This window comes from Equus caballus, chromosome 8 (assembly GCF_041296265.1).
Source record: "Equus caballus isolate H_3958 breed thoroughbred chromosome 8, TB-T2T, whole genome shotgun sequence".
Taxonomy (NCBI): domain Eukaryota; kingdom Metazoa; phylum Chordata; class Mammalia; order Perissodactyla; family Equidae; genus Equus; species Equus caballus.
In genome coordinates, this window is record NC_091691.1 from 38,658,680 (window position 1) to 38,802,858 (window position 144,179).

The following is a 144,179-nucleotide window of genomic DNA, read 5'->3' on the forward strand; positions in this document are numbered from 1 at the left end:
TCACTGAAGTTTCACTGCATCCACTGCATGTTCACAGAATGCACATTCAGGGACACTGCTGGGGGCACTGCAACCACTGCAGTGACACTGCATCCAGCTTCGTGGGCACTGGATCCTCCATCACAACATACTGCATCTGGCTTGTGGGACACTGAATCCACTGCATGGGCACTCCATCCACATTCAGGGACCCTGCAGGCGGCTCTGTAGCCACTGCAGCAACACTGCATCCAGCTGAAGTGTCACTGAATTCACACTGCAATCACTGAAGTTTCACTGCATCCACTCCATGTTCACAGCATCCACATTCAGGGACACTGCATGGTGCACTGCAACCACTGGCGGATCACTGCAGCCACCTTCATTTGCACTGCATCCTCCATCACAACATACAGAATCCACCTTGTGGGACACTGAATCCACTGCATGTGCACTGCATCCACATTCAGGGACAATGCAGGAGGCACTGCAACGACCACAGGGACAATACATCCAGCTGAAGTGGCACTTCAGGCGCAGTGCAATGTATTCAGGATCACTGCATCCACCTTCATGGGCACTGCATCCTCTGTCACAACATACTGCATAAATCTTTAGGCACTCTGCATCCACTGCATGGGCACTGCATCCTCCATCATAACATACTGCATCTACCTTGTGGGACACTGCATCCACTGCATGGGCACTGCATCCACAATCAGGAACAATGCAGGTGGCACTGCAACCACTGCAGGGACAATGCATCCACCTTCATGGGCACAGCATCATCCATCATAACATACTGCATCCACCTTGTGGGACACTGCATCCACTGCCTGTGCACTGCATCAACATTCAGGGACAATGCAGGGGGCACTGCAAGCACTGCAGGGATAGTTCATACAGCTGACAGGGCACTGCAGACGCACTGCTGTCACTACAGGCACACTGCATCCACGTTCGTGGGCACAGCTTCCTCCATCACAACATACTTAATTTTCCTTCTGTGACACTGCAGCCACTGCATCAAAATTGCATCCACTTTGAGGGACAGTGCTGGGGGCACTGAAAACACTGCACGGACAATGCATACAGCTGCAAGGGCACTGCAGGCGCATTGCAAACACTTCCGGCTCACTGAATCCAACTTCGTGAGCACTGCATCCTCCGTCACAACACACTGCATCCACTGCATGGGGTCTGCATCGACATTCAGGGCCACAGAAGGGGGTACTGCAACCAGTGCATTTACACTGCATCCAGCTGAGGTGGAAATGCAGGCGCACGGCAATCACCGCAGGATCACTGCATCGTTCTTCATGGGCACTGCATCCTATATCACAACATACTGCATCCACCTTGGGCTACACTGCATCTGCTGCATGTGCATTGCATGCACATTCAGGGACGCTGCAGGGGGCACTGCAACCACTACAGGAACAATACACCTAGCTGAAGTGGCACTTCAGGCACAGTGCAATCTCTGCAGGATCACTGCATCCACCTTCAAGGGAGCTGCATCCTCTGTCACAACATACTGCATGCACCTTGTGGGACACTGCAACTACTGCATGGGCACTGCATCCACATTCATGGAACTGTAGGTGGCACTGCAACCACTGCAGCATCACTGCAGCCACCTTCGTGGGCACTGCTTCCTCCATCCAAACATACTGCATCCACCTTGTGGGACACTGCACCCACTGAATGACTACTTCATCCACATTCCTGGACAATGCAGGGGTGCCCTTCAAGCACTGCAGGGACACTGCATTCACCTTCATGAGAACTACATCATCCGTCATAACATACTGCATCCACCTTGTGGAACACTGCATCCACTGCATGCACACTGCATCAACATTCAGGGACAATGCAGAAAGCACTGCAACCACTGCAGGGAAACTGCAACAAGCTGAAGTGTCAGTGCAGGTGCCCTGCAATCACTGCAGGATCACTGCATCCACCTTCATGAGCACTGCATCATCGCTCATAACATAATGCTTCCACCTTGTGGGCCAATGCATCCACTGCATGGGCACTGAATCCACATTCATGGACAATGCAGGGGGCATAGGAAACCCTGCAGGGACGCTACATCCAGCTGAAGTGGCACTTCAGGTGCAGTGCAATCTCTGCAGGATCACAGCATCCACCTTCATGGGCACTGCATCCTCTGTCACAACATACTTCATCCATCTTGTGGGACACTGTAACTACTGCATGAGCACTGCATCCACATTCAGGGAACTGTATGGGGTGCTGGAATCACTGCAGCATCACTGCATACACCTTCTTGGGCACTGCATGATCAGTCATAACATGCTGCATCCTCCTTGCGTCACACTGCAGACACTGCATGGGCACTGCATCCACATTTGGTGACACTGCATAGGGCTCTGAAACCACTGCGGCAACACTGCATACAGCTGAAGTGGCACTGCAGGCACACTGCATTCTCAGAACTTTCAGTGCATCCACGGCATGTTCACAGCTAGAACATTCAGGGAAACTGCAGGGGACACTGTAACCACTGCAGTGACACTGCATCCTCCATCACAACATACTGCATCTGCCTTGTGGGAACCTGCATCCACTGCATGGGCACTGCATCCACGTTCAGGGACACTGCAGAGTGCACTGCAACCAATGGATGATCACCACATCCACCTTCATGGGCACTGCATCCTCCGTCACAACCTTCTGCATACACCATGTGGGATTCTGGGATTCTGCATACAATGCATGGGCACTGAATCAACATTCAGGGCCAATGCAGGGGGCACTGCAACCACTGCAGTGACACTGCATCCAACTTCATGGGCACTGCATCATCTGTCATAACATACTGCATCCACCTTGGGTCACACTGCAGCTGCAGCATGGGTACTGCATCCCGATTCGGGGACACTGCAACCACTGCAGCAACACTGCATACAGTTGAAGTGGCACTGCAGGTGCAGTGCATTCACAGCAGTTTCACTGCATCCACTGTAAGTTCACAACATGCACATTCAGGGACACTGCAGGGGGCACTGCAACCACTGCAATGACACTGCATCCACCATCTTGTGCACTGCACACTCGGTCACCACATACTGCATCCACCTTGTGGGACAATGCATCCACTGCATGTGTACTGCATCCACATTCAGGGCCAATGCAAGGGGCACTGAAACCACTGCAGGGACACTGCATCCCAATGCTGTGGCACTGCAGCTGCACTGCACTCACTGCAGGATCACCTCATCCTCCTTCATGGGCACTGCATTCTGCTTCACAACATAATGCATCCACCTTGGGTCACACAGCAGATGCTGCATGGGCACTGCATCCACGATCATGGACACTGCAGTGGGCTCTGCAATCACTGCAGGCTCACTGCATCCACCTTCATGGGCACTGCGTCCTCTGTCACAACGTACTGCATCCACCTTGTGGGACACTGCAACTACTGCATGGTCTCTGCATCCACATTCAGGGAACTGTAGGGGGCACTGCAACCTCTGCAGTGAGACTGCATCCACCTTCATGGGCACTGCATCCTCCGTCACAACATACTGCATCCACCTTGTGGGACACTGCATCCACTGCATGACTACTACATCCACATTCCTGGACAATGCGGGCATCATTGCAAGCACCCCAGGGACACTGCATCCATCTTCGTGAGAACTGCCTCATCCGTAATAACATACTGCATCCACCTTGTGGGACACTGCATCCACTGCACGACTACTGCACCCACATTCCTGGACAATGCGGGTGGCATTGAAAGTACTGCAGGGACACTGCCTCCACTTTCATGGGAACTGCATCATCGGTCATAACATGCTGCATCCACCTTGGGTCTCATGGCAGACGCTGCGTTGGCACTGCCTCCACATTCAGGGACACTGCAGAGGGCTCTGCAACCACTGCAGCAACACTGCATCCAGCTTAATTGGCACAGCAGGTGCAGTGCAATCACTATATGTTCACTGCATCCACTGCTTGTTCACAGCATCCACATTCAGGGACACTGCAACCACTGCAGGATCACAGCTTCCTCCTACATGTGCACTGCATTCTACTTCACAACATACTGTGTACACCTTAGGTCACACGGCAGAAGCTGCATGGGCACTGCATCCACGTTCAGGGACACTGCAGTGGGTTCTGCAACCACTGCAGCAACACTGCATCCAGCTGCAGTGGCACTGCAGGGGAACTGAAATGACTGCAGGATCACTGCAACCACCTTCATGGGCAGTGCATCCTCTGTCACAACATACTGCATCCACCTTGTGCGACACTGCAACTACTGCAGGGTCTTGGCATCCACATTCAGCGAACTGTAGGGGACACTGCAATCACTGCAGCCACCTTCATGGGCACTGCATCCTACATCACAACATACTGCATCCACGTTTTGGGAGACTGCATCCACTGCATGACTACTGCATCCACATTCCTGGACAATGCAGGGGGCACTGCAAGCACTCCAGGGACACTGCATCCACCTTCATGAGAACTGCCTCATCCGTCATGACATACTGCATCCACCTTGTGTGACACTGCATCCACTGCACGACTACGGCATCCACATTCCCTGACAAGGCAGGGGGCATGGCAAGCACTGCAGGGACACTGCCTCCACTATAATGGGCACTGCATCATCGGTCATAACATGCTGCATCCACCTTGGGTCACACTGCAGACGCTGCATTGGCACTGCATCCACATTCAGGGACACTGCAGGGGGCTCTGCAACCACTGCGGCAACACTGCATACAGCTGAAGTGGCACAGGAGGCACACTGCATTCACTGAAATTTCACTGCACCCACTGCATGTTCACAGCATGCACTTTCAGGGACACTGCATGGGGCACTGCAACCAAAGCAGTGACACTGCATCCACCTTCATGGTCACTGCATCATCGGTCATAACATGCTGCATCCATGTGGCTTCACACTGCCAACGCTGTTGGGGCACTTCATCCACTTTCGGTGTCACTGCAGGGGGCTTTGCAACCACTGCAGCAACACTGCATACAGCTGACAGAGCACTACAGGCACTCTGCAATGACTACAGGCTCACTGCATCCACGTTCATGGGCACAGCATCCTCCGTCACAACATACTTAATTTTCCTTCTGTGACACTACAGCCACTGCATTGACACTGCATCCACATTCAGGGACCGTGCAGGGGGCACTGCAAACACTGCACAGACAATGCATGCAGCTGAAAGGTCACTGCAGGTGCACTGCAAACACTGAAGGCTCACTGTATCCACATTCGTGAGCACTGCATCCTCCCTCACAACATATGCAACCACCTTCGGTGACACTGCATCCACTGCATGGGCACTGCATCCACATTCAGGGACACAGAAGGGGGCCCTGCAACCAGTGCATTTACACTGCATCCAGCTGAGGTGGAAATGCAGGTGCACTGCAATCACCGCAGGATCACTGCATCCTCCTTCATGGGCACTGCATCCTTTGTCACAACATACTTAATTTTCCTTCTGTGACACTGCAGCCACTGCATCGACACTGCATCCACATTCAGGGACAGTGCAGGGGACACTGCAAACACTGCACGGACAATGCATATGGCTGAAAGGGCACTGCAGGTGCACTGCAAACACTGCAGGCTCACTGTATCCACCTTCGTGAGAACTGCATCCTCCATCACAACATATTGCAACCACCTTCTGTGACGTGGCATCCACTGCATGGGCACTGCATCCCCATTCAGGAACAATGCAGGTTGCACTGCAACCACTGCAGGGACAATGCATCCACCTTCAATGGCACAGCATCCTGAGTCATAACATACTACATCCACCTTGTGGGACACCTCATCCAGTGCATGCGCACTGCATCAACATTCAGGGACAATGCAGGTGGCATTGCAACCACTGTAGGGACACTGCATACAGCTGAAGTGGCACTGCAGTCTCACTGAAATCACTGCAGGATCACTGCATCCACATTCATGGGCATTGCACTGACAATGCATACAGCTAAAAGGCACTGCAGGTGTACTGCAAACAATGCAGGCTCACTGTATCCACCTTTGTGAGCACTGCATCCTCCGTCACAACATACTGCAACCACCTTCTGTGATGCGGCATCCACTGCATGGGCACTGCATCGACATTCAGGGCCACAGAAGGGGGCACTGCAACCAGTGCATTTACACTGCATCCAGCTGATGTGGAAATGCAGGCGCACTGCAATCACGGGAGGATCACTACATCCTCATCATGGGCACTGCATCCTCCATCACAACATACTGCATCCATCTTGGGCGACACTGGCTCTGCTGCATAGGCAGTGCATTCAAATTCAGGGATGCTGCAGGGGGCTCTGCAACCACAGCAGTAACACTGCATCAAGGTGAAGTGGCAATGCAGGTGCGCAGCAATCACTGTAGTTTCACTGCATCCACTGCATGTTCACTGCATCCACATTCAGGGACAATGCAGGTGGCACTGCCACCACTGCAGTGACAGTACACCCATGTTCTTTGGCACAGCCTCCTCCGTCACAACATACTTAATTTTCCTTCTGTGACACTGCAGCCACTACATCGACACGGCATCCACATTCAGGGACAGTGCAGGGGGCACTGCAAACACTGCACAGACAATGCATATGGCTGAAAGGGCACTGCAGGTGCACTGCAAACACTGCAGCCTCACTGTATCCATCTTCGTGAACACTGCATCCTCTGTCACAACATACTGCAACCACCTTCTGTGCCACTGCATCCACTGCATGGGCACTGCATCCACATTCAGGGACACAGAAAGGGGCCCTGCAACCAGTGAATTTACACTGCATCCAGTTGAGGTGGAAATGCAGGCGCACTGCAATCACTGCAGGATCACTGCATCCTCCTTCATGGGCACTGCAGCCTCCATTGCAACATACTGCATCAACCTTGGGCGACACTGCATTGGCTGCATGGGCAGTGCATTCACATTCAGGGACGCTGCAGGGGGCTCTGCAAGCACAGCAGCAACACTGCATCAAGATGAAGTGACAATGCAGGTGCACTGAAATCACTGAAGTTTCACTGCATCCACTGCATGTCCACTGCATCCACATTCAGGTAAACTGCAGGGTTCACTGCAACGACTGCAAGATGACTGCATCCACCTTCATGGGCACTGCATCTTCCATCCCCACATTCTGCATACACCTTGTGGGATTCTGCATCAACTGCCTGGGCACTGCATCCACATTCAGGGACACTGCAGTGAGCTCTGCAACCACTGGAGCAGCACTGCATCCAGCTGAATTGGCACAGCAGGTGCAGTGCAATCACTGTATGTTCACTGCATCCACTGCTTGTTCACAGCATCCACATTCAGGGACACTGCAGGGTGCACTGCAACCACTGCAGGATCACTGCTTCCTCCTACATGGGCACTGCATTCTACTTCACAACATACTGCGTCCAACTTCGGTCACCCGGCAGAAGCTGCATGGGCACTGCATACACGTTCAGGGACACTGCAGTGGGCTCTGCAACCACTGCAGCAACACTGCATCCAGCTGAAGTGGCACTGCAGGGGCACTGAAATGACTGCAGGCTCACTGCAACCACCTTCATGGGCACTGTGTCCTCTGTCACAACATACAGCATCCACCTTGTGGGACACTGCAACTACTGCAGGGTCTCTGCATCCACATTCAGGGAACTGTAGGGGCACTGCAACCACTGCAGCATCACTGCACCCACCTTCATGGGCACTGCATCCTCCGTCACAACATACTGCATCCACGTTTTGGGACACTGCATCCACTGCATGGCCACTGCATCCACATTCAGGGACACTGCAGGGGGCACTGCAAACACTTCACAGACAATGCATAGAGCTGTAAGTGCACTGCAGGCACACTGCAATCACTGCAGGCTCACTGCCTCCACGTTCGTGGGCACTGCATCCTCAGTTCAACATACTGCACCAACCTTGTGGGACACTGCATCCACTGCATGACTACTGCATCCACATTCCTGGACAATATGGGGGGCACTGCAAGCACACCAGGGACACTGCATCCACCTATAGGAGAACTGCCTCATCCGTCATAACATACTGCATCCACCTTGTGGGACAGTGCATCCACTGCACGACTACTGCTTCCACATTCCTGGACAATGAGGGTGGGATTGCAAGCACTGCAGGGACACTGCCTCCACTTTCATAGCACTGCATCATCGGTCATAACATGCTGCATCCACCTTGGGTCACACTGCAAAGACGCTGCTTTGGCACTGCATCCACATTCTGGGACAGTGCAGGAGGCTCTGAAACGACTGTGGCAACACTGCATACAGCTGAAGTGGCACTGGAGGCTCACTGCATTCACTGATGTTTCACTGCACCCACTGCATGTTCACAGCATGCACATTCAGGGACACTGCATGGGGCACTGCAACCACTGCAGTGACACTGCATCCACCTCCGTGGGCACTGAATCATCCGTTACAAAATACAGCATCCACCTTGTGTGACACTGCATCCACTGCAAGTGCACTGCATCCACATTCAGGGACAATGCAGGGCACACTGCAACCACTTCAGGGACACTTCATCCAGATTAACTGGCACTGCAGGTGCCCTGCAGTCACTGCAGGATCACTGCATCCTCCATCATGGGCACTGCATAATACTTCACAACATAATGCAACCACCTTGGTTCACACTGCAAACGCTGCATGGGCACTGCATCCACATTCAGGGATAGAGCAGGGGGCACTGCAAACACTGCACGGACAATGCATACAGATGAAAGGGCACTTTAGGTGCACTGCAAACACAGCAGGCTCACTGTATCCACCTTCGTGAGAACTGCATCCTCCATCACAACATACGGCAACCACCTTCTGTGATACTGCATCCACTGCATGGGCACTGCATCCACATTCAGGGACACAGAAGGGGGCCCTGCAACCAGTGCATTTACACTGCATCCAGCTGAGGTGGAAATGCAGGCACACTGCTATCACTGCAGGATCATTGCATCCTCCTTCATGGGCACTGCATCCTCCATCACAACATACTGCATCCACCTTGGGCGACACTGCATCTGCTGCACAGGCAGTGCATTCAAATTCTGGGACTCTGCAGTGGGCTCTGCAACCAATGCAACAAAACTGCATCCAGCTGAATTGGCACTGCAGGCGCACTGTAATCACTGTATGTTCAGTGCATCCACTGCATGTTCAGAGCATCCACATTCAGGAACACTGCGGGGTGCACTGCAACCACTGCAGGATCACTGCTTCCTCCTTCATGGGCACTGCATCCTACTTCACAACATAATGCATCCACCTTGGGTCACACAGCAGAAGCTGCATGGGCACTGCATCCAAATTCAGGGACACTGTAGTGGGCTCTGCAACCACTGCAGCAACACTGCATCCAGCTGGAGTGGCACTGCAGGCGCACTGCAATCACTGCAAGATCACTGCATCCACCTTCATAGGAATTGCATCCTCTGTCACAACATACTTCATCCACCTTGTGGGACACTGCAACTACTGCATGGTCTCGCCATCCACATTCAGGGATCTTTATGGGGCTCTGCAACCACTGCAGCATCACTGCAGCCACCTTCATGGACGCTTCATCCTCCATCACAACATAGTGCATCCAGCTTGTGGGACACTGCATCTACTGCAGGACTACTGCATCCACATTCTCGGACAATGCGGGGGGCACTGCAAGCACTACAGGGACACTGCATCCACTTTCATGGGCACTGCATCATCGGTCATAACATGCTGATCCACCTTGGGTCACACTCCAGACGCTGCATCCCCACTGCATCCACATTCTGGGACACTGCAGGGAGCACTGCAATCAATGGATGATCACTGCATCCACCTTCATGGTCAATACATCTTCTGTCTCAACCTTCAGCATACACCTTGTGGGATTCTGCATAAAATGCATGGGCACTGCATCAACATTCAGGGCCAATGCCCAGGGCACGGCAACCACTGCAGCAACACTGCTTACAGCTGAATTAGCACCGCAAGTGCACTGCATTCACTGAATTTTCACTGCATCCACTGCATGTTCACAGCATGCACATTCAGGGACACTGCAGGGGGCACTGCAAACTGCAGTGACACTGCATCCACCTTCGTGGGCACTGCATACTCGGTCACAACATACTGCATACACCTTGTGGGACACTGCATCCACTGCATTTGCACTGCATCCGCATTCAGGGACCATGCAGGGGGCACTACAACCACTACAGGGACAATACATCCAGCTAAAGTGGCGCTTCAGGCGCAGTGCTATCTCTGCAGGATCACTGCATCCTGTGTCACAACATATGGCATCCAGCTTGTGGGACACTGCAACTACTGCCTGGGCACTGCATCCACACTCAGGGAACGGTAGAGGGCACTGCAACCACTGCAGCATCACTGCAGCCACCTTCATGGTCACTGCCTCCTCCGTCACAACATACTGCATCCACCTTGTGGGACACTGCATCCACTGCATGACTACTGCATCCACATTCCCGGACAATGCGGGGGGCACTGCAAGCACTGCAGGGACACTGCATCCACCTTCATGAGAACTGCATCATACCTAATAACATACTCCATCCACCTTGTGGGATTCTGCATCCACTGCACCACTACTGCATCCACATTCCCCTACAATGCGGGTGGCATTGCAAGCACTGCAGGGACACTGCCTCCACTTTCATGGGCACTGCATCATCGGTCATAACATGCTGCATCCACCTTGGGTCACACTGCAGACACTGCATTGGCACTGCCTCCACATTCACGGACAGTGCAGGGGGCTCTGCAACCACTGCAGGATCACTGCTTCCTCCTTCATGGGCACTGCATTCTACTTCACAACATACTGCATCCACCCTGGGTCACACGGCAGAAGCTACATGGGCACTGCATCCACCTTCATGGACACTGCATCCTCTGTCACAACGTACTTCATCCACCTTGTGGGCCACTGCAACTACTGCATGGTCTCTGCCTCCAAATTCAGGCGTCTCTACCGGGCTCTGCAACCACTGCAGAATCACTGCAGTCAACTTCATGGGCACTGCATGCTCCATCACAACATGCTGCCTCCACATTGTGGGACGCTGCATCCACTGCAGGACTACTGCATCCACTTTCTCGGACAATGCAGGGGGCACTGCAAGCACTGCAGGATCACTGCATACACCTTCATGAGCACTGCATCATCTGTCGTAACATACTGCATCCACCTTGTGAGATGGAGAATCCACTGCATGGGCACTGCATCCACATTCAGGGACACTTCAGGGAGCACTGCAACCAATGGACGATCACTGCATCCACCTTCATGGGCACTGCATCCTCCGTCACAACCTTCAGCATACACCTTGTAGGATTCTGCATACAATGCATGGGCACTGCATCAACATTCAGGGCTGATGCAGGGGGCACTGCAACCACTGCAGCAACACTGCCTACAGCTGAATTGGCACTGCAGGCACACTGCATTCACTGAAGTTTCACTGCATCCACTGGATGTTCAGAGCATGCACATTCAGGGACACTGCAGGGGGCACTGCAACCACTGCAGTGGAACAGCATCCACCATCATGAGAACTGCCTCATCCATCATAACGTACTGCATCCACCTTGTGTGACACTGCATCCATGGCATGACTACTGCATCCACATTCCCAGACAATGCGGGGCGCATCACAAGCTTTGAAGGGACACTGCATCCACCTTCATGGGCACTGCATCATCAGTCATAACATGCTGCATCCACCTTGGGTCACACTGCAGACGCTGCATTGGCACTGCATGCACATTCATGGACACTGCAGGGGGCTCTGCAACCACTGTGGCAACACTGCATACAGCTGAAGTGGCACTGGAGGCACACTGCATTCGCTGAAGTTGCTCTGCATCCACTGCGTGTTCACAGCATGCAGATTAAGGGACACTGCATGGGGCACTGCCACCACTGCAGTGAGACTGCATCCACCTTCATGGGCACTGCATCCTCTGGTACAACATACAGCATCCACCTTGTGGGACACTGCATCCACTGCATGTGCACTGCATCCACATTCAGGGACAAGGCAGGGGGCACAGCAACCACTACAGGGACACTACATCCAGCTGAAGTGGCACTTCAGGTGCAGTGCAATCTCTGCAGGATCACTGCATCCACCTTCATGGGCACCGCATCCTCTGTTACAACATACTTCATCCACTTGTGGGACACTGCAACTACTGCATGGGCACTTCATCCACATTCAGGGAATTGTAGGGGGCACTGTAACCACTGAAGGATCACCGCATCCACATTCATTCGCCTTGCAACCTCCATCACCGCATACTGCATCCACCTTTGGGACACTGCATCCACTACAGGACTACTCCATCCACATTCCCGGACAACACGGGTAGCACTGAAAGCACTGCAGGGATACTGCATCCACCTTCAGGAGAACTGCATCATCCGTCATAACATACTGCACCCACATTGTGGGACACTCAATCCACTGCATGGGCACTGAGTCCACAATCCCGGACAATGCCGGGGGCACTGCAACCACTGCAGGGACACGGCATCCACCGTTATGGGCACTGCATCATCCATCGCAACATACTGCATCCACCTTGTGGGACAATGCATCCACTGCATGACTACTGCATCCACATTCCCGGACAATGCGGGGTGCACTGAAAGCACAGCAGGGACACTGCATCCACCTCATGAGAACTGCATCATCCATCACAACATACTGCATCCACCTTCTGTGACACGACATCCACTGCATGGGCACTGCATTCACATTCAGGGACACTGCAGGGAGCACTGCAACCAATGGGTGATCACTGCATCCACCTTCACAGGCACTGCATCTTCCGTCACAACCTTCTGCATACACCTTGTGAGATTCTGCATACAATGCATGGGCACTGCATCAACATTCAGGGCCAATGCAGGGGGCACTGCAACCACTGCAGCAACACTGCATTCAGCTGAAGTGGCACTGCAGGCACACTGCATTCACTGACGTTTCACTGCATCCACTGCATGTTCACAGCATGCACATTCAGGGACACTGCAGGGGGCACTGCAACCACTGCAGTGACACTGCATCCACATTCATGGTCACAGCATCCTCTGTGACAACATACTTAATTTTCCTTCTGTGACACTGCATCCACTGCATTTGCACTGCATCCACTTTCAGGGACACTCCAGGGGGCTCTGCAACCAGTGTATTTACACTGCATCCAGCTGATGTGGAAATGCAGGCGCACTGCAATCACTGCATCATCACTGCATCCTCCTTCATGGGCACTGTATCCTCCATCACAACATACTGCATCCACCTTGGGCGACACAGCATCTGCTGCAAGGGCAGTGCATTCACATTCAGCGACACTGCAGGGGGCTCGGCAACCAATGCAGCAACATAGCATCTAAATGAAGTGGCAATGCAATGCAGGCGCACTGCAATCACTGAAGTTTCATGCATCCACTCCATGTTCACTGCATCCACCTTCATGAGCACTGTATCTTACGTCCCAACATTCTGCATACACCTTGTTGGATTCTGCATACACTGCATAGGTACTGCATCAACATTCAGGGCCAATGCAGGGGGCACTGCAACCACTGCAGGGACACTGCATCCTCCTTCATGGGCACTGCATCCTCCATCGCAAAATAATGCATCCACCTTGGGTGACACTGCAGACGCTGCATGAGCACTGCATCCACATTCAGGGACACTGCAGTGGGCTTTGCAACCACTGCAGCAACGCTCCATCCAGCTGAATTGGGACTGCAGGTGCACTGCAATCACTGTATGTTCACTGCATCCACTGCATGTACACAGCATGCACATTCAGGGACACTGCAGGGTGCACGGCCACCACTGCAGGATCACTGCTTCCTCAGTCATGGGCACTGCATTCTACTTCACAACATACTGCGTCCACCATGGGTCCCACGACAGAAGCTACATGGGCACTGCATCCACATTCAGGGACACTGCAGCAACACTGCATCCAGCTGAAGTGGCACTGCAGGTGCACTGCAATCACTGCAGGATCACTCCATCCACCTTCATGAGCACTGCATCATCGGTCATAACATACTGCATGCACCTTGTGGGACAATGCATCCAGTGCACGTGCACTGAATCCACATTCAGGGACAATGCAGGGTGCACTGCAAACCCTGCAGGGACACTACATACAGCTGAAGTGGCACTACAGTCTCACTGCAATCACTGCAGGCTCACTGCATCCACCTTATTGAGCACTGCCTCATCTGTCATAACATACTGCATCCTTCTTGTGGGACACTGCATCCACTGCAAGACTACTGCATCCACATTCCCGGACAATGCGTTGGGCATTGCAGGCACTGCAGGGACACTGCATCCACCTTCATGGGCACTGCATCATCGGTCATAACATGCTGCATCCACCTTGGGTCACACTGCAGACGCTGCATTGGCACTGCATCCACATTCAGGGACACTGCAGGGGGCTCTGCAACCACTGTGGCGACACTGCATACAGCTGAAGTGGCACTGGAGGCACACTGCATTCGCTGAAGTTTCACTGCATCCACTGTGTGTTCACAGCATGCAGATTAAGGGACACTGCATGGGACACTGCCACCACTGCAGTGAGACTGCATCCACCTTCATGGGCACTGCATCCTCTGGTACAACATACAGCATCCACCTTGTGGGACACTGCATCCACTGCATGTGCACTGCATCCACATTCAGGGACAATGCAGGGGTCACAGCAACCACTACAGAGACACTACATCCAGCTGAAGTGGCACTTCAGGTGCAGTGCAATCTCTGCAGGATCACTGCATCCACCTTCATGGGCATTGCATCCTCTGTCAAAACATACTTCATCCATTTGTGGGGCACTGCAACTACTGCATGGGCACTTCATCCACATTCAGGGAACTGTAGGGGGCACTGCAACCACTGCATCATCACTGCATCTACCTTCATGGGCACTGATCATCAGTCATGACATGCCTCATCCACCTGGTGTCACACTGCATACGCTGCATGGGCACTGCATCCACATTCGGGGACACTGCAGGGGGCTCTGCAACCACAGCAGCAACACTGCATCAAGAAGAGCCAATTCAGGTGCACTGCAATCACTGAAGTTTCACTGCATCCACTGCATGTTCACTGCATCCACGTTCAGGTAAACTGTAGGGGGCACTGAACCAGTGCAGGATCACTGCATCTACCTTCATGGGCACTGCATCGTCCGTCCCAACATTCTGCATACACCTTGTGGGATTCTGCATACACTGCATGGGCACTGCATCAAAATTCTGGACCAGTGCAAGGGTCACTGCAACCACTGCAGGGACACTGCATCCTCCTTCATGGGCACTGCATCCTACTACACAACATAATGCATCCACCTTGGGTCACACTGCAGACGCTGCATGGGCACTGCATCCACATTCAGGGACACTGCAGTGGGCCCTGCAACCACTGCAGCATCACTGTATCCAGCTGAATTGGCATTGCAGGTGCACTGCAATCACTGGATGTTTACTGCATCCACTGCATGTTCACAGCATCCACATTCAGGGACACTGCAGGGTGCACTGCAACCACTGCAGGATCACTGCATCCTCCTTCATGGGCACTGCATCCAACTTCAAAACATAATGCATCCACCTTTGAGACACTGCATCCACGGCATGACCACTGCATCCACATTCCAGGACAATGCTGGGGTCACTGCATCCACTGCAGGACTACTGCATAGACATTCTTGGACAATGCGGGCGGCACTGCAAGTACTGCAGGATCACTGCATCCACCTTCATGAGCACTGCATCATTGGTCGTAACATACTGCATCCACCTTGTGGGACAAAGAATCCACTGCATGGGCACTGAATCCACATTCAGGGACAATGCAGGGGGCATGCAACCCATGCAGGGACACTGCATACAGCTGAAGTGGCACTGCAGTCTCACAGAAATCACTGCAGGATTACTTCAAATACCTTCATGGGCACTGCATTTTCGGTTGCAACATACTGCATCCACTTTTTGGGACACTGCATCTACTGCATGGGAAGTGCATCCACATTCAGGGAACTGTAGGGGGCTCAGCAACCACTGAAGGATCACCACATCCACATTCTTTGCCTTGCAACCTCCGTCACCACATACTGCATCCACCTTTGGGACACTGCATCTACTGCAGGACTACTCCATCCACATTCCCGGACAACACGGGGGGCACTGCAAGCACTGCAGGGACACTGCATCCACCTTCAGGAGAACTGCATCATCCGTCATAACATACTGCACCCACATTGTGGGACACTCAATCCACTGCATGGGCACTGAGTCCACAATCCCGGACAATGCCGGGGGCACTGCAACCACTGCAGGGACACGGCATCCACCGTTATGGGCACTGCATCATCCATCACAACATACTGCATCCACCTTATGGGACAATGCATCCACTGCATGACTACTGCATCCATATTCCCAGACAATGCGGGGTGCACTGAAAGTACAGCAGGGACACGGCATCCACCTCATGAGAACTGCATCATCCGTCACAATATACTGCACCCACCTTCTGTGACACAACATCCACTGCATGGGCACTGCATCCACATTCAGGGACACTTCAGGGAGCACTGCAACCAATGGATGATCACTGCATCCACCTTCACGGGCACTGCATCCTCCATCACAACCTTCTGCATACACCTTGTGAGATTCTGCATACAATGCATGGGCACTGCATCAACATTCAGGGCCAATGCAGGGGGCACTGCAACCACTGCAGTGACACTGCATCCACGTTCGTGGGCACAGCATCCTCCATGACAACATACTTAATTTTCCTTCTGTGACACTGCATTTGCACTGCATCCACATTCAGGGACACTCCAGGGGGCTCTGCAACCAGTGTATTTACACTGCATCCAGCTGATGTGGAAATGCAGGTGCACTGCAATCACTGCATCATCACTGCATCCTCCTTCATGGGCACTGTATCCTCCATCACAACATACTGCATCCACCTTGGGCGACACAGCATCTGCTGCAAGGGCAGTGCATTCACATTCAGCAACACTGCAGGGGGCTCGGCAACCAATGCAGCAACATAGCATCTAAATGAAGTGGCAATGCAGGTGCACTGCAATCACTGAAGTTTCATGCATCCACTCCATGTTCACTGCATCCACATTCAGGTAAACGGCAGGGGGCTCTGCAACCACTGGAGGATCACTGCATCCACCTTCATGGGCACTGACCTTCTGACCCAACATTCTGCATACGCCTTGTTGGATTCTGCATCAACTGCATGGGCACTTCATCAACATTCAGGACAAATGCAGGGGGCACTGCAACCACTGCAGGGACACTGCATCCAGATGAAGTGGCACTGCAGCTGCACTGCAATTACTGCAGGATCACTGCATCCACCTTCATGGGCACTGCATCCTACTACACAATATAATGCATCCACGTTGGGTCACACTGCAGATGCTGCATGGGCACTGCATCCACATTCAGGAACTCTGCAGTGGGCTCTGCAACCACTGCAGAAACACTGCATCCAGCTGAATTGGCTCTGCAGGTGCACTGCGATCACTGTAAGTTCACTGCATCCACAGCATGTTCACAGCATCCACATTCAGGGAATGTGCAGGGTGCACTGCAACCACTGCAGGATCACGCATCCTCCTTCTTGGGCACTGCATTCCACTTCACAAAATACTGCATCCACCTTGGGTCACACGCCAGACTCTGCATTGGCACTGCATCCACGTTCAGGGACACTGCAGTGGGCTCTGCAACCACTGCAGCAACACTGCATCCAGCAGAAGTGGCACTGCGGGCACATTGCAACCACTGCAGGCTCACTGCAGCCACCTTCGTGGACACTGCATCCTCCGTCACATCATACTGCATCTACCTTGTGGGACACTGCATCCCCTGCATTTTCACAGCATGCAAGTTCAGGGACACGGCATGGTGCACTGCAACCACTGCCGGATCACTGCATCCAGCTTCATGGTCACTGCATCCTCTGTCACAACACACAGCATCCACCTTGTGGGACACTGCATCCGCTGCATGTGCACTGCATCTACATTCAGGGACAATGCAGGGGGAACTGCAATCACTACAGGGACAATACATCCAGCTGAAGAGGCACTTCAGGTGCAGTGCAATCTATGCAGGATCACTGCATCCACCTTCATGGGCACTGCATCCTCCATCACAACATACTGCATCCATCTTGTGGGACACTGCAACTACTGCATGGGCACTTCATCCACATTCAGGGAACTGTAGGGGCTACTGCAACCACTGCAGCATCACTGCATCCACCTTCATGGGCACTGCATCTTCTGTCACAACATACTGCATCCAGCTTGTGGGACACTGCATCCACTCCATGACTACTGCATCCACATTCCGGTACAATGCGGGGGGCACTGCAAGCACTGCAGTGACACTGCATACACCTTCGTGTGCACTGCATCCTCAGTCGCTTCATACTGCATCCACCTTGTGGGACACTGCCTCCACTGCATTTGCACTGCATCCACATCCAGGGACAATGCAGGGGGCACTGCAACCACTACAGGGACAATGCACCCAGCTAAAGTGGCACTTCATGCACAGTGCAATCTCTGCAGCATCACTGCATCCACCTTCATCGGCACTGCATCCTCTGTCACAACATACAGCATCCACCTTGTGGGACACTGCAACTACTGCATGGGCACTGCACCCACATTCAGGGAACTGTAGGGGGCACTGCAACCACTGTAGCATCACTGCATCCACCTTCATGGCCACTGCATCATCAGTCAGAACATGCTGCATCCACCTTGGGTCACACTGCAGATGCTGCATCCCCACTGCATCCACATTCAGGGACACTTCAGGGGGCTCTGCAACCACTGCGGCAACACTGCATACTGCTGAATTGGCACTGCATCCTCTGTCACAACATACTGCATCCGCCTTGTGGGACCTGCATCCACTGCATGGGCACTGCATCCACATTCAGGGACACTGCAGGGGGCACTGCAACCAGTGCATTTACACTGCATCCAGCTGAGGTGGAAATGCAGAGGCACTGCAATCACTGCAGGATCACTGCATCCTCTTTCATGGGCACTGCATCCTCCATCACAACATACTGCATCCACCTTGGGCGACACTGCATCAGTTGCATGGGCAGTGCATTCACATTCAGGGACACTGCAAGGGGCTCTGCCACCACAGCAGCAACACTGCATCAAGATGAAGTGGCAATGCAGGTGCACTGCAATCACTGAAGTTTCACTGCATCCACTGCATGTTCACTGCATCCAACTTCAGATAAACTGCAGGGGACACTGCAACCACTGCAGGATCACCGCATCCAGCTTCATGGGCACTGCATTCTCCGACACAACATACTGCATAAATCTTTCAGTACTATGCATCCACTGCATGGGCACCGCATCCTCCGTCAAAGCATACTGCATCCACCTTGTGGGAAGCTGCATCCACTGCATGACTATTGCATCCACATTCCCTGACAATGTGGGGCTCACTGCTTTCACTGCAGGATCGCTGCATCCACCTTCATGAGCACTCCATCATCGGTCATAACATACTGCATCCACCTTGTGGGACAAGGAATCCACTGCATGGGCACTGCATCCACATTCAGGGACACTGCAGGGGGCACTGCAACAACTCCCGGGACACTGCGTCCAGCTGAAGTGGCACTGCAATCACTGCAGGATCACTGCATCCACCTTCATGGACACTGCATCAACCGCAGGGGCACTGCATCCACCTTCAGGGCCACTGCATGGCCCTTGCAACAATTGCAGGGGCACTGCATCCCCCTTCAAGGACACTTAATCCACATCAGTGATGCTTCAGCCACCTCCAGATACACTGTTGGGGTGCTGCATCAACTGCAGGGGCACTGCATACAACTTCAATAGCCACAGCATTCATCTTTGGGCCCACTGCATCCACCTTCAGTGGAGACTGCTTTCACATCTGGGGACATTCCATCCACCGTCAGCAGCACTGCACTCACCTTCTGGGACACTGCATCCACCTCAGGGACAGTGCATCCAACATCAGAGACACTGTATCCACCTGCGGTGACACTTCCTCCCCCTTCGGAAGGTACTGCATTCATTTTGGGGCCCACTGCATCCACCTTCAGGGACACTGCATCCACTGCATGGGCGCTGCCTCCACCTTCAGAAGGCACTGCATTCATCTTTGGCCCTCTGCCTCCACCTTCAGGGAGAACTGCATGCAACTTTTGGGACAGTGCAGCCACCTTGTGGGACACTGCATTCACTGCATGGGCACTGCATACACCTTCAGAAGGTACTGCATTCATATTTGTGCCCACCGCATTCAACTTCAGGGACACTGCATCGACCTCAGGGACGCTGCATCCACATTCACATGCACTGCATCCTCCTTCAGCAGGTATTGCATTCATCTTTGGGGGTACTGCATCCACCCTTTGGGGCAGTAGATCCACCTTCTGGGACACTGCATCCACTGCATGGGCACTGCATCCACCTTCAGGAGAAGACCGCATCCACATGCATGGGGGCAATCCATCCACCGCCGGGGCACTGCATCCACCTTCAGTGGGCACTTCATCCCGCTTCTGATACAGTGCGTCCACCATCTGAAGGCACTGCATCCACCGTCTTTGACACGGCATCCACCTTGGGGGTACTGCTCCCACATTCATGGACACTGCCTCCACTGCAGGGCACTGCATACAACTTCACGAACATTCCATCCACTTTCAGGGACACTGAAACCACTTCAAGGTCAGTGCCTCCACCTTCAGAAGGTACGGCTTTCATTTTCGAGTGCACTTCATCCAACGTCAAGGGGCACTGCATCCACCTTCAGGAACACTGAATGCAATGTTCCAACACTGCATCCACCTTCAGAAGGTACTGCATTCAAATTTGCGAACACCGCATCCAACTTCAGGGACACTGCATCAACCTCAGGGACGCTGCATTCACATTCACAGGCACTGCATCCTCCTTCAGCAGGTATTGCATTCATCTTTGGGAGCACTGCGTCCACCCTTGTGGGCACTAGATCCAACTTCTGGGACACTGCATCCACTGCATGGGCACTGCATTCACATTCAGGGACACTGTAGGGGGCACTGCAACCACTCCCGGGACACTGCATCCAGCTGAATTAGCACTGCAGGGGAACTGCAATCACTGCAGGATCACTGCATCCACATTCATGAACACTGTATCCTCCGTCACAACAGACTGCATCCACTTTCTGGGACATTGCATCCACCTCAGTCACACTGCATCCACCTTCAAGGACACTGAATCCACGAGTGATGCAGCGTACACCTCCAGGTCCACTGCAGGGGTGCCGCATCCACTGCAGAGGCACTGCATCCACTTTCACCAACAGTGCCTTGACCATCAGATGGGACTCCATCCACCTTCTGGAAGACTGCATCCACCTCAAGGACACTCTATCCACCTTCATGGACACTGCATCCACCGTTGGGGCACTGCATCCGCCCTCAGGGCCACTGCATGGCCCCTGCAACAATTGCAGGGGCACTGCATCCCCCTTCAAGGACACTGAATCCACATCAGTGATGCTGCAGCCACCTCCAGGTACACTGCAGGGGAGCTGCATCCACTGCAAGGGCACTGCATACAACTTCAGAAGGCACTGCATTCATCTTTGAGACCACTGCATCCACCTTCAGTGGAGACTGCTTTCACATCTGGGAACATTCCATCCACCGTCAGCAGCACTGCATTCAACTTCTGGGACACTGTATCCACCTTGTGGGACACTGCATCCATTGCATGGGCATGGCATCCACAAATGAGGGACACTGCATGTGGCACTGCAACCACTGCAGGATCACTGCATCCACCTTCATGGGCACTGCATCCTCTGTCAAAACATATTGCATCCACCTTGTGGGACACAGCATCCACCTCATGAGAACTGCATCATCCATCACAACATACTGCATCCACCTTCTGTGACACGACATCCACTGCATGGGCACTGCATTCACATTCAGGGACACTGCAGGGAGCACTGCAACCAATGGGTGATCACTGCATCCACCTTCACAGGCACTGCATCTTCCGTCACAACCTTCTGCATACACCTTGTGAGATTCTGCATACAATGCATGGGCACTGCATCCACATTCAGGGACAATGCAGGGGGCACTGCAACCACTGCAGGGACACTGTATCCAGTTGAAGTGGCACTGCAGGTGCACTGCAACCACTGCAGGATCGCTGCATCCACCTCCATGGGCACTCCATCCTCCCTCACGACATACTGAATGCACCTTCTGTAACACTGCAACCCCTGCATGGACACTGCATCCACATTCAGTGATACCCCAGGGGACACTGCAACCACAGCAGGGACACTGCATCCCGCTGAAGTGGCACTGCAGGTGCACAGCAATCACCGCAGGATCACTGCATCCACCTTCATGGGCACTGCATCCTCTGTCACAACATACTGCATCCACCTTGTAGGACTCTGCATCCACTGCATGGGTACTGCATCCACATTCAGCGACAGAGAAGGGGCACTGCAAGCACTGCAGAGCCACTGCATCCAGATGAAGTGGCCATGCAGGAGCTCTGCAATCACTCCAGGTTCACTACATCAAACTTCATGGGCACTGCATCATCTGTCACAACATACTGCATCCACGTTGTGGGACACTGCACCCACTGCATGGGCACTGCATGCACATTCCAGGACAATGCAGGGGCACAGCAACCACTGCAGGGTCACTGCATCCACCTTCATGAGCACTGCATCATCCTTCATAACATACTGCATCCACCATGTTGGACACTGCATCCACAGCATGGGCACTGCATCCACATTCAGGGACAATGCAGGATGCACTGAAACCACAGCAGGGACCCTCCATACATCCCAAGCAGCACTGCAGGCACACTGCAATCACTGCAGGCTCATTGCATCCACCTTCGTGGACACTGCATCCTCTGTCACAACACACTGCATCCACATTCTGGGACACTGCAGCCACTGCAGGGACACTGCATCCAGCTGAACTGGCACTGCAGGTGCACTGCAATCACGGCAGAATCACTGCATCCACATTCATGGGCACTGCATCCTCTGTCACAACATACTGCATCCACCTTCTGTGACTCTGCAGCCCCTGCATGGACACTGCATCCACATTCAGTGACACTGCAGGGGACACTGCAACCACAGCAGGGACACTGCATCAAGCTGAAGTGGCACTGCAGGCACACAGCAATCACCACAGGATCACTGCATCCACCTTTATGGGCACTGTATCTTCCATCACAACATACTGCATCCACCTTGTGGGAATCTGCATCCACTCCATCAGCACTGCATCCATATTCAGGGAAAGAGAAGGGGGCACCGCAAGCACTGCAGGGACACTGCATCCTGATGAAGTGGCAATGCAGGCGCACTGCATTCACTTCAGGTTCACTGCATCCACCTTCATGGGCACTGCATCCTCCATCACAACATACTGCATCCACCTTGTGGGACAATCCATCCACTGCATGGGCACAGCATCCACATTCAGGGACACTGCAGGTGGCACTGCAACCACTTCAGGGACACTGTATCCAGCTGAAGTGGCGCTGCTGGCACCCTTCCATCACTGCAAGTTCATTGCATCCACCTCCATGGGCACTACATCCTCCGTCACGACATACTGCATCCACCTTGTGGGACACGTTATCCACTGCATGGACACTGCATTCACATTCAGGGACACCGCAGGTGGCACTGCAACCACTGCAGGATCACTGCATCCACCTGCATGGGCACTGCATCCTCCGTCACAACATACTGCATCCACCATGTTTGAAAATGCTTCAACAGCATGGGCACTGCATCCACATTCAGGGACAATGCAGGGGACACTTCAACCACTGCAGGGACACTGCATACAGCTGAAGTGGCACTGCAGGCACACTGCAATCACTGCAGTCTCACTGCATCCACCTTCGTGTGCACTGCATCCTTGGGCACAACATACTGCATCCACATTGTGGGACTCTGCATCCACTGCATGGGCACTGCGTCCACTTTCAGGGACAGAGATGGGGGCACAGAAACCACTGCAGGGACATTGCCTCCAGCTGAAGTGGCACTGCAGGCGCACTGCAATCACTGCAGGTTCACTGCATCCACCTTCATGGGCACTGCATCCTCCGTCACAACATACTACATCCAACTTGTCGGACACTGCACCCACTGGATGGGCACTCCATCATCCATCATGACATACTGCATCCAACATGTGGGACACACCATCAACAGCATCTGCACTGCATCCACATTCAGGGACAATGCAAGGGCCACTGCAACCACTGCATACAGCTGAAGTGGCACTGCAGGCGTACTGCAATCACTGCAGGTTCACTGCATCCACCTTTGTGGGCACTGCATGCTCCATCACAACATATTGCATCGCCCTGCCGTGACACTTGTGCCCCTGCATGGGCACTGCATCCACATTCAGGGACACTGCAGGGGGCACTGCAACCACTGCAGGATCACTGCATCCACATTCAAAGACACTGAAGGGGACACTGCAACCACTGAAGGAACACTGTATCCAGCTGAATTGGCACTGCATGTGCTCTGCCATCACCGCAGTTTCATTGCATCCACCCTCATGGGCACTGCATCCTCCATCACAACATACCCCATCCACCTTGTGGGACACTGCATCCACTGCATGGGCACTGCATCCACCTGCAGGAGAAGACCGAATCCACATGCAGGGGCAATCCATCCACCGCCAGGGTCACTGCATCCACCTTCTTGTACACTGTATCCTCCTCAGTCACACTGCATCCACCTTCAATGACACTGAATCCACATCAGTGATGCTGCCGTCACCTCCAGGTCCACTGCAGGGGCGCTGCATCCACTGCAGGGGCACTGTATCCACCTTCACCTACACTGCCTTGACTGTCACAAGGGAATGCATCCACCTTCTGGAACACTGCATCCACCTCAAGGACACTCTATCTGCCTTCAGGGACACTGCCTCCACATTCAGGGCCACTGCATGGCCCCTGCAACAATTGCAGGGGCACTGCATCCCCCTTCAAGGACACTTAATCCACATCAGTGATGTTGCAGCCACCTCCAGGTACACTGCAGGGGCGCTGCATCCACTGCAGGGGCACTGCATACAACTTCAGAAGGGACTGCATTCATCTTTGGGCCCACTGCATCCACCTTCAGGGGAGACTGCTTCCACATCTGGGGACACTCCATCCACCATCAGCAGCACTGCATTAACCTTCTGGGACACTGCATCCCCCTCAGGGACAGCGCATCCATCATCATAGACACTGTATCCTCCTGCAGGGACACTTCCTCCCCCTTCGGAAGGTACTGCATTCATATTTGTGCCCACTGCATCCAACTTACGGGACACTGCATCGACCTCAGGGACGCTGCATCCACATTCACACGCACAGCATCCTCCTTCAGCAGGTATTGCATTCATCTTTGGGGGCACTGAGTCCACCCTCTGAGGCACTAGATCCAACTTCTGGGACACTGCATCCACTGCATGGACACTGCATCCACATTCAGGGACACTGCAGGGGGCACTGAAACCACTGCAGGGACACTGCATCCAGCTGAAGTGGCACTGCAATCACTGCAGGATCACTGCATTCACATTCATGGACACTGTATCCTCCGTCACAACGGACTGCATCCACCTTCTGGGACACTGCATCCACCTCAGTCACACTGCATCCACCTTCAAGGACACTGAATCCACATCAGTGATGCTGCATCCACCTCCAGGTCCACTGCAGGGGCGCTGCATCCACTGCAGGGACACTGCATCCACCTTCACCTACACTGCCATGACAGTCACAAGGGACTGCATCCACCTTCTGGAACACTGCATCCACCTCCGGGACACTATATCCACCTTCAGAGACCCTGCATCCACTGCAGGGGCACTGCATCCACATTCAGGGTCACTGCATGGCCCCTGCAACAATTGCAGGGGCACTGCATCCCCCTTCAAGTACACTGAATCCACATCAGTGATGCTGCAGCCACCTCCAGGTACACTGCAGGTGAGCTGCATCCACTGCAGGGACACTGCATCCACTTCAAGGTCAGTGCATCCACCTTCAGAAGGTACTGCATTCATAGGTGTGCCCACTGCATCCAACTTCAGGGACACAACATCGACCTCAGGGACGCTGCATCCACATTCACACGCACTGCATCCTCCTTCAGCAGGTATTTCTTTCATCTTTGGGGGCACTGCATCCACCCTTGGGGGCACTAGATCCAACTTCTGGGACACTGTATCCACTGCATGGGCATTGCATCCACGTTCAGGGATACTGCAGGGGGCACTGAAACCACTGCAGGGACACTGAATCCACACCAGTGATGCTGCAGCCACCTCCAGGTCCACTGCAGGGGCGCTACATCCACTGCAGGGGCACTGCCTCCACCTTCATGGACACTGCATCCACCGTCAGAAGGGACTGCATCCCCCTTCTGGGACACTGCATCCACCTTCTGGAGGTACTGTCTCCACCTTCTTGGACCATGCATCCAGCTTCTGGGACACTGCTTTCACCTTCAGGGACACTGCATCCACCCTCAGGAGGTACTTCATTCACGTTTGGGGTTACTGCATCCACCTTCAGGGACACTGCAACCACCTTAGGGACGCTGCATCCCCCTTCAGAAGGTACCGCATTCATCTTTGGGGGCACTGCATCCAACTTCATGGGAGACTGCATCCACATCCAGGGGGCAATCCATGCACCTTTGTGGGCACTGCAGCGACCTTCAGGGCCACTGCATCCACCTTCCTTATGAACGGCATCCACTTTCAGGAATACTGCATCAACATCAGGGACGCATCATCCACCTTCCACGACACTGCATCCACCGTCAAAAGGTAAGGAATTCATCTTTGAGCCCACTGCATCCACCTTCAGGTAGACAGCTTCCACATTCTTTCAGAATGAACTCAATCTTGGGTGCACTGATCCCACTTGCAGGTACAGGGCATCCACTCAAGAGCACTACCTCCACCTTCACGGACACTACATCCACATTCAGGGACCCGGTATATGCTTCAAGGACCGTGCGTCCACCTTCTGAAGGTACTGCTTTCATTTTGGCGTGCAATTCATCCACCCTCACGGGCACTGCATCCACCTTCAAGAACACTGCATGCACTGCAGGGGCACTGCATACAACTTCAGAAGGAACTGCATTCATCTTTGGGCCCACTGCATCAATCTTCAGGGGAGACTGCTTCCACATCTGGGGACACTCCATCCACTGCATTCACCTTCTGGGACACTGCATCCACCTCAGGGACAGTGCATCCATCATCACAGACACTGTATCCACCTGCGGGGACACTTCATCCCCCTTCAGAAGGTACTGCATTCATTTTGGGGCCCACTACATCCACCTTCATGGACACTGCATCCTCCATCACAACATACTGCATCCACCTTCTGGGATACTGCGTCCACCTCAGTCACACTGCATCCACCTTCAAGGACACTCAATCCACATCAGTGATGCTGCATCCACCTGTAGGTCCACTGCAGGGGCACTGCATCTACCTTCACGTACACTGCATTGACTGTCAGAAGGTACTGCATCCACCTTCTGGGACACTGCATCCTACTCAAGGACATTATATCCACCTTCAGGGACACTGCATCCACTGCAGGGGCACTGCATCCACATTCAGGACCACTGCATGCCGTTTCGGGCACCTGGTTCTGGCCTGTGCTGGACCTGTTCCTGGTGTAGCCGTCACATGGTTCCAGGGTGTCCAGCACATGATTCTGGCATGTCTGGCAGGTGGTTCAGTCATGTCTGGCACCTGGTCTTGGCGTGTGCTACACCTGTTTCAGGGGTATCCAGGACGTGGTTCTCACAAGACTCTCAGATGGTCCAGGCATGTCCAGCAGGTGGTCCCTGCATGTCGGGCACCTGGTTCTGGCATGTGCTGGACCTGTTTCTGATGTATCCATCACATGGTTGTGGCTTGTCCAGCATATAGTTCTGGCGTATTCGGCAGGTGGCTTCAGCGTACCGGGTACCTGGTTCCGGTGTATCTGACAGATGGTTCCATGGTGTCTGGCAGGTGGTTCCTGTGTGTTTGACATGTGGTTCTGGTGTGTCCTGAAGGTGGTTCCGGAGTGTTCGGCTGGTGATTACTGTGTGTCCGGAACCTGATTCCATTGTGTGCCGTTGCTGCTTTCAGAGTGTCCAGGTGTTGGTTCTGGCGTGTCTGGCAGTTGGTTCCTGCATGTCCAGTGGGTGATTCCGGCATGTCCGGCATGTTGATCCAGGCTTTTCTGGAATTTGTTTCTGGCGTATCCAGGACCTGGTTCCGGTGTATCCGGCAGGTGATTTTGGCATGTCTGACAGGTTGTTCTGATGTGTTAGGCTGGTGGTTCCGGCTTGTCTGGCAGGTGTTTGTGGCATGTCCAGCACCTGGTTCTGGGGTACTCGGCAGGTGATTTCACTGTTTCTGGTACCTGGTTCCGGCATATCCAACAGGTGGTTCTGAAGTGTCTGGCAGGTGGTTCCAAAGTGTCTGGCATGTGGTTCCGGTACATTCGGAAGATGGTTCCGGCCTGTCCATTGAGTGCTTTCGGCATGGCCATGAGTCGGTTCTGGCGTGTCAGAGTGATGGTTGCAGTGTGTCTGGTAGGTGGGTCCAGGTTGTTCTGGCATGTCCAGTGGGTGCTTCCAGTGTGTCTGGTGGGTCATTCTGCTTGTCTGTGTGGTGGTTCCAGAGTGTCCGGTGGGTGGCTCTGGAATGTATGTCGGGTTTTTCCTGCATCCAAGTGCCCTGGTTCCAGCATATCCAGCAGGTGATTTTGGCGTTTCCGGCAGGTGGTTCCAGCGAGTCAAGCAGGTGGTCCCGGCGTGTTTGGCAAGTGGTTCAGGTATTTCCGGGACGTGGTTCCAGCGTCTCTGGCACGTGGTTCTGGCATATCTTAGAGGTGGTTCTGGCATGCAGGGCCTGTGATTCCAGAGTGTCCGTCAAGTGGTTCTGGCGTATCTGGCAGGTGATTTTGGCATGTGAGTCAGGTGGTTATGGCATGTCTTGCAGGTGCTTCCGGTGCATTCTGGACCTGATTCTCGCATCAGTGGTGTGTGGTTCCAGAGTGTCCAGATGGTGGTTCCAACATGTCCTACAGTTGGTTCCAGCGTGTCAGGCATGTGGGTCACACATGTGCAGTGGGTGGTTCCAGCGTTTGCCACAGATGGTTCTGGTGCATCCGGAAGGTGGTTTCGGCATGTGCGGCAGATGGTTCAATCTTGTCCGGCAGGTGGATCAGTCATGTGGGGCACCTGGTTCTGGGGTGTGCTGCACCTGTTTCTGGCGTATCCGGCAGGTGGTTCCATTCTGTGTGGCACATGGTTACGGGGTATCATGCAGGTGATTTCGCCATGTCCTGTGGGTTGTCCAGGCATGCCCAATACCTGGTCCTGGCGTGTCCGGCAGGTAGTTTCATCGAATCAGACACCAGCTTCCGGCGTATCCAACAGGTGGTCCCAGCACGTCTGGTAGGTGATTCCGGCGTGTGCAGCACATGGTTCCGGCGTATCCGGCAGGTGATTTTGACGTGTCCGGCAGGTGGTTCTGGCATGTCTGGCAGGTGGTTCAGTCGTGTCTGGCGCCTGGTCTTGGCGTGTGCCACACCTGTTTCCAGTGTATCCAGGAGGCGGTTCTCTCAAGACTGGCTGGTGGCCCAGGCGTGTCCAGCAGGTGGTCCTGGCATGTCGAGCACCTGGTTCCAGTGTGCCCGGCATGTCGTTCTGGACTGTCCATCAGGTGTTTCAGGCTGGTCTAGCAGGTGGTTCAGGTGTGTCCAGCAGCTGTTTCAGGTGTGTCCGTCACCTGGTGCTGGCCTGTGCTGGACCTGTTCCTGGTGTAGCCATCACATGGTTCCACCGTGTCCAGCACATGGTTCTGGTGTATTCGGCAGGTGGCTTCAGAGTACCGGGTGCCTGGTTCCAGTGTATCTGATGGTTGGTTCCATGGTGTCTGGCAGGTGGTTCCTGTGTGTCTGGCATGTGGTTCTGATACGTTCTGAAGGTGGTTCCGGCGTGTCCGGCAGGTGGCTACCGTGTGTCTGGAACCTGATTCCATCGTGTGCAGTTGGTGATTTCAGAGTGTCCTGGTTTTGGTTCCAGCATCTCTGGCAGTTGGTTCTGCCATGTGCGGTGGGTGGTTCTGGCATGTCCGGCAGGTTGTTCCGGCCTTTCTCAAAATCGGTTCTGGTGTATCCAGGACCTGGTTTTGGTGTATGCGGCAGGTGATTTTGGCATGTCAGGCTGGTGGTTCCAGCTTGTCTGGCAGGTGTTTGTGGCATGTCCGGTACCTGGTTCTGACGTATTAGGCAGGTGGTTTCAGTGTATCTGGCACCTGGTTCCAGCATTTCCAACATGTGGTTCCGAAGTGTCTGGCATTTGGTTCTGGTACGTTTGGAAGATGGTACAGACACATCTGTTGTGCACTGCTGGCATGTCTGGAAGTAGGTTCTGTCGTGTCACAATCATTGTTCCAGTGTGTCTGGCGGGTGGTTCCAGTTGGTTCTGGCATGTACGGTGTGTGCTTCCGGTGTGACTGGCGGGTCATTCTGGCATGACTGTGTGGTGGTTCAAGAGTGTGCAGGAGGTGGTTCTGGCATGTCTGTCGGATTTTTCCAGCGTCTAAGGGGCCTGGTTCCAGCGTATCCGTCAGGTGATTTTGGCGTGTCCAGCAGGTGGTTCCAGCGAGTCAAGTAGGTGGTTCCAGAGTGTTTGGCAGGTGGTTCAGGCGTGTCCAGTAGGTTGTTCAGGTCTGTGCGGGAGGTGGTTCCAGCGTTTCCATCACGTGGTTCTGGCATACCTGAGAGGTTCCGGCATGCCCGGCATGTGATTCCAGAGTGTCCGTCAAGTGGTTCTGGTGTATCCGTCAGGTGATTTCAGAGTGTGAGTCAGGTGGTTCTGGCATGTCCTGCAGGTGCTTCTGGCTCGTTCTGGACCTGATTCTCTCGTGTGTGGTGGGTGATTCCAGAGTGACCAGATGATGATTCTGACATGTCCGACAGTTGGTTTCTGCGTTTCAGGCAGGTAGGTCACACATGTTGGGCAGGTGTTTATGACGTGTGCCACAGATGGTTACTGCACTTCCGGAAGGTGGTTTTGGCATGTCCAGCAGGTGGATCAGTTGTGTAGGGCCCTTGGTTCTGGCGTGTGTTGCACCTGTTTCTGGCGTATCCGGCAGGTGACTCCAGCGTGTCCGGCAGGTGGTTCCATTCTGTCTGGCACATGGTTACATGGTATTATGCAGGTGATTTTGACGTGTCCTGTGGGCTGTCCAGGCATGTCTGACACCTGGTTCTGGCATGTGTGGCATGTAGTTTCAGTGAATCAGGCACCTCGTTCTGGCATATCCAATAGGTGGTCCCGGGATGTCTTGTAGGTGATTCCGGAGTTTACGGCACATTGTTCTGGCGTATCTGGCAGGTGATTTCAACGTGTCCCTCAGGTGGTTCCAGCGTGTCCGACACCTGGTTCTGGCATGTCTTGCAGGTGGTTCAGTTGTGTCCGGCACCTGGTCTTGGCGTGTGTGACACCTGTTTCTGGTGTATCCAGCAGGTGGTTCTCAAAAGACTGGCAGGTGGTTCAGGCGTGTCCAGCAGGTGGTCCTGGCATGTTGGGCACCTGGTTCTGGTGTGCCCGGCATGTGGTTCCAAACTGTTTGTCAAGTGGTTCACACTGGCCTAGCAGGTGTTTCAGGTGTGTCCGGCAGCTGTTTCACACGTGTCTGGTACCTGGTTCTGGCCTGTGCTGTATCTGTTTCTGGTGTATCCATCAGATGGTTCCAGTGTGTCCGACACTTGGTTCTGGCGTATTCAGCAGGTGGCTTCAGTGTACCAGGCGCCTGGTTCTGGCGTATCTGACAGTTGGTTCCATGGTGTCTGGCTGGTGGTTCCTGTGTTTCCGGCATGTGGTTCCGGTACATGCTTAAGGTGATTCTGGCGTGTCCGGTAGGTGGCTACAGTGTGTCCATTACCTGATTCCGTCATGTGCGGTTGGTGCTTTCAGAGTGTCTAGGTGTTGGTTCCGGCGTGCCTGGCCGTTGGTTCCCACATGTCCGGTGCAGGATTCCAGCAGGTTGTTCCGGCCTTTTGTGGAAATTGGTTCTGGCATATCAGGACCTGGTTCTAGTGTATCTGGCAGGTGATTTTGGCATTTCCAGCAGGTTGTTCTGACGTGTTAGGATGGTGGTTCCTGCTTGTCTTGCAGGTGTTTCTGGCATGTCCGGCACCCAGTTGTGGCGTATTCGGCAGGTGCTTTCAGTGTATTTGACACCTGGATGTGGCATATCCAAAAGATGGTTCTGAAGTGTCCGCCAGTTGGTTCCAGCATGTCAGGGAGGTGGGTCACACATGTCCGGCGTGTGGTTCCATCGTGTGCCACTGATGGTTCCAGCGTATCTGGAAGGTGCTTTCAACATGTCCAACAGCTTATTCAGTCGGGCCTGGCAGGTGGATCAGTCATGTGGGGCAGCTGGTTCCAGCGTGTGCTGAGCCTGTTTCTGGCATATCCGGTAGATGGCTCCAGCGTGTCCAGCAGGTGGTTCTGTTGTGTCTGGCACATGGCTACAGGGTATACTGCAGGTGGTTTTGAGGTGTGCTGAGGGCTGTCCAGGAGTGTCCCACACCTTGTTCTGGCGTGTCTGGCAGGTAGTTTCAGTGAATCAGGCACCCGGTTACAGCGTATCCAACAGGTGGTCCCGGCATGCCTGATAGGTGATTCTGCCGTGTGTGGCTGGTGGTTCCGGTGTATCCAGCAGGGGATTTCGATGTGTCTGAGAGGTGGTTCTCACAAGACTTGCAGGTGGTTCAGGCGTGTCCAACAGGTGGTTCTGGCGTGTCGGACACCTGGTTCCGGTGTGCCCGGCATGTGGTTCCGGATTCTCCGTCAAGTGTTTCAGGCTGGTCTAGCAGGTGTTTCAGGTGTGTCTGGCAGCTGTTTCAGGCATGTTCAGCACCTGGTTCTGGCCTGTGCTGGATCTGTTTCTGGTGTATCCATCACATGGTTCTGGAGGGTCCAGCACATGATTCTGGCATATTCGGCAGGTGGCTTCAGTGTACCAGGCGCCTGGTTCTGGTGTATCTGACAGTTGGTTCCATGGTGTCTGGCAGGTGGTTCCTGTGTTTCTGGCATGTGGTTCTGGTACATGCTTAAGGTGGTTCTGGCGTGTCCGACAGGTTCCTACCCTGTGTCCGGGACCTGATTCCATCATGTGCGGTTGGTGCTTTCAGAGTGTCCAGGTGTAGGTTCCAGCGTGCCTGACAGTTGGTTCCCACATGTCCAGTGTGGGATTCTGTCATGTCTGGCAGCTTGTTTCAGCCTTTTCCGGAAATTGATTCTGGCATATCTGGACCTGTTTCCGGTGTATCCGGCAGGTGATTTTGGTGTGTCTGGCAGGTTGACCTGGCATGTTAGGATGGTGGTTTCGGTTTGTCTGGCAGGTGTTTGTGGCATGTCTGGCACCTGGTTCTGGTTTATTCAGCAGGTGGTTTCACTGTATCTGGTACCTGGTTCCAGCAGGTGATTTTGACATGCCGGGCAGCTGGTTCCAGCGTGTCTGGCACCTGGTTCTGGCATGTCTGGAAGGTGCTTCAGTCGTGTCCGGCACCTGGTCTTGGAGTGTGCTACACCTGTTTCCGGTGTATCCGGGAGGTGGTTCTCACAAGACTGGCAGGTGGTCCAGGCATGTCCAGCAGGCAGTCCTGGCATGTCGGGCACCAGGTTCTGGCCTGTGCTGGACCTGTTTCTCATGTATCCGTCAAATAGTTCCAGTGTGTCCAGCACATGGTTCTGGCATATTCAGCAGGTGGCTTCAGCGTTCCGGGTGCCTGGTTCCGGCATATCTGACAGTTGGTTCCATGGTGTCTAGCAGGTGGTTCCTGTGTGTTTGGCATGTGGTTCTGGTACGTCCTGAAGGTGGTTCTGGCGTGTCAGGCAGATGGCTACCATGTGTCTGGAACCTGATTCCGTCATGTGCTGTTGGTGCTTTCAGTGTGTCCAGGTGTTGGTTCCAGTGTGTCTGGCAGTTGGTTCCCACATGTCCGGTGGGTGATTCTGGCATGTCCGGCATGTTCATCCAGCCTTTTCCGGAAATTGGTTCTGGGGTATCCAGGACCTGGTTGCGGTGTATCCGACAGGTGATTTTGACATGTCCAACAGGTTGTTCCAGTGTGTTAGGCTTGTGGTTTTGGTTTGTCTGGCAGGTGTTTGTGGTGTGTCCGGCACCTGGTTCTGGCACATTCAGCAGGTTGTTTCACTGTATCTGGCACGTGGTTCTGGCATATCCAACAGGTGGTTGCGAAGTGTCTGGCAGGTGGTCCCTGTGTGTCTGGCACGTGGTTATGGTACATTCGGAAGATGGTTCTGGCCTGTCCATTGAGTGCTTCTGGCATGTCCAGGAGTATGTTCTGGCATGTCAGAGTGATGGTTCCAGAGTGTCCGGCGGGTGGTTCCAGGTGGTTCTGGTGTGTCCGGTGGGTGCTTCCAGTGTGTCTGGTGGGTCATTCTACATGTCTGTGTGGTGGTTCCAGAGTGTCCAGCAGGTGGTTCCGGCATGTATGTCAGGTTTTTCCGGCGTCTAAGGAGCCTGGTTCCAGTGTATCCAGCAGGTGATTTTGGCGTGTCCAGCAGGTGGTTCCAGCGAGTGAAGCAAGTGGTTCCGGCATGTTTGGCAGGTGGTTCAGGCATGTCCAGCAGGTGGTTCAGGTCTGTCCGGGAGGTGGTTCTGGCATGTCCGGCACATGGTTCTGGCATATCTGAGAGGTGATTCCAGCATGCCCGGCATGTGATTCTGGAGTGTCCAAGTGGTTCTGGCATATCTGGCAGGTGATTTTGGCATGTGAGTTAGGTGGTTATGGCATGTCCTGCAGGTGCTTCCGGCGCATTCTGGACCTGATTCTCTCGTGTGTGGTGGGTGGTTCCAGAGTGTCCAGATGATGGTTCCAACATGTCCAACAGTTGGCATAAGCGTGTCAGGCAGGTGGGTCACACATGTGTGGTGGGTGGTTCCGGCATGTGCAAGAGATGATTCTGGAGCATCTGGAAAGTGGTTTCAGGATGTCTGGCAGATGGTTCATTCTTGTCCAGCAGGTGGGTCAGTCGTGTGGGTCACCTGGTTAGGGCATGTGCTATGCCTGTTTCTGGTGTATCCAGCAGGTGGCTCCGGTGTTTCTGGCAGGTGGTTTCATTCTGTCTGGCACATGCTTACAGGGTATCATGCAGCTGATTTTGCCGTGTCCTGTGGGTTGTCCAGACGTTTCTGACACCTGGTTCTGGTGTGTCTGGCAGGTAGTTTCAGTGAATCAGGCAGCTGGTTCCAGCATATGCAACAGGTGGTCCCGGCATGTCTGGTAGGTGATTCTAGCGTGTGATTTCAACATGTCTGGCAGGTGGTTCCAGTGTGTCCGGCACCTGGTTCTGGCATGTCTGGCAGGTGCTTCAGTCGTGTCCGGCACCTGGTCTTGGTGTGTGCTACACCTGTTTCCGGTGTATCCGGGAGGTGGTTCTCACAAGACTGGCAGGTGGTCCAGGCGTGTCCAGCAGGTGGTCCTGGTGTGTCGGGCACCTGGTTCTGGCCTGTGCTGGACCTGTTTCTCATGTATCCATCACATGGTTCCAGCATGTCCAGCACATGGTTCTGGCATATTCGGCAGGTGGCTTCAGCGTACCGGGCACCTGGTTCCGGCGTGTCTGACAGTTGGTTCCTTGGTGTCTGGCAGGTGGTTCCTGTGTTTTTGGCATGTGCTTCTGGTACGTCCTAAAGGTGGTCTGGCATGTCTGGCAGTTCGGTACCGTGTGTCCGGAACCTGATTCCATTGTGTGCCGTTGGTGCTTTCAGCATGGGCAGGTGTTGGTACTGGTGTGTCTGGCAGTTGGTTCCCACATGTCTGGTGGGTGATTCCAGCGTGTCCGGTATGTTGATCCAGCCTTTTCCGGAAATTGGTTCTGGCATATCCAGGACCTGGTTCCAGTGAATCTAGCATGTGATTTTGGTGTGTCCCACAGGTTGTTCCGGTGTGTTAGGCTGGTGGTTCCTGCTTGTCTGGCAGGTGTTTGTGCCATGTCCAGCACCTGGTTCTGGCGTATTCGGCACGTGGTTTCACTGTATCTGGTACCTGCTTCTGGCATATCCAACACGTGGCAGGTGGTCCATCATGTTCACCTGGTGGTTCAGGCGTGTCCAGCTGGTGGTTCAGGTCTCTCCAGGAGGTGGTTCCAGCATGCCAGGCAAGTGGTTCTGGCATATCTGAGAGCTGCTTCCAGCATGCCCGGCATGTGGTTCCAAAGTGTCTGTCAAGTGGTTCTGGCATATCCGGAAGGTGAATTCGGCGTGTGAATCAGGTGGTTCTGGTGTGTCCTGCAGGTGCTTCCAGTGCATTCTGGACCTGATTATCATGTCTGTGTTTGGTGGTTCCAGAGCGTACAGATGATGGTTCCGATGTGTCCGACAGTTGGTTCCAGCGTGTCAGGCAGGTGAGTCACGTGTCTCTGGCCTGAATCATTTGGCTGAGGCATGAATGATTGTCCTTCCACATGCTTAGGATGAGAGAGACAATAGGATGTTAACCAACAGCTCTTTAGAAGTTATGAGAGAACTTGCTTTCCACAGTACACTGACAGCATACTGGCAACCTCTCATACTGCCCTCGTGCACTGGTGGAGAGAGTGTCAGAAAGCACCTATGTCAGAAAGGCCAAGTTTGCTCTCAGCTGTGTCCTACATTGCTGTAGACATGGAAGGCACAAAACACTGCCTCCATCCCTCAATGGGAGACACACCACAATCCATCTTGCTTCCAGCACTTTAGGAAGCTGAGAAAGAACTCGCTTTCCACAGTGCTCTTACAGCATACCAGGAACCTCTCAGAAAAAGGCAGCTGAAACGCTCTTTCTTTAGACCCCTTAACTCGTGGCTTTAGAACTTCTGCTTCTGGGAAATTTCCATCTTGCCAACCTGGCTCAGACAAAATGCCTACATCTTCCCCTTAAGCAACTGGGCAGAGGCCCGAATGATTGTGCTTCCACATGCTTAGGAGAAGAGAGACCACAGGCTTTTTACCAACCACTTTTGTACACTGGTGGAGAGAGTGTCTAAAAGCACCTATGTCAGAAAGGCCACTTTGCTCTCAGACATGCCCTACATTGCTCTAGAGGTGGAAGGCAGAAGGCACTGGCTCCATCCCTCAAGGGGAGACAAGCCAAAAACCATCTTGCTTCCAGCTCTTTAGGAAGGTGAGAAAGAACTCACTTTCCACAGTGCTCTTACAGCATCCTGGGACTCTCTCATACAAAGGCAGCTCAAACGCCATTTCTTTTCAGCCCTTAACTCACCACTTTAGAACGTCTGCTTCTGCCACATTTCCACCTTGCCAACCCAGCTCAGAAGAAATGCATACATCTTCCCCTCAAGCAATGGGGCCCAGTCCCAGATGATTGTGCTTCCACATGCTTAGGAGGAGGGAGACAATAGGCTTTTAACCAACCACTTTTGTGCACTGCTGGAGAGAGTGTCAGAAAGCACTTATGTCAGAAAGGCCCCTTTGCTCTCATGTGTGCACTACATTGCTCTAGAGGTGGTGGCACAAAGCACTGCCTCCATCCCTCAAGGGGAGACCAGCCACTATCCATCTTGCTTCCAGCTCTTTAGGAAGCTGAGATAGAAGTCGCTTTCCACAGTGCTCTTACAGTGAACCAGGAACTATCATACAAAGGCAGCTGAAATGCCGTTTCTTCCCAGCCCTTCCCTTGCCACTTTAGAACTTCTGCTTCTGCCACATTTCCATCTTCGCAACGCTGCTCAGACGAAGGCCTACATATTCCCCTTAAGCAAGGGGGCTGAGGCATGTATGATTGTGCTTGCACATGCTTAGTAGAGAAGAGACAATAGGCTTTTAACCAACTGCCTTTGTGCACTGGTGGAGAGAGTGTTAGAAGGTCCTTTGTCACAAATGCCCCTTTGCTCTCAGCCGTGTCATACTTTGCTCTAGAGGTGGAAGGCACAAAGCACTGTCTCCATCCCTCAAGGGGAGACAAGCCACAATCCGTCTTGAGTCCAGGTTTTTAGGAAACTCAGGAAGAACTCGTTTTCCCCAGTGTTCTTACAGCGTACTGGGAACCTTTCATACAAAGGCAGCTCAAACACCATTTCTTATCAGCCCTTAACTCGCTGCTTTAGAACTTCTGCTTCTGCCACATTTCTACCTTGCCAACCTGGCTCAGACGAAATGCCTACATCTTCCCCTTAAGCAACAGGGCCGAGGCCCGAATGATTGTGCTTCCACATGCTTAGGAGGAGAGAGACAATAGGCTTTTAAACATCTGCTGTGTTCACTGGTGGAGAGAGTGTCAGAAAGCACCTATGTCAGAAAGGCCCTTTTCCTCTCAGCCGTGTCCTACATTGCTCTAGCAGTGGAAGGCACAAAGCACTGCCTCCACTTCTCAAGGGGAGAGAAGCCACAAACCATCTTGCTTCCAGCTCTTTAGGAAGCTGAGAAAGAACTCACCTGCTGTATACAAAGGAACCATGCTCCTTAGACGCTGGAAAAACCTGAGAGACATGCCAAAACCACCTGCTGCACACTCTGTAACCACCACACGGTCATGCCAGGACAACCCACCAGAAACACCCACCATACATGCCAGAACCACCTGGAACCACCTGCCGGACAGAGTGGAACAATGATTCTGACACAACAGAACCTTCTCTCAGACATGCTGGCAGTACACAACAGACACGCCGGAACCATCTTCCGAACATAGCAGAACCACATGCCAGACACTTTGGAACCACCTGTTGGATATGCTGTAACCAGATGCCAGAGACACTGAAACGACCTGCTGAATACACCAGAACCAGGTGCCGGACACACCACAGACACCTGTCATACAAACCAGAACAACAAGCCTAACATGCCTTAACAGCCTGCTGGAAATGGAAACACCAAAATCACCTGCCAGATACACTGGAACCAGGTCCTGATATGCCAGAGCCAATTCCTGGAAAAGTCCAGAACAACCTCCCGGAAACGCTGGACACATCCACTGGACATGCAGGAACCAACGGCCAGACATGCTGGAACAAACACCTGGACACTCTGAAAGCACCAACGGCACACGATGGAATCGCATCCCAGACACATGGTAGCCACCTGCTGGACACGCCAGAACCACCTTCAGAACGTACAGGAACCACATGCCAGACACACAGGAAACACCTGCCAGACACCATGGAACCAACTGTCAGATACACTGGAACCAGGTGCCCAGTACACTGAAGCCACCCGCCGAATACTCCAGAACCATGCACCAGACATGCTGGAACCATGTGACGGATACACCAGCAACAGGTCCAGCACAGGCCAGAACCATATGCCCCACACGACTGATCCACCTGCCGGACAGGACTGAACCATCTGCCAGACATGCCGAAACCACCTTCTGCGTCCGCCGGAACCATCAGTGGCAAACACCTGAAACACCCACCGGACATGTGTTACCCACCTGCCTGACATCCTGGAACCAACTGGCAGACACGTCGGAACCATCATCTGGACACTCCAGAAACACCCACGGCAGACATGAGAATTGGGTCCAGAACACGCTGGAAGCACCTGTAGGACACACCAGAACCACCTTACTCACATGCCAAAGTCACCTGCCATATACGCTGGAACCAGGCCCCTTAGATGCCAGAAATACCTGAAAGACATGCCGAAATCACCCACCAGACACTCTGGAACGACCACACAGACATAACAGAACGACCCACAAGACACACCAGAAGCACCCACAAATCACATCAGAACTACATGGAACCACCAGCCGGACACACTCGAACCATGACTCTGACATGCCAGAACCAACTCCAGGACATGCCAGAAGCACCCAATGGACACGCCAGAACCATCTTCTGAACGTACCAGAACCACATGCCAGACACACAGAAACACCTGCCAGACACTTCGGAACCACCCGTTGAATATGCCAGAACCAGGTGTCAGATACACTGAAACCATCTGCCGAATATGCCAGAACCAAGTGCCGGACACGCCACAAACACCTGCCACACAAGCTAAAACCAACAGCCTAACACAGCGGAACAACCTGCCGGACATGCCAAAATCACCTGCAGGATACACCAGAACCAGGTCCTGGATATGCCAGAACCAATTTCCAGAAAATGCTGGAACAACCTGCCGTACATGCCGGAATCACCCACCGGACATGCGGAAACCAACTGCCAGACACGCCAGAACCAACACCTGGACATTCTGAAAGCACCAACCAGACACGAGGGAATCAGGTCCTGGACACACAGTAGCCACCTGCCGGACACGCTGGAACCATCTTCTGAACATACCAGAACCACATGCCAGACACACAGGGACCACCTGCCAGACACTTCGCAACCACCTGTTGGATATGCCAGAACCAGGTGCCAGATACACTGAAACCACCTGCCGAATACACCAGAATCAGGGGTTGGACACACCACAAACATCTGCCAGACAAGCCAGAACCACCAGCGTAACACGCCAGAACAACCTGCCAGAAATGCCAAGATCACCTGCCAGATACACTGGAACCAGACCCCTTAGATGCCAGAAAAACCCGACATACATGCTGGAACCACCCACTACACACTTTGGAACCACCACACCGTCATGACAGAATGACCCACTAGACACACCAGAAGCACCCACCAGACACGCCAGAACCACCTGGATCCACTGGCTGGACACAATGCAACCATGACTCTGATCCACCTGAACCAACTCCCAGACACGCCAGACACACACATGGACACGCTGGAACCATCTTCTGAATGTAACAGAACCACCTGCCAGACACTTTGGAACCACCTGTTGGATATGCCACAACCAGGTGCCAGATACACTGAAACCACCTGCCGAATACACCAGAACCTGGTGCCGGACACGTCACAAACACCTGCCAGACAAGCAGGAACCACCAGCCTAACATACTGCAGCAAACTGCTGGACGCACTAAAATCACCTGCTGGATACACCAGAACCATGTCCTGGATATGCCAGAACCGATTTCCAGAAAAAGCAGGAAAAACCTGCCAGACACGCTGGAATCACTCACCGGACATGCGGGAACCAACTGCCAGACACACCAGAACCAACACCTGGACACTCTAAAAGCACCAAATGCACATGATGGAATCAGGTCCCAGACACACGGTAGATACCTTCTGGATATGCCGGAACCACCCTAGAATGTACTGGAACCACATGCCAGACACACAAGAACCACCTGCCAGACACCATGGAACCAACTGTCAGATACGCCGGAACCAGGTGCCCGGTACGCTAAAGCCACCTGCCAAATATGCCAGAACCATGTGCCGGAGACACTGGAACCATGTGATGGATACACCAGAAACAGGTCGGGCACAGGCCAGAACCAGGTGCCAGAAACGCCTGAAACAGCTGCCAGACACACCTGAACCACCTGCTACACCCACCTGAGCCACTTGATGGACAATCCGGAACCACATGCCAGGCACACTAGAACCAGGTGCCCGACATGCCAGAACCACCTTCTGGACATGCCTGAACCACCTGCCAGTCTTGTGAGAACCACCTGGTGGATACACCAGAAACAGGTGTCACACATGCCAAGACCAGGTGCCGGACATGACAGAATCACCTGCAAGACATGCCAGAACAAGGTGCTGGACACGCTGGAACCACCTGCTGGACACGTCAAAATCACCTGCCTGATACTCTGGAACCACCTGCCGCATATGCCAGAATCACCTACCAGACATGCCAGGACCAACTGTTGGATACGCCAGAACCAGGTGCCTCATTCGCTGAAACTACCTACCGGACATGCAAGAACCAGGTGTGGGACACTCCTGGACAGCCCACAGGACACGTCAAAATCACCTGCATGATACCCCGTAACCATGTGCCATACAGAATGGAACCACCTGCCAGACACGCCGGAGCCACCTGCTGGATACACCAGAAACAGGCGCTGCACATGCCAGAACCAGGTGCCCCACACGACCGATCCACCTGCTGGACAAGACTGAACCAGCTGCCAGACATGCTGTAAACACCTTCCAGATGTGCCGGAACAACTTTTGGCACACGCCGGAACCACCAGCCACACATGTGTGACCCACCTGCCGACACGCTGGAACCAACTGTCAGACACGTTGGAACCATCATCTGGACACTCTGGAACCAACCACCGCACACGCGAGAATCAGGTCCAGAAGGCGGCAGAAGCACCTGCAGGACACAGCAGAACCACCTGACTCAAAGGCCGAAATCACCTGCCGGATACACCAGAACTACTTGACGGACACTCTGGAATCACATGCTGGTCATGCCAGAACCACCTCTCAGATATGCCACAACCACGTGCCGGACACGCAGGAACCACCTCCCGGACAGACCTGAACCACCTGGTGGACATGCCTGAACCACCTGCCTAACACACCGGAACCACCTGCTGAATCACTGGAACCACCTGTCGGACATGCCAAAATCACCTGCCAGATACTCTGGAACCAGACCCCTTAGATGCAGGAAAAACCTGACATACATGCCGGAACCACCTGCCGCACACTCTGGAACCACCACACACACATGCCAGAACAACCCGCCAGATACACCAGAAGCACCCAATGGACATGCCAGAACCACCTGGAACCACCCGCCGGACACACCAGAACCATCACTCTGACATGCCAGAACCAACTCCTGCACATGCTGGAAGCAGCCACTGGACACGCCAGAACTATCTTCCGAATGTACAAGAACCTCATGCCAGACACACAGGAACCATCTGCCAGACACTTGGGAGCCATCTGTTGGATATGATGCAACCAGGTGCCAGAGACACTGAAACCACCTGCTGAGTACGCCAGAACCAGGTGCCGGACACGCCACAAACACCTGCCAGACAAGCCGGAACCACTAGCCTAACACTCCGGAACAACCTGCCGGACACGCCAAAATCACCTGCTGGATACACCGGAACCAGGTCCTGGATATGCCAGAACCAATTTCTGGAAAAGGCTGGAACAACATGCCGGACACCCTGGACTCACCCACTGGACATGTGGGAACCAACTGCCAGACATGCCAGAACCAACACCTGGACACACTGAAAGCACCAACAGCACACGATGGAATCAGGTCCCAGACACATGGTAGCCACCTGCCACACACACCAGAACCACCTTCAGAACATACCGGAACCAAAAGCCAGACACACAGGAACCACCTGCCAGACACCATGGAACCAACTGTCAGATACGCTGGAACCAGGCACCCAGCACGCTGAAGCCACCTGCCAAATACACCAGAACCATGTGCCGGACATGCCCGAACCATGTGATGGATAACCCAGAAACAGGTCCAACCCAGGCCAGAACCAGGGGCCCAACACCCAAGAACCACCTTCTGGACACGTCTGAACCACCTGCCAGTCTTGTGAGAACCACCTGCCAGATACACCAGAAACAGGTGTTGCACACACCAAGACCAGGTGCCGGACACGACTGAACCACCTGCAAGACATGCCAAAATCAGGTATCTGAAACACTGGAACCACCTGCCAGACACGTCAAAATTCCCTGCCAGATACACCAGAACCACCTGCCGCACACACTGGAATCACCTACCAGATATGCCAGGCCCACATGTTGGATATGCCGGAACCAGGTGTCAGACACGCCACAAACACCTGCCAGACAAGCCGAAACCACCTGCCTAACATACCGGAGCATCCTGCCAGATATGCCAAATCACCTGCCGGATACATTGCAACCAGGTCCTGGATCCGCCAGAACCAATTTCCAGAAAATGCCAGAACAACCTTCCAGACATGCTGGAATCACCCACCGGACATGCAGGAACCAACTGCCAGACATGCCGGAACCAACACCTGGACACTCTGAAAGCACCAACCGCACAAGACAGAATCAGGTACTGGACACCTGGTAGCCACCTGCAGGACACACCACAAGCACCCTAGAATGTACCAGAACCACATGCCAGACACACAGGAACCACCTGCCAGAAAGCAGGGAACCAACTGTCAGATACGCCAGAACCAGGCGCCTGGTACGCTAAAGCCAGCTGCCAAATACTCCAGAACCATGTGCCAGACACGCCAGAACCATGTGACAGATACACCAGAAACAGTTCCGGCACAGGCCAGAAACAGGTGCCCAACATGCCAGAACCACCTGCTGGACACGCCTGAACCACCTGCCAGTCTTGTGAGAACCACCTGACAGATACGCCACAAACAAGTGTTGCACACTCCAAGACCTGGAACCAGACAATGACTGAACCACCTTCAAGACATACCAGAACCAGGTGCCGGACACACTGGAACCACCTACCGGACATGTCAAAATCCCCTGCCGGATATGCCAGAGCCACATGCCGCACACGCTGGAATAACCTACCAGATATGCTGGGATCACCTGTTGGATAACACCGGAACCAGGTGCCAGATTCGTTGAAACTACCTGCTGGACATGCCAGAACCAGGTGTCGGACACATCTGGACAACCCACAGGGCACGTTGAAATCACCTGCATGATACCCCATAACCATGTGCCACACAGAATGGAACCACCTGCTGGACACGCTGGAGCCACCTGCCGGATATGCCAGAAACAGGCACAGCACATGCCGGAACCAGGTACCCCACACAACTGATCCACCTGCCAGACAAGACTGAACCATCTGCTGGATATGCCAAAACCACCCTCCGGATGCACCGGAACCATCTGTGGCACACGCCGGAACCACCCGCTGCACATGTGTGACCCATATGCCTGACACACTGGAACCAACTGTCTGACATGTCAGAACCAACATCCGGACACTCTGGAACCACCCACCCCACATGTGAGAATCAGGTCCAGAACGCGCTGGAAGCACCTCCAGGACACGCCAGAACCACCTGACTCACACGCCAAAATCACCTGCAGGATATGCCAGAACCACTTGATGGACACTCCGGAATCACATGCCGGGCATGAAGGAACCACCTCTCTGAAATGCCAGAACCACGTGCCAGACATGCTGGAACCACCTCCCGGACAGACCTGAACCACCTGCTGGACACATCTGAACCACCTGCCGATCACGCCAGAAACACCTGCATGACTCGCTGGAACCACCTGGCGAACACGCCAAAATCATCTACGGGATATGCTGGAACCAGTCCCCTTAGATGCCGGAAAAACCCGGCAGACGTGCTGGAACCATCCCCGGACACTCTGGATCAACCACACAGTCATGCCAGAATGACCCACCAGACACACCGGAAGCACCCAACGGACATGCCAGGACAACCTGGAACCACCCACCGGACACTCTGGAACCATCACTCTGACATGCCAGAACCAACTCCCGCACATGCTGGAAGCACCCAACGGACACGCTGGAACCATCTTCCGAATGTACCAGAACCACATGCCAGACACACAGGAACCACCTGCCACACACTTCGGAACCACCTGTTGGATATGCCGCAACCAGGTGCCAGATACAACAAAACCACCTGCTGAAAACTCCAGAACCAGGTGCCGGACACGCCACAAGCACCTGCCAGACAAGCCGGAACCACCAGCCTAACACACCAGAACCACCTGCTTGACTTGCAGAACTACCTGCTGGACACGCCAAAATCTCCCGAACAGGACAGCAGCCCGCCAGCTGCTGCCGCCGGTCCCACAGACTGCAGCTGTCACCCAGACGGGGCACAGGGCTGCCAGAGATCTCCTGAGAGAGGACTGGGGATGGGTGGAGTTCCAGCAGCTGGCTCCATGGCCCAGGGGGAAACTCCAGGGTCCCGTTCGGGCAGCAGGCAAAGCCTCTACTCGCCATAAGCCGAGAGGCTCCACCCAGCATTCAGAACGCCGGGAGGGTCCCGAAGAGGAGAATCCCAAACAGGGCAGCAGCCCGCCAGCTGCCACCGCCTGTCTCACAGACTGCGGCTGTCACCCGGACAGGGCATGGGGCTCCCCGAGATCCTGGGGGAGAGGACTGGGGCTGGGTGGAGTTCCAGCGGCCCGGCTCCACAGCCCAGGGGGAGACTCTACAGTCTCACAGCAGCCTCAGCAAAAGCCTCTACACAGCACTGGTAGAGAGACCCCACCCAGCAACCACAAGGCTGGAAGACCCTGGGACAAAAGTAGCATAGCTAGGTGAGCTAACCACAGACTGCAGAAGATGCCCATAGCTCTGCTGTGACCTATAGTGGACAAGTGAGATTTTGTGGGCTCCGACAGTGACAGAGCTGCAAATATAGGTGATCCTGCCCCTGGCCGCTGGGAAAGCCCATAACACCACTGCAGACCCTAAGGATGGAGCACGTCTAGGTGGTCTGCAACAGTAGGCACCAGCAGCATGAAGCCCCCTTGTGACTGCCCCCACAGCTGAAGAGGGACCCCACAGGACCACTGTGACTACAAGGAGGGGCCCAGGCCCAGTTAGCAACAGCTAATAAGGTTCCTGGTTGGTGCAGTATAAACAGCTGTTCCCCCACCACACCAGTAGAAACAAGTGGAAAAAGTAACTAAACTCTATCTCTATGCAGAGGCAGAAATCTACACCATCAAACAAGACGAAAAAAATATATTAAATCTCCAGAACAGAAGGAAAATGACAAATACCCAGAAAACAATCAAAGAGACAATGAAATCTATAACCTAAATGATGATGACTTCAAAACAGCCATCATTAAAAAACTCAATGAGTTAAAAGAGAATTCAGATAGACAACTCAACGAGTTGAGGAGCTATGTCACAAAAGAGTTTGATACTATAAAGAAGAACCAAACAGAAATACTGGAAATGAAGAACACAATAGAGGAGATTAAGAAAAGTCTAGATGCTCTGAACAGTAGGACCGATAATATGGAGGACAGAATTAGCAATTTGGAAGATAGGAATATAGAGATGCTGCAGGCCAAGGAGGAGAGAGAACTAAGACTAAAAAGAAAACAAGGAACTCTCTGAGAATTATCCGACTCAATTAGGAGATGCAACGTAAGGATTATAGGTATACCAGATGGAGAAGAGAAGGAGAAGAGGGAAGAAAGCCTGTTCAAAGAAATAATGGCTGAGAACTTCCCAAACTTGGGGAGAGAGATGGAACTTCATGTTACAGAAGCCAATAGATCTCCAAACTTTATCAATGTAAGAAGACCAACCCCAAGGCATATAGTAGTGAAGCTAGCAAAAGTCAACGACCAGGAGAAAATAGTAAGGGCAGCCAGGCAGAAGAAAATAACCTACAAAGGAACCCCCATAAGGCTATCAGCAGATTTCTCAGCAGAAACTTTATAGGCTAGAAGAGAGTGGAATGATATATTCAAAACTCTGAAGGACAAAAACCTGCAGCCAAGAATACTCTACCCAGGGAAAATATCCTTCAAATATGATGGAGAAATAAAAACATTCCCAGATAAATAAAAATTAAGGGAGGTCATTACCATAAGACCTCCTCTTCAAGAAATGCTGAGGAAAACCTTCATACCTGAAAAATAAAAAAGGAAAGGGGCTACAAAACCAAGAGCAAAGGAGATAAGTAGAAGGACAATAACAGAAAGTAGCAGCTCTCCATCAGAACAGGTTAGTAAAAGTTAAATAAAACATTAAAGATAAAAGGAAGGGAAACACCAAGAATAAATATAATCCTGTCATTTTAACCACAAACTCACAACACAAGAAAGAAGGGGGAAAGAAAATCTGACAATAACAACTTAGAAGGGGAAGAGAAAAGTGATGGAAGGTTTTAATTTAAGGAAATAAGAGGCTATCAGAAAATGGACTATCTCATCTATGAGATGTTTTATACTAACCATCTGGTAACCACTAAACAAATAACAAGAATAAAGACACAAATTACAAATAAGAAGAAAGCCAATACAGAAATTTACATACCTGAATTAGTAATCCAAAAATCATGGGACGAGAAACAAAGGAAATGCAAGAGAACTGGAAAACAAGAGATAAAATGGCAGCTGTAGGCCCCCACATTTCAATAATCACTCTAAATATAAATGGATTGAACTCTCCAATCAAAAGACCCAGAGTGGCAGGATGGATCAAAGAACAAGACCCAACAATATGCTGCCTCCAGGAAACACACCTCAGCCCCAAAGACAAACACAGACTCAGAGTGAAGGGATGGAAGACAATACTCCAAGCTAATAATGAACAAAAGAAAGCAGGTGTTGCTATACTTATATCAGACAAAGTAGACTTCAAAGCAAAACAGATGTAGAGAGACAAAGAGGGACAGTATATAATGATAAAAGGGACACTCCACCAAGATGACATAACACTTATAAATATATACGCACCCAACACAGGAGCACCAAAATTTGTAAAGCAACTCTTAACAGAACTAAAAGGAGACATCAACAACAATACAATAATAGTAGGGGACCTCAACACCCCATTAACACCAATGGATAGATCATCCAGACAGAAAATCAACAAGGAAATTATAGAATTAAATGAAAAATTAGACCAGATGGACTTAATAGATATATACAGAACACTTCATCCAAAAACAGCAGGTTACACATTCTTCTCAAGTGCGCATTGAACATTCTCAAGAGTAGACCATATCTTGGGAAACAAAACAAGCATCAATAAATACAAGAGAGTTGAAATAATATCGAGCATCTTTTCTGATCATAATGCTATAAAACTAGAAATCAACTACAAGAATAAAGCAGGGAAAGGGGCAAAAATCTGGAGACTAAACAACACGCTACTGAACAAACAGTGGATTATTGAAGAAATTAAAGAAGAAATCAAACATTATCTGGAGAAAAATGGAAATGAAAACACGCCATACCAACTCATTTGGGATGCAGCAAAAGCAGTCCTAAGAGGGAAATTCATTACAATACAGGTTCACCTCACTAAACAAGAAAAATCTCACATAAGCAACCTCAAAGGACACCTAACAGAATTGGAAAAAGAAGAATAAACAAAGCCCAAAGTCAGTAGAAGGAGGGAAATAATAAAAATTAGAGCAGAAATAAACGATATTCAAACAAAAAAGACAGCAGACAGGATCAATGAAAGAAAGAGTTGGTTCTTTGAAAAAATTAACAAAATCGACAAACCCTTAGCCAGACTCACTAAGAAAAGAAGACAGAAATCTCAAATAAATAAAATTAGGAATGAGAGAGGAGAAATCACAATGGATACCAAAGAAATACAAGGGATCATAACAGAATACTATGAAAAACTATCTGCCAACAAAATGAACAACCTAGAAGAAATGGACAAATTCCTAGACTCTTACAACCTCCCCAAACTGAATCAGGAAGAAATAGAGAATCTGAATAGACCAATCACAAGCAAAGAAATAGAAACAGTAATCAAAAACCTCCCCAAAAATAAGAGTTCAGGACCTGACGGCTTCTCTGGAGAATTCTACCAAACATTGAAAGAAGATTTAATACCTATCCTTCTCAAACTATTCCAGAAAATTGAGGAAGATGGAGCACTTCCTAACACATTCTATGAAACCAACATCACTCTGATCCCCAAACCTGACAAGGACAACACAAAGACGAAAAACTACAGGCCAATATCACTGATGAACATAGATGCAAAAATCCTCAAAAAAATTCTGGCAAACAGAATACAGCAATACATCAAAAAGATTATACACCATCATCAAGTGGGATTTATACCAGGGACACAGGGATAGTTCAATATCCACAAGTCAATCAACGTGATACACCACATTAACAAAATGAGAAACAAAAATCACATAATCATCTCAATAGATGCAGAGAAAGCATTCGACAAGATCCAACATCCATTTATGATAAAAACCCTCAATAAAATGGTATAGAAGGAAAGTACCTCAACATAATAGAGGCCATATATGACAAACCTACAGCCAACATCATATTCAATGGACAAAAACTGAAAACCATCCCTCTGAGAACAGGAACAAGACAAGGGTGCCCACTTTCACCACTCCTATTCAACATAGTACTGGAGGTGTTGGCCAGAGCAATTTGGCAGGAAAAAGAAATAAAAGGAATCCAAATAGGCAATGAAGAAGTAAAACTCTTGCTGTTTGCAGATGACATGATCTCACATATAGAAAACCCCAAAGAATCTATAGGAAAACTATTAGAAACAATCAACAGCTACAGTAAAGTTGCAGGGTATAAAATCAACATACATAAATCAGTGGCATTTCTATACACTAACAATAAACTAACAGAAAAAGAACTCAAGAACTCAATCCCATTCACAATCGCAACGAAAAGAATAAAATACCTTGGGATAAATTTAACCAAGGAAGTGAAAGATTTATACAATGAAAACTACAAGACTTTATTGAAAGAAATTGACGACGACATAAAGAGATGGAAAGACATTCCATGCACATGGATTGGAAGAATAAACATAGTTAAAATGTCCATACTACCTAAAGCAACCTGCAGAGTCAACGCTATCCCAATCAGAATCCCAATGACATTCTTTACAGAAATTGAACAAAGAAACCTAAAATTCATATGGGGCAACAAAAGACCCTGAATTGCTAAAGAAATCCTGAGTAGGAAAAACAAAGCCGGAGGCATCACAATCCCTGATTTCAAAACATACTACAAAGCTACAGTAATCAAAACAGCATGGTACTCGTACAAAAACAGGTGCACAAATCAATGGAACAGAATTGAAAACCCAGAAATAAAACCATACATCTATGGACAGCTAATCTTCGACAAGGGAGCTGAGGGCATACAATGGAGAAAAGAAAGTCTCTTTAACAAATGGTGCTGGGAAACCTGGACAGCCACATGTAAAAGATTGAAAATTGACCATTCTTTTTCACCATTCACAAAAATAAACTCAAAATGGATCAAAGACCTAAAGATTAGGCCTGAAACAATAAGTCTTCTAGAAGAGAATATAGACAGTACACTCTTTGACATCAGTTTCAAAAGAATCTTTTCGGATACCATAACTCCTCAGATGAGGGAAACAATAGAAAGAATAAACAAATGGGATTTCATCAGACTAAAGAGCTTCTTCAAGGCAAGGGAAAACAGGATTGAAACAAAAACCAGCCCACTAATTGGGAAAAAATATTTACAAGCTCCTTATCTGACAAAGGGTTGATCTCCAGAATATATAAAGAACTCACACAGCTCAACAACAAAAAATCAAACAACCCGCTCAAAATATAGGCAGAGGGCATGAACAGACATTTCTGCAAAGAAGATATACGGATGACCAATAGACACATGAAAAGATGCTCATCATCACTAATCATCAGGGAAATGCGAATCAAAACTACACTAGGATATCACCTTACACCCTTTAGATTGGCAACAAATATGCAAAACAAAGAGTGACAAATGGTGGAGAGGTTGTGGATAAAAAGGAACCCTCATACACTGTTGGTGGGAATGCAAAGTGGTGCAGCCACTATGGAAAACAGTATGGAGATTTCTCAAAAAGTTAAAAATAGAAATACCTTACGACCCAGCCATCCCACTACTGGGTATCTATCCTAAGAACCTGGAATCAGCAATCCAGGAGTCCCATGCACCCCTTTGTTCATCGCAGCATTATTTACAACAGCCAAGACATGGAAACAACCTAAGTGCCCAGCAACTGATGATTGGATAAAGAAGATACGGTATATATACACAATGGAATACTACTCAGCCATAAAAAAGGACAAAATCATCCTATTCGCATCAACATGGATGGACCTTGAGGGTATTATGTTAAGCGAAATAAGCCAGACAGAGAAAGACGAACTTTATATGACTCCACTCATAGGTGGAAGTTAACGTATAGACAAGGAGAACTGACCGGTGGTTACAGGGGAAAGGGGGGGGTGGAGGGAGGGCACAAAGAGTGAAGTGGTGTACCCACAGCATGACTAACAATAATGTACAACTGAAATCTCACAAGGTTGTAAACTATCATAATCTTAATAAGAAAAAAAATCTCCTGCCAGATACGCTGGAACCAGGCCCATTAGATGCCAGAAAAACCCGACAGACATGCTGGAACCACCCGCCACACACTCTGGAACCACCACACAGACATGCCAGAATGACCCACCAGACACACCGGAAGCACCCACTGGACACTCCAGAACCACCAGGAACCACCCGCTGGACACACTGGAACCATCACTCTGACACGCCAGAACCGACTCCCTGCCACACCACAAGCACTCAACGGACACGCCGGAACCATCTTCCGAATGTACCAGAGCCACATGCCAGACACACAGGAACCACCTGCCACACACTTCAGAACCAGCTGTTGGATATGCCGGAACCAGGTGCCAGATACACTGAAACCACCTGCCGAATACGCCAGAACCATTTGCCTGACATGCTGGGACCGTGTGATGGATACACCAGAAACAGGTCCAGCACAGGCCAGAACCAGGTGCCCGACACACCAGAACCAGCTGCTGGACATGACTGAACCACCTGCCAGTCTTGTGAGAACCACCTGCCAGATACACCAGAAACAGGTGTCTCACATGCCAAAACCGGATGCTGGACACAACTGAACCACCTGCAAGACATGCCAGAACCAAGTGCCAGACACGCTGGAACCTCCTGCTGGACATGTCGAAATCCTCTGCCAGATACTCCGGAACCACCTGCCACACACGCTGAAATCACCTACCAGACATGCCGGGACCACCTGTTGGATACGCTGGAACCAGGTGCCTGATTCCCTGAGACTACCTGCCGGACACATCAGAACCAGGTGTCGGACATGCCTGAACAACCAACAGGACACATCGAAATCACCTGCATGACACCCCCTAACCATGTGCCAGACAGAACGGAACCACCTGCCGGACACACCAGAACCAGCGTGTGCGGTGGGTGGTTCCTGTATGTGTGTCGGGTTTTTCCGGCGCCTAAGGGGGCCGGTTCCAATGTATCCAGTAGGTGACTTTTGCGTGTCCGGCAGGTGGTTCCAGCGTGTTCGGCAGGTGGTTCAGGCGTGTCCAGCAGGTGGTTCAGGTGTGTCCAGGAGGTGGTTCTGGGTTGTCCAGCACATGGTTCTAGAATATCTGAGAGATGGTTCTGGCATGCCCGGAATGTGATTCTGGAGTGTCTGTCAAGTGGTTCTGGCGTAGCCGGCAGGTGATTTCGGGGTGTGAGAAAGGTGGTTCTGGCGTGTCCTACAGGTGCTTCTGGAGCCTTCTGGACCTGATTCTCGCATCTGCAGTAGGTGGTTCCAGAGTGTCCAGATGATGGTTCTGACGTGTCTGACAGTTGGTTCCAGTGTGTCAGGCAGGTGGGTCACACATGTGCAGCGGGTGGTTCCAGAACGTGCCATAGATGGTTCCAGCGCTTCCAGAAGGTGGTTTCAGCATGTCCGGCAGATGGTTCAGTCTTGTCCAGCAAGTGGATCAGTCATGTGGGTCACCCGGTTCCGGCATGTGCTGCGCCTGTTTCTGGCGTATCTGGCAGTTGGTCTGGCATGTCTGGCAGGTGGTTCCGTTGTGTCTGGCACATGGTTACGGGGTACCATGCAGGTGATTTTGACATGTCCTGTGTGTTGTCCAGGCGTGTCCGACACCTGGTTCTGGTGTGTCCGGCAGGTAGTTTCAGTGAATCAGGCACGTGGTTCTGGCATATCCAACAGGTGGTCCCGGCATGTCTGGTAGGTGATTCCAGGGTGTGGGGCAGTTGGTTCCGGAGTATCCAGCAGGGGATTTCGACATGTCCAGCAGGTGGTTCCAGCGTGTCTGGCACCTAGTTCTGGCGTGTCTTGCAGGTGGTTCAGCTGTGTCTGGCACATGGTCTTGGCATGTGGGACACCTGTTTCTGGTGTATCCAGCAGGTGGTTCTCACAAGACTGGCAATTGGTTCTGGCGTGTCCAGCAGGTTGTTCTGGCGTGTCGGACACCTGGTTCCGGACTGTCCATCAAGTGGTTCAGGCTGGTCTAGCAGGTGGTTCAGGTGTGTCCAGCAGTTGTTTCAGGCATGTCCTGCACATGGTTCTGGCATATTCGGCAGGTGGCTTCAGTGAACCAGGCACCTGGTTATGGGTTATCTGACAGTTGTTTCCATGGTGTCTGGCAGGTGGTTCCTGTGTGTCTGGCATGTGGTTCCGGTACATTCTGAAGGTGGTTCCAGCATGTCCGGCAGGTGGCTACCGTGTGTCCAGGAACTGAGTCCATCGTGTGCAGTTGGTGCTTTCAGATTGTCCACGTTATGGTTCTTGCGTGTATGGCAGTTTGTTCCCGCATGTCTGGTGGGTGATTCTGGCGTGTCCGGCAGGTTGTTCCGGCACTTTCCGGAAATTGGTTCTGGCGTATCCAGTACCTGGTTCCAGTGTATCCAGCAGGTGACTTTGCCATGTTGGGCAGGTTGTTCTCGAGTTTTAGGCTGGTGGTTCTGGCTTGGCTCACAGGTGTTTGTGGGGTGTCCAGCACCTGGTTCTGGCATATTCAGCAGGTGGTTTCAGTGTATCTGGCACCTGGTTCCGGCATATCCAACAGGAGGTTCCGAAGTGTCTGGCAGGTGGTTCTTGTTTGTCTGGCATGTGGTTCTGCTACATTTGGAAGATGGTTCCAGCGTGTCCGTTGGGTGCTTCCGGCATGTCTGGGAGTCGGTTCTGGAGTGTCAGAGTCATGGTTCCAGTGTGTCCGGCAGGTGGTTCTAGATGTTTCTGGCGTCTCCAGTGCGTGCTTCTGGTGTGTCTGGTGGGTTGTTCTCGTATGTCTGTGTGGTGGTTCCAGAGTGTGCGGTGGGTGTTTCTGGCATGTCTGTAGGGATTTTCCATCGTCTAAGGGGCCTGGTTCCAGCGTATCCGGCAGGTGATTTTGGCCTGTCTGGCAGGTGGTTCCGCACTGTCTGTCAAGGGGTTCAGTCATAGTCAGCAGGTGGTTCAGTCTTGTCTGGCATGTTGCTCAGGCTTGTCCAACACCTTCTTCTGGCGTGTCTTGCAGGTGGTTCCAGCGTGTCTGGCACCTGGTTCCAGCGTGTCCGGTAGGTGGTTCTGGCATATCACGCAGGTGGTTCCGCCCTGTCCGGCACCTGGTTCTGGCGTGTCCGTCTGGTGTTTCTGGCCTTACAGGTACCTGGTTCTGGCATATCCGGGAGGTGGTTAAGGTACTTCTGGCAGATGGGTCTGGCATATCCGGGAGGTGTTTCAGGTGTGTCCGGCACTTGGTTCAGGCTTGTCCAACTGGTGGTTCAGGCGTGTCTGGCACCTGGTCCGGCATTTCCCGCACATGGTTCTGGTGTACCTGGCACCTTGTTCAGTCCTCTCCGGCAGGTGCTTCAGGCATCTCCAGCACATGGTTCCAGCTTATCAAGCAGGTCGTTCTGGCGTGTCCGGCACATGTCTTGGGTGTGTCTGGGAGGTGATTCTGTCATTTCCAACGGTTGGTTCAGGCGTGTCCAGCAGGCGGTTCTGGCATTTCTGGTGGATGGTTGCGGTATGCCTGGTGGGTAGTTCCAGCGTGTCCAGCAGGTTTTTCAGGCGAGTCCATCAGTGGTCCAGGTGCATCTGGCATGTGGTCTAGGCATGGCCATCCCGTGGTCCAGGCATTTCTGAAACGTGATTCAGACGTGTACAAAGTTGTTTAGGCTGTGTCTAGCAGGTGGTCTGGGTGTGTCCAGTGGGTGGTTCTGGCATGTCTGGCGTCTTCTTCCAGCATGTGCGGGCTTTGGTTCAGGCGTGTCGGGCAGGTGGATAAGCGTTGTCTGGCAGGTGATTCAGTCGTGTCCGGCACCTGGTATCGGCATGTGCAACACCTGTTTCTGGTGTATCCAGCAGGTGGTACCGGTGTGTCTGGCAGGTGGTTCACACAAGTCTGGCAGGTGGTTCAGGCATGTCCAGCAGGTGGTTCTGGCGTGTCTGCACCTGATTCCAGTGTCCTAGGCATGTGGTTCTGAAATGTCCGTAAAGTGGTTCAGGCTGATCAAGCATGTGGTTCAGGTTTGTCCGGCAGCTGCTTCAGGCATGTCCAGCACCTGGTTCTGGCCTGTGCTGGACCTGTTTCTGGTGTATCAGACAAATGGTTCTGGCATGTCCGGGCAGTGGTTCCGGTGTGTCCAGCACATGGTTTTGGCATATCCCACATGTGATTTGGACGTGTGCGGCAGGTGGTTCTGGCATATCTGGCACCTCGTTCTGAAGTATTTGGCAGATGGTTTCCGTGTATCTGGCACCTGGTTCTGGCATATCCATTAGGTAGTTCCAGCGTATCTGGCAGGTGGTTCCTGTGTGTCTGGCATGTGGTTCTGATAAGTTTGGAAGGTGGTTCCAGAGTGTCCAGTTTGTGCTTCTGGCATGTCAGGAATTTGGTTCCAGCAAATCAAGCAGGTGGTTCCGGTGTATCCAGCATGTGGTTCACGCATGTCCAGCAGGTGGTTCAGGCCTGTTTGGAAGGTGGTTCCAGCATGTCCTGCAGCTGGTCCTGGCATATCTGACAGGTGGTTCTGGTGTGCCCGGCATGTGGTTCTGGAGTGTCCGTCAAGAGGCTCAGGCATATCTGGCAGGTGGGTCAGTCTTCTCTGGCAGGTAGTTCAGTATTGTCTGGCAGTGGGTTCTGGCATGTCCGGCCGGTGGTACCGGAGTGACATTCAGGTGGTTCTGGCATGTCAGGCAGGGGGGTCCTGGGTGTATGTCATGAGTTTCCAATATGTCCAGAAGGTGGCTCCAATGTGTCCAGGGGGTGCTTCTGGCGTGTTCAGCAGTTGGTTCCCGCCTGTCCGGCAGGTGATTCCAGCATGTCTGGCAGGTGACTATGGAGTGTCCGGGACCTTATTCCATGAAGTCCTGTTGGGGTTTTCAGCATGCCAGTCAGGTTGTTCCAACGTGACTGCCATCTGGTTACCGTGTGTCCGGCTGGTGTTTCAGGTGTGTCCAACAGATGCTTCCAACGCATCTGGAAGGTGGTTCCAGTGTGTCCAGCAAGTGGTTCAGGCCTCTCCAGCAGGTGGCTCATGTTTGTCCGGCAGGTGCTTCAGGCGTGTCCAGCATCTGGTTCCAGAGTGTGCTGCACCTGTTTTTGGCATATGCCGCAGGTGTTTCCAACATGTCCTGCAGGTGGTTCAGGCGTGTCCAGCAACTGGTTCCGGTATTTCCAGAAGGTGGTTCCAGCGTGTACGGTGGGCTCTTCTGGCGTGTCTGGCAGTTGGTTCCGGGGTGTCTGGTGGGTGATTCCGGGGACTGTCCGGCAGATGGTTCCAGCATGTCCTGGACCTGATCCCGGCGTGTCTGGTTGGTGGTTCTTGTGTGTCTCAGTGGTGGTTCCAGTGTGTCTGGCAGGTGGTTCCAACATGTCTGGTGGGATGTTCTGGTGTATAAGGGGTCTGGTTCCGGCAAGTCCAGCAGGTGCTTCCGGGGTGTCCGGGACCTGATTCTGGCGTCTCTGGTGGATGGTTCCAGAGTGTCCGGGTGGTGGTTCCGATGTGTCCGGCAGTTGGTTCCAGCGTGTCAGGCAGGTGGTTCAGGCATTTCCAGTGGATGGTTCCGGTATGTCCAGTGGGTAGTTCTGGTGTGTCCAGCAGGTTGTTCAGGTGCATCAGTCAGCTAGTCCAGGTGCATCTGGCACATGGTCCAGGAATTTCTGAAATGTGGTTGTGACGTCTCTGAAAGGTGGTTTGGGCGTGTCCTGCAGCTGATTCAGGCCCCTCCTAGAGGTGCTTTGGGGCTGTCTGGTAGGTGATCTAGATGTGTCCAGCAAGTGGTTCTGGTGTGTCTGGCATGTCCTTCCAGTATGTCTGGCCTGTGGTTCCTGTGTGTCTGGCACCTGCTTCCAGCGTGTTCAGCAGGTGGTTCCGTCATGTCCACCAGATAGTTCTGGTGCATCCAGAAGGTGGTTGCAGCATGTCCGGCAGGTGGTTCAGGCCTCTCCAGCAGGTGGTTCAGGCTTGTCCGGCAGGTGGTTCAGTCATGTCCAGCACCTGGTTCCAGCATGTGCAGTACCTTTTTCTGTCGTATCCAGCAGATGTCTCCGGTCTGTCTGGCAGGTTGTTCAGTCATGTCTGGCACCTGGTTTCAGGGTTTGTGTCACCGGTTTCTGGCGTATCTGGCAGGTGGCTCCAGTGTGTCCGGCAGGTGGTTCAGTCGCGTCTGGCACCTGGTTTTGGCATGTCTGGCACCTAGTTCTGGTGTATCCAGCAGGTGGCTTCATGGTGTCCAGCTCCTGATTCTGCCGTATCAGACAGGTTGTTCGGGCATGTCTGGCAGGTTGTTCCAATATGTCAGGAATGTGACTCCATCTTGTCCAGCCTGTGGCTCCGGCATGTCCAGCAGTTGGGTCACGGTTGTCCAGTGGCTTTTCCCCGCCTGTCTGGCAGGTGGTTCCAGAGTTTCCAGTTGGTGGTTCCAGCATGTCTGGCACCTGGTTCTGGCATGTCAGGCATGTGGTTCCGGAATGTCCAACAGATGCTTCTGGCACATCAGGAAGGTGGTTCATGCTTGTCCGGCATGTGGTTCAGTGGTGTCCAACACCTGGTTCCATCGTGTACGACACTTGTTTCTGGCATATCTGGCAGGTGGTTCCAGCATGTTCGGCAGTTGGTTCTGTCATTTCCGGAACCTGGTTCCATCGTGTGTGACACCTTTTTCTGGCATATCCCGCAGGTGGTTCTGGCGTTCCCAGCAGGTGGTTCAGGCATGTCACCCAAGTGGTTCTGGTGTGTCCAGCTGGTGGTTCAGGCATGTAGGTTGATATGTGTCTGCCGTGTTGTTCAAGCATGTAAGGGTCCTGATTGCAGCATGTCAAGCAGGTGGTTCTGGCATGTCTGTGTGGTGTTTCCAGTGTGTCCAGTGGGTGGTTCTGGCTTGTCTGGCTGGTGGTTCTGGTGTAGAAGGGCCTCGTTCCTGCATATCTGGCAGGTGATATCGGCATGTCTGACAGGTTGGTCTGGCGTGTCAGGCAGATGACTCTGGCTTGTGTGGCAGGTGATTCTGGCATGTCCGGCACCTGGTTCTGGCATATCTGGTCGGCGGTTTCATGGTGTCTGACACCTGTTTCCTCCGTATCCGACAGGTGGTTCTGGTGTGTCTGGCAGGTGTTTCCGGTGTGTCCTGCCAGTGGGTCTGCCCTGTTTGGCGGGTTGATCAGTGCTGTCCAGCAGGTGGATCAGTTGTATCTGGCAGTTGGTTGCAGCATATCCGGAGGTGGTTCTGGCGTGTTCAGAAGGCAGTTCCAACGTGTCTGGCAGGTGGTCCAGGCATGTCAGTCAGGTAGTTCCAGAGTGTCCGGAAGGTGGTTCCGTCGTGTCCGGTGTGTGAATATGGCGGTTCCCGCAGATGGTTCCTGCATGTCCAGCAGATGCATCCAGGTTATCCAGGACATGATTCTGTCGTGTCGTGTTGGTGGTTTCGGCGTGTCTGGGTGCTGGTTCCAGCATGTCTGGCAGGTTTTTCTGGCCTGTCCCGAACTTGGTTATTTTGTATCCGGGACCTAGTTCCGGTGTATCCAGCAGATGATTTCAGCATGTTAAGGAGGTTGTTCCAGCATGTCTGGCAGGTGGTTCCAGTTTGTCTGGCAGGTGGTTCCGGTGTGTCTGGCCAGTGCTTCCGGCATGTCTGGGACCTGATTATGGCATCTCTGGCGGGTGGTTCTGACATGTCCAGCAGGTTTTTCTGGCCTGCCTGGAAGTTGGTTCTGGCGTATCCGGGACCTGATGATGGTGTCTGTGGAATATGATTCTAGAGTTTCTGGGTGGTGGTTCGATGTTTCCGGCAGCTGGTTCCAGCATGTCAGGGAGGTGGTACAGGTGTTTCAGGTGGATGGTTCCAGTATGTCTGGCGGGTAGTTCCGGCATGTCTGGCAAGTTGTTCAGGCTTGTCTGTCAGCTGGTCCAGGTGCATCTGGCACATGGCCCAGGCATGGCCATCCCGTGGTCCAGGCATTTCTCAAACATGGTTCTGACGCGTCCAAAATGTGGTTTGGGTGTGTCCGGCATGTGATTCAGGCCTCTCCGGGAAGTGCTTTGGGGTTGTCTGGCAGGTTGTCCGGCTGTGTCCAGCAAGTGTGTCTGGCCTGTGGTTCTGGTGTGTCGAGAAGGCGGTACCAGCATGTCCAACACCTGGCTCCGGCGTGTTTGGCAGGTGGTTCCAGCATGTCCAATAGATGGTTCCGGTGCATCCTGAAGGTGTTGACAGTGTGTCCGGAAGGGGGTTCAGGCTTTCTGGCAGGTGGTTCAGTTGTTTCCAGCACCTGGTTCTGGTGTGTGTGACACCTGTTTCTGGCGTATCTGGCAGGGGGCTCCAGCATGTTCAGCAGGTGGTTCAGTCGTTTCCAACACCTGGTTTTGGTATGTGCAACACCTGTTTCTGGCATATCCAGCTGGTGGTTACAGCTTTCCTGGCAGGTAGTTCACGCAATTCTGGCAGGTGTTTCAGGAGTGTCCAGCAGGGGGTTCTGGCATGCCCGGCATGTGGTTCTGGAATGTCCATAAAGAGGTTCACTGTGGTCCAGCAGCTGCTTCAGGTGTGTCTGGCACCTGGTTCCAGCCTGTGCTGCGCCTGTTTCTGGTGTATCGGGCAGATGGTTCTGGCGTGTGCGGGAGGTGGTTCCGGCATGTCTGGCACTTGATTCCGCCAAGTCTGGCAGGTGGTTCTTTTGGCCCAGTGGGTTGTTCCAGCTTGTCTGGAGAGTGGATCAAGCACGTCTGGTGGGTGATTTAGGCGTGTCCAGGGGGTTACTCAGAAGTGTCCTGAGGGTGGTTCAGGCATGTCTGGAAGGTGGATCAGGCATGTCCGACGGATGGTTCAGACGTGTCCGATTCTTGGTTCAGGCGTGTCTGGTGGCTGGTTCAGGCATGTCCTGTGGGTGATTCAAGCTTGTCTGGCAGGAGGTTCCACCGTGTCCTAGTGGTGGTTCCATTTGTCTGGCACCTGAGTCCGGCATATCTGGCAGGTGGTTCTGGCATGCCAGGCAGGTGGTTTTGGACCGTCCGTCAAGTGGTTCAGGCATATCCGGCAGGTGGTTCAGTCTTGTCTGAGAGGTGGTTCCGGTGTGTCTGGCACCTGGTTCCAGAGTATCCAGCTGGTGGTTCCAGCATGTCTGGCACCTGGTTCCAGTGTATCCGGCAGGAGTTTCAGCATATCTGTCACTTGGTTCCGGCGTATCTGACAGGTTGTTGCAATGTTTCTGGCAGTGGTTCCGGCGTGTCTGAGTTGTGGTTCGTCTATCCAGCGGGTGGTTCCGGGCATGTCTGGTGGGTTGTTCCGGCATATAAGGGGCCTGGTTTTGACATATCTGGCAGGTGATTTTGGAGTATCTAGCAGGTGGTTCCGGCGGTTCCCGCACGTGGTTCCAGCGTCTCCATCATGTGCTTCCGGCGTATCCGGGACCTCATTCTGGAGTTTCCAGCGGGTGGTTCCAGAGTGTCTGTGTGGTGGTTCCGACGTGTCCGTCAGTTGCCTACAGTTGTCAGGCAGGTGGTTCAGGCATTTCCAGTGGATGGTTCAGTCATGTCTGGCACCTGGTTCCGGCATGTGTGACACCAATTTCCAGCATATCCGGCAGGTTGTTCTGGCGTGTCCAGCAGGTGTTTCACGCAAGTCTGGCAGGTGGTTCAGGCATGTCAGGCACCTGGTTCCAGCATGCCTGGGATGTGGTTCCAGAATGTCCAAAAAGTGGTTCAGGCTGGTCCAGCAGGTGGTTCAGGCTCGTCTTGCTGCTCCTTCAGGCATGTCCGGCGCATGGCTCCAGCCTGTGCTGGACCTGTTTCTGGTGTATCCGGCAGATGGTTCTGGGTGTCCAGGAGGTGGTTCTGGCATGTCTGGCACATGGTTTTGGCATAACTGACAGGTGATCTGGACGTGTCTGGCAGTTGTTTCCAGAGTGTCTGGCACCTGGTTCTGGTGTATTCGGAAGGTGGTTTCAGTGTATCCAGCACCTGGTTCTGGCATATCCAACAGGGGTTTCCGGCGTGTCTGGCAGGTGGTTCCCGTGTGTCTGGCATGTGGTTCTGGTACGTCTGGAAGGTGGTTGCGGCTTGTCCGGTGAGTTCTTCCGATGCGTCTGGAAGGTGGTTGCAGCGTGTTCGGAGGGTGGTTCAGGCCTCTCCAGCAGGTGGTTCAGGCTTGTCTGGCAGGTGGTTCAGTCATGTCCAGCACCTGGATCCAGGGTTAGCGACACCTCTTTCTGGTATATCCAGCAGGTGGCTGCAGCGTGTCCAGCATGTGGTTCATTTGTGTCCGGCACCTTGTTTCAGTGTGTGCAACACCTGTTTATGGCGTATCCAGCAGGTGGTTCATGCAAGTCTGAAAGGTGGTTCCGGCATGTCTGGCATGTGGTGCGGTATGTCTGGCAGGTAGTTCTGATGTGTCATGCACTGGTTCCGATGTGTCACACCAGTGATTCCAGCATGTCCGGCAGGTGGTTTCAGAGTGTCAGGCAGGTGGTTCCAGTGTGTCTGGCAATTGGTTCTGGTCTGTAATTCAGGTGGTTCCAGCATGTCCACCAGATGGTTCTGGAGCGTCCTGAAGTTGGTTGTGGCGTGTCTGGCAGGTGGTTCAGGGCTCTCCAGCAGGTGGTTCAGGGATGTCCAGCAGGTGGTTCAGTCATGTCCAGGACCTGGTTGCGGCATGTGTGACACCAGTTTCTGGTGTATCCGGCAGGTGGTTCCACCATGTCTGGCAGGTGGTTCAGGGATGTCCACCAGGTGGTTCTTGCATGTCAGGCACCTGTTTGTGGCATGTCCATCATGTTGTTCCGGAATGTCTGTAAAGTGGTTCAGGCTTGTGTGGCAGCTGCTTCAGGCATGTCCAGCACCTGGTTCTGGCGTGTGGGGAACCGGGTTCTTGTGTATCCAACAGGTGGATCCAGCGTGTCCAGCAGGTGGTTGCAGCATGTCGAGGACCTGATGCTGGTGTATCCAGTGGGTGGTTCTGGTTGTCTGGCGCATGGTTGTGGAGACTCCAGTAGGTGGTTCTGACCAGTCTAGTAGGTGGTTCTGGTATGTCCGGGACCTGATTCCTGCATATCTGGCAGGTGGTTCTGATGTGTCCGGGTGGTGGTTCCAGCGTTTCTGGAGGGTGGTTCCAGCATGTCCGGCAGGTTGTTCCAGCATATATGGGGCCTGGTTCCAGCGTATACTGCAGGTGATTTTGGCGTGTCCGACATGTGGTTCCAGCGTTTCTGGCAGGTGGTTCTGGCATGTCCGGCAGGTGGTTCAAGCCTGTCCGGAAGGTGGTTCCAGCGTGCCCATCGAGTGTTTCTGGCATGCACAGCAGGTGGTTCCTGTGTGTCCAGTTGGTGGTTCCGGCATATCCAGCGGGTGGTTCTGGAGTATCCGGTATGTGGTTCCAGCCTGATAGGTGGTTCCTGTGTGTCCGGGACCTGATTCCAGCGTGTCTGGCGGGTGATTCTGGCATGTCCGGCAGGTGGTTCTGGCGTGTCTGGCACATGGTTCCAGCATACCCAGGAGGTGATTTTGACATGTCCGGCAGGTGGTTCTGGTGTTTCTGGTGGGTGGATCAAGCGTGTCTTGCGGGTGATTCAGGTGTGTCCAACGGGTGGTTCAGGTGTGTCCGGCAAGTTGTTCAGGCTTGCCTGGCAGGTATTACAGGAGTGTCAAACGCCTGGTTCTGGCGTTTCCACCTCCTGGTCTGGCGTATCCTGCAAGCGGTTCCGGCATGTCCAGCATATGTTTCCGGCATGTCCGAAAGTTGGTTGCGGCTTGTCATTGGGTGGTTCTGGGTGTTTGGTGGGTGGTTCTGGTGTGTCTGGCAGGTGGATCCTGCATGTCTGGCGAGTGGTTGTCGTGTTTCCTGCTGGTGGCTCAGCCATGTTTGGCAGGTGGATTGGTGCTGTCTGGCGAGTGGATCAGTCATGTCCGGTGGGTGGTTCTGTCGTGTTCATCAGGTGGTTCCGGCGTGTCTATCACATGGTTCCGGAGTATCCGTCAGGTGATTTCGACATGTCCGGCAGGTAGATCTGCCATGTCCGGCACCTGGTTCTGGCATATTGGGCAGTTGGTTCCAGAGTGTCTGCCAGGTGGTTCCAGTGTGTCCAGCATATGGGTCTCATGTGTCCAGAAGGTGGTTCTGGCGTGTCTGGTGGCTGCTTCTGGTGTGTCCGGCCATTGATTCCAGTGTGTCCAATAGATGGTTCTGGCGTGGCCAGAAGGTGGTTCTGTCATGCCTGGCAGATGGTTCAGGCGTCTACATCAGGTGGTCCTGGCGTTTCTGGTGGATGGTTCCAGTATGTCCAGCAGTTTGTTCCAGTCTGTCCAGCAGGTTGTTCAGGCGTGTTCATCAGGTGGTCCAGGTGCATCCAGCACGTTGTCCAGGCATGGCCGTCCCGTGGTCCAGGCATTTCTGAAATGTGGTTCTGACATCTCCAAAAGGTGGTTTAGGCAAGTCCAGCAGGTGGTTCAGGTGAGTCCTTAGGGTGATTCCAGCATGTCTGGCAGGTGGTTCCTGCATGTGTGGCATGTGGTTCCAGTATGCATGGAAGGTGGTCCCAGAGTGTCTGGCGGCTGCTTCCAGTGTGTCCAGCAGTTGGTTCCGGCATGCCTGGCATGTGATTCTGGTATGTATGGAAGGTGGTTCCGACGTGTCTGGCAGGTGATTCCAGCGTGTCCAGTGGGTGGTCCTGGCCTTTCTGGCAGGTGGTTCTGGCATGTCCCAGATCTGATTCCGGTGTGTCTGGCGGGTGGTTTCGGCCAGTCCGGCTGGTGGTTCCAGGATGTCTGGCAGGTTGTTCTGGTGTATAAGGTGGTTCCAGCATATCTGGCAGGTGATTTCAGCATGTCCAGCGGGTGACTCTGGCATGTCAGGCAGGTGGGTCCGGCGTGTCTGGCAGGTGATTCAGGCCTGTCTGTCAGGTGGTTCAGGCCTTTGTGGAATTTCATCCCAGCATGTCTGGCACCTGGATCCGGCATATCTGGCAGGTGGTTCCAGAGTGCCCAGTATGTGGTTCCAGCATGTCCGGCAGGTGGTTCTGGCATTTCCTCCAGGTGGTTCCAGCATGTCTGGCAGGTGGTTCCAGCAGGTCCATAGGGTGATTCCGGCGTGTCGGACAGGTGTTTCTGGCATGTCCGGCGGGTGTATCATGCATGTCCAGCGGCTGTTTCCAGTGTTTCCAGCAGGTGCTTCAGCCGTGTTCAGTGGGTGGTGTCCGGCGGGTGGATCCGTCGTGTCCAGCAAGTGGTTCCATCTTGTCCAGCAGGTGGTTCTGGCGTGTCCGGAGGGTCATTCCAGCATGTCAGGTGGGTTGTTCCAGCATTTTCGGCACCTGTTTCTGGCATATTCAGCAAATGGTTCTGGCATGTCCGGCGGGTGGTTCTGATGTGTCTGGCGGTTGGCTCCGGCATTTCCAGAAGGTTGTTCTGTTGTGTCCGGAACCAGGTTCCAGCATGTGTGACACCTGTCACTGGTGTATCTGGCAGGTGGTTCTGGCATGTGCGACAGGTGGTTCTGGCATGTCTGGCACGTGGTTCAAGCATATCTGGCAGGTAATTTCGACGTGCCTAGCAGGTGGTTCTGACGTGTCCGGCAGGTAGTTCCGGCATGTCCTTCAGGTGGTTCTGGAGTGTCCGGAACATGGTTCTGGCATGTCCTTCAGCTGGTTCCAGCGTGTCCGGCAGGTGGCTCCATTGTGTCCAGCAGGTGGGTCTGGCATGTCCTTCAGGTGGTCCCAGCATGTCTTGCAGGTGGTTCAGTCCTCTCTGCAAGGTGGTTCTGGTGTATCCAGCACCTGATTCAGGCATATCTGGAAGGTGGTTCAGTCTTTTCTGGCAGGTGGTGCCAGTGTGTCCGGCAGGTGGTTCCAGCATTTCTTGCCAGTGGTTCTGGCATGTCTGGCAGGTGGTTCAGTAGTGTATGGCGCCTGGTTCCAGTGTGTGTGGAACCTGGTTCTGGCATATTGAACTGTTGGTTCCAGCCTGTCCAGCAGCTGATTCTGGCGTGGTGGGACCTGATTCCAGTGTGTCCAGTGGGTGGTTCCAGCATGTCTGGGTGGTGGTTCTGGTGTGTCCGGCGGGTGGTTCCGGAATGTCAAGAAGGTGGTTCTGTCCTGTCTGGCAGGTGGCTCCAGTGTGGCAGGGACCTGATTCCAGCATGTCCAGCAGGTGGTTCTGGTGTGTCCAACAGATGGTTCCAGCACGTCCGGAAGGTGGTTCCAGTGTGACCAGCAGGTGGCTCAGGTCTCTGGCAGGTGCCTCCGTCTTGTCTGAGAGGTGGTTCAGGCATGCCTGGCACCTACTTCAAGCTTGACCAGAACCTGATTCCAGCATGTCCAGCATGTGGTTCCGGCATGTCTGGCAAGTGGTTCAGGCTTTTCCGGCAGGTGGTTCAGTCATGTCCGGCACCTGGTTCTAGCATGTGCTGCACCTGTTTCTGGTGTATTTGGCAGGTGGTTCCGGGGTGTCCAGCATGTGGTTCAGGTGTCCCTGGCAGGTGGTTCAGGATTCTCCGGCAGGTGGTTCAGTAGTGTCCAGCACCTGGTTCTGGCGTGTGGGGAACCAGGTTCTTGTGTATCCAACAGGTGGATCCAGCGTGTCCAGCAAGTGGTTCCAGCAGTGTCGAGAACCTGATTCTGGTGTATCTGGTGGGTGGTTCTGGTGTGTCCAGCGTGTGGTTGTGGAGACTCCAGTAGGTGGTTCTGGCCAGTCTGGTAGGTGGTTCTGGTGTGTCTGGGACCTGATTCCTGCATGTCTGGCAGGTGGTTCTGATGTGTCCGTGTGGTAGTTCCAGCATTTCTGGTGGGTGGTTCCGGCATGTCCAGCGGGTTGTTCTAGCATATATACGCTGGGGCCTGGTTCCAGCGTATACTGCAGGTGATTTTGACGTGTCTGGCAGGTGGTTCCAGCATTTCTGGCAGATGGTTCCGGCATGTCCAGCAGGTGATTCAGGCCTGTCCGGAAGGTGGTTCCGGCATGTCCGTCAAGTGGTTCTGGCAAGTCTGGTATATGTTCCAGCATTTCCACCAGGTTGTTCTGGCATGTACAGCAGGTGGTTCCTGTGTGTCTGGTTGGTAGCTCCAGCGTATCCAGCCGGTGGTTCCAGAGTGTCCAGTATGTGGTTCCAGCCTGTCTGATATGTGGTTCCAGTGTGTCCAGGACCTGATTCCAGCGTGTCCAGCGGGTGGTTCTGGCATGTCCAGCAGGTGGCTCTGGTATGTCTGGCAGGTGGTTCCGGGGTGTCCAGCAGGTGGTTCTGGCTGTCCAGCAGGTGGTTCCAGAATGTCCTTCAGGTGGTTCCAGCATGTCTGTGGGTGGATCATGCGTATCCAGTGGGTGGTTCAGGAGAGTTCGGCAGGTGGGTCAGCTGTGTCTGGAGGGTGGATCAGTCGTGAGTCACAGGTGGATCAGTCATGTCTGGTGGGTGGTTCCAGCATGTCTGGGGGGAGTTCAGGTGTGTCTGGAGGATCGTTCCACCATCTGGCATTTGGTTCTTCCATTTTCAGCACCTGGTTCCGACGTGTTGGGCAAATGCTTTCAGCATGTCATCAGGTGGTTGCAGCATGTCTGGAAACTGGTTCCAGCATGTCCGGCGGGTGGATTAGGACTGTCTGGTGGGTGGTTCCAGCGTGTACAGCAAGTGGTTCCAGCGTGTCTGGCACCTGGTTCCAGTGTATCAGGCACCTGGTTCTGACGTGTCCAACAAATGGTTCTGGCGCATCCGGAAGGTGGTTCCAGCGTATCCAGCAGGTGGTTCAGGCCTTCCGGCAGATGGTTCAGAATTGTACAGGAGGTGGTTCAGGTGCGTCCAGCACCTGGTTCCAGAGTGTGCTGCTTCTCTTTCTGGTGCATCCACCAGGTGGTTCTGGCGTGTCCAGCAGGTGCTTCCAGCATGTCCAGCACATGGTTCTGGCATATCCAGAGGTGGTTTCAGCATATACGGCACCTGGTTCTGGCGTATCTGACAGGTGGTTCCAGCCTGTCCTTCAGGTGCTGCGGCATGTCTGGCAGGTGGTTCCGGCAGTCTGGCAGGATGTTCTGGTGTTTCTGGTGGATGGATCAAGCATGTCTGGCAGGTGATTCAGACGTGTCCAGCCAGTGGTTCAGCTGTGTCCAGTGGGTGCTTCAGGTACGTCGGGAGGGTGGTTCTGGCATGTCCAGCACCTGGTTCCGCTGTGTCCGGCATGTGGTTCCAGTGTGTCCTTCAGGTGGTTCCGTCATGTCTGGCATGTGGTTCCAGCAGGTCAGGCAGGTGGTTCCGGCATCTCCTGCGGGTGGATCATGGTTGTCTGGCGGGTGGTTCAGGTGTGTCCTGTGGGTGTTTCAGGTTTGTCGGGTCAGTGGTTCAGTCGTGTCCAGTGGGTGGATAAGTCTTGTCTAGCAGGTGGTTCCTCCATTTCCGGCACCTAGTTCCGGCATGTCCAGCAAATGTTTCCAGCGTGTCTGGAGGGTAGTTCCGGCATGTCTGGCAGGTGGTTCTGGCATGTCCTGTGGGTGGACATGCATGTCCAGCTGGTGGTTCCGGTCTGTCCAGCAGGTGGTACAGACATGTTCAGCAGGTGGATCAGTGGTGTCCAGCAGGTGGATCAGTCGTGTCCGGTGGGTGGTTCTGGTGTGTCAGGCACCTGATTTCGGCGTGTCCATCACCTGGTTCCCATGTACCCAGCATGTCATTCCAGCATATTCAGCACGTGGTTCTGGCATATCTGGCAGATGGTTACAGCACGCCCGGCAGGTGGTTCTGGCAGATCGAGCAGTTCATTTCAGTGTATCCGGCACCTGGTTCCAGCGTATCTGACAGGTGGTTCCAGAGTGACTATCAGGTCATTCTGGCATCCAGCAGGTGGTTCCGGCGGTCCGACAGGTGATTCCAGCACATCCGGCAGGTGTATCAGGTATGTCCGGGGTGTGGTTCAGGCATGTCTGGGAGGTCGTTCCAGCATGTCTGGCACGTCGTTCTGGTGTGCTTGGCGGGTGCTTCCGGCATGTCTGGGGGGGTGGTTCTGGAGAGTCTGGCGGGTGGAATAGATGTATCTGACACCTGTTTCCAGTGTTTCTGGCAGGAGGGTCCAACGTGTCCAGCACCTAGTTCTGGCATATCCGGCAGTTGGTTCAGTGTTGTCTCGCAGGTGTCTGGCCTGTCTGGCACCTGGTTCCAGCATATCTGGCAGGTGGTTTCAGCATATCCAGTACCTGGTTCTGACATATCCAACAGGTGGTTCCAGTGTTTCCTGCTGGTGGATCATGCGTGTCCGGAGGGTGATTCCATTGTGTCCAGTCCAACTGCCGTGTTTGGCAGGTGGATCAGTGGTGTCTGTCAGGTGGATCAGTCGTGTCTTGCGGGTGGTCACGGCGTGGCCAGGGCATGGTTCTGGTGTGTCCAGAAGGTGGTTCTGTCATGTCCGGGAGGTGGTTCTGACGTGTCTTTCAGGTGGTTCCAGCGTGTCCGGGAGGTGGTACCGTTGTGTCTGGCGGATAGTTCTGGCGTTTCTGACGCTTACTTCTGGCGTGTCCAGTCTGTAGTTCCGACATGTCTGGCGGGTAGATCAGGGTTGTCTGGCAGTTGGTTCTGGCGTGCCCAACAGATGGTTCCGGCACGTCCAGAAGGTGGTTCTGGCATATCTGGCAGGCGATCCCAGTGGTCCAGCAGGATGTTCCGGCTTGTCTGGTGTTGGATCAAGTGTTTCTGGTGGGTGATTCAGGCATGTCCAGGGTTGGTTCAGCCATGTGTGGAGGGTGGTTCAGGTGTGTCCAGGGGTTAGTTCCAGCATGTCCAGCAGGTGGTTCCGGCAACGGCATATCCGACATGTGGCTCCCATGTGTCATTCAGGTGCTTGCGGCATGTCTGGCAGGTGGTTCCAGCGTTTCTGGTGAGTGGATCAAGCATGTCTGGCAGGTGATTCAGACGTGTCCAGCCAGTGGTTCAGCTGCGTCCAGCGGGTGGTTCAGGCATGTCCTGCACCTGGTTCTGGTGTGTCCACCACGTGGTTCCAGCGTGTCCTTCAGGTGGTTCCATCATGTCTGGCATGTGGTTACAGCAGGTCATGCAGGTGGTTCTGCCATGTCCTGTGGGTGGATCATGGGTGTCCAGCAGGTGGTTCAGGTGTGTCTTATGCGTGTTTCAGGTTTGTCAGGCAGGTGGTTCAGTCGTGTCCAGCAGGCGGATAAGTCATGTCCAGTGGGTGGTTCCTCCATTTTTGGCACCTGGTTCCTATGTGTCCGGCAAATGCTTCTGGCATGTCCAGAGAGTGGTTCCGGCATGTCCAGCGGGTGGTGGCAGAGTGTCCAGCGTGTGGTTCCTGTGTGTCCGTCAGGTGGTTCCCGCATGTCTTGCAGGTGGTTCTGGCATGTCCTGCGGTTGGATCATGCATGTCCAGAAGGTGTTTCCGGCATGTCTGGCAGTTTTTTACAGTCTGTCTAACAGATAGTTCCGGTTCGTCTGGAAGGTGGTTCCGGCGTGTCCAGAAGTTGGTTCAGGCCTCACCAGCAGGTGGTTCAGGCTTGTCTGGCATGTGGTTCAGTTGTATCCGTCACCTGGTTCTGGTGTTTGCGGCCCCTGTTTCTGGCGTATCCGGGAGGTGGTTCTGGCATGTCCGGCAGGTGGTTCCGGTCTGTCCAGTGGGTGGTACAGACGTGTTCGGTGAGTGGATCAGTGGTGTCCAGCGGGTGGATCAGTTGTGTCCGGGAGGTGGTTCTGGCGTGTCTGCCACCTGGTTCCGATGTGTCCAGCACCTGGTTCTCACATACCCAGCTGGTCGTTCGGGCATATTCAGCACCTGGTTCCAGCATATCTAGCAGGTGGTTCGGGTGTGTCTGGCAGGTCGTTCCGGTGTGTCCAGCAGGTAGTTCCGGAGTGTCATTCAGGTCATTCCGGCAAGTCTGGCAGGTAGTTCCAGTGGTCCGGCAGGTGATTCTGGCATGTCCAGTGGGTGGATCAGGCATGTCCGGGGCATGCTTAAGGTGAGTCCAGGAGGTCATTCCAGTGTGCCCACACGTGTTTCCAGCGTGCTCAGTGGGTGATTCTGGAGTGTCTGGAGGGTGGTTCCCTAGAGTCTGGGGGTGGATCAGACATGTCTGAGACCTGTTTCCAGCATTTCCTGCAGGTGGTTCTGGTGTGTCCTTCAGGTACTTGCGGCATGTCCAGCAGGTGATTCTGGCAGTCTGGCAAGATGTTCCGGTGTTTCTGGCAGGTGGATCAAGCATGTCTGGCGGGTGATTCAAACGTGTCCAGCTGGTGGTTCAGCCGTGTCCAGCAGGTGGTTCAGGCACGTCTGGAGGGTGGTTCCGGCTTGTCCAGTGGGTGGTTCCGCCATGGCCAGCACCTGGTTCTCGTGTGTCCAGCATGTGGTTCCAGTATACCCTTCATGTCTGGCACGTGGTACCAGCAGGTCGGGCAAGTGGTTCTGGCATGTCCTGCGGGTGGATCATGGTTGTCCGGTGGGTGGTTCAGGTGTGTCCTGTGGGTGTTTCAGGTTTGTAGGGCCGGTGGTTCAGTCATGTCCGGAGAGTGGATAAGTCGTGTCCGGCAGGTGCTTCCTCTGTTTCTGGCACCTAGTTCCGGCATGTCCAGCAAATGCTTCCGGCGTGTCCAAAGGGTGGTTCTGGCATGTCTGGCAGGTGATTCCGGCATGTCCTGCGGGTGGATCATGAGTGTCCAGCTGGTGGTTCTGGTCTGTCCAGCGGGTGGTAAAGACATGTTCGGCGGGTGGATCAGTGGTTTCCAGTGGGTGGATCAGTCGTGTCTGGTGGTTGGCTCTGGTGTGTCAGGCACCTGGTTTTGGCGTGTCCGGAACCTGGTTCCCGTGTACCCAGCATGTCATTCTGGCGTATCGAGCACCTGATTCCAGCATATCTGGCAGGTGCTTCTGGCGTATCTGGTGGTTCATTTCAGTGTATCTGACAGGTGGTTCCAGAGTGTCTGTCAGGTGGTTCCGGCATGTCTGGTAGGTGGTTCCGGCGTGTCCAGAGGGTGGTTCCAGCATGTCTGGCAAATGGTTCCAGTGTGTCCTTCAGGTCATTCCAGCATGTCCGGCAGGTGGTTCCTGTGGTCCGGCAGGTGATTCCAGCATGTCCGGCGGGTGGATCAGGCATGTCCGGTCATGGTGCAGGCATGTCTGGGAGGTCGTTGCGGTGTGTCAGGCACGTGCTTCTGGTGTGCGTGGTGGGTGGTTCTGGTGTGTCTGGGGGGTGGTTCCTGAGAGTCTGGCGGGTGGATCAGATGTGTCTGACACCTGTTTCCAGCGTTTCCGGCAGATGGTTCCAGCGAGTCCGGCACATAGTTCTGGTGTATCCGGCAGGTGGTTTCAGCATATACAGCACCAGGTTCTGGCATATCCAAGAGGTGGTTCCGGCATGTCCTTCATCTGCCTGCGGCATGTCTGGCAGTTGCTTCCGGCAGTCTGGCAGGATGTTCCAGCCTTTCTGGCAGTTGGATCAAGCGTGTCTGGCAGGTGATTCAGACGTGTCCAGCCAGTGGTTCAGCCATATCCGGCAGGTGGTTCCAGCATGTCCTTCAGGTGGTTCCGTCATGTCTGGTATGTGGTTCTGGCATGTCCTTCATGTGGTTCCTTCGTGTCTGGCACGTGGTTCTGGTGTGTCCTACAGGTGGATCATGTGTGTCCAGCATGCCTTTCAGGTGGTTCCATCATGTCTGGCATGTGTTTCCCGCATTTCCTCCAGGTTGTTCCTGCATGAACAGCAGGTGATTCTGGTGGGTCCAGATGTTGGTTCTGGCATGTCCTGCGGGTGGATCATGTGTTTCTGGTGGGTGGTTCAGGAGTGTCCAGCAGGTGGTTCAGCTGTGTCCAGCGGGTGGATCAGTCGTGAGTAGCAGGTGGATCAGTCGTGTCTGGTGGGTGGTTCCAGCATGTCCAGAGGTTTGTTCTGGCATGTCCAGAGGGTCATTCCGCCATCCAGTGTTTGCTTCCTCCATTTTCGGCACCTGATTCTGGTGTATCTGGCAAATGCTTTCTGCATGTCATCAGGTAGTTCCAGCATGTCTGGAAGGTTGTTCTGGCGTGTGCAGCAGGTGGATCAGGGCTGTCTGGCAAGTGGTTCCAATGTGTCGGGCAGGTGGTTCCAGAATGTCCAGCACCTGGTTCTGACGCGTCCAACAGATGGTTCCAGTGTGTCTGGAAGGTGGTTCCAGGATGTCCGACAGGTGGTTCAGGTCTTCCAGCAGGTGGTTCAGGATTTTATAGCAGGTGGTTCAGTTGCATCAGCACCTGATTCTTGCATGTGCTGCATCTGTTTCTGGCGCATCCACCAGGTGGTTCTGGCGTGTCTGGCATGTGGTTCCAGCATGTCTGGCACTTGGTTCTGGCATATCCGGCAGGTGATTTTGACATGTCTGGCAGGTGGTTCTGGTGTGGCCAGCACCTGCTTCTGGCGTATCCAACAGGTGGTTCCAGCCTGTCTGGCAGGTGACTCCAGCATGTCTGGCAGGTGGTTCCGGCATGTCCAGGTGGTGGTGCCAGCATTTTTGGCAGGTGGTTCCGGCATGTCTGGTGGGTTGTTCCAGCATATAAGGGACCTGGTTCCAGCATATCCTGCAGGTGATTTCTGCGTGACCGGCAGGTGGTTCAGGCATGTCCGGCAGGTGGTTCAGGCCTGTCTGGAAGGTGGTTCTGATGTGCCCAGCATGTGGGTCCAGAGTCTCTGTCAAGTGGTTCAGGTGTATCCAGCAGGTGGTTCAGTCTTGTCCAGCAGGTGGTTCGGTCTTCTCTGGCAGGTGGTTCAGGCTTGTCAGGCACATGGTTCAGTAGTGTCCAGCAACTGGTTCTGGTGTGTCCAGTGGATGGTTCTGGCAAGTCCGGGTGGTGGTACTGGCATGTCCGGCGGGTGGTTCTGGCATGTGTGTCAGGTGATTCCAGAGAGTCCTGCCAGTGGATCATGTGTCCGGGGGGTTGATCAGTAGTGTCTGGCTTGTGGATCAGTCGTGTCCAGTGGGTGGTTATGGCATGTCCGGCACCTTGTAGCAGCATATCCGACACGTGGTTCTGGTGTGTCTGGTAGGTGGTTCTGATGTGTCCAGCATGTGGTTCAGGTGTCCCTGGCAGGTGTTTCTGGATTGTCCACCAGGTGGTTCAGTAGTGTCTGGGACCTGATTCTGGCATGTGAGGAATCTGGTTCTTGCATATCCAACAGGTGGTTCCAGAGTGTCCAGCAGGTGGTTCCAGCGTGTAGCCACCCCTGATGCAGGAAAGGTTAATAATCACTGGAAAAGGCTTGCCAAGAAAAGGTGACCTGGAGGTGAGGAGGCCAGTTAGCCAATGACAGGTAAGACCTCCAGGGGGAGGCAACCTAAGCCAGGCATGGTCACCTGGGGACACAGATGGAGACACGATATAGATATCGGGTGCAGGAGGGGCCGTTGCCTAGGAGACCTTGCCTGCTCCAAGATAAAAATATACGAGCACAGCAATAACATGATAATATCAAAACAGAGGCCGAGGGAGGGCTCCTTGAGAAATCACTAAGAATTCTTGGCATTCGCTAATTACTTCATCCAGAACACCTGTGTATGTTTAACAGATGTAAGCTATGTATATATTGAAATGCTGGTTATAATAAACTCAGAGTGGCCATCAGCCCTCTCCGCATCTATCCTGACGTGTACATTGGATTGCGACACCGACATAGCATGTCCAGGACCTGATTCTAGCATACCTGGTGGGTGGTTCCAGTGTGCCTGGTTGGTGGTTCCAACATGTCCAGCGGGTGGTTCTGGAGTGTCCGGTAGGTTGTTCAGGCCTGTCTGGCACCAGATTCCAGTGTGTCCGGTGGGTGGTTCCAGCGTGTCCAGCAGGTGGTTCCGGTATGTCTGGCATGTGGTTCCAGAGTGTCATGATGGTGGTTCTGGCATGTCCTGCAAGTGGTTCCAGCATGTCTGGCAGGTGGTTCAGATGTGTCCAGCACCTGGTTTTGGTATGTCTGGCATGTGATTCCAGCATGTCCAGCAGGTGGTTCCAGCATGTCCAGCAGGTGAATCTGATGTGTCAGGCAGGTGGTTCTGTCGTGTCCTGTCAGTGGATCAGGCGGGTCCAGGGTGTGGTTAAGGCTTGGCCAGCAGGTGGTTTTGGTGTGTCTGGCAGGTGGTTCCAGCGTGTCCGGCAGTTGGTTCCACTGTGTCCAACAGGGTTTACTGGAATGTTAGGAAGGTGGTTCCAGTGTTTCTGGCATATGGCTCTGCGTGTCCAGCACCTGGTTCTGGCATTTCTGGCAGGTGATTTCAGTGTGTGCAGCAGGTGTTTCCAGCATGTGTGGAAGGTGGATCCGTCATGTCCAGTGGGTGGTTCAGGTGTTTCTGGGGTGTGGTTCATTTGTGTCTGGCAGCTGGATGAGTCGTGTGCAGTGGGTGCTTCCTGTGTGTCCAGTGGGTGGTTCTGGTGTGTCCATCAGGTGATTTCAGCATGTCAGGCAAGTGGTTCCAGCGTGTCTAGCACCTGGTTCCAGCGTGTCCGGCAGGCGGTTCTGGTATATCTGGCACGTCTGGCAGGTTGTTCAGGTGTGTCTTGCACATGGTTCAGGAGTGTACAGCAGGTACCTGAGGGATGTCCAGCAGTTGGTTCACGACTTGCCAGTGTGTGGTTCAGGCTTGGATGGCACATGGTTAAGTCAGGTCACACACGTGGTTCAGGCGTGGTCGGCACGTGGTTCAGGCTTGGACGGCACATGGATCTGGAATGGATGGCACATGGTTCAGGTGTGTCTGGCAGGTGGTACAAGCACGTCTGGCAGGTGGTTCAGGTGTGTCTCACACGTGGTTCAGGCATGTACAGCAGGTAGCTGAGGGGTGCCTGGCAGGTGGTTCATGATTGGCCAGTGTGTGGTTCAGGCGTGGCTGACATGTGGTTCTGGTATGGCTAACATGTGGAACAGGGGTGGCCGGTTCATGGTTCATGCCTGGCCAGCACATGTTTCAGGGGTTGGTGAAACATGATTCAGACATATGTAAAATGTGGTTCAGCCATTGCTGACACCTGTTCCAGGTATGGGTGACAGGTCTTTGAGGTGTGGCTGACATGTGACTCAAGCGTGGATGACACATGTTTCAGCCATGGCTGGCACATGGTTCAAGTGTGTCTGACACGTGGTTCAGGTGTGGCTGACATGTGACTCAGGCATGGATGACACATGTTTCAGGCTTGGCTGGCAAGTGGTTCAAGGGTGGCTGACACGTGATTCAAGCATGGGTGGCATGTGGTTCAGGTGTGGCAAGTACGTGGTTCAGGCATGGCTGTCATGTGGTTTAGTCATGGCTGACACGTGATTCAGGTGGTTCTTGCCTGGCTGGCATGTGGTACACCCATGGCTGGCATGTATTTCTTGCGTGGCTCACATGTGGTTCAGGCGTGGCTGGCACATGGTTCTGGCATGGCTGACATGCAGTTTATGCATTTCTGACATGTTGTTCAGGCATCCTGGCATGGGGATCTAGCATGCTGAGACATGGTTCATGCATGGCTGACACATCGTTCACGTGTGGCTGGCAAGTGCTTCAGGTGTGGTTGGCACCTGGTTTAGGTGTGGGTGACATGTGGTACAGGGGTGGCCAAAACGTGGTTCAGGCATAGCCGCAATGTGCTTCAGGCATGGCCACAACATGGTTCAGGTGTCACAAGCATGTGGTTTTGGCATTGCCATAACCTGGTTCAGGCATGGCTGAAATGTGGTTCCAGCATGGCTGAAATGTGGAACAGGCGTGGCTGAAACATGGTTCAGGCATGGCTGAAACATGATCCATACGTGCCTGCAATGTGGTTCTGGCATAGCCACAATGTGGTTCAGGCGTGGCGAGCACATGATTCAGGCGTGGATGGCATGGTGGTTCAGACATGGCTGCAACATGTTTCAGGCATGGCCTCAACGTGGTTCAGGCATGGCTGTAAGGTGGTTCAGGTGTGGCTGCAACGTGGTTCTGGCACGGTAGGCACGTGGTTTAGGAGTGGCCAGCACATGGTTCATGGTAGGCTGGCACATGGGTCAGGTGTGGCCGGCACATGGTGTCAGTGTGGCCAAAACGTCATTCAGATGTGGCCGGCACATGGTTCCAGTGTGGCCAGCACATGGTTCTGGCATGGCTGAAACGTGGTTTCAGCGTGGCTGACACATGGTTCCAGCATGGCCGAAATGTGGTTCCTGTGTGGCCAGCACATTGTTCTTGCATGGCTGGCACATGGTTCAGGCATGGCAGGTGTGTGGTTCAGGTGTGGCTGACACGTGGTTCAGACATGGCTAACATGTGGTTAAGATGGTGACCACCAGTTTTCTCTGTTGCAAAGTTACTATTTCCTTTTGTGAAATAAGAACAAATATGCTTCTGAATGGTTTAGAGTGATTTGAGCTAAAATAAAATGAAAAATTAAGCAAACTACCCAGATAATTTAGGTAAATCACTCAGTATTTCATTAGCCCTTTCCATTTATATCTCCCTAGCAGGAATAAGTCACATCTTCTACCTTAGAGTTCTACAAGGCATGTTTTAATTAACTAAAATGTCAGTTAGGGCCACAGTTGCCATAGAGTGTTCCAGTTAGTGCCTACACCTTGAATTTGGATCTGTAGGAGTTAGTAGAAGGGGAAGAAAGATAAAGACACTAGTGGAGCATGGAACAATATTAGGAGAGGCTTATAGAACAGAAGGATGATAAGAAAACCAATCTAACTGGAGGACATATGTTGGGAAGAAGTAGAAATTCAGATTCAGTAGCTAGGTAGCACCTGAGAGGCACCAGGGATATAGGGCTGAGTGCACAGAAATAGGCATGAGACTACCTAGGTTTGCCTCCCAACTCTGCTCCAAGCCAGTTGTCTATTGTCATTGTGGGGGCTAAGGTGCAGGTGCTTACAGAGAATGTGGCACAGGGGTTTGCTGCATTGTAACTATTCAGTTATTGTTGGCCAGTGAACTTATTATTATTGAATATTGCACCAAGGAATTTAAAGTTGATGTGGTAGGAGATGAAGAGTACCCAAAGTCTGGGACAGTGAAATTCATTTAGTTATTCATTCCTTCTCTTATTCAAAAAATACTTATTGAGTTCCCCATGAGGAACTTGCGGGTACAATGTTGTACAAGATAAAATCCCTGCTTTCAAAGAACCTCAAATCCCATTATGAAAATAAGATGGTCTGAGATGATTTGAAATACAAGACAGGGTGTGATAAGTGTAGGATGAGGTCACAGCACCAAATAGGGAGCTGACACTGTGGGGGACCTACTTGACTTGCTTCTTTTCCCCCTTTATTTTTACCACACAGTGGAAAAAACATGAGCAACAGCATTTGACAGGCAAAGACTGACGTTGGAAACCTCACTCTGAGTCACTTAATCTCTCCATGTCTCTGTTTCCTTATTTATAAATAGAGATGTTGGTAGTATCTGCCTCATGGGATTGTGGTGAGGCTAAAGCAAGGCAAGATGTGTAAAGCGTCTAGTCTGGCAGCAGCTGGAGTCCAGTATAGTAATATTTTGACAGCTTTTTTTTACCTTGATTCCTCCCAGAGGCCATTCTCTTCCCAAGTCACCAGGGCAACAACTAAACCCCGCAGAACCTGACCCCTGTTTCTGACTGAGTCAGCTGTTGTTCCTTTGGAAAGGATTTGCAGCAGCTGCTCCTTCTAGTTTTCAATATTTAGACCAATATCTTCATTGGACACTGTAGATAATGTGTTGTGGCCCGACCCCTGGGTGAGCAATGGTTACCTGTGTTGGCTTTGAGTCTCTACTCTGTTCATTTCTTTCAGTTGCTGGTTCTCCCCATCTTAGAAAAAGAGAGAATGGCAAAGTCCCATTTACTAATCAATGCTTCATAAGTGTTGTGATCAGTTTGTAGTCAACACTAGGAATTTTTAAAGCTAATACAAAACAAGCTAAGGTGCAAAAGTTCCATTTGTCCAGATTCCAAAACTGGGTAATTCCAAAACTAGCTACATGTTCTGGTCTGGTAGAAGCAACTGCTGAGAATGTGAGTCTTTAAACTTTCTTCACCTTTGGGGGAGCAGAATGTTCACTCTTCAAAGGAAAACGCGAGATTCCAGATGGTGGCAGGACAGAGGGGCTGTCCAGCTCCTCAGAAGCTTTAAATATCATTTAGCTGTGATGACAAATACACAATGTCACATGGCCACCCGCCAGACAGCAGGAAAGTTCAGGAAAGTGGAGCCAAGAAGTTAAGAGATTATTTCGTAATTAAGACAGAAGCAAGAGAAGGTGTGCCAAGGGCTCAGCTGGAATCTGCCTGATGCTGGGGAAATGTCCTGGCTTGCCTGAGTCTTCTGCAGGCCCTTTGTACACAGGCTGACTAGAGCAAGCCAGCTAGTAGGGGCATGGACTTAGCAGGTGCAGCATAAATTCTCTGAACCTCCACTTACTCCCCTGTAAACGAAGAACAACAGCACCTATATCATGGGTGTTGGGAGGACTTTTCGGATAATGGGGATCAAGTGGTTAGAACAATGACAGGATTATAATAAGCACTCAGTAAATGGTAATTATTATTGTCATCATTGAGAAATATCCATATTTTGGAGTACAAAAAAGGCAGAGCAATCCTAAACACACTTTTTTTTTTAAACTCCAAGTTCAAGGAAGAAAAAAATTACCCCTAGTTCTCCAATTGAAATGTAAAAATCCTTAACCCCTTGGAGTATGAAGGAAAAAACAGCCCTTCACCATATGTAGCTCTTCCTCTCTGACTCTTCTAGTGCTTATTTGATATTACACAAAGATGCACGATCTTGTGTCTGTGTGTGCCATGCCTCTTAGGGGGAGGGGCTTGAGGATGGAGGTGCTCAGTGCTTCTGCTCTGATACCTCTCTTTTCCTAGACTGAGTAAAATGCCAGCTCCTCCAACCACAGTCACTAGGCATCTGCCTGTTTACAAATTTACAAAAACGGAGTGATTAGGAAGTGTTGTTTTATTATTTTATATCCTATTTGAAGAATATCTTGATGACACATTGAGAAAACTGAATCTGGAATTTATTTTTCAAAATTTGCCTGAAATATATATATTTTTCCCTTATAGAGGACAATAGTCTCAAAACTAGTTGCTGTTTTATGTTTTGGAACATTTTCTCCAAAAAAATAAAAAGCAATTTAAGTATCTTTGGCCCACATAATTTTTACAATCTAATTATCAGAATTAAGAGGATGTGTTTAATACTCAAGCTTCAAACACTGACCTGTGTTTCTATCATTTCCCCGAGCCACACCCATAATAAACATATTAGTCAGACACATTTTTAAACAATAGATTATTGCTCAAATGTAAAAAAGACTATAAAGTTTATATTCTAGGGCTGCTCTGTTCTTTATACTTATTTTGTATAGAGCTCATTAAAAGTATATATGTTCTTTGTTGCAAAGCAAAACTGATCTAATCAAGTAGAGAAGCTTTATATAAGTTTTAGTGTGTTACAGTCTTCGACTAGAGGAATCTAAGCAGGTGCACTGCTGTTGTGTGGGTCCTGGGCAGTGTCAGAAGGATGATTGCTAAGCCAGTTTGCTTGTGTAACATGGAATTATTTCTCTGCAGAGCTGATTTTTATTCAGGGTAAGATAAGCCTTCATGGTAAGAATTCTCCAAGAATATAGGTCCTTTGCCATAGTAACTGGACCTGGTCTCAATTTGACAATTTTTTAAGCTTTATTTGAATAGGTAAATTTGATATAATTTCCATAGAAACCTGAATATCAAGACAGAATGCATCCCCTACAGCCCCGTCCTAAATTGGGAGGATTGTTTCTGTAGGGTACACTTCTTGGGTGATAAGCATCTTAATTATAGGGAAAATATTTAGTAAAATTAACCTATAATAACAAGCTAATATTGCTGAGTGTCAGCTCATGGACTTAAAGCATGTGGACCATGAATTACATCTGTAATTCAAGAGCATCATTTATTTATTTATTTTAAATGAGCCATCCTGCACTTATCCTGTCTTCCAGGAACTCCTTCGACTTCCCATGTCCCTTCAAGTTTATCTGCATGCCCTCCTGTTCTTCCCTTCAATCTGAGAGAAAGAGGCATCTGTTCTCCTGTTCAAGAAATCATCGCCTTTTCTCCTTCAGTGTTTACTTCTCTGCTGGCCCCCACCCCCTTTACTCCTGGCACACACATACATGTAAACATATGCACACTTCCAACAACAGAGTGTGATGCCATTTTATTACCTGGAAAGAACTGCTGTGCTTTATGGAAACAGATAGGAGTGCCCCAATCTGCGGCCACAAAACATTCCTCCCACGGTCTACAGTAGAGTTTTTATAGATTCATTGTTTATATATAAATCTTTAATCTCTCTGAAACTTATTGATAACGATACATTTTTCCCCCAGAGGACTCACCATTTATTCTAGCACTGTTTATTGAATAATCCGTCTTTTCTACTGTTTTAAAATGCCTCCTTTATCATTTGCATTCCTTTATATATTTGGATCTATTTATAGACTTTCTATTACATTCGTCTCCTTGTCCATTCATTCATTCATTCAACAAATATTTGTTGGGAGCCTTATACTTGCCTGCATTGCAGACACTCTTCCTGGTGCTATAGACAATAATGAACAAAACATGTTTCTTAGCCCTGTGGAGCTTGACTGTGGAAGCAGACAATAAACAAATAAATATGAATCAGCTGCTGATACTACAATGGAGATAAGTCCTGTGTCTGTTCATGAGCTAATTATCCATTGTTTAAACTATTTTGAACTTTGATCTTGAAAAGGAGATGGGGGGGGCCAGAAGTGAGTGAGAGGGAGGGAGGAAGGGAGAGAGAGACAGAGAGTAGGTTAAATAAAGAGATGGTACAGAAGACTGAATGGACTCCATCTACTCCACCGAATACCATCTGTAGAACCCTGGGCAAGGTGCTTCTCCCAGATGTCAGAGTTCTCACCTGTGAAAGGGGGACACTGCAGAGGATTGTTGTGAAGCTAAATGAAATGTTAGTAAACCACCCTGCTGAACAGTTAGTGAACATTTTCTTCTTAACCATCGCACATTCTGAGTAGCCAAAGCCACCTACCATTCAACTGCCTCTCTTTCAAAATGGAATTTTCAGAACTTTGGGCCTGGGTTGGGGCTGAGGCTTGGAAACATTGAGTGGATGAGGAAGACTCTATCATTTTGGGGAAAACATGAAAAAACAGCTCACTTGAAAATACAGACATAGGTCTTCCTGGTTCCTGGTTCTTACAGTAGAAGAAAGAAGGAAGGAAATGTGAAAGAATTTGGTGCCAGCCACTGGCACAGAGAAAGGGTGGATAAAGAACAGCTACTGCGAACTTGCTGCTGTGATGAAAGAGGTAAATCCTGGCATCCCGTAGAAAACTTGATTACCAGTGGTCACAAAGAAGGAGCAGCCCCAAAGCTTGGAGAAGCCAGAAGAGGCACCATGCCCTTGTCAGCTGTGCAAGGTTGTGCCAGCTTCCTGGACTCTGGCTGGTTGTCTTAGGTCTGCAGGCAGGTGTGGTCTCAGTCACAGGCTGGACGGAACCTACAGATTGAGGGTGGATATTGCCCCAGCTGCTAGGCCTCACTGAAAGAGAGCAGACTGCACTGAGAAAACCCAAGAGTTTTCTTGGATTACTGAGATGATAGCGGTTTTCTTTTATTACCTGGAGGGAGATAGGCCTTAAACAACACTTGAAGTGTGAATTTTCACCCAGCTACTTCTGGATGAAATGCAGAAATCTATGCTATAGTATGTGAGCTTTGAAGCTGATGAAAATTCTAGCACAATATTACCTTCCCAGATTGACAGTCAAAGAGTTGATAAACAATGTCCCGTTTTCTCAATTTAAAGCTATTTACTTTCTGGGATATTTAACAAAGTATCTTTGTGATTTAAAAAGCAAGCCATAAATTTTAAATTACATTTGAAGGTTCACTCAATTAAATAAATTATATAGGTAGAAAGACAGATAGATACATAGGCCTTGATCTGCTCCAAAGCTGTGTGAACTTGCTTTAGAGATCACCTTTCTCCTAGTGCACTATTGCAAAATTACAGGTATACTAAAAATATCCCGAGTTTAATGGATATCCAGTGGGGGAAATATCAGTTTTTTTCTTTTTTAATTTTTAAAAGTTCTTTGAACTTTCTTCCTCCTACGGGGGGCAATTTGATCACGGAGGAACTTTGATCACAAATAACAAGTTTAAGTTGCTGGCAAGTAAAGTCCATTAAAAATACAATAGCAGCAAATATTGGCTCCCCACCTAAAATTAGTATTGGGGCTGGCCCGGTGGTGTAGTGGCTAAGTTCCGTGTGCTCTGCTTCGGTGGCCCAGGGTTCATGGGTTCCAATCCTGCGTGTGAACCTAGTGTCACTCATTAAGTCAAGCTGTGGTGGCATCCCACATACAAAAAATAGAGGAAGGTTGGCGCAGATGTTAGCTCAGGGCCAATCTTCCTCAAGCAAAAACAAAGAGGAGAATTGGCAACAGATGTTAGCTCAAGGCCAATCTTCCTGGCCAAAAAAGAAAAAGAAACAAACCAAAAAATAATAGTAAAATTAGTATTATTTGGGGGTAGTAGACATAGTCTTTTATATTAGGATTTATGAAACTAGGAACTAGTTTATGAAACAAGTATTTTTCTCAAAGTAACTACAGTTGTGAATGGCCCTTAACCTTTTTGGCCACACACAACCCTTAAGAGTCTTTTTGTCAGATGAGAGTAACTGTGGAAAAGTTTGAGATGGGGTTCTTACACCACTGATTTTCTTTAATCTTCTATATCTTCAATTACAGCCTGCTCCTTTTGGTTCTACCCTTAAAGCAGGAGAGCCAAGTTGCTTCTAGAGTATTTACCAATACAAGTAGTCCAGAGAGATTAAGAGGAAGAGAACGGGCTCATCATTGTGGGATGCAGAATTAATTTGCTGGGCCCCTTGCTAGCTTTGTGACTTTAGGGGAATCACTTCCTCTTTCTGTGCCTCAGTTTCATCAAGTGCTCCTGCCTTATGTATCTCACCAGATGTGGATACCAAACCCAGATGCCTTGCTAATTAGCAAAGAGAACATCAGAAATATATTTTCATTGGTAAAATTAATGACTTGTTCATCATAATCATTAATCTGATATGACTGGGAAAAGTAATGGTGCTCAGGATATATGATTAGCTGAAATATTTCAGAAATGTTTCCCACACTTAGTATCTCAAGCTTGATCCTCACATGGTCCTGTGTCCACCTTTTGGATTTCTGATGCCAGCTATAAGGTTAATAGACTCTGCCTCTGGAATATTTTTGAGTCAGCTTCGAGTGGACTTTTATACAAAGGTCATTAGAACACTTAAGAGGACAAAGAGCTGAGTTTTCTATCATGTAGTATGAACTGTTTTGTGCTTGCTTGTGAATACATGTTTAATAAATGTCTGTATAGGTGGTAGAATTGGGCCTGAGCCTCGCTTTTCTTATAGCCCGTCATCAAAGTGTGGGGAAATGGACACGTTCCACCGGCTCAAGTCCTAGTGATTCTGCCTCTGCTCTTTTGCAGACATTGCTTTCTTTACGTTCCCACTATCAAAGCCTCTGTACTAGTTTGTATTCTACTGTTACTAAATCCCTTACAATAGCATCTGTAGTGGGTTGAATTGTAGTTTCTAAAAAGATATGCCCAAGTCCTAACCCCTGGTACCTGTGACGTGACTGTATTTGGGAAAACAGTCTTTGCAGATGGAATTAAGTTAAAGATCTCTTGATGACATCATTCTGGATTCACTAGGTGGACCCTAAATCCAATGCAAAGTGCCTATATTAAAACAATGAGATACCACAACGTACCTGCTAAAGAGGCCAAAATCCAGAACACTGGCATCACCAAATGGTGGTGAAGATGGGGAGCAACAGGAACTCTCATTCATTGCTGGTGGGAATGCAAAATGGTGCAGCCGCTTTGGAAAACAGTGACAGTTTCTTACAAAACTAAATGTACTCTTACCATAGGATCCAGCAGTTGTGCTCCTTAGTATTTACCCAAAGGAGTTAAAAACTTATGTCCACACAAAAACATGGACATGAATGTTTATAGCAGTTTTATTCATAATTTCCAAAACTTGAAAGCAGCCAAGATGCCCTGCAGTAGGTGAATGAATAAGTAAACTGTGGTAGATCCAGACAATAGAATATTGTTCAGTGCTAAAAAGAAACAACCTATCAAGCCATGAAAAGACGTGGATGCACATTATGAAGTGAAGAAGCCTGTCTGCAAAGGGTGCATCCTATAACATTCCAACTAAATGAAGTGGCTAAACAGTGGAGACAGTAAAAGATCAGTGGTTGCCAGAGATTGGGAGAGAGAGGGAAGGATGAATAGATGGAGCACAGAGGATCTTTAGGGCGATGAAAATACTCTGTATGATACTATCATGATGGATACATGTCACTATACATTTTTCCAAACCCATTGAATATACAAGACCAAAAGTCAACCCTAATGTAAACTATGAACTTTGGGTAACTATAATATGTCAATTTAGGTTTGTCAAATGTCCTTTGGTGCAGGATGTTGATGATGGGACAGGTTATGCACATGTAGGGGCAGGGAGTTTATGGGAAATCTCTGCATCTTCCTCTCAATTTTGCTGTAAACCTAAAACTGCTCTTAAAAAATGGGGTTTCTTTGTCTGTACAAGAAAGGGAGAAGAGATACAGAGAAGGGCATGTGAAGACAGAAGCAGACACTGAATCTGCAGCCCCAGGCCACGGAGTGTGAGGAGCCACCAGAAACTGGAAGAAGCAAAGCGTGGATTCTCCCCAGAGCCTTTGGGGAGCACTGCCCTGCTGAACCTTGATTTCACACTTCTGGTCTTCAAAACTGTGAGAGAAGAAACTTTTGTTTTAAGCCATCCAGTCTATAGTACTTGTTACAGTAGCCTGAGGAAGCTAGTACTGCCTCTGTTTTCAGATACCCTGCTTTCCACTCTGTCAGCCACAAGTGGCCATGTTGTGACTTTGCTAACCAGAATCTATTCACCGCTTTTTCCATTAACAGCACTCACATTTTCCTTGGAGAACCATCCATCTCCCGCTCTGCCCATGGGGTTTTGGTGGGTGTGGTAGGTTATTGGCCTCAATGATCCCACTTCTCTATCCCTGACTGCATCACACCCTTTAGTATGTGCCTTTGGGGTTTTTCCTATAAAGTTCAGGTTTTTCCTAAAAAGTTGGAATTTATTTCCCAAACCTATGTGATTTACTTTGGCCAACAGAATTACATAAAAGAGAATCAAGACCTCAAGAAGTTTTGTGTGTTTCTGATTGCTCTTTTGTGCTCCTGCTGTGCCATGGAAGGCCATGAGAGGGACGGAGCCTTCCTGCTGGCCCAATCCCAGCAGCCCCCGGGTGTGTGAGCAGTAAATGCTCATCACTGTGGCCTTGAAGCTCTGTGGCTGTTTGCTACACAGCACTGCTGCAGCGGCAAGTCATGGATAGAATAGGACTGCTCTTCTCCTGCAGCCAAGAGCATGGGACCTGAACTTGACCTCAGTAAATATTTCAGAGCTGCACATGTTAATCATGTCCTCTGAAAATAAACTCAACTTTTAATTGGGAAAGAGAATCTCTCTCTGCTGAACTTGATGCTAATAGAAAACAAGGCTGGAGTTGCTGGGGATCATCATGACTTGAGAATAAAACCATCACAGGGAAAGCTGAGTAATCAAGAGAGAGACTGAGTTCTAATGAACCCCTGGATCCAACTATGCCTGGCTTCTTCCTTATGTCAGTCAGTAAACTCTCTTTTCTCTATAATATAACCTGAGTTAGGATTTGATCCCATTAAAAGAACTTAAATTTTTTATCCAGATCACATTGCTGCCAAGCCGTGCTTCCTAAAATACTATTTTCATTGTATCACTTTTAGAGAATTATTGCTCTTCCTTTTCTTTCAGATTCGTTCATCAATCAAGGCCTTTGTGGCATCTGGCTCTCATTTTTTCATTAGCGTGGACTTCTGACTCTTTTCTTCCTTATATTTTCCAGGCATTTGATATGTTTTCCTGCTTTTGTTCATGTGGCTCCCTTTGCCTGGAAAGCCATCTTCTTCTGTATTAGTCAGGACATAACACCTGTCATAAACAATCCCAACATTTCAGGAGCTCAGAGCAATAAAAGTTTAATGTTTGCTTGTATCACGGTTCTTAATGAAAGTGGTGGTGGGAGACGAGGCCGACTAAATGCAGTCATTTAGGTGTCCAGACATTTTCTGTTTTATAACACCAATTTCTTTGACTTGTGGCCTCTGGGGTTGTGAAGAAAGAGGAGGAGTGTAGACAGAAAATCTGAAGGGTGACTGATGTTAGGGGCCAGTGCTGGAAGTAGCCTACATTCTTTTAACCCATGTTCCATGGGCCACAACTCGTCACATTGTAACCAAGCAAAAATGGGCTTGTTCTGCTCGCTGCAATCCAGTGCCAATCAATTGCAAATGAACCTGTGGTTGAGAAAGGAAAATACATACAATTAACTGGCAAAATCAGAAGATGGCAGGGGCCGGCCAGGTGGCACAGTGGTTAAGTGCCCACGTTCCACTTCTGTGGCCCGGGGTTCACCAGTTTGCATCCCGGGTGCAGACATGGCACTGCTTGGCACACCATGCTGTGGTAGGCATTTCACATATAAAGTAGAGGAAGATGGGCACAGATGTTAGCTCAGGGCTAATCTTCCTCAAAAAAAATTAAAGAAAAAAGAAGATGTCAGACCAGTGTCCTGAAGAATCATCGTAAAATCATACAGAATCTTGAGGCAGTTATATACGGGAAATGGGCAGGGAAGGAGGGAGTCGGGGATGTTGACCATCCAGTGTGTGATAAACTTCAAGGCGCCACGTTCTCTCTTTCTTCTGTCATTTGTGATGAGTACCAATGCAGAATTTTTCTTTCTGGAGGTTGTCACGTTCCTGGAGAACTCAGAGAACAAAGCTATCGTCTTATCACAGCTGGGTGATATACATTAAGCAAGAGTCATAGAAACAGCAGAACATGTATATTGCAAAAGCGAGAAGTGCTTAATCATCCAGGCTACACACAAGGTAGAACATGTTCACAGACACTAGCGAGTCAGGGTCATAGTTACAATATTGCTTCTTTTTCCTAGGATGGCTTCCCTCATGCTAATTTAAGATCTAGCTGTTACAACATGATCCCCTGTGGCCTCACCTCGTTCCACCTGTATTGAGGAGGCTGGAAAATACTGTCTTCATTGGTGCTCAGGAGGAAACAGAAATGGTTGGTGACCATAGAGCCCTGAGTTGCCATGTCTGCTATCTCTGTCTGGTAAAATCTTCCCAATAGAATGTGATTTTGCTTTTAAAACTTTGATATGTAGAGTGAATTTTACGTGTGTTTACCTTATTCTCCTTTTGGGTTGATTCGGTCCATTGGCACCATGTGTAAGCACACATTTATGGAATTCCACAGATACCACGATGAACCTGACCTTCTCCCTGCCCACAAGAGCTCAAGTCTTGGGATACACATCAACAATTATTATCTGATGCAGGAGGCACGGTTATAAAGGAGTTTACAAAGTGCTGGTAAAACACGGAGGAAATGGCTTCTCAATGGTAGGGACTGTGTGTTGTTTGTGTATCTCCACAAGTACAATGGATGTGCAGAGGGGAGTGTGCATGTGCTAAACAAACATCGGTATTTTCTGAGCGAGTACACCTGAGTAAGTGAGCGAATAAGGGAAGGAGGAACGGATTTCTAAGGACTCTGAGATATACTGATGTAGAGTGCAGAGGGACCTACGCAGATGGGGGCTTTATTTTTTATAATTAAATATCGAACAAAAAATATACAAAAAGAGTAAATGACAGCTTTAGGCATGTACAGAAGGTAAAATGCTGAAAAATCTTAAAGATTATTGGCAAACTACCTCCATGTGTAATCTGCAAAGAGGTAAATCTGTGAAGAGGTAAAACCTGTTCACAAAATTGTATTTTTGTGGGTACAGAATTGTACTTCTTGTGATTTTGACTTTATACTCCACCTATTTAGTTACAATGTTTAGTTTCAGTTCACAGGGGGATGTAACAAGTTAAAGTCATAAATAATCACTAGGATGCAATGAAATGTAGTTGTGGCCTGGAAGTTCTACCTCCTGCGTGAACTTTTAGGAGAGCATTCTGATGTCTCACTTCCCTCCCAAAAGCTATTATTCAGTTGTGAGTGAGTGTTAGAGTCAGTGGAGGAACATTCTCAAAATAACCTGCTCCCACATCAGATTTCGCAAATCAGTCACTGGAAGGTAGGGCCCTAATTGAGCACCAGTGGTTTTGTGCCCCCACCTCCTAAGAACTCTGTCCTCCTGTACTAGTTTCCTATGGCTGATATAACAAATTGAAACAATGTAGTGGCTTAAAACTTGCTTGGTTTAAAAACAATAAATGTTTAGTTTTAGGTGAACACAAGTGCTATATTCTTTTGTGGCTTCACAGTACTAAAATTCAATCTGTAACTTAGAAATAGATGTTAAATCCATAGTGCATGTGATGTGGGCTTGGCAAGCCGAGGAGTTGAGAGAAAGATTTCTTGGACTTTCAAGATCTGGTAGTGGTGCTCCTTTATTCAGAGAACAGCATGGGGACAGGACCCATGGGCAGCGAAGAGCTGCAATGGGTTGAGGGTAGGGCTAAGTTTATAAGGCACAGGTATGTGAGTTATTTCTTTACAAGACAAAGGAAAGATCATGTAAAAAAGCTGTTAAAATGGTATCAGTGCAGGCGGGGTCTGGTTATAGGGTGATCCTGGAACTTTGGATACAAATCAGATCCGATCAGGTCAGGATGTCATATGCTTCTGGAGGATATGGATGGGTATGTAGGCCAGGACGCCTTGGCCTGGGGAAGCCTTGATCCTCATCGCATGCACATTGCTCAAAATATGAGAAATTCTCCAAACCTTGATATTATCATGAACCTGTGTTGCTTTGGGATCATAACGAGCCCTTCGAAGGCTGCAGATGTTTCCACTAGGCATTTCTGGGTGGGTGGGTGGGTGGGTGGGGTAAATCTGTCCCCGACAAACGCACAGGGATGGGAGGGAGCGGTTCCGGAAACACGACAGGTCCTGGCTGTAGTGAGCACTGAATAAATTCTGTCCGGATCCGCATCTCTTACTGGCTGACTGTTCCCAAACCTCAGCCTCAGTTACAGCTGGGCAATGCGGCACTCCTAGTACAAAGGAAAAATGAGCGACAGGAGATGAGCGAAAGGAAGACAAGCTGGGCTGTCCCTTCTCTGGGTGGAGGCGGAAGAACAGAGTCTCAGTCTGTGGTTGCAGGTGACGGAGGCAGAGCTGAGAGGGGTCAACGGAAGAGCGGGTGCCCCCAGGCCGGACTCAGGACCGGGGCCTCCGTCCATCCCCAGAGGGCCCAGGATGTCCCCAGCGCAGGGCTCAGGCTGTCCAGTCTGCCCTGCTCCCCTTCGGCCCCGTGGCCTCGGGCTCCTCCTGCCCTGGCTCCACTTCCCTGGCTCCACTGGGCTCCTGTGGGCCCGACTTCTTCCTACTCTTCCCCTCGGCCAGGTCTGGGGGTCCTGAGGACACACCCCCAGGGGCCCCCTCATCCCACCACGCACCTTCTAGTGCTCCAGCGGAGGCCGGTGGCAACCCTACCACCCCTTCCTATCTGTTCATGCTGCAAACCTCTCAGATAGTTTATAATGCACCTGTGAGTGTGTGTACATCAGATTAACCAGACCACTACTGATAGATTTAACACAAATAGGCAGGTCTCATCACAGCGCCAACCATCACAATAACCAATTTTAAAAAGTCTGAATGTGTATGCCAAAATGATAATTTAACCACGCTTGTCAAAGAATAGCATCAGCCACAAGGGTTCAATTCCTCATCTCCATGCAGAGAAACATCTAGATACCATATTAATTATGAGATTCCAATTCGGTGAAAAGAAACATCCAATGAGACTGAGATGCAAGATCCACGTATCATAATGATGGAATAATGAGTGTGGCAATGTTGGTCATGTGAAACAATGTGTATTATCATTTCCCCAGAATCATTACGTTTAAAGCATTAAATCTGTGTGAAAGTCATGACCTTGAACACCCATTGAACTAACAGCTGAAACTTAACATTTGCTCAGGGTTGGAAAGCAGGAATAAAAATTTGGTTCCCTGACCTGCCATGGATCAGTTGGTTGACCTCCAGGTCTTGCATGAAAGGCCATTATGAGATCACAATTATCTTTTCATAAGATTACTAGAACACTTAGAAGGTTAAAAAAAAAATCGGATAAAATTATTGCCACTCTAGAAATAGCAAGGGTAATGTGAAAAGAATTGCGATATTTTATCTGTGATCTACACCCATGATGGAGTACTACGCTGCTGTGTCCTGATACGACATACATTCAGGACATACTGGTAAAAATAAGTCTCACCCAACGTATATAAAGATTGGCAGATGGGAAGATGGGCAAAGACTGGGAGTGAGCACCATCTGTGTTTAATTTTTATGTCTTTAAATTTTGAATTAATTCAAACAACAAAATGAAAAATACATTTTAAAAATTAATGTTGGAGAAAAAAGAATGTATACTGAAATAAAATGTTCTAGAGATTTTTAATCTTTTCTCCTTTCTACATTTTACATCTTGTTTAATAACAACAGTACCCTACTTATAAAATTAATGCATTCTTATTGTGCTAAAATTTTTTTAAAAAATGGAACATGAAAAGGAGAACAAAAATCACCTGTAGTCTTTCCTCTGTTGCTTTAATCTTTCCAGCAGACATTCGTGTTTGAGTTTATGTATCTTCCATCTCATCACTACAGACTAGCATGTCGGTGAAGAGGGAGCCTTATCAAGCCAAACACCTGGGTATGAAGCCCAGGTACACGGTTCCTCAACTCTGTGAGGACAGGTGGGTCACTTCACACCCATGTGTCTCCGCTGCTTTATTTGGAAAAACAGGATAGTAAGACTAGGGATGTTCTGAAGGTTAAACATTTAAATTTTATCACATTATTTTTAGTAATTCATTCAAAGAACATTTGTTGAGCACATCGTATGTGTCCGAAAAACTTATGTACCCAGATTTTAAAAAAGTAAAATAAAATCCCTAATCTGCTTTTTCACATTTTCTACCCGCTATGGGTCATGATCAAAGACAACATGGGATGTGTCACCCTGTTTCTCATCCTATCCAATCCTTCTTAAACTGGTCTTCATGACAGTAACAAGCAGGTCATCGACTTGCCCCAGGCTGAAACCTGAGAGTCATTCTTCTTTTTTTTAAATGTGTGTGTGTAGTTTAAAGAAAGAAAATAAAAAGGGCTCTCATGTTCTGACATCCAGATTAAGAAACAGAAACAAGACTTATCTTTATAGTCTCTCGTGTGTGTGTGTGTAAACAGGTTAAAGAACCAGCGCCAAGGTCCCAGTATCCGCTTTGAGTCAGACAAAATGACTGTTCACTTTGCAGTCTCCATTTTCTCTATTCACATCATTTTGAATTTTATGTTAACTGTTACCTTGTTTTAGTTTATAGAACTCAACAGTATAATGTTTAATTCTATCTGTATTTTACACTTATTTAAATTAAATGTTATACAATGTATTCTTCTGTGGCTTCCCTTTGTTGGTTAATATTTTGCATTTTGAAATGTTGATGGCTGTTTCTCTAGTTCACTTATTTTCAACAATATGAGGTATTCTACCATGTGTAGATATAAAAATGTATTGATCTATTCTGCTATTGGGGATGGTATATATTTTTGTGGTTTTGCTAATCAAAAGTGAAGCTATTTATGTAATATTGTCTGTGCTGGGCACAGTTCCATGTACCAGTAATATTGATATTAAGCTAAACAGACAGGATTTCCCACCCTCACAGAGATTACATTGCTCATGGACTTTCTTCTTGAGATCCCCAGTGCACTTACGTAGGAGGAGCTCAGAGACACACACCACGGGGACTTGCTGTGCTGCTCTGTTGCTCGCTCTGACCTGCAGTGCCTCTGTCACATAGCAAGTTTAGGTGTATGTCTAGTTTTGCTTTCATGGCTATCTTCTGTGCTCCAGTGTTCTCTTTCCCTACCATTCTACCAATAACTCACTGTTTGAATTACAAGAGTTTTATAGTATAGTTGGATATCTGGTAATGTTAACAAGCTTAAATCCAGACACAGGGGCTCCTGCTTCAGAGGGCCCTGATGCACTTTTAACAGTCAAATCTCCTCCACGATTGGACCCATCAGGGCAGCAGTATCATCTTGGTGGGGTTCCCAGAACTGTCTTGGTGGGGCTCCCAGTGCCTGGTCAGAGTGAGGTTCCATCCCCACCCATCTCCCCCGCTCAGGGCACAGGGCAAGCCGTTCTCCCACATCCCAACCAAATGTCCAGAGGAGCTCCAGGGTTTGCACCTGTGATGTCAACCCAAGGCACTGTGGCCAACCCCAGTTCCAAGAGGTGGCCGAGTCAGTGGATCAGAACCGCTGTCTCAGCAGGGTATTTCTTTTCGGGATTGCATGAGAGTAAGACACCAAAATGCTGATGTGCTGAGTTGGGGTGACTCAAGCTGTAAATATAGAAGGGGAACAGCCAAAGTGACTTATCCTTAAGCACAATCCATGTGGGCAGTCCTGCATGTAGGATAAGTCATGCACTTGTAATTTTCAGAAGTGGCCTGGCTTGTTGGCACTTTGTTAATGCAGATGAATTCTGGAGCCAGCTTTTCCAAGTTCAAAGCCTTGGGTATTTTCATTGGAATTACATTGAATGTAAGGATTAACACTATCTAATTTTCAAATGTAGTAACATGACATTATTGTTTGATTTACTTTGGATTTATTTAATGTTATTCCAAAGTTTTATAAATTTCTTTTTAAAATTTCACCTTAAATGGAAGATGAAATAAATTGAAATATTTTTTATTTGCAACTATTAAAATAATCTTATGATTTCGCTAAATTAATTTAAGATGTCAATTATGATGAGGATTTTAGGCTGGTTACTTTTAAAACTGCAGATGAGAAGCAGGCTTCGAGGACTCGAATTTTGCTTGCCCTTTTGAGAGACCTTTGCATTTGTGAAGGAAGGGGGGATGACCTTGTAGGGACCTGAAATTGGCCACCCCAGGATATGTCTCTTTGGCATCGGGATTGTTTTGGGCTGATTGCTTTCGATAAACTGGGACAGGGAAAGAGGCTCTGGGGAATGGAACTTGCCCTTGTTGGGACATATTTACATTTGTAAGGTAAATCTATCTGTAAAAGATGCCTCCCTCTCTGTACCAGGAAGAAGAAGAGAGATGACCTTATCCCTAGAAACTCTTAATGGGGAAGGCAAGAACTTAAGTTGGTTGCTGTCTGGCAATCTCATGTAACTGACTTAGGGTGGTGGCTTCTAACCTTTCTAACCTTTACTTAATCCGATTTGATTCTTGTCTAAAAATCATGGGATCACCCAATGACCAGACCCCACCTGCACTGATACCATTTTAACTTTTTTTCATGTTCTTTCCTTTGTCTTGTAAAGAGATGACTCACATACCCATGCCTTATAAAATTAGCCCTAACCTTCAATTCGGGGCAGCAGCAGGAGCTCTGACTGCCCATGGGTCCTGTCCCCACGCACCAGCTCTGCCTGCCCAAGGGTCCTGTCCCCATGCCAGCGGGGGCAGCAGAAGTGGCAGCAGCCACAGCTCTGACTGCCCATGGGCCCTGTCCCCATGCTATTCCACACTATTCTCTAAATAAAAGAGCACTACTGCCAGATCTTAAGAGTCTAAGAAATCTTTCTTTTGACTCCTCGGCTCACCGACCCCGCATCATTTCATATCATTGAATTTTCTAATTTTGAAGCAACATTACATGCCTGAATATTTCAAGATATTAAGGTGGAGACCTCTAATTCATAGTCATCTTTCTTTGCAAAATCCTATTTTATTTCACTTTTTGTTTTATTTTCCTTTTTATATTTTTCTTCCTCATATACTCTTTGGAGTAATTCTGTTAATAATTGACTTAACTTATTAAATACACCAATTCTTAGGTCAAATCTCCCTACCATGAGCAGTTAAAGCCACATATATATTCCTTCCAGTATTGCTCTATCTCTATGTCAATGAATTCCAACATGTCATGTTTTGGTCATTTTTTTCTTTCTAAAGATTTTCTAATTTCCATTATGATTTCTTGTCTTTTTCATGAGTCATTAAGAAATGTATTTCTTCCTTTGTTTTTTTAAGTCCATTTCTTTTCTCTTTTTTTCCTGAGGAAGATTAGCCCTGAGCTAACATCTGCCACCAATCCTGCCTCTTTTTGCTGATGAAGACTGGCCCTGAGGTAACATCCGTGCCCATCTTCCTCTACTTTATATGTGGAACACCTGCCACAGCATGGCTTGAAAAGCAGTGCGTAGGTCCACACTTGGGATCTGTAGGGGGCTGGAAATGGCCACCCCAAGATATGTCTCTTTGGCATCAGGATTATTTGAGGCTGATTGCTTTTGATAAACTGGGACAGGGAAAGAGGCTCTGAGGAATGGAACTTGCCCTTTGTTAGGACACGTTTACATTTGTAAGGTAAATCTCTATCTGTAAAATGTGCCTCCCTCTCTGTACCAGGAAGAAGAAAGGAGATGACCTTCTCTCTAGAAACTCTTAATCAATGCCAAAGGCAAGGACTTAAATCTGCATTTTATTGTGCTTGTCTGGTAACCTCCTGTAACTGACTTCCCTCCCCCTCCCAATGTTGGCATTTCTTTAAGGATTAAGCACTTTCCTTAGGCTAGGAACTGATTGCTGTGCTCACCTGTGACCACCCAGCTCATCTGTGACCACCCAGCTCGAGACAACAGACCTGCCACCCTGCTGTGTTCAACGAGACAGCAGACCTACCTGCTGTTTCCATCAATGCTGTGCCGACAGAGCAGTCTCGTGACTATTGTAAAAGGGACATTTCAATCCTGTGTGAAACATCCTCTCTGGGGGTATACAACCACTCTGTGCACCCCACTTCTTTGGTGCCCTTTCTTCCTTCAAGAAGAAAGGCCCCGGGTTATAATCCTCAGATTTAAGCTCAGAATAAACTCACCCAAATTTTCATTTATAGATTGGTTATGGATTATTTTCATCGACATTCCTTTTCTCTCACTTTCTTTCTTTGCCTGAATACTCTTTATTTTACCTTCATTCTTGGGATAAAAGTCCCTGAGGTTAAAATTTTAGGTTAAGAGATATTTTCTATGATGTATTTTTAATATATTTAATATATTTTTCTTTTTGCTTTACGCTTTATCTTTTCTTAGTTTTCATTCTTTTGGCTTTCACGTAATTTTCCACATTTCTCTGGGTCTTTTAAAGAGATTCACCTTATCTTTGATGTCTTGTAGTTTCATTGAAATGGTTTTTACGCAGATTTTTATTATTATTTTACTTGTGCATATGACTGCGTCCTCAAAGCACAAAAGCACATGGCCAGCAGCGCCCTCTGCCGCGAGGTGGAAGGCGGCACGGGGCATCCTCAGGGTCTGAGGCGGGTGGCGCGGCGCAGGAGGGCTGTGGAGCGCAGTGACGGCGGGGGCGGGAGAGAGGCCAGGGGCTTGGGGCGGGCAGGGGGCATGGCTGGGGGGGTGGGACGGGCAGGGGGCAAGGCCAGGGGCAGTGGGACAGGCAGGGGGCTTGGCCAGATGCCGGGGGTGGGGCGGTGGGGCGTGACCCGGGTCCGGGGTGTGTCTGGTCCGGCGGTGGCGGGGCGGGGCCCGGGGCCTGCGGGGTGGGGCCAGAGGCGGGGTTTGGGGCGGGCGGCGGGGCGGGGCCTGGGGCTGGTGGGGCGGGCGGAGGGGGGCGGAGGCCAGGTGTCGGGCGTGTCCAGTCTGGCGGCTGGGCTGTAGGGCGGGGCCGGGGGCCGGGGGCCGGCCGGGTGGGGTGGGGTGGGGTGGGGCGGGGCGGGGCGGGGCCGGGGTCCAGCGCGTGTCCGGTCCTGCGGCGGCGGGGTCGCCGAAATGTCCCGGCCGGCAGGTGGGCAGTCCGCGAGGCCAGCGGCTATAGGGAGGTGCAGCGGCGAGCGCGGGTTACAGCCTTTCGTTCGGCTTTGACTTTTCTGCGGTGCGGGTTGGATCTTGCACCTCCGAAGCTGGAGGGTAACGTCCCTCCCGTCTTGTCCCCGCGTTTAGCGGAGCGTGGAGACTGAAGGGGGTCCAGCCCGGGCCGGAGGCCGCGGCGGCCTCGCGCAGACCCCTTTCTTCTCTGCCTGGAGCCTCGAGTGTGGGGTAGAGGGCGGGACAGGGGATGTGTGACAACTGGTGAGGTTAAGCAGACTCAAACTCCGCAGAGCAACTACCAGCCTGTCGGATTAATGCTCAGCGTTTAGCTAGAATGGAGCTCAAGTTTTTAAGCTATGGCGTGGTTTTTAATGGCTGAAGGACCCGCAGGTTTTTCTCTTAAAAGTTACCCATTCGTATTGATTAATATTTCTTGCACCAAAAGCAAGGACCCGGCCCTGGGAAGGTCGCCCGAGGGGGACAGGCTCTCGCCTGAAATGGAGATCACGTAGAACGTGCTTACAATAGGCTGCGTCACTGCGGCGCAGAACGGTAATGAATTTTTTGAAAGCCTGTTGGAGTGTGTAATAAGTAGTAAAACCTGAGTTTTACCTGAGTCCTAGGAATTTTAGGGAAAACTGAAGACTCCCAAATGTTTGCTGTAATATAAACAGAGCATCAACAGGCAAGAGCAAGGATCAAATTATGGCGAATAGAACTGGTCATAAATGGGGCTGCATTATAATTAGTATGTGGAGTCAGGACCCCAGGCCCTACACAGGATTTGCTCAATTGCATGCATTTGTGAGGAGTTACGCCTTTCTCATCTACTTGATATTGGTTGATTCCTTTTGAATATAGAACAGTAAAAAAGCAAATTATTGGTCGGTCTTAGCGGTTTCATTACTATTTAGACTAAAAGACCACACTTTTACCCCAGATTAATTATAGACCTAAGAATATTCAGTTATAGATAATTAAACGTTAGTCTTAAGGAAGCAGAGAATCTAGTGGAAAGAACATGGAAGCCGTCAGACCTGATTTCAAATCTCAGCTCTTGAACACAGTAAATACAGTAAGGGTAGAAGTTGGGAAAAGTTACTTCACTTCTTTAAGCTTGAGGTTGCTCATCTGTGAAATGTTTTGTGGTTTTTTTGGTAAGTTAAAATTTAGGAAAGCTTAGTTTGCATTACTTAAGGAAATGAGGAAGTTTGTTAATTTAAAAATGAGTTTTAATCTTTACCTGCTTTTTCTTCTACGAACTCAAACATTTTAGTGCGTTTCACTTTTTTTTTTTTAATTCAGGTGTTCCCTAAACTGTATTCCATGAAACATTGCTCCTTTGCAAAATGTTAATAGATGCTTCGTGGAAAAAATTTCTAGCATCAATACTGGGGAAAACATACATCTGTTGCTGTGAGGTTATTGGAAAAACAGCGCTATAGCATTCTTGCCAAAAACAGGTAGCTGGAATCTGTGAGGAAACACTTGGATAATCGATGAATCCAGAATGTGGTTTGTTTGGACTTTTCCATAATGTCAATATCATGAAAGACAAAAAAAAAAAAAGACATAAGGACTGATCTGCATTAAAGGCAGCTGTGAACTGGACAGGGTTATGGATTTTTTAAAAAGTTGTATAGTACGTTTTGTGGACGATTGGGTAAATTTGAACATGGAAGCGTAACGATATACTGTTGACTTAAATTTCTCAGGTATGATAATGATATTGTGGTTCTTAGAAGAATGCTTTTGTTCTTAGGAGATGCGCGCTTAAGTATCTAGGGGTGAGGTCAGGATATCTGCGAACTTCTTTCAGATGGGCTAGCCCCAAAAACGAAGTGTATGTGGAGAGAAAATATGGCACTATGTTACTTGTGTTCAAGGTTAATAGTACATGAATGTTCTTTCAACTTTTCTGTAGGATGGAAATTTTTCAAAATAAAAAATTGAGAAATAAATTTTTAAAAAGTATATGGCCAAGCCTTGAACTTTCATCATTATTCCCATTGCCGTTGGTCACCATTCCCTCTGTTTCCCCTGTAGTTCTGATTGGATGTATATTAGCAATTATTTCCCTATTCTCTAGAAGTGTATCAACACTTCTGTCACACTTTCCTCATGTCGTTTCTGAGATATTTCTTCACATCCATCATCTTTCAGCTCTTTCTGCTGGTCTGATCTATTTTCCCCCATTTTTGGTGTTTAATTCAATTGTTTTATATGTGCATATTGTGAGAAGTTTGATTTGGCTGTTTTCTTCTTGGCAGGATTGCCTTCATGGTCTATTTTTTATTATACTTCCTATTCCTTCTTTATGTTGTATGTATAATAGTGATTATAGTATATTTTATATCTTATTATGTTTATCTACAATCTTGGAACGCTGATTCTAATTGAATAGCATAAAAGTAGTCAGAATATCCCCTTATCATTGTTTGTCTGTAGGATCTGTGGTGTGGAGTCGTCTTTAATTCCTAATATTGCCAGCCTCCATATGAACACTTTTTTTAATGATCACTCTGTCTGGAAGTTTATAAATTTTATCCATCACAAAGAACCAACTTTTCCTTTCTTGTTTTTGGTTTTCTCTTTTAATTGCTTCTACTTTTATCTTCATTCTCTGCCTTTACCTTCTTTTTAGTTCCCTGAAGACAATTGTTTTATATATTTTATCTGGTTTTCTAGTCATTTCGGGCTGGAAGAAAATATGGTCTGTGTTGCTTCGTCTTTGAGAGCAGAAGTGCCTCAGAAGAGTTTTCTTTACCTCTTATTTTCCACATTTTCTGATATACATGTTCAGTAATTATTTTCAATGAATTTTTCCTATCTCCAACCTACACCATATCCTTCCTTAAGTCCTGTTGGTTATTGGGAACAGCGGGATGTCCCCGAAGTCCGGCACAGAACTTCAGGCCTCATCGGGGCAAGAAAACTGACTCACTGGACATGGAGCTGGCCATCAGGGACCAGATCATCCACGAGCGGCAGATGCTGCATGAGTGTAACTCCCCGTACATCATGGGCGTCTATGGAGCTCTCTGGACCAGGCATTGAAGGAAGCCAAGAGAATTCCCAAGAGATTCTGGGGAAGCTCCACATTGCAATTCCCTGAGGCTTGGGGTATCCCCAAGAAAAGCACACCAATCATGCACCAAGATGTGAAATCTTCTAACAGCCTCGTCAACTGCAGAGGGGAGATCAAGCCGTGCAATTTTGGGGTGAACGGGCAGCTTGACTCCACAGCCAACCCCGTTGTAGGAACTCGATCCTACACATCTCTGAGCAGTTGCAAGACACTCACTGATCGGTGCAGTCAGGCATCGGGAGCACGGCCTGTCCCTGGAGAAGCTGTCCGTGGGAAGGTACCCCATCCCTCTCCTGATGCCAAGGAGCTGAGGCAATATCTGGCTGGGCCATGGTCGGGGGGGTGGAAGGAGAGCCTCCTAGCATCTTCCCAAGGCAAAGAGCACCTGGACACCCCGCAGCGGCCACAGATGGATAGCTGGCCAGCTCTGGCCATCTTGCAACTGCCGGATGGTATTGTGAAGGAGCTGCTTTCCAAGCTGCCACCAGCAGCTTCGCTCAGGACCTCAAGGAGTTTTAAATAAATGCCTAATTGAGAACCCAGCAGATCTGAAGATGCTCATGAGCCATCCTTTATCAAATGGTACAAATGGTTGAAGTGGATTTGTCAGCTGGTTGTGTAAAATGCTGCTGCTGAACCAGCCCGGCACACCCATGTGCACCTCCATGTGACAGGACAGATTCCCTGCATCCAGTTGGTGACCTGTCCCCTCCACCCCTCACCCCTTCCAGCCCAGGACAGACCACCTCCTCCTCTCCCTCTGCCCCTCCACCTCTTCCACCATGCCGTCTATGGAGACCAGCGCAGAGATGGGAACGTTGGACCTCTTCCCCCTCCTGTCCCAGTCCCTGGGGCCCTCTGGTCTCTGGGAAAAGGGGAGGCTGCTCCTGCTGTCTTCTCAGAACCTACTCATTTAGGTTTAAAAGAAAACAAAACAGGGAAAGAAAAAGCAAAGTATGCCCATTATAAAAAATATATATAACGTAGATTAAACATAAATTGTTTTAAGTGTGGATTACAATGTAGATTTTAAGTACATGCATTCTTTTCCATATCCTCTTCCAATACGTGTTCCCCCTAATGACCGTAATCTTTTATGAGCTATATCGCTATCAGCTGCTCACTGCATTCTTGATTCCTGCTCTCCCCCTCCCTCCCTTTCTTTGACTTTACCCTCAGCATTGTGATTTAAATGGTTAGTTTCGTGGTTGTTTCCCTGCTTCGCAGTGTTTGCTCTCTGTCCTGTTACCCACGGAAGAGAACCAACCAGACAGGGGCAGTGCACCAGCGCTGGTGAGAGTGGCCAACTCACAGGCCGTTAGCACTTTGCTGAGGAGCCGACCACTCTTTCCACATGTCCGCACAAGTCAACCAACAAAAGAAAAAGAGGGGGTCACACGTGTTCGTGTTTCTTCGCGACAATGCTATGAAGAATATTATACTACCATCCAAAAGATTTTTTTTTAAATATGTTAATTGTGCAGACTTCAGTTGTATTACTCCAAAAATTTCTCTTTAGAGGCGACCTTGCCAAAGCCTACGTGGTGGTGTTTCTTCTACTAGATTCCCTATATAGGGTGCCCCATGAATAATTCCATTTTTCAGTGTTTTAGGACATGAACAGACCAGTGACACAGCAACAGTCAACATGTCAGAGCTATTTAAGACTTAGACATTTCCTCTAAAACATTGACTGTTTTCTTTTTAACCCAGAGAAAACAGCACCAGGTACTAGGGGAATTTTCTGTGGCTTTATGTTTTATGAATAAAAAGAATGTATGCCAGTTGACATGGAGGACCAATGTGAATGCCTTGTAGCTCTGTCTTTTCAAATAGGAGTCTAACTGACAGTCTTTCCTTTATACCAAAGCTCTCCAACTGCCACGTTAAATCTCAGGATTAGCCCTGAGACATAAGATTTCAATTTTCTTCCCTACCAGAAAGTATCATTTTAAATATGACAAAGTCTATGCAAATGTAATTTTTGAAAATGTATTATTTCAATTTTTTCTGACTTTGTTATACTGTTGTTCTCATTTGTTGTTTTGTTGTTTAGAGATTAAAATGAGTATTTTGAATTTCCATTTCTCTTAATCTCTGTGAATATAATTGACTACAAAATTTCAGCTAAAGTAGAAGAGATGCAAGAAAGATTAATGAAAAAAAATATTGTTATTGTGACCCAGTCTCTTTAGAAGAGTTAACAAAAGAGAACTGGAAGAAACTCTGGCTGTTTATCATTGGTTGAAAACAGAGAAAACCCAACTTAAAAAAGTGAAATGCAACTTGTAGAGAAAAGTATTATCTGATTCCCAATTTGCTTGCTGAAATTATAGTACATGAAGGTGGTAAACATCCTTAGGCTGTGAATAACTTAGTCATGCTATTTACCCACTGTGACCAACAATTACAATCACCCCTATGTATTGACCTTTCTTTTTATTTTTATCAGGAGAAATGAGATTAGTAGGAATGACTTAGAATGAACATGGATTAATTATATAATTTAAAGAAAAAGGTCAATGTACAAGTATATGATGTCAAATTCTTGCTTCCGCAAATTAAATCTGCTTTTACAATGGCTACTTACTAGCAACTGTGGTCAGACAATTAAATTTTTGAAATGCATGAATGTCATTCAGTATTTTTTCAAATACTATACTTTCATCAACATGATTCAGTATATTATACCAGAGTGCTTGACACATGCACTGTTTAATTCCTTACATTAAACTTTGAAGGGGATATTTTAACGGATTTCATAAAGTAAAAGCAACTCTTGAGGGTGGGAGAAGTGGATGAGATTTTTTTTAGTCAAAGTAAGAACATTTTCTTGGGTTTCTTGGCAAACACTTTCTTTTGATTATGAGTTAATTAATCTATATTTTGCTGTGAACTCTGAGGGAGAAATCTTGTCCAGTGTAACCACTATCCTGTGTCTGGTTTTTAATATATTCACAAGAAAATAGGAGACATTCAAATATATCTTGAATACATGAATAAATTATCTAATTCACCAATTATATGTTGCACCATTATAAATAGAAAAAAATTCAATAAGAGAATATGTGATCTTTTTTCCTCTTTAATATGTAATATACTATTTAATTAACACATGTACAGAATATATAATATAAATTATTTTATCCTTTAATCTTAAAAAGACTAGGTGAACTCAGGTCTCTGTTTTGTTTCTCAATCTTTCATTAAAATTCAGATGAACACAGTCTCTTACTGGTAGCTACGATCTGAAAAATAATGTTTGCTACTTTGCCATTTTGGAAGTGAGCTGGTAAGACACTGGAAAAGGCAGAGGCCTAACGAAGTTTTTATTTCTGAAAATGATTATGAACAATCACGTTTGCTTTAGTTTATGACAGAACATCACAAGAGCATGTCTCAAGGTCATGTTTTATTTTTTTATTGAGGTCACATTGGTTTATAACATTATATAAATTTCAGGTGTACATTATTACATTTTAACTTCTGTATAGACTGCATCGTGTTCACCGCCAAAAGTCTAGTTGCCACCTGTCACTGTACACAGGTGCCCCTTTACCCCTTTCGCTCTGCCCCTACTTTCTCTTGCTAGTGTCCCGTAATTCACATAGGCTTTTTTCACTCTTTTTCATTCTATTTTCTTCGTTCTCCTCTTACTGGATAATTTCAAAAAGGTTGTCTTTGCGGATTCTTTCTTCTTCCTGTTCAAGTCTGATGTGGACGCTCCCTATTGCATTTTTTATTTATTCACTATATTCTTCAGCTCCAGAATTTCTGTGTGGTTCTTTTTTATGGTTTCTATCGCTCTGTTCAACTTCTCCTTTTGTTCATCAATTGTTTTCCTGATTTTGTTGAGTTGTTTTTCTGTGTTTTCTGATATTTCGCTGAGCTTCCTTGAAATACCTATTTTGAATTCTTTTGGGAGAATTGCACGTCTCCACTTCTCTGGGTTGGTTCCTGGGAAATTACTGTGTTCCTTTGGTGGGGTCATGTTTCCTTGATTTTTCACATTCTCTGAAGAATTGCGTTGCTCTCTTCACCTCTGAAGAAGAGGGTGACTCCCCCAGACTCGACCCACTGGTTTTAGGAGAGAAATACGCTCTGTCAGCCCTGCTGGGGATTCTGCGGCTTTCTCAGATTCTATCTATGGATGTGCCAAAATATAATAGTGCAATCTTAAGATCGTCTGCTTTCTCTCAATCCTGCAAAGCCAGGCCGAGAGCTGACAGCCTGCTGTTTGTTTTCCCTAGGGTGGTGCTGAATGCTCAAGTTCGTGTTTTTCTGCGAATTCTGCAGATGAGGGCCAGCTTCCTGCGCATGCTCAGTAGCCATCTGCAAAGCCTTTCGCTCAGGGTGTGCACAGGGAGGCAGCCGCAGAGTGGGGGCCGTGCACGTGAGGTGCGCGTGTTGGAGGTGTCTGTGGACGAGTTGGGGAATCCCCAGGGACGGCCTCCCGCGGGTCTCATGGGCAGGCTTCCTACTGGAGTCTGAGGAGCAGTTGTAGGACCCGCATCCCTTCGTTGTCCTCCAAGAGCCTGGGCGCTGCTCTCCCAGCCCCTGTCCACCCCCCAGGCATGCAGCACACCTCACTCTTCTGGATGAGTGAGAGGGAGCTGAGCCTCTTGGTTCGGGCACTCTCTCGGACGCTCTCCCTTTCCCCGGGGAGAGATCACAGGCGAGAAGGTGTCTTTGGGCACCGGGCTGTGCCGCCTTGGGGCCAAGGGGTGATGTGGACCAGGTGAAACTGTTCTTATCTTCTTCAGTGAATCCAACCTCGGATTATTTTTTTGCTCCAATGGTGTGCTAGAACTTCTCTGCTGGACTCCCAGACTTCCACCAAGGCACTCCTGTCCATGGGTGAATGTCATGATCAGTGTTGTTTGGTGGGAATGTGATAGAAAACTCATTCTGCCATTGTGCTGACATCTATTATTTCTATTTTTTATTAAACTCATTTTGTTCATATCCTGTTTTCCTGATTTTGTTTAATTGTCACTCTGTGTTCTCTTGCATCCCATTGAGCTTCTTTACAATGATGATTTTGAATTTTTTGTCAGGCTCTCTAGATACCTCCATTTCTTTGGGGTCAGTTACCCACAGGGGACAGGGCAGTTTCCAGATCTGTAGACCATGATCAGCCGCTCGGCCACCTGGGCACAGGCCTGCCTTCTCAAAACAGCCCTGCCTGGTCTTGGGTTGCACTGGGTTTTTTCACATCTCCTACTTGGATCCCAAGCTCCCTCAAAGGCATTTTTGTCCACGGATGGCTGCCAAATTATTGTAGCTGTAGGGTGATAGGGTGGGGCACCACCTATTCCACCATCTTGCTGGGATCCTGCTGTACTAAACGGTTTTAAAAGTTCCCAAGTTAGGTACTGATGGGTTTTAGGAGATTCATAAGAAATAGTGTCTCCCACTGAGGAACTAACGATTCTAGCTGGCAATATAGACAAATAAATACATAAGCCCGTACATTACAGATGCCTAATGTTACCACTGAAATGTGCACAGTTTGTTAGAGGACCAAATAAGGGGAGTAAATGTATATTAACAAAATATACTCAAGTTATCTGAAATTAATGTAACAATATTTTATATTATTTGATATGTATGTATATATATATGAAATACACACTATATAATTTACCTAATATCACAAATACTGCATTTATCCATTTTCATGTGCTATTAATTTTAACATGGCTATAATTACCTTGATATTCTCAGGTTTTTATTTTTTTAAATTTTAGAGTAGAATTACATTTGCAAAAAATGTGAAGATACTACAGAGAGTTCCCATATATCTTGGACCCAGGTTCTCCTATTATTAACATCTTACATTAACATGGTATATTTGTTACAGTTAATGAACCAATATTGATATAGTATTACAAGCTCAAGTCAATATTTTATTCAATTTCCTTAGTTTTTACCTGATGTCCCTTTTTTTGTTTTAGTATACTGACCAGGATACCACATTATATTTATCCATCGTGTCTCCTTAGGCTTCTTATGGCTGTAACAGTTTCTTAGATGGTTTTTGTTTTTGATAACTTTAAAAGTTTGAAGTAGGGGCTGACCCTGTGGCCTAGAGGTTAAGTTCGGTGTGCTCCACTTCCACAGCCCAGGTTTGGCTCCCAGGCACATATTTACACCACTCATTGGTGGCCATGCTGTGGCAGTGACACACATACAAAATAGAGGAAGATTGGCACAGATGTCAGCTCAGGGCAAATCTTCCGCAAGCAAAAAGAGGAAGATTGGCAACAGATGTTAGTTCAGGGCGAATCTTCCTCAGCAAGAAAAAAAGTTCAAAGCAGCAGTGGTCATATAGTTTGTTGAATGTCCCTGAATTGGGTTTTTTCTCATGTTTTACTCATGATTTGACTATGTTATATGTTTTTGACAGAGGATCATAGCATATCAAGAGTACATACAATCAACATGACTGTTCACTGGTGATGATCCTTGATCAACCGGATGGTGTAAGGTTTGTCAGGTTTCCCCACTGTAAAATTACTCTTCCCCCATTCACATTGTATTCTTTGGAAGGTGTCACTATGCACAGTCTACACTTAAGGAGTGGGGTGTTATGCTTTCATTCATTTAGGGAACATGATCTGCCTAACAATTCTTCTGCACAAGAGATCTGTGTGTTTATTTATTCACTCATTCATGCACTTATATCAATAGAGCAGATTGGATATTTATTTTAAACTTTGAGTTATAATCCAATACTAATTCATTCATCTTGCTCACTTCAGCAGCACATATGCTAAAATTGGAACGATGCTAATTCCTTCATTTTATTGCTAAAATTGTTCCAGCTTTGGTCATTGGTACCTGTTTCAATCAGCTCCTACATTACATGTCTCAATAAATGTGATTTTTGAGCATTTCCTTACTTTCTGGCACTACCAGATAGTCCAGGCTCATCTTGTATAATTCCTGCTCTGGCTCTAGAATCTGTCATTTCTCTAAGGAGACTTGGTTCCTTTAGTTGGAGAATGATGTTAGATACCAAGATCTGGGTGTTAGGTGAGCTCATTGCCACTGGGATGTTGTTGCTTCTAGAACCTCTCAGCTGACTTAGCAAGGAGAAATATGTGTGCATGTATACTAACCAGTTATATGCACATATATGTAAGTATTTCTAAACATGGTCATATGTATCTTTATTATGCCAACGTGAGTTCATGCTGATGTCCCTGACTCTAATCCATTACCACACAGATCATTCTAGCCTGTTTCTTTGCTTATCTATAGTCTCCCACTCCAACAGCAAGAAACCTCACTTCCACCACCCACCATCCGTTTCCTTGGTTGTGCAGTTTGACTATACGTGTATAGTAGTATTGGAATTGTTAACCCATACTCTGGTGGGAAACAACTGTATCAACTAGAGTAAAATGCTAATATAAAGCTTATTTTGCCTATAATCTTACAGGTTCCACTCGTTTCCAAAGTTACGTAGGTCAGCACGTTTTACCTCCACCCCCTTCAGTGAATTGTTTTATACATTTGTAATACAGTTATATTGTTTTGCCAAAATCTGATTTCCATCCTAGCAAGACCCAACTTCCAAAATGAGCTTTTAAATTTGCATATATTAAGGTTTAGTCTTTGTAACGTTCTATGAGTTTGACAAATGCAGTGTCATGTATCCACCATTGCAGTATCATAGGGAATAATTTCTCCAGCTTAAACCACCGCTTCCCATGCTTCACCTTCAACCCTACTTCCTTCCTCTGGCAACCAGTGATTGTTTCATTGCTTAATTTTTGCCTTTTCTGGAATGCTGTATAATTGGAATCATACAATATGTTGCAGAAAACATTTCTTCAGTGACTGTTCTTTCGATCTTTCTCTTTGTCTCCATTGTCAACATATACAGTTATGGCTTTCTATTTAGTATGTGTGTGGCTTCATTCATGAATCATTGCCCCACAGGTTTATTCTTTCCTTTTTCCTCTTTCCTGGAAGGAGCTGAATTGAAACTTCCTTCTTAGAACTGCTTTTAATGCATCCCTGAAATTCGGCATGTTGTATTTCCATTTTTGTTTGTCTCAAGGTATCTTTTGGTTTTCCTTTTGATTTCTTTTTGATCCATTGGTTGTTCAAGAGTGTGTGGTGGCCCATGATATGCTCTAACCTGGAGAATGTTCTGTGTGCACTTGAAAAGAATGCGCATTGTGCTGCTCTCGGATGGAATGTTGTATATGTCTCTGTTAGATGCATTTGGTATAGCGTTGTTCATTCTGTTGTTTCCTTATTGATTTTCTGTCTGGATGATCTACTCATTGTTGAAAGTGCAGTAATGAAGTCCCCTACTATTATCATATTGCTGTCTATTTCCCCTTTCCGTTTAGCCAATATTTGTTTTATTTATTTAGGTACTCCAATGTTGGGTACATATATATTTACTATTGTTATATCCTATAGCGGCATTAGCCTATGTGCCCTATCTTAACCATGTGTCCTTCTCGCCCCCTCTGGGCAGGATGCCAACCATCCGGTATTGTAACTTTTTCTCTCAATGAACATCATGTTCTGAGGGAGCACAGAGCCCTTCCATGTGGGCTACTGCTCCTTGGAATGCGGCCATGCAGGGACAGTCCCTCTTGGCAAGCATGTGGCCTTTTGTTCCCCTCCCTATATAAGCAACACCCTCCCTGTTCCTGGTGGCAGGTGTGGGTGCAGGTGCACAACTCCAGGCAGCTGGCCAGCACTGGACGCTCTCTGTAAGTAACTTCCAATAAACCCTTGTGTCTTGTACACCATCTCTGGGTCTTTTCTCTGGTCTCCCTGCAGCTACCCCACACTGCTTCCGCAACTGGGCATGCGGCCAGACACATCTTCAGGAATTGATCCCTTTTCATTATGCCGTGACCTTCGTTGTCCCTTGTGACCGATTTTCACTGAAATCCATCTTGTCCAATATAAGTGTGACCATCCCTGCTCTCTTTTGGTTCCCATTTACGTGGAATATCTTCTCCCATCCCTTCACTTTCAGCCTATGTGACTCTCCTGCAGGGAGTATATTGTTGGATCCTGTTTTTTTAAAATCCATTTAGCTCCTCTGTGATTTTTGTTTGGAGAATTTAATCCATTGCATTTACAGTAATTATTGATAGGAAATAACTTACTATTGCCATTCTGTTGTTTTCTGACTTTTTTGTAGTTCTTTGTTCTTTTTTCCCCTCTCTTGCTATCTTACTTTGTGATTTGTTAGTTTTTTAAGTAGTCTGCTTTTATTCCTTTCTTTTTATCTTTTGTGTATCTGCTAGGTCTACTAGGGGTCTTTTCTTTATAGTTACTATGAGGTTTACATAAAACATCTTGTAGTTATAATAGTCTTTTTAAAGTGATACCAACTTAACTTCAATAGCATACAAAACTCTACACTTTTAATTCTCTCTCACTTCATTTTATGCTATTGATATTGTTATGGTTAAGATAGTACATTTTATATTATATGATTTTTATCAAAATTTAAAAAACAAAAAAGAAGCTGGGCCAGAGATGAGGGGACCTGCTGAAGCACAGGCGTGGAGTGCATGGCTGGAAGTCATGGAGCGTGGACACAGAGAGGGGGATGCGCCACCCACACTGCCACTCGCCTCGGGCTGCAAAAATGCAGGAGCCCGGCTTTCACCTCCTCTCCCCTGTGCCCACCTCCCTGGCTCGCTGGCTGGCATCACCACCACCTTCTCATCCCCAGCCACCGCTGCTGTCACTGCTGCTGCAATCCTGGATGCACACCCTTCCACTTTCCCGCAGGAGGCACGAAGGATGCCCCTTGTACCAGACCCAGAGTAACAGCCCCAGCTGGGTGGAGAGCCCTGGGGGTAGAAAGGAAAACCGGACTCCACTCTGCTTGGTCCATCGCTGGCAGCTTGGAAGGCGCCACAGAGTGAGCGTGCCAGGCGGGACAGGGAGTCTGCAGAGAGCCCCCAGGTGCCTGCTGGGCTCTGCTGGCAGAGTCTGCGCATGGCTGAGACCTCTCAGATCAGGGCTGAGGGACCTCGACCTGGTAAGAGGACTGCATAAGGGAGTGGGATGCAAAGATGCTGTGAAATGATTCCCGCTCCCCATCTGGGACTCCAGTTCCAGCTGCTTCTCTGCAGGCTGGTTTACCCAGAGCCAGATGAGTGAAGAAGCCAGACTGGTAACAGCCTGGCTCTGGGTAAATGATAAGTGTTCTCTCCTCTGGCAGAGAGCAGGACATACCGGCTTAGCCAAGCATCCCACTGGATCCACAAAGGCAGGCACTTGAAGGCTTGTCAGGCTGAGCGAGGCCAGGGGGAAGGCAGTGGGCCCCTTTAATTTGATTCATGAAGAAGCCCCCAGCCCCCCACCACTGCCTCTTTCTTGGCCAGTTCAGAGTTCCGAGAGAGAAGGAGCTGGTCCTATTTTCAGGTTGACTTTACAAAGTGTTTATTGGGATGATGCTCTGGTAAGCGAGGTCCCTGTTATGTGCACCCAGGGCTGCCCGGGTGATGCTCTGGTGAGCGAGGTCCCTGTCATCTGCACCCAGGGCTGCCTGGGTGATGGGCTTTGTGTAGAGTGCTTTGCACGCTTGCTTACGTCCATTCTGGTGCGTGCGTGTGTGTAAGGACAGGGAGAGAGAACTGGGGGCAGGGGATGCACTCAGCCAGATCACCGCCATCCCAGCCCTTCCAGCAGTCCCACGTGTCATCGCAGGAGTGGACTCACTTCCTTGGCAGAGACACCAGGAGAGGAGGGGCTCATGTCCTGTTCCTTGCAGCTCTGTAGATGAGCATGAGATTTGGGGAAGGTTTCCTGGCTGCTCCATGAGAACATTCAGGTTGGAACCTGGGGAAATCCAAACTTTCTGCAGAAAATGGGCTGGGAGGGACAGCTGGACCGGAGCTCCTGGCATTCTCATCCCCAGTGCTGAGGATGTGGGGGGTCCCAACACTCCAGGCCCCTGGAGGCTCTGCCGAGCCCAGCACATAGCTCATGAGTTTGGCCTGATTATTTGTCCTCTTAGTGAAAAGTGTGCCCTGAAGAGGCCACCTACTATCTGAGCATCATTTTGGAGCCACCCCTGTGGTCACAGCCCCCTCAATGGCATCCAGCCCCGGGCTGGGTCATCTCCATGGACTGGTTGGTCAATGAGGCAGGAGTGGGGGTGGTCCTGGCCATGACCCAAAGGTTGCACATAGTCCCCTGGCCGTTATAACCTGCTTGGGCTGGGTGTCTGCCTCTGGGGAACATTGCTGTGCTTGCTTGGGATTCTCACCTGGGGCCAGACTAGGAGCTGCTTCCCTAGGCTGCCAAGATCTGGGGATTCCTCCACGGTGTCAGAGGCTGGTGCTTGCTGTCCTGGGGAACCTCCATCTCTGAGTCAGGAGGTTGAGCTTCAAGTCTGCCCTCAATTTGCTGTGTGACTTCGGGCAAATCACTAGACCTGTCTGGGCCCCAGTTGCTGCTTCTGTAAAATGAAGAGAGTTTGTGTATCCTCAGAAATCCCAGTTCAGACACTCTATGGCCCTGAGAGACTGTCGCAGATGAGATTTTTAAAATCCCAGGAGGTGATGTAATTCAGTGTTTAAGAGACTTGGGACTCAGAGGCATCTGAGTGTGACCAGTCATTTCAGCCTCCAAACCTCAGTCCCCCTACCGTAAAATGGGGAGTTCATAGTTCCCACTTCGGGAGGGTGTTGGGGACGAACTGAGCTGGGGTGTGGAAAGTGCTTAGTGTGTCTTGTGAAGACTGGAGCTCCCCAGACGCAGCAGCAGGGCTGTCTGCTTTTGAGTCCTGCTTGTGGACATTGCGGTGCGTTTCCCCAGGGAGGCTGGCCCTGTCCCACCTGAGCACAGGCGGTCCCTGACTGGGAGCAGGCCCTTGTTCTCTCCAATCGCCTGACACCTGCAGTCCCTGCCCCCTCACTGCTTCCCCATAAAAGCCCTGCTGGACCAGCAGCTCCTCCTGGGGAGCCCAAGGCGACCTGGGAGACTGGATGCGTCCAGCTGCTCCGTCACCATGACAACAGGAGGTGGAGGTGAGCTGTCTCCATGGCATCAACTTTGCAGCCGCCTAGGGACCCAGGGCAGAGAAGTTCAGTATGTCTGGATGTCAGGCACTCAGTCAACTGAGGCCGTCTGAGCAGGCAAGGCTGCTGTTCCCTGCAGGAACAGCCATGCTGGGGAAAGTGCCTTGCGTGTGTGTGTGTGTGTGCGCGTGTGTGTGTGCGCGCGTGTGTATGTGTGTTTCCTGAGGTTGTCCTGAGGGGAAGGGAGTAGATTGGCCAGGCTTATTTCTTTCTGAGTGGTTCTGAGGCTTGGGACACCTATGTCCTCCCAAAACTAGCGTTCCCCAGGGTCCGTACTGAAGGTAAGGGGAAGGCTGGCCTCCTCTGGGCTGACGGAGCGAGTCACTGGGCACGCAGCAGGGACCGGGGCAGGGGCAACGCTGCCACACACCTGCTCAATCTTGACTTTGAGGACTCGGAAAATGAACAGGCTGCCTTCCTGGTCGAGTCGGATATGTGTGTCTGTGTAGACGTGTGTGAATGTGTGCGTATATGTGCATTCTCATACAGGCTTGTGCACGTGTGCTTGTGTGAGTATGACTTACATAAAAACCTTAAGTGTGTGTGCACACCTGTGAGAATAGTGTCAATATGGGTATGTACTTGTGAGGTTGCATGTCCATGGATTTATGAGTATGTGTGTGTGTGCATGTCTGCAAGAGAATGCGTGCCTGTGTGAGTCAGTGTGAGTATGGGTATTTGTATGCGCTTGTGAGTGTTAAGCAGTTGTGTGTATGTGAGTTGGTTTGTGCCTGTGACCAACAGGTGCCTGGCTGCACAGATGCACATGAGTGCTGGGAGGGTCTGTGTAGTGATGCCTGTGTGTAAGAAGCGCACATCTGCCTGGGTGCAAGCTCTGGGAGCTGTGTGTGTTGTTTCTACCTATCTGTGTGGGTGTCTATGAATGCCTGCATGTGTGTGAGTGTACACCTGTGTGCAACTATATGAGTGTGAACTTGGGTTCTGTGCTTACAGGCATATCTATCTACATGGTTTTCAATGTGCCTTTGTATGTGTCTCTATGTGCATATGTGTGTATGGCATTGCACACTTGCTTGTCTCTGTGTTTGCATGTGTGTGCATCCATCATTGTTTAACCTCTGTGAGTGTCTCTGTGTCCCTGTGTGAGCTTCTGAGCATGTGTGTGAGAGTGTTAGAGGGTGTATTTGCACTGTGTGTATATGTGTGTTTCTGTGGGTGTGTACCTGTGGGTGTGTACCTATGGGTATTGCAGCATAAACTATGCATCTTTGTGTGTACACGCATGTTTCTGAGTGTGTGTGCCTGTGTGTAGTGTTGCTCACTTGATTGTATCTCTGTGTATATGTGTGTGTTTCTCAGTGTTGGTATCTGGGTGTGTTGGTTGCAGTGTACATTTCAGTGTGTCTCAGTGTGCATGGGAGTGTCTCTGAGTGTGTGTGTCTGGATGTTGCAGTGTAACTTTGGTGCATGTCTCCTGTGGATGAGTGAGTCTTTCAGTGTGTGTACTGGGGGCGTTGCATTGCATCTTCTTGCGTGTCTCTGGGTGTATGATGTGTGTGTCTGAGCGTGTTTGCCTGTCCGTGGGGCAGTGTAACTTTTGTGCGTGTCTCATGTATGGCATGTGTGTGTTTCTGAGCATGTGCATCTCTGCAGGTGTGTCAAGTGTCCACAGGGATGTGCAGGTGTGTGTGGGTGTAACACAGCTGACAGCATCCAAACAGACGTCGGTTCAGAACCTTTAAACTCCTCTTCTGTCTGCTCTTTGGGTCTGAGCTGTGCTCGTGCTGTGCACTGTCCAGTGGTGGGCGACCGGGACCGGCCCTGAGCAGGGTGCCGTGCACCTTCCAGTGGTGATGGGCAACTGGGGCGGCCCCGAGCAGAGTGCTGGGATGGTGCGTGTCCATCTTTCCAGTTGCTTTTGCTCCAAAGCCTGTGGATCCCCTGACCCCCACTCCCCCAGCCCCACAACAGCCCACATCTCTCTGGCCAGAAGCCTGCACTCAGGACAGGTACTGAACAAGCTCATGGCTGCTCTGCACTCACCTGAGGCACCACCACCTCTGAGTCCAGGATCCTGGTGAAGACGAGACAGAAAGGCGATCTGGTCAGTCCTTCTCACCTCCCAGAAGGGGAGTGGAGACTGGAGTGTTTCTCAGGCTCTGGCACCATGGTGAAGACATTAACTCCAGTAGCTGTAACTTAGCTGTAACTTGGCCAGCACTCAGTGTGTGCCAGGCTATTTTCATGAATCAGCTCCTGATACTCCCACAGGTCCCTGTGATGTCATTTCCCATCCTACACACTAGGAAATCGAGTCTCAGAGAGATGATGTGACCTGCCCAGAGTCACACAGCACAGAAGTGGACAAGCCGTGATTCAAACCCAGCTTCCCGGATTCCAAATGTCAGCGACGCAACCCCTACACTGTCCCATTGCCCAAGGCAGTTGCTATTTATTGAGCCCTACTGTGTGCTGGGCTCTGGGCAGGGCTTGGAGATACAGAGATGAATGAGAGACCCATTCTATGGTGGTTTGCTGTGGGTTCTCTCCACTTGGACCTTGAGGAGCGAGCCATGTGTTCCCAGAACCCAGCAGTGAATGTTGGGCCTCAGTGAATGTTGGCTGAATAAATAAATGAACTACTGCAGGGTATACAAGAATAAGCACTCAGTCTTCTAGTTTTATTTTTAGTCCATGCAAAGAAAGAGGATGGACGATGTCCTGTGACCTCACATTTGTCCCATCCAGGCATCCATCAAGGGGTCCCACCTCTGGGTCTGTTGGCTCTCTGGGCCAACAGGGAGGGCCCATCCAAAGGTCCCTTCCAGTTCTGCAGTGATGTAGTTCTGTGGCATGGTGGCTGAGGGATCCAAATGGCTGATTTCCAGGGAATTTTCCTGGGGATTTGCTTCTTCATGTACATAGACTTCTTCATCTCTCCGAGGTGCTTCCCCTCACACTGGATTCCCAGCACCCAGCACCATGCCTGGCAGTGGCTCCACACACAGGCTTTAGGGCCAGACCAACTGGAGTCTGACTCAGGATTGGACGCCTGCCGGGTGGGTGTCCTTACACCAGCCACAGCATTCTGAAGCCTGGCTGTCCTCAACTGCTCAGTGGGGAGAATAACTGCATCTACTTCCGAGAATTATGAAGATTACACAAGCCAACATCTGTACAACAGCACAGTGCCCGGCCCATGAAAAGGTGTCCAATAATGCTCACACACTGTGATTATTTCCATTACCAATATTATGATTATTAGCATATCTCAAAAAGCACATTAAAGCAACAAGTAGAAGGGAATAACTCACCAGGCTGCAAAATCAGGAAAACCTTCGGGGGGGAGGTGAAGTTGGAATGGGATCTTTAAATACATTACACAAGTATCATAGATTCTTTGCAGAAAAATCACAAAATAGAGATCAGCAAGAAGGAGGAAAAAATTCACGAAACAGAAGCCACAAGGTGTTTTAAACATGGCAGATTTATCTAAAGCATGAGTCAGCTCTGCTGGGAGAGAAAGTCTCGGAAGAACTCTAAAGTGGCCCTGGGCTCAAGGAGGGGACCCAGGAGGGAACACTGGTTAGGCCTCCGCAAGGATGGGCTTCAGCCCTCCCAGGAGAGGGCGTGTCGCCTCTTGGCTGGGGGTCCTAAGCCTGGGCCAGAGAGATTTTCATGGCAGATCCAGGGCTACATGCAGCTGAGGGAGTAAACCCAGGAGCAAGCTGGCTTCAGAGGATCAAACCTCAGACATCTCTGGGGAGCCCCGGGCAGTGCGATCTTGTCTGTCACCCAGGAACCTTCCTGGTCCTCAGCCCTCCAGAACCAGAGGATCAGAAGTCCTTCTTATTGCTCTTTCCTCATCTCTCCTTCTTTTTCTCTCAAAATAAAATGAACTTAGGAAAAGGAGTAAAGACTGTTCTTTGAAGCCATTCTCTGCTTTTGCATTTGGTTCCCACGCAACCTCAAGGCAAACCCTCTGTTACAGAGGGATCCATTAGAAACCTTAATTGGGGGTTTTTGAAATTTGGATACAGCTTTAAACATGCTTAGTAAATAATAAGAGTGGAATTTAAATTATTTAAGCTTTCAAATCCTAAATCATCCCAAAGCTACTGAAAGGAGAAAATACAGATCAGATATTTATGAGAGGAAAATAAAATGAAGTGCCTCAGCAAAACTAATGACATGGACAAATCTCTGTCAAGAATATCAAGAGAAAGAAACTATTTGGCAAAAAAAAAAAGGGCAATAATTAGATATACATATTTTTAAAAATTGTAGCAGTTAAATTTGCACACTCTGCTTCAGTGGCCTGGGGTTCGCCAGTTCGGATCCCAGGCACAGACCTACCCACCGCTTATCAAGCCACACTGTGGCAAGTGTCCCACATATAAAGTAGAGGAAGATGGGCACGGATGTTAGCTCAGGGCTAATCTTCCTCAAAAAAAAAAACTTATATGAGATTTTACTGTAAATAACTTTATGCCAGTGAACTTAGAAATACAGATGAGATGGTTAATTTCTCCCAGTACTAAAACTGATGCAGACAGAGGAGTCTACCCTGAACATGAGGCCACTGAAAGCATTGAAGGAGGAAGCCATGGTCTGGATGATACCTGGATCAGGAACTAGTCCTGATACCAACCAAGGGCTCCATCTGCTGACCACAAGGTAAAAGGCCAAGCAGGGAGTGGTAGAGAAAAAACCTTAATAAGCAATAAGCTAGCAAATCAGAAGATGGTGGACTATCATCCTAAAAAACCCATCTTAAAGGGAGCTGATTTGGAAATGACTTGTATAAGGCAAACCGGGTTGGGGAGGGGGCTCAGAAATGTCAGGTGATGGGTGACCACAGGACATTGGGCACCTCTCCACAGTGGATCTGCTGAATGCAACATTCCTGAGGAATCTCTCAGTTCCTTCTTTATCTGGGACAGAAGGAACAGTTTGGGCAGAGGACATACATTTTCTGCTAACAAATTATTATTTCTACTGGTTACAGATTAGCTTACCTATGTGCAGTTCTACGTGTTTTTCCAAAGCACATTGTGAGAGTAAGATGGGGAGGGGAGCCTGTGGCCTTGGGGGCTGAAGTTCTAGGAGTCCTCTGTGCAGGGGCGACTGTCTTTCATGTTTCTTCACGGGCTGTGTGGGCAAGTTCGGGGGGATGGGGGATTCTATGGGTTGCATGTGGTGGATCTTTAGTCTGTGACATGTAAAGCTTCAGTCCGTCATTGTAGCTTCTCAATGCTCCTGGGAGATGCTTAGGCAGGTGGAGGCTGTCAGCAAGCTGCTCTCTGTCAGTTGTCCTCCTGCTGTTCTGCAAGGCAAGCTCAGAAACTTCGTTACTTCGTCTCTCCTTAACCTTGTGGGTACAGGCACCGTTTCATCCTAATCCAGGGAAACTTTAACTCCTTTGTCCTGGGTTTCAGTCCCAAACAGGGTAAGGGCCTGGTGTTCCTGAAGGCTGCAGGAGAGTGCAGCCAGGGAGGCAGCCAAGGGTGCTGTGATAGTGCAGGCAAGGGGAGTGGGGACCAGCTAGAGCTGGGGAGGAGGATGAGGATGCAGAGAGGACCTACCATGGTGGAGGTGAGATGATGCAGGGCGAGCCCCTGCAGGAGGAGATGTTCGGGGATGGAGGCTCCTCCGGTCTCTCAGAATTCACAGCTGCCGTGGTGACAAATGGCCTGCCTGTCTCTCTGCAGTGCCATTGGCCCCATGTGTCAGCACTGATCCTTCGTGCTCCCATGGGCCCTGTGGTTTCACGTCTTGGAGCATGTCCTGCAAATACCCTGGCCCAGGGGGATCTAAGATCTAGTTTCATTTCACCATTGCCCAAAACAGGAAATGTCAGGAAACATGAAGAGCTGTCAGGAAGGAACTCAACTGGGAAATCAATGACCCAATGAGGATCTCCCAAATGTAGGGACAGTGGAAGCTGTCCAAGATGCCTTGCTAAGTGAATAGAGCAATCTGAGGAACTCTCTATAGGAAAGTCCCCAGTCGGGTTAAAAAACATTTAAAAAAAAGATAAGAGAGAAAGATGGTTGAATGTACATTGAGAAGTTATTCAATTGTGCCCAAGTAAGCGCTTTTATAAGCTACCTCTGATGTGGATTAAGGCTGCCCCAGCCAGAGAAGCCCAAGGTGACATGGTCTACATGCCAAACTATATGACCCAGGGGGCTTTTTTTATGGTATGAATTAGGGCTGCCCCAGGGAGAGAAGCCCAGGGCATCCTCACCTAGATGCCGATCTATATGGCCAGATTTATATCTAAAGTTATATGACCGCACAATAACCAGACCCCATCTGCACTGAAATCATTTAATGACTTTTTACATCATCTTTTCTTTTCTCCAGTAAAAATAAGTCACGTACCCATGCCTTATAAAATTAGCCCTAACCCTCAACTCGGGGCAGCAGCAGGAGCTCTGACTGCCTGTGGGTCTTGTCCCCACACACCAGCTCTGCCTGCCCATGGGTCCTGTCCCCATGCCAGCGGGGGCAGCAGCAGCTGCTCTGCCTGCCCATGGACCCTGTCCCCATGCCAGTGGGGGCAGCAGAAGCGGCAGCAGCAGGAGCTCTGCCTGCCCATGGGTCCTGTCCCCATGCTATTCCACACTATTCTCTAAATAAAAGAGCACTACTCCCAGATCTTGAGAGTCTAAGAAATCTTTCTTTCGACTCCTCGGCTCACCGACCCCGCATCATTTCTGGTGGCCCGTACGGGGACTTGCTTCATCGGCTTGTGAGCTCGAGTTCTGGAAAGTGCCCTTTTCTTCCTTGTGCCTTTCTCTTTTTTCAAGGATGGATCTAAATTCACTTCTCCATCGGGAACTTTCTTGGATGGCTGTATGAATCCACGTTTGCTGCCCATGGCTACTCTATGGGGCAAATTGTGGCATTCAGCCTGAAGAGAATCAGTACCTTAAGCCTGAGGGTGATGGAAAATGAATTAATCCATTCCTTCCTGCTCTTTTTCAAGGATGGATCTAGATTCACTGCTCCATCGGGAACTTTCTCGGACAGCTGTATGAATCCACGTTTGCTGCCCATGGCTACTCTATGGGGCAAATTGTGGCATTCAGCTTGAAGAGAATCAGTACCTTAAGCCTCAGGGTGATGGAGAATGAATTAATCCATTCCTTCCTGACTCTATCTCTAATAGACAAATTTTACGTGGGCGCGGGTCGGCCATTTAAGTCATTAGGACGGCCGCCAATCTCCAAGACTCCCGTGGAAGGTTTCTTTTCCTAAGGCTGGATTGGGATCCCTCCCTCTGGCACCTGACCACGCTCTGAACTGCGAGGAAAGTCCCACTCGGGACTCCAGTTCAAGGGAAGTACCAAACTCTAACCTTTGGCGGAGTATGGGAACCCCTTCTTGGGAGAATGGCTCCAGGATGCAATTGGGTAGAATGTCCCCCAGACTGGCGGAAAATTCCTCACTGTCTTTCTCTTTCTCACTGTCTTTGTCCTTTTCTCTCCTGGGGACCATACGCCAGGCACCTATTCCTGCCAGGCAGAATAGGGAAGATGTTCAAGGGATGCCCCCATCATCCCTTGCTACAGGAACCCCAATGGGGGGATTTTCAAGGTAATGGCTCCCTTTCTCTGGGACCATATGCCAGGCACCTATTCCTGCCAGGCAGAATAGGGAAGATGTTCAAGGGATGCCCCATCATCCCTTGCTACAGGAACTCCACTGGGGGGATTTTCAAGGTAATGGCTCCCTTTCTCTGGGACCATACGCCAGGCACCTATTCCTGCCAGGCAGAATAGGGAAGATGTTCAAGGGATGCCCCCATCATCCCTTGCTACAGGAACTCCATTGGGGGGATTTTCAAGGTAATGGCTCCCTTTCTCTGGGACCATACGCCAGGCACCTATTCCTGCCAGGCAGAATAGGGAAGATGTTCAAGGGATGCCCCCATCATCCCTTGCTACAGGAACCCCAATGGGGGGATTTTCAAGGTAATGGCCCCTTTTCTTTCTCCTTTTCTCTCGGGGACCATTCACCAGGCCTATGCTGTCAGGCAGAATAGGCACCAGGCACCTGTTACTGCCAGGCATAACAGGGAAGGTATACAAGGGATGCAATGCCGGGGGACGCCCCCATCACCCCTTGCTATAGGAACCCCACAGTAGGAACGACGGGTAGGACGCTGCCCTAGGTTCAGGGGGGATTTTTCATGGTAATGGACCCGTTTCTTTCGTCTCTCTTAGAGTTACAATGGCCATTTTCGTCTCTGTTTGAGCTTTGCAACTGGGAAACAAAGAAATCTTTAAAGAGTAAAAGGCTCCACCCCTGGGAGCCCCAACTTTGGGTTTCTGGGCCTGATCACCCCAGCAACCCTAAGTGGGGGTGCCCTTTCTTCCTTCAGGAAGAAAGGCCCTGGGCCATGGTTCCTCATAAAGCTTTGTTTAATTTTCTCTTGCTATTCTGTCTCATGTGAATTTAATTCGTTCTCCAGCCAGATGAACCCCCATTTGGGAAGAGGAAATGTCTTCCTCCCCTACAGTTTTAGTGCAGTTGGCAGAATAAAATTTCACTGGCTGGTAACTGCTTGCTCCTGGACTGCTGCGGCCGAGAGATCCCGGACCCCTGACGAGAGCCGGCAAGAGGTGAGAGTTCTTACCACGTCAGTCTCCCGGATCTCTGCCTGCAGGCTCCAATGGAAGCAAGAGTGGTGAGTTTTTGCTTTTCTAAATTTAGAATAGCAGGAGAAAATGTTGGTGAGGCTAGCTTCTCGGATTTAGCGACTCTAGGATTTGAGTACTCACTGGTTGTAGATCCTTTTCCTCCCAGAGATAGACTTTTCCTTGTCTCTTTTTGTTTGTCATAAGACACAGGCATCTCTATAAGCCTGTTGTCTGGGCTTTTTGTCTTGTTCTATGTCTTGAGAGCTTGGTTTTGTGACCTTTCTGGTCTCTGCCATCAGAGGATGCATGTACCGGCACGTATCTTGGCAGCCAGTCACATAGACTGGGGCTCTGGGAAAGTTTGTCTTGAGAGCTTGGCTCTCTTTGTCCGGCTGTGTAAGCTCTCGGGGAAGTTTGTCATAAGAGGTCCCAATTGATTTCATAAGGGGCCTTTGTCGTCTCAACCTTTGTTGCTTGCCTTTACTTTCTTAGGCTATTTTTGGGAGTGAATTTTCTGGATCTCTTTTGGGGACGCCTCTTTGTCCTTGGTTAAGCTTTGGTTGAGTCACTGTTAATATCCTACTCGTCAATTCGGCCTGATCACCCCAGCAACCCTAAGTGGGGGTACCCTCTCTTGACGGTTGACTCATTGAGTGTTTTAGTCACCTACTGAGTCAGTTATGAGGATAGGAGACCTGTGAGTCATTCTGTGAACTGTCGTGCTAGGGTAGTGTGTCCCAGCACGGGAACTGTTGTGTGACTCTTATCTTGATAACCCTCTGGAAGAGGCCAGGAGGGCGAGGTCTGATCTCTTCTTTTCCTTTCTTTGTCTGTCTTGTTCATCACCTCCTTTGTTGTCACCAAGTCGAGGTTAAAGTTCAGGCTGGACCTGAGCAGAACCTTGACCTTCTGTAAAATCAAAACTTAAGACTTTTGCCAGGGACTTAACTCTCAACCTTGGCACTGGGAGCGCCTCCAGCCAGTTCCAGGCCTTTGCCTCTTGCTTCCCTACCTCAACTGTGCTGGCTCGGAGACAAAGTGCCCAGGCTGAGCGGGACTTGACTAAATCTTATAGCTATGTCAACACCCGCAATCGGCTTCTGCACCCTTTCTCCAGCTGCTGTCAGTCAGACACTGGCTTTACCGCCACAGGGAAGGCTCCTGAGCATCCCCAGAGACCCGCCCTGTGGATGCATTCTAACTCCATCTGGGAGAAAACTTGAGGGGTTTCTCTGTGCCTTTGTGATGCAGCTGGACAGGTAGATCAACCTGGAATGTAATTTGAGTTACAATCCAGCTTCTGGGAAATCAAGAGCAACTGTCTTTAGAAAATCCTTGCAAGACTGGAAATACAGCTCTAGAGGCAGTTCGGACTCCACCTAGTTCCTTTATCACGAAAAGGATTATCATCTCCCCTCTCCAGGAACTACTATCTAGCCCATCACTAATTTCTAAGACTGAAGAAAAAAAAAAGAAAGAAAGAAAGAAAGAGGAGGGGAGAGGCAAAATGGCCATAAGCGTGCCCTTGCAAAAAATCTAGCATCTTGAGTATCTTCTCCACAAATACTGGTAAAAAACAATAGCTGTAACAATAGCTGTGCAGTCTCTGTGTATGTGTGTCTATGTGTACGTTGTATGTGTGATATTTTACCTCAGGATGGTATTACCAAAATTAAGAGCTCTGTTTAATTGGCTTAAAGTAAGCGCTTACATAAATTCTAAATGTAGTAGAAATTAATCCAATGTCTTTCAAGTTAACGTGATGTGAATTAACCTTTGGTAAATGAAAGCTTGTTTAAGTTTGTTGGTTTGATTGAAAAGGCATGCCCTCAAGAGTTGTTGGTATTTGCATATGATGCAGGCGTACAGCCTGGGTTTACTAGTCAAATAAGTTCACGTTGTCTGTTAAATTCGTCAGTAAAATAATAGCTTTAAATGATGACCAGTTTTGTCTAATGTCTCACAAGGTTTTCGTAGGTAATCTGAACATAATTGTCGGAAACAAACGGTTTAAATAGATAAAAGTGGGTATAAATTAAATAGATAAAAATAGATACAATAACTGTTTTTTGGTCTGTATACTTGGAAAAAACTGCTTCGAAATTCTTTTTGGTAACAATCTTGAGTTTTGCCAAGTTAAGTTAAATGATAAAAATCTGAGTATCTGGGTCATTTTTGGATTGGATAGAACTGAAACATTATTGCAAAACATATATAAGTTATTTACTTTTGGCTTCTTATTGTAAAGAGGCTAAAAGCGTTTGGGTCTATTAAAAAGCGTGCCTTGTGTTTTATTGTGAAGCGGCGTGTTTCTAGAAATTATGAAGTGTTTAGAATGCTGATATAAAAGATTGCTTACCTTTTCAGTGTTTACTAGGGTCTGTTAAGGGTTAAAAGTTATTAACTTATATAATTAAAGCTACTGGGAATTAATAAGGAAAACAGCTCTGTATTCAAGGAAAGTAAGGTGTAAGTTTTCAGTAAAGAAGGTACAAAGAATGGAAGTATTTTTGTTTGATGGGTTAAGAAAGATAAATTTGTCCTAATATACTAGAAAGGAAAAAAGAAAGACTTTGGGACAAATTCTGAAGGCAAAAAGAAAGTTGTAGAAGGTTTGTGAAGAGAAATTCTGAAAGGAGTTTTATGACTGGTGAAGCAGACCAAGATTAAAGTAAATCCAATTAAGCGAATGAGTTTTAATGTTAAAAATAAGCTGGTGCAGAAATTAAAGTTTGGTTTTCTCTCAAAGGATAATTTTCTTGAACTTTTGGCCGCTCTAACTACCTAAAAGACAAATCTGTTTTGTTAAAATAATGACTGAGGTCACTCTTAAGATTTTTGATTCTTTCTGTTGTCACTTTAAATAGATACCTGAGCATTGTTTCACAGTGAGTGTTGTTTGAACAAGTGTTCTGAAAACTTTTCATATATTCTACAAGCTTCTCCCAAAAATATTCAAGTCCTGAATAAAAGGGTTTCTTTTGAAAAAAACTAAATTACATGGGAAGCATTGTCAAATAAGCAATGATAAACTTTCTTAGGTGGTATTATGTGGGTAAATGCTATTAATATAGGTATCTTAAAATTATATAGCATTCCTAAAATTCTGATCTGTCCTGGTTATGGTCGTAATTCCAACTGTTATCTTGAAGTGTTGTACAGAAGTAGCCAAGTTTCCTTGTCAATTGCCCTTTTGAGTCTTTTGTCCATTTACAGATAGTTGCTGTTTTACTCTGATACTTTTTGCTTTTGCAAATATGTTTCATCTTCAGAGAAAATTCCTGGAAAGGATTCTGACACAAAGGTTCTAAACTACAGGGTTCTGATAAACTTTCAGATTATAGAACTGAACTGGGTAAGAAATTACAGAATTCTAACAGAAACTAAGCTCATAGATCTGCTAACGGAAGATTAAACTCAATAATTGATTATACAGGACTGTATGAACTGATGAGGATGATTATAATTTTTTATGACTTCTATTTGAAATATTGTTGAGTTTTAATGTTTTGTTTTGTTTTCTCAGATTTAAGGAAATCTTTTCTCTTATGCTAACTATGACTTACAGCAATTTGGTGAAATTATACCTTTATGAGCAAAACTGAAACATTTATCTTTTTCTCTCTACCTGATCCCTCCAGAATTTAGAAACTCTTTGTGAGTGAGCATGGTTATTTTGTGGCAATATAGTTATTTGCATAAGTTCAATAAGAACCTATTCTCCTTATAACAGGACACATTGGTTATATTACCAAGGCTTTGACTGGAATGTCATATTTGAAACATACAGGCTCAGATATGACAAGACAGCTTTTCAGGAACAAAGATTGGACTTTCTGGAATACAGCCACTTGGAATCATGGGCCTGGTACCTTGTTTACAGAGATTCTGGCAATCTTACCCGGTAAATAAGGAAGCTTGCTTATCTGGCAGGTGCAAGGAACCTCAGAATATTTTGAAGGACCTCGAGGAGAGAGGAGTCCACCCAAACCTGTAGGTACTGCAGGCAAAATCTGATGGCAAGTCCTTGGCTTGGCTTTTCTGGCCTCGAGAGGCCTTTACGGTTCAATCTGAGATTCCTCATAAAAATTCCAGCAAAGCAGATTTAAAAAGCCTGTATAATCAATTGCTATTCTTGCTGCACTTATGTAAATAATTGTACTAAGTTTTATTGAAGCTACACTTATTTTGCAAACCAGTTTATCTTAATTTGGCTATCTTTTGTAAAAATGAGGGTGATTTTAGAGAAACAAAATTATGTTTCAGTAAACGCTATAGTAGGCATTCATGGATATTAGATTCTAGCTCTTCTCTTTTACAAGGTTCATCTATTACTAATCATAATGTCTCCTTGTGGCCATCCGTCTCTGACACCTGGGAGTACCCTGGCCACAATCAAACCTTTTCCTTCAATACTACTGCCCAAATACTAACTAGATTTGCCTTGTCACAGGTGGATCATAAACAACAAGTTCCAAAGGTAAAGTCCCCAACTTATGGATACACACAGGACGGACTATATCAAATTTGGGATGAATATATTTGGCTCACTCCTACTAGTGGTCAACTCAGTCAAAAGGCCACTCTATGTTGGGAACAAACCAATCACACCTGTGACACATGGCCTAATAGCACCCGACCTCCCCGTCATATGTGTTCCCATATCATAAGCTTAAAAAATACTGATTGGTTTGGGACTGACTGGGATAGACGGCCAAGCACACGGTGGTTAGCCCCTAATGGCACTCAGTGGTTATGTGGCTCCAACTTATGGGCTTGGCTGCCACCTGGATGGATTGGACGATGCACCCTAGGCTTCGTCTGGATGCAAGGTAGAACTACATTTACTATATCTCCTCCTGCTAATTTACCCAACCTGCAACAGCGCTGGACCCGCTGTCTTCCACTGGTATGACCACCTTGCCTCAGTTTTCCTTCCCCAATTAGGAATAGAAAGTGTCATCTGGCACATGGAAGTCCTAAACAAATTTACTATGAAGGCATTAAATGATACACAACATAGCCTTTCGCTGCTCGATTTAGAAGTGTCCCAAATGCGTAAGGCAGTCCTCCAAAACCGAATGGCACTGGATGTCTTGACAGCAGCGCAAGGAGGTACTTGTGCCATTATAAAAACTGAATGTTGTGTTTATATTCCTGACTACCATCAAAATATCTCTGGCTTCCTATCTGATATAAGCCACCAAGTTAAGTCCATGTCTGACCCTACCCTATCTCTAAATGATTGGTTGAACTCTTGGTCAGGTCCAGGTTTCTGGACTACTATCAAAATCTTATTCATTGGGTTAATCATCTTGCTTGTATTTCTTATTATAATTTGTTGTCTATTTCGTTGTTTGTCTTCAACATGTCAACAAAGTTTCACCTCCTGGACCACCTCTCATCAAATGATTCTCTCATCGCCAGAGGATCTGTACACCTTGTCAGCCTTGGACGCCACGGGCGCAGCCTTCCGGTCCGCTAAGCCTCCTACCTGTACCCATGGCCCCATTTAGGGACAGCTCTACGACCTTGTACAGCCGGAAGTAGTTACAGAAGACTGACCATCGTCCATATCCCCAAAAGATTTCGGGGCCAAAATGGGTTCAGGGGGGGTTTATGATGAGGATTTTTAGGCTGCTTAATTTTAAAATGGCTTATCATGAGGATTTTGAGGCTGGTTAGTTTTAAAACTACAGATGAGATTCAGGCTCCAAGGAGTGGAATTTGTTTGCCCCTTTGTTGGGAAACATTTACATTTCTAAGGGAAACCTCTATCTGTGAAGATGCCTCCCTCTCTGTGCCAGGAAGAGGGGGGGATGGTCTTATCTCTAGAGGCTCTTGGTCAATGCCAGAGGCAAGAACTTAAGTTGGTTGCTGTCTGGCAATCTCATGTAACTGGTTTAGGGTGGTGGTGTCTAACCTTTCTAACCTTTACTTAATCCGATTTGATTCTTGTCTAAAAGTCATGGGATCACCCAATGACCAGACCCCACCCGCACTGATACCATTTTAACTTTTTTTCATGTTCTTTCCTTTGTCTTGTAAAGAGATGAATCATATACCTATGCCTTATAAAATTAGCCCTAACCCTCAACTCGGGGCAGCAGCAGGAGCTCTGACTGCCCGTGGGTCCTGTCCCCATGCTATTCCACACTATTTTCTAAATAAAAGAGCACTACTGCCAGATCTTGAGAGTCTAAGAAATCTTTCTTTCGACTCCTCGGCTCACCGATCCCGCATCAGGGTGACACACATTTGTGTAGAATTCCAATCACATTTCAATATACTGCGGGTAGCAAGAACTGTCAGTTGATCTCCTAACCAAGATACAGTATGTTGCAAGTTAATTACATTGGTAGCTAATTGAGCATCTAAGTCCTTTTGCTGTGGCCATAAGGCATGAGAGTCTTTATGCCATTCCCTGATAAAGTCCGCAGTTTGTATCTCTTGCTGCAGTGCCAGGCTGGCCACAGTGGCCGTCGCAGTAACGGATGCAAGCGCAAGGATAGTCACGACGATCAATCCCACTAGTCGACGGGAGCGATGTAGAACAACTTGAAGGGCATCATACAGATGTGAAACAGCAATAGAGTCAGACCAAGGACGTGTCAGATTAACAGGCATCCAGAGCTCGGAACGAGCTTTTACAATTATTACAGATTTCTTGGTGGACAAATAAAAATGGCAAGCAATAGGATATATTGGAGTATATGAGGAAGCCATTTGGTATAAACCTAATTCGGCCTGACTTTTTTTTTTCAAAAGGGCCTGACTGTGGCTATTGAGCACGCATTGCATATCTACTTAGACATTTCCTAGGGCCGGAACAAAGGCCCTTGAGATAAAGGTGCAACTTTCCCCCACATTAGCATTTCCTTAGGGATAAGCATTTTTCCTTAGGCTAGGAACTGATTGCTGCACTCACCTCCCAGCTCACCTGTGACCACCCAGCTGGAGACAACAGACTGCCGCCCTGCTGTGTTCACCGAGACAGCAGACCTACCTGCTATTTCCATCAATCGCTGTGCCGACAGAGCAGTCTCGCGACTATTGTAAAAGGGACATTTCAATCCTATGTGAAACATCCTCTTTGAGGGTATATAACCACCCTTATACCCCGACTTCTTTGGAGTGCTCTGTTCCTTTGTGGAAAGACTCTCCCGGGTTATAATCCTCAGATTTAAGCTCAGAATAAACTCACCCAAATTTTCATTTATAGATTGGATATGGATTATTTTCGTCGACATTGGTATCTTCGATTTTCTCCCACCAAGTTTTGTTTACACATTGAGTAAAGACACAATCAGCAGTACAATTTACATATCCCTCTGTAACATTTAACATAATTTTCCCTGATAATAAGGAATAGGGAAATTTGACACAAGCAGTTGCAGTGTAGGTGTTATTCTTATGCAGATGAACCTGAAAAAGATCTAGAACTTTGAGACACATTTAAGGTAAAATTATTAGTCCATACAGTCAAACGTCCAGACACCGCCCGCAATTGAAACAAGTGCCCTGCCGCTGAGGTTTCAAGGCAGTAGCCATTTTGGAAATCAATTTATCTTCTTTTTCCTCCTCATCACTATCCTCCTTAGAATCTGAACTAGACTTAGAAGTCTCATCAGGAGGCAAGATCCCTCCTTTTTATCTTTTTCTTCCACCGGAACGTCCTCATAATGAGCCTCACTACGACTGGAGTTAACCTCACTATCTGTTTCAAAAATTTCAAGCGCCTGAGTAATGGCGCTACAGAGAGTCCAAAGTTTAAGAGACATAACGTTTCCCCGCTGGTGTTGCTTCCGCAACTCCTTTTGAACTTGCTTCCACTCCCCCAAATTTAACTGAGCCTTTGTCTGATGACGAAACCAATAACAATGGCATTCAATATGCCGAAATAATTCATTCAAGCGCCGAGAGGACGCTTTTATCCCGATGGACTTAAGGAGTCCGTTTACGAGGTCTAAATACTGTGACCTTAGAGAATTAGAATTCCGCATGATTTATTTATTTCCGGAAGTCCCCCTTTCACTTTTCCTGGGTGCTTACCCTTTCGGTCTCGTCGGGCCCCGCGTCGAGATGTGCCTATTCCCGAAAGTCCCCCTTTCACTTTTCCGGGGTGCTTACCATTCCGGTCTCGTCGGGCCCCGCGTCGAGATGTACCTATTCCCGAAAGTCCCCCCTTCACTTTTCCGGGGTGAAGTCCCTTTCAGTTTCGTCAGATCCTGAAAGTCCCCCTTTTGCAATGCCCGGGGTGCTTACCCTTTCAGTCTGGTCGTGCCCCACGTTGGGCGCCAGATGTTGCTGACGAAATGAATACACTGTCAACGAAAATAATCCATATCCAATCTATAAATGAAAATTTGGGTGAGTTTATTCTGAGCTTAAATCTGAGGATTATAACCCGGGAGAGTCTTTCCACAAAGGAACAGAGCACTCCAAAGAAGTCGGGGTATAAGGGTGGTTATATACCCTCAAAGAGGATGTTTCACATAGGATTGAAATGTCCCTTTTACAATAGTCGCGAGACTGCTCTGTCGGCACAGCGATTGATGGAAATAGCAGGTAGGTCTGCTGTCTCGGTGAACACAGCAGGGTGGCAGTCTGTTGTCTCCAGCTGGGTGGTCACAGGTGAGCTGGGAGGTGAGTGCAGCAATCAGTTCCTAGCCTAAGGAAAAATGCTTATCCCTAAGGAAATGCTAATGTGGGGGAAAGTTGCACCTTTATCTCAAGGGCCTTTGTTCCGGCCCTAGGAAATGTCTAAGTAGATATGCAATGCGTGCTCAATAGCAACAATCAGGCCCTTTTGAAAAAAAAAAAAGTCAGGCCGAATTAGGTTTATACCAAATGGCTTCCTCATATACTCCAATATATCCTATTGCTTGCCATTTTTATTTGTCAACACAAACACCTGTTGCTGTGCAGTAGCCTTCTCCTCTATATCCCGAGCTAGCCGGGCTCTTTATTCTTATAGCCCCTAAACAAAGCCGGTCTTTTGCCAAAGCAGTGAGTCAGCGACCTAAGCCTGCGCAAGCGTCCCACAATAATGACCTTTCCCCTACACATCTGTTCATAACAGGTTCCTTCATAATGTTTCAAACTCCCAAGGTCCCAGGTGATGAGGATTTTTAGGCTGCTTAATTTTAAAATGGCTTACGATGAGGATTTTTAGGCTGGTTAGTTTTAAAACTACAGATGAGATTCAGTCTCCAAGGAGTGGAATTTGTTTGCCCCTTTGTTGGGAAACATTTACATTTCTAAGGGAAACCTCTATCTGTGAAGATGCCTCCCTCTCTGTGCCAGGAAGAAGGGGGGATGGTCTTATCTCTAGAAGCTCTTAATCAATGCCAGAGGCAAGGACTTAAGTTGGTTACTGTCTGGCAACCTCATGTAACTGACACCCTCCCCCTCCCCCCTCTACAAATCCTCCTTTGTCTTTAGCCAAGGATAAAGTTCAAGCGGTGACTTCTGCCATTTACTCAATGTGGTTTGATTCTTATCTAAAAGTTGTGGGACCGCCAAATGGCCAGACCATAGGGGCACTGATAGCATTTTAACTTTTTTACATATTCTTTGTCTTGTAAAGAGATAACTCACATACCTATGCCTTAAATTTAGCCTTACTCTCCACCCAACTTTGCAGCAGCAGCAGCAGCAGCAGAAGCTCTGACTGCCCATGGGTCCTGTCCCCATGCTACACTATTCTCTAAATAAAAGAGCACTACTGCCAGATCTTGAGAGTCTAAGAAATCTTTCTTTCGATTCCTTGGCTCACCGACCCCGCATCACCAGGCTTGCTCCTTTTGAGGAGCTGATGAAACATTCTTGTTTGCAAGCAATGTTTTCCCTGGGGCCTTGTGAGTTCACCAGGCAGAACATTCTGTTTGCAGAAAAGTCCAGCCAGTCTTGTGGATGCCTCGCGTGCAAGAACAACCACATTTCATGCCAGGTCTCCTTCACCTGAGCACGCACTTCGTGTCCTGGCATTCAGGCTAGACATTCCTATTTGTGCAGGTGCCGCAGGACAGGCTCCTGTGACAGACAGACCAGCCACCCTACCACCACGGGTCCTGGCACAGAAGCCCTCCTTTCTCCTAAGGCTGTAACTGCTGCTGCCTCTGCTGCCACCATCACTTGGGGACCTGCTGCCTCTGGAAGCGTCCCCATCAGCTGAAAGTCTGGTGAACTGCGGGGCTCTGGAGGAACTTGGGGTTTCTGGGAGGGCATGGGGTTCCCAGAGACAGCGATGGGTCGTGGACGGCTGTGCCCATCTGCCAGGACAAGAGCTGAGCCACAGCACTCTGGGGTCTGAAAAAGGCTGGGGAGGAGAGCCCAGGGCACCCGGACTGCTGTCCGGGGACTTGGGCACCAGCTCCTCTTTTGGCATCCTCTCTGGGCTCCGCAGATCCCAGAGTTCTGCAAAGCTGCCCAGTCTCCCGAGCTGGGGGCCGGCAGTGTTAGCCCTGGCTGCTCTGAGCACGGGTGCGGGGTGCAGGATCAGAGCCGAGGGGGCAGGACTTGGGTGCTGAACGCTGGGGCGGACCCCTGCAGACTCTGCGGTGGGCGAGGCTGTCCCTGCCTCTCTCTCCAAGGAGCCGCCCACGAAGAGTCTGGGGTCAGCAAAGAGGGGAAACAATGGCAGTGGGGGCTGCCGTGCACACTGCGGTCAGCAGCGACTGCTTCTGGGGGCGACAACAGATGGCCATGGAGAGCGGTGGCCGGGGTGGCAGCGGCGGGTCACCAAGGACTAGCACTACACGGTATGGGAGAGCGCCTGAGGCGCCGACAGAGCCCCGGTGCCAGCAGCAGCACCCAGCTGACCCGGACGAGGCAGATGCTCCCACCCCGCCCTGCCTGCGACCCCGTGCCCGCCAGGCCCCGCCCCGCGACCTCTTGCCCGCCAGGCCCCGCCCCTGACGCCTGGACCCCATCCCCGAGCTGCACCTCCCTCTGCGGTTCCCGCGGACCGGGCTGCGACGACACCGGGAGACCGTCGGCTGCGGCGGCGCCAGGTGTGTCCGCACGGTGGCGGGAGGCTTGTCCCTGGGCGCGGTGGACGAGCTGCCTGGACGGGGCGGGGTCGCCCGTGGCGGCCGACGCGAGGGCTGGCGCGGGGTCCGAGGGTGCGGGCGCCTCCTGCAGGGACCCCTCTCCCCACCCAGCGCGTCCCCACCCAGGTCCCCGCTGCCCTCGGCCTTGCTGGCGCCGGGGTCCGCGGACCGTCCACCGGCGTGGGGGCCCCACCCTCAGACCCCGGGGTTCAGGGCGCAGGGCGTCGGGGGTGGGGGCCGGGCTCTGTCCAGAGCAGCCTCGCGGGCGGCGGTGGGCGGGGGTCTGGGCCGGCGCGCCGGGGGCGCCGCGCTCCTGGAGGACGCTGCGCAGCCCGTTATCGAGGAGCCTCCACCTGCTCCCAGAACCAGCAGCACCCTGGGTCCCGCTCGGGATGCGAATGCCGCCAGAGGGGGTGGGGTGAGGCGCGGCCTCAGGATGGGAGACCGCGCCGGCGCTGAGTCCCCCCCTAGTGGGGGAGGCCGCAAGGTGCGACTTGGACAGCCTCCGGGCCCCTGCCACCTACTTGCTCCCACCACCCCCGCCAGGTCAGCCAGGGGCGCGTGCCTCCGGCCCCTCTTCCCTCTGCACTGCTCGTCGTTAAATTCCCTGAGGGGGAAGAAAAAAAGCAAACAAATGTTCGCAGGAGGAGAAAGCTTGAGTCTAATTAGTCTTTACGCTTACTGAGAAATTACTTGTCTCATGTTTTCAGGCAAACCTTGCTGGAGGGAGAGAAGACCCCTAGGGTCTGGGCGGGTGGGATTCAGGGAACGCAGCGGGGGCAGCTTTGGGGGAGGCCTCCTCTCCGACCAGCAAGGGGAGAGAGGGGATTTAACCCGTCTGGCTCAGACCCCCCCGAGGGGAGACAGACTGCCTCTCCTCATGCCCCTGGACCTCGGTAGCTGGGCTCTCTCAAGCCCGGACCCTGACTGCTGGTCGGTGTCGCCCGGGGTCAGGCCATGCCCTCAGGCAGCAGCGTGGCCCGGCAGCCCCGCTGCTGCTCCCCTGCGGCCCTGCAGGGGAGGCTGCCTGGCCTGGCCTGGCTTCCCAGCTCTTCTGTGCAGTGTCTGAAGGTGGACTTCATCGCCTGCCTCCTGGGGATGTCCCTGCCCTCCGCATTTCCTTCTTGGTGTTCCAAGGGCCATGTGTGTATGTGTGCACGTGCGTGCGTGTGTCCCCTCAGCCCTACCCGATTCTGCTTAGAGGCCAGGACTCTTGGAGGAGTGCCCAGAGTCTCAGACCCTGGCCTCCCTTTCCGGTTCTCCGGAGGAGCCCAAATAGGGCGTGTCGCCCACCAGTCCTTGACCCCGATCCTGCTGACACCACTTCTTTCAGCCACGACCATCAGTGTCCTTTGGGACTGGCCAGAGCTGGGGCTGACTCAGTGTTTCCTTCTGGTGGCCTGGTTTCTTGTGGACTTCACCTCCTGCCCTGTCTTTACAGGTGTCACATTCCCTGATGCTCACACTGTTGGCTTCAGGCAGATCAAGGTGGGCTCGCTAGTTGGCAGCAGGGCACCTGCTGGGTAGCAGGACCAAGGCTGGGTCCTGAGATGTGGGGGCCAGCTGACATCCTGCTGTTGCAGAGCTCAAAGCACGCGGTGCTCGCATGGGTCTCCGTTAATAAGATGACCCCTCGGGGGAGATGTTGAGTGAGGGTCAGATTCTACAACAGGTACTGTGGGGACAGGTAATGACAGCCCCTGCTCTTGGTGGAGGCTTCCTGCCAGTGTGCTTGGTTAGGCCTGCAGAGTGGCTCTGTTCCATCTCCTCGAGTGCACGCTCAGCCGGCAGCCTTCACGGGTCATGAGCACCCTGCCACAATCTCCACAAGCAAATGCTCGCTGAGCTAGGTGATTTCATTTTTATGGTTTTTTTCCCAGTTTCTGTTGAATATGTTTCAGCTCTGCTTCTTTATGTCTCTATTTAAACCTCTGTTGGAAGCACTAGAATCAGTGATCATTGGTTATCTGAGGATGTCATTTATCTCCTTTCCCTGGTTTGCAGTTCCTGAGTGGCAGGAGCTGCCTTGCTCCTGACAGTGGCCGCCCAGCGCTGTGCTTGGTATGAAGTAGGTCAGTGCTCAGATGCGTGTGCAGAGTGGACTCGAGCTGCAATGTACTAATGAAGCCCTGGGGCCCCTGCCTTGTGACCTGGGGCCTCCACCAGGGCCTCTCCAAGGCCTGGTTCCCACGGCCAGGCTCTGCTCCATGCTGGCCTGTGACTGTCTTCCCTGATGGAGGGGCGTGAGAAGATCGAGGACGGGGAGACGTGTGTGAGAATGAGGTAGCTGACACTTCTTCGCTCTTACTATGTGCTGGGGACCAGATTCAGTGCTTTCCCTGTGCTTCATTCTCACCACACTCCAGGGAGGGAGGTTTATTATCATCTTTAGAGAGGAAGAAACGCCTTAGAAAGATGTGGGTGAATTAGATTTATGTTTTGTGTATGCACAGATGACAGGGGAGGGTTGGCAAATGCTGTTTCCTTTATTCTGGAAATGACATCCTTCCTTTTTAGTGTGCCTTGATAGGCTCGTAATGCATGTAGAGGGTAGCTTCTTTATGCATTTGTGCTTGGTGACCCTATGCCCCCCCAAAGTCATTAAAAGTAGGTAACGACAGCCATCTGGGAGCCCCTGGACTGGGGTGATGTGGGGGTCCTTGTAACCCACCCAGGACAGGAGTGGGGGAGGCTCACGTTGGAGGTGTCCCCTGGCTGAGCAGCGCCTCAGGCAGCTTGGCCCCGGTGAGCAGTGTGTGCCCAGGGGAGCGTACGAGGTCAGTGATGGTCGTGTGAACTGAAGGTAGCGCAGAGATTGGCATCAGGAACAGGTATGCACCTGTTTGACAAATCCGGGATGTTTTTGTGTTTTGGTTTTGCTCGCTCGTGAAAGGTACATTAAAGCCTGATGCATTTTAGTAGACACCTACCCGTGAACTCCCACTGTAAGAGTGTTGAATCTTTCCTGATCCTTTGTTCCTTTGCCTGCTGGTTACGCTAATATGCATTTATGTCTTTTATCTGATATATATAGTTTAGGATTAGGTTTATGGCCGACACGCAGCCTTTTAAAAATACTGTTGGATTCTTCTCAGTTTTATCCTTCAGGCATCTGTCACTTCTGGGACCCACTCCCACCAGGAGGAGGGGCGTTACTCCAAAGCTTATGAAATGGAATCTTAACAAGTTTTTAGTTTTAAAACTGAGAACCTGGAAGATTCAGTTCTTCATGATTGCAAAATATTTATTTCTCCATTATTTGTTTATTTTTTTAATGTCCTTTTTTTGAGGAAGATTTGCCCTGAGCTAACATCTGCTGCCAGTCCTCCTCTTTTTGCTGAGGAAGACTGACCCTGAGTGCATATCCATGCCCATCTTCCTCTACTTTATACGTGGAACGCCTGCCACAGCATGGCTTGCCAAGCAGTGCCATGTCCACACCCGGGATCCAAACTGGTGAACCCCGGGCCGCTGAAGCGGAACGTGCGAACTTAACCCCTGCAACCACTGGGCCGGTCCTATTTATTTCTTAATATTTTGTTTTTTCACCAACTGCTGCTTTTGACAAAGTATTGTTATTTGGGCTGTTGGACTTTTGGCATCGTCTTTGGGGGTGGGGCAGTTATAAATATGGGTCCACTTTCATGTTCAGAGTGTAGATCCATGTGACTCAAACTCTGTTGCCTCCTTCCCAGTGGGTGACTGCCCTGTGCTCCCCTCCCCCTGAGTGATGATGATTCTTTCCTGACAATGGCGAATAGGGTTTTTTAGACTTTAGGTGCCTTTTAAAAAAAATTAAAACATGGAAATCTTCATGAGTGTTTCAGGATGTCATAGTACCCAGAACGTTAGCTAAAAGAATTCCTCTGGGTTTCCGTTGCCCTAGTTTGGATCCTTTAAAGTGAGTGAACAAGATTCTATTCTCCCTCTAGGGGTTACTTTCAGTGTATACGATGTGTCGAGCAGTCTTTTTTTTTTTTTTTGCTGAGGAATATTTGCCCCGAGCTAACATCTGTTGCTGGTCTTCCTCTAGTTTGTATGTGGGTTGCTGCCACAGCATGGTTCCTGATGAGTGGTGTAGGTCCGTGCCCGGGAACTGAACCTGGGCCACCAAAGCAAAGAATGCTGAGCCCAAGTGCTAGGGCACCGGGGCTGGCCCATCAAGCAGTCTTTTAATCAGCCTCACAGCTTTAGTGAGATGTGGTTCACATACAAGTCACACTCTAAAGTGTGCAATTCAGTGTTTTTTAGTATACTCACAGAATTGTGCAACATCACCACGATTGATTTTAGAAGCTTTCCATCATCCTTCCAAAAGAAATAGCTTACTCCTTAGGTGGCAGTCCCGTTTCCCCTAATTCCTAAGGGCTAGGCAAATACAAATTCACTTTCTGTTTCTATGGACTGGCCTACTTTGGACATTTCATATAAATGGAATCACACGATGTGTTACCTTTTGTATCTGGCTTCTTTCACTCAGCGTGTTTTCAAGGTCTATCCGTGTTGTAGCATGCGTCAGTGCTTCATTTCTTTTTGATTGCTGAATGATATTCCATTGTATGGCTGTAGCATGGTGTGTTTATCCATTCTTCAGTTGATGGACAGTTGGGTTCTTTCCACTTTTTGGCTGTTATGGACATTGCTGCTATGAACATTCATGTACAAGTTTTTGCATGAACAGCTGCTTCGTTTCTTTTGAGTGTATACCTAGGAGTGAAATTGCTGGGTCTTATGGTGTCTCTCTGTTTCACTATTTGACTGCCTGGAGGACTTTTTTCCAAAGTGACTGCACCATTTCACATTCCTCTCAGCAGTGTGTGAGGGTTCCAGTGTCTCCTCTTGCTCACCCACACTTATCATCTGTCCTTTTGATTATAGCCATCCTGTGAGTGTGAAATCATATCTCACCGTGGTTTTGATTTCTATTTCTCTGATGGCTAATGATGTTGGGCATCTTTTTATTTGCTTAATGACCATTTGTGTATCTTTGGAGAAATGTCTGTTCAGCTCCTTGGCCCATTTTTTAATTGTGTTGTCAGGGTTTTTTATATATTCTTTATATATTGTCATATGTTATTAGATATATGAGTTGCAAATTTTTCTCTGTATTGTGGATTGTCTTTTCACATTCTTAATTGTGTCCTTGGAATCTCAAAAGTTTTGCATTATAGTAATGTCTAGTTTATTTATAATAGAGTCTTAATATTTGGAAATTATTTAGACATTAAATCATATCTTCATCAGTATTTTGCCTATGGAAATTAAAAGCCAGATGTGAAAGGGTTGGGGAAAGAGTTGAATTAGTTTATTTCAAGATTTGCTGTAGATCCACAAGAACCCATCAGGGAACATGTCATTCCCCTGTTCAGATATCTTGATTATCTTTTGAATCTTTATGCAATCAGTAATCATAGCCCCTCTGTTATTTCTAATATTAGTAATTTGTGTTTCACTCTTTTTTCCTTAGCCTGGCTAGAGGTTTATCCATTTTATTTTTTTGGTCTTTTCAAAGACCAAAACTGGTTTTGGTTTCATTGATTTCTCTATTGATTTCCCTTTTTTAGTGTCATTAATTTCTGCTGTAATTTTTATTATTTTCTTTCTTCCGTTTGCTTTAGGCTTACATTGTTCTTTCTCTAGCTTGGATTATTGTTTCAGATCTTTTGTTTTCTCAGATCTGTGCATTCAGTGTTCCAAGTTTTTCTCTAGATACTGCTTTCACTACATTCCACACTTTTTTTTTTTAGGAAGATTAGCCGTGAGCTAATATCTGCTGCCAAGCTTCCTCTTTTTTTGCTGAGGAAGATTGGCCCTGAGCTAACATCTGTGCCCATCTTCCTCTGTTTTATATGTGGGACGCCTGCCACAGCATGGCTTGATAAGCAGTGCATAGGTCCGCGCCCACGATCTGAACTGGCCAACCCCAGGCCACTGAAGCAGAGTGTGTGAACTTAACCACTGTGCCACCGGGCCAGCCCCTGCATTCCACACTTTTTGATAGTTGTATATTCATTTTCATTTAGTGGAAAATATTTGAAATTTCTCAAGACATCTTTTTTTTGATACATGTGTTGTTTGCTCTCCAAATATTTTGGGATTTTCCAGCTGTCTTTCTGTTTTTATTTTCTAGTTTAAAGTACTTTTTGGTCTGAGAACATACTTTGTATGATTTCTATTCTTTAAAATTTGTTGAGGTGTGGAGTTTTTAACCCAGAATGTAGTCTATCTGGTACACATTCCATGTGAACTTTTGAAGACTGTGTGTTCTGCTTTTGTTGGATGCAGTATTTTGTAAGCATTAACTAGATCCAGTTGATTGGTGATACTGTTCAGTTCATCTGGTGCTTCTTTGCCTGCTGCATCTGTCAGTTACTGAAAGAGCAGTGTGCAGTGCTGTAGAGGTGGGCCTGTCTGCTTCTGTGCCTATGCAGTATGATAGTGGGTTTGTCTACTGCTCCTTGCATTTTTCTTAGTTTTTCCTCACATATTTTAGTGTTATGTTGTTAGATGCATTGTCATGCCATCTGGGAGAATTTACCCCTTTAACATTATACAAGGCCTCTCTTTATGCCTTAGGATTGTCCTTGTTCTGAAGTCCACTTTGTCTGAAATTAATATTACTCTAGCATTTTTGGGGTTTGTGTTAGCATGGCTTATCTTTGTTCTCTCCATTTACTTTTCATTTGTCTGTTTCTTTATAATTAAAGTGAGTTTGTTGTAGACAGCATATCTACAAGATATGGGTTGGGTCTTCTTTTTTTAATCCATTCTGATAGTCTCTGTCTCTTGATTGCTGTATTTAGACCATTCCTATTTAAAGTGGTTATGATAGAGTTGGCTTAATATCTGCCATGTTTGTAAATCTTTTCTATCCGTTGCTCTTGTTCTTTTTTTGTCGTCCACTTTTTAAATTACTTTGTGCCTTCTCTGGTTTTAATTGAGCATTTTGTATGGTTATTTTTTCTCCTCTTTTAGTGTATCAACTATGCTTCTTTTTAAGGTTTTTAAATGGTTTCTCTAGGGTTTACAATATAAATTTATGGCTCACCTCAGGTCACTTTCAAAGAAGACTTTTTCTTCATGGGGGTGCAGTTCCCTGTGGAGGAGTCTTCCCCCTTCCTCCTTTCCGTCCCTAATGCTGCGGCTCTCACACACTTCACTTACCCGAAGCTGTGATCACCAAGTGGGTTTTTACAGTTGTCATTTTGAACAAAATGATCTATTAGATCAGTTAAGAATAAGAAAAATAAAAGCTGAGCACTACTTTTTTTAATCTTCATTTGTTCCTCTCTACACCCTTCTTCCTTTGTTAGACCAAAGTTTCTGACCTTCGTCATTTTCCTCCTTTGAAGAACGTCTTTTAACATTTCTCTGAATGCGAGTCTACTGGAGATAAAGTCATTTTTTATTTATCTTAGAAAGTCTTTAGTTTTCCTTCACTTTTGGAGGAGAAATTTGATGGCTACAGAATTCTAGGTTAGTGGTGGTTTTTCCTTTCGACAGTTTAAATGTTTCATTCCACTCTCTTCTTGCTTGCCTGGTTCTGAAGAGAAATCTGATATAGTTCTTGTACTGGTTCCTCTATAGGTAAGTTTCTTTGCTCTCTTGTCTCCTTTCAAGATTTTCTTTATGATTTGATCTTTGATTTTTCTGAAGGTTGAATATGGTATACAAAGGTGTTGATCACTCGGTGTTTATCCTGCTTGGTGTTCTGAGATTCCTGGATCTGTGGTTTGATGTATGTTAAATAAAAGTTTTCATTCATTATGACTTCAAATAGTTCTCTTGCTCCTTTCTTTCTTTTTTTCCCCTTTCTTTCAGTCTCATGCTCTCTGTCTCCTTCCTTCATTCCTTCCTCCTCTTTTGTATTCTGTTTACACATCTGTTATACCTTTTGTAATTGTCCCACAGTTCCTCCATATTGTTTTCTGTTTCTTCAGTCTTTTTTCTCGTTTTTTAGTTTGAGAAGTTTCTGTTGACGTATCTTCAAGCTCATTGATTCTAGCCTCAACCATGTCCCGTCTGTTCATGAGCTCATCAAAGCATTCTCCATTTTTGTTATTCTCCAGTGTTTTTTATTGCTACCGTTTTCTTTTGATTCCTTCTTAGAATTTTCATCTCTCTGTTTACACTGGCCCTCAGTTCTTGCATGGTGTCTGCTTACTCCTTTGGTGCCCTAAGTATACTGATTATATCTTTGTTAAATGTCCAGTCTAATAATTCCAAACTCTCTGTCATATCCCAGTCTGGTTCTGATACTTTCTCTGGTCTTCAAACTGTGGTTTTTTGCCTTTGAGGATGCCTTGTAATTTTTGGTTGAAAGCTGGACATGATGTATTGGGTATAAACAACTAGGGTAAATAGTGAGTTTGTGACGTTCTAGGAGTTAAACCATGTTTACTGTTTGCTGCTTGCCACAGGTGTCAGCAGCTCAATTTCCTCTGAGGCCCTTTGTCTTTTGCAAGGTTTTCTGTTATTTATTTTGTCTTCTCTGTTCTCTTTGGATTTCCCTTAATACTTTCTCTTCAGTAAGATCTGAGGCTTCAGGTTCTTTCTGTTGAAATCCCATTTTGAGCGGGGAGCCATATTAATCAGTGGTAAGATGTGGGGGAGGAGGAGTGTTCTGAAGTCCTGTGATTAGATCTCCGTCTGTTATGAGCCTGTGTCCCTGGGATTTGACTGTTACATGTGCTTCTCAGACTTTTTTCCGTTAGTTGAGAGGATGCTCGAGGGAGCTGGAGCTGGGTGTTTCTCTTCCACCACATGGAAAGCTAGAGGGACTAGATTTGGGTATTTCCTTTCCCCAGACCAGTTATGCTCCGGTAGAAGCCACGGTGGTTGTTCTGGTAGAGCAGTTTCCCTTGAGGGAAGACTTTTTGAGGAAAACAGGCTGTGCTGGGCATGTGTCAGATGGTTGCTTTTATGCTCTCTCTTCCAGAAGCGTGAACGAGTTTTCTTTGATTTTCACCCTGAGAATGGGGTGGGCTACTGGAGGCAAAATTCATGAAAGTGTGGAGGACCCCAGAAGGCTTCCTTGAGTGTTTAACTTTCAAGCTTGTCCACACTGAGCCTCGGGAGTTCATCAATTACACTTGAAGTTTTGCTGCCCAGATCTCAGCTCCAGCAGAGGCCTCTGCTCCGTTCAGCTGTGATTTTTTTGTATTCACTTGTCTCCCAAATTTTTTGGTGATTCTTTGCCCCGTGACCTCAATTCTCTGGTGAATTTAAGGACAGTTGTTGATTTTCACTTTGTTTGGCTTTTCCCTTTTTGTGACAACAGGACTGATGATCTCTAAGCTTCACACATGTTGGACCACAAACTGGAAGTCTTTTAATCTTTTGTAATTAACACGGACTAGTTTTAACCTGTTTCGTTTGCAGATAGTTCTGTTTCATCCCAATTTTTGGAAAAGGGAAGAGATGTATTTAGGGAGTTCTGTGCTTTTTAAAATCAAGGCATCACAAATTGCTCAAGGATATGTCCCATCCTAGAATTAAAGCTTTCCTCGCTTTCCCAGGCCCAGAAACTCTGATTTCAGGCCTATACTCTGTAGATAAGGTATGTATTTAGGTGACTTGCCTAGGACTTGTAAAGCAAAAAGTCAAAAGAGAGGTTGCTCCATTGGGAAAGACTAAATGTGGGGAGTGTTGACTCCTGGTGTCCACTTGGGGTGACCCAGCCACTCCAGGTCAGAGAGGTAGGGGGAAGCAGCAGTTCTAACGTCAAGGATGAGTCTCCCTGTCGACCTCTCCCTGGGCCCATTTTATCTTGGGCTGCATCATTTTAACTCAAAACACTGGTTTAATACTTAGGTGTCAGTCCTTGTAGCCATCAAGTTGTACTCCTCTCTGCGCCCCATTAGCTGGGCCACAGGAACCTTAAAACAATAAGGTATGGGGGCTGGCCCCGTGGCCGAGTGGTTAAGTTCGCGCGCTCCGCTGCAGGCGGCCCAGTGTTTCGTTGGTTCGAATCCTGGGCGCGGACATGGCACTGCTCATCGGGCCACGCTGGGGCGGCGTCCCACATGCCACAACTAGAAGAATCCACAACGAAGAATATACAACTATGTACCGGGGGGTGTTGGGGAGAAAAAGGAAATAATAAAATCTTTAAAAAAAATAAAAAAAACAATAAGGTCTGGTCTCCCTCTCGGCTCCCAAAGCCCACAGGTGCTGCCTCCACCTGCAGCCTGAAGGGGGCTGGGCTTGTGCTGTTAAGTGTTGAGCAGTGCTGCCTGGTGTTGGGTGCAGCATTGGTCACAGCACTGGGCATGTAGCTGGCAGCTGCAAAGCCAGAGGCGGTGGCTGTGCCAGAAGGGAATATAGCTAGGGTGGCAGCAGAAGCTGGCCAGGTGCTAGTATGGGTGCCCAAGGTGGAAGGTGTGAGTGATGAATCCCCAAAAGCTACCCGTGTGGTGCTGCCCAATGCTGGCTGGCCTGGAGCAGAGGCTGGGGCCCAGACGGGCTGGAGCTGCCAGTTTTCCATACTGGGGAGAGCTGTGAATGGTGGTGGCTCCGAGCTGCTGCCCATCAGGGGCCCCAGATATGGACTGGGCAGTGGTTCCAGGCTTAACAGGAGGTTTCAGAGTTGGGGTGGGGCTGCTGGACCTCTGTGCCAGCAGCTAGTGGTGACTATGAGTGAGGCTGTGCTGTCACTGGGGGCATCTGGAGGGCCTGCGCAGAAGAGAGGAAGCTCCGACAGGAGCCACGGGGAGATCCTGAGTGGACAGGCTGGGGGCGTCAGTGGTGTCCCTGGGGGTGACCTCCATGTCAGAAGCTGGCTGGGGAGTCAGGCCTGCAGATGTGCTGGTTGAGAGGCTGGAACTGAGAGTAGGAGTGATTGGCAGGCCGGTGGAGGGAAGGGCACTGGGATCAGTGAAGCGGGGTGGGTCTGTGAGGTGAAGACAGGAGAGTCTATGCACGTGGGTGTGGGGGACTCCATTCTGGAAATGCTGGGAGCTGCAGGGGAGGCAGAACTGGCATCTGCTGTGACTGAGGCCTTGGGTTGCACATGGCCTCCTTCCCCCATTCAGAGGGGGCCCCCACATGGGCTTCAGCATGAAAGGGGAAGGGGACTCTGCAGCAGCTGCAGGGGCAGGCCAGTCAGAAGTTGGGCTTCTGATTGCACACTCCATGCCTGGTGTGAGGGAGGGAGCAGGGGTGGAGGGGTTCGCAGGCCTAGCAGACAGGTCAGCCCTGCCTCATCCTGGGGAGGCAGCAGGGGTCAGCAAGGTGCACAGGGCTGAGGCAGTGAGTGAGAAGAGGGGCCTGGTGAGCTGTGCCTCCTCCGAGGTAGAGGATGCAGAGGTGGCCGCTCTAGCAGAGACTGGGACAGCCACAGGGCCCAGGGAGTCCTAGGTCTTCCTGCGTTTCTCCAGCTGTGGGTCATGCTGGGGGCTGGAGCGACGGGCTGATGGAGGAGCAGTCCCTGCAGCAGGCAGGGAGACAGCACAGGACGGCTGCATGGCACCGCAGTCCCAGGTGACCTTGGTCTCACCTTGCAATGCACTGTTGGTGTGCTGGAGCGCTGCTTCCTTCTCCAAGTCTAGGTCTTCAGCAGTGACTCAAAAACCCAACTAGGGGTGGTGGCAGCCTCGGAGGGTTCCCTCACCTGTGTGGCCCCAGACGAACCTTGCATTTTCAGGACCTGCAACTGTCAGGTGTGGGTGAGCCGTTCCTCTGGGTTTGTGTCTGCCCTGTTGTTGCCTCTGCATCCTTTCCACGCTGGGTCTTTCTCTGGGAAAGCTCTGAGGCTGCAGAGGGAGACCAGGACCCTCCTCGCTCACTTTTCTTGAGGAGCTCTGGGGCAGCCAGGTGTGGGATGTGACTAGATCCCTCCTCCTCTGCACTGGCAGGAACCCGTGGGTGGAGCAATATGAACTCGTGATGGCATTTCGTTTGGGGCCAGAGCTCATACAAGAGGTCAGGGATTTCTGGTTGGATCTGTCTTCTGAGCTTGTGGTGTGGACATTTCTGTGCAGAGACCTGGGCCTGGGCACAAAGGAACAGAGGCCTCCCTGGACCCCCAGGGACCCACAAGTGGGCTATGCACCCTCACTGCCATCAAGGCCCCTTTCCTGATGGCCGTGCCTCTCTGTAACTGCCTGGTCATCTTGTTTTGCCATCTTTTTCCCACTCTCTCCAAGGCCCTC

At 49.4% G+C, this 144,179-nt stretch overlaps 1 pseudogene; it reads left to right on the forward strand.

The window, feature by feature from the left end:
• Window positions 1–26,549: 26,549 nt before the first annotated feature.
• LOC138915345 (dual specificity mitogen-activated protein kinase kinase 2 pseudogene) lies at window positions 26,550–100,877 on the forward strand (annotated as a pseudogene).
• The last annotated feature ends 43,302 nt before the right edge of the window (window positions 100,878–144,179 follow it).